This window comes from Cervus elaphus, chromosome 24, assembly GCF_910594005.1.
Source record: "Cervus elaphus chromosome 24, mCerEla1.1, whole genome shotgun sequence".
NCBI lineage: Eukaryota > Metazoa > Chordata > Mammalia > Artiodactyla > Cervidae > Cervus > Cervus elaphus.
In genome coordinates this window covers 20,701,159-20,845,337 of record NC_057838.1, presented here as the reverse complement: position 1 = coordinate 20,845,337, position 144,179 = coordinate 20,701,159, and the positions used below count along the sequence as shown (strand labels likewise).

Here is a 144,179-nt window from a genome sequence, read left to right as displayed (position 1 = left end):
TTGAAGCGGGAGCGACTCCGCAGTGCTCGCCTCACTGAGGCATGTACCTCGTTAATGGCACAAAATTAAGGAGGTGTCAGAGTTGGTCCCGGGTCTCGGTCGACTATGGCTTACAAACAGTATCTTCAGTCTAATCTAACAGCCAGCTTACAGTGGTTAAACCTGTTCATTAAAAAAAAAAAAAAAGACAAAGGAGATCTAATTGCGCTCCAGTGCTGGGACAGAAGACAAAAAGAATAGTGAGGTGGGCACTGAGGCATACCTTGAACCAAGTGTCAGAATGTTCTGGTGCTTGGGGGCTCCCCACAGCTGTAGGGAAAGGAGGAGTCTGGAAGGAAGTGAGGAAACCCAGGCATAGACAGGGACCAGGGAAGGGATGGTAAAGGAGAAAACCCAGGAGTAGAGAGACAGGGCGAGAGAGGTCAGCCCGAGCATCATCGCCCCCGAGGCCACCAGCATCGTTCAGACAGACTGCCCTCCGTGGGCTCCGACCAAAGTCAAAGTCGAGGAAGAGGTCACAGGAGAAACCGGGCAGGTGGAGCTGCCCAGAGACGGCTGTTTCCAAGGCTCTCCACCTGGAAGAGCCCAGCCCAACTCCACACGTCATCTGGCTAAACAGGTCTCTTCCATTATCCATGGCTGTGTCACAAACCACCCCAAACCATCTATTCTCCATGGTTCTTTGGGTATCTCTGGCTGCATTCATGAGGGTGCTCGGCTGGGTTGGGACTTCCAAGATGGTCTCTCTCTTTTTAAAATACATTTTTTTTTATTTGGTTGTGCTGGGTCTTAATCACAGCACTCAGGATTGTTGATCTTCATTGAGGCATGCCAGGTCTTTAGCTGCAGCATGGAGGATCTTTAGTTTCAGCATGTGGGATTGAGTTCTCTAACCAGGGATCGAACTCAGGCCCCCTGCATTGGGAGCACAGAGTCTTAGCCACTGGACCACCAGGGAAGGCCCTGCAAGATGGTCTCTGAGCACGAGGGCTGTCGGTACATGCGGCCTCTCATCATCGGGTGATCTACTGGAGCCTCTTCACAGCCTGGTGGCCGACAGCCAAGAGAGGCTCCCAAGAGAGCCAGCCCTCAGAATGCTAGCGTTTATCTAGCCTCTGTCTGCCTTCTGTTGTCCCACTGGCCAGAGTAACTCACATGACCAAGTCCTATGTTATCATGGGAGGGGACACCCAAGAGTCTGCGTTCCAAGACCCATGGTTCACCGGAGAATACCAGTCTCCCACAAGGGCACAAGCCATCTCAGAATCCAAGCCCTTGATGAGACTTCACCTCCATTCCCCTGAGGCTGCTGGAATGCAGACAGAACAGCACACCAGGGTTGCAGGAACTGCCAGGTTTGAGGCTCGCTCTCACACACATGTGGGCGTCCCTGGTGGCTCAGTGGAGAAGCACCCACCTGCAATGCAGGAGACCATCTACGATTCAGGAGATGCTGGTTCAATCCCTGGGTCAGGAAGATTCCCCTGGAGAAGGGAATGGCAACCCACTCCAGTATTCTTGCCTAAGAAATCCCATGGACAGAGGAGCCTGACGGGCTACAGTCCATGGGGTCGCAGAGTTAGACATGACTTAGCGACTAAACTACCACACACGCACATACATCCCTCCAGTGTTCCTTGGTTCTGTCAGTGGTACCATGATCCATTCGTCTGTGCATATCAGATCCTTCCTTAACATCACCTCCTCCTCCTCCTCTCATCCTAACAGTCCGTTACCAGGTCCCCTTCAGGAAAGGACATCAGTTTGGGGAAGACACTGTTCAACCCGACAATACAGTGAGCTCTAGGCATGAGGCGGCAGCTAACGAAGAAATGAGCAAACGAACAGAGAAATGTGAAAGTGGATGGTCAGCCAGGGGAAGGCAGCCACCACCGTGTGCCAAAACCACCAGATTGGCCTTTACAAGTCCCCAGTGGACATCGCTCTGTGAAGGGGAAAGGCTTTGCTGTTAATACCTTGAGCCCCTGGCCTCTCTTTGGGGATGAACGTTCAAAATACAGTGTTTTTCAAAACTTTCCAGAAAGCACAAAGACGCCTCTCAAAATGAAAAGGCAACGGTGCTCCCAGTAGGGAGCCTCCAGGCTCCGTGGAGGGGGATCTTAGGAGCCACAGCGTCTCTGACAGGTGGCCCCCCCCTCCTGGTCTGTCACACACCCCCAAACTCAGTTCTCCCAGATTATCATTTTTCTTAATTAGGCCTGAATTGGGGTTCATCCAACACAATGACAGGTGCCCAGAGAGGGCCCATCTTATTTCCCTGCTCAGCCCTCATTACAAGTCTCAGCTGAGGAACTGCTGAGCCCTGACATTGCACATTTATTTAGAATTGCAGACACCTGTGCACTAGAAAACCAGGCCAGCAGAAAGTCTAGCCTCTTCGGCACCACCCCCGGCCCCAGCAGCCTCTTTTCTCAGGGGTGGCCTGTCCTCCTACGCCCCCCTTGGAAGCCAACCAGAAGCCAGAAGGCTCAATAACTCATGCACTTAAAGAAGGCAGCACCCCCCATACACCTGAGCACCTGGGCAGAAAGCCTCAGCAGTGCGGACCCTTCCCACGCCACGGTGCTTCCCACCAAGGGTTAAAAAAAAAAATCATTATTGCAGGGTGGGAGGCTTGGTAAATAGCATTAGCCTAAGGAGGAAGCAGATTTCCTGAGCCCAGCTGAGAAATACAATTAAGTTGTTAATATTTTGTCAAGGCTTGTCCTCCTCCTGACTGTTTATCAGTGTTAAGAGACAATTTATACTTTGCAGTTCTCTGGGATGGTGAGTATATCTCACAGCAAGCAGGTGAGATTAAACTGTCTGTCATGGGGTGCCAGCCTTCCCAAGTTGCTGCAGACAAATCGCCGGGGAGATGCCAGCCCCTGACCCCTGGCAGATCTGCTGACTTGGAGCCACAATAGCCATAAGTAGGACCCACCATCTCCTCCTTGAAGTTAATGATTACTGGGACACTGGAATCCGGACCAACAGGAAGATTCAGGACACAACGAGAGGGGAGGTGGTCCACTCTTCAGAACACAATATGAGATCTCTTAGCCCTATTCCCAAGGGTCTCTGATTCCCCAATCAGTTGAAGGTGGGGTCCACTGGAGGCCCCCATTGTTGCAGGCAACTCTGTTACTAAGCGGAAGGCACCCTGATTAGGCCATTTCCTCACACAAGCTGAAGGAACACAATCAAGTACGTGCATGTATCTCTGAGATGACATATTTAGCCTGTCTTGAAATGCAATCAGCCTTGGAAGTCTCTCTCTGTTATAAAGGGTTTCAGCACATTAAATAACTGAATATCTGTTGACTCTCTTCATCGTCCTATGTTTTATTCACTTGAAAATGAGTGCTCATGTCCCCAGAAAGACTTGCACAGGGATGCTCATTCCATCTTTTATTCAAAACAGCCCTAAACTAGAAACAACCCAAGTGTCCGTCAACAAGAGATGGGATAAACAGGCGGTGGTGTATTCATACAATGGAATACTGCTCTTCAATGAAACACGACAAGCTGCTGACATATGCGACAATGTGGATGATCCTCACAGACATCATGTGGAGAGAAAGAAGCCAGATCCAAAAAAGCACAGACTGTCTGATACCATTTCTATGAAGTACAAGATCAGTCAAAATTGATTTTGGTCACATGTCACAAGAGTGGTGATCTCTGGAGGGGGGTATTGACTGGAATTTCTCTGAGGTGACAGAAATGTTCTAGTGGTCACACACCTTGTAAAAAGTCATCAAGCTGGACACTTAAGATTTGTTCATTTTACTGCACGGAAATTAAACCTCAAATTTTAAAAACTTCTGAAATTCATTCATGGTGTCATTTAACTTGAATTAATATCTTCCAACCTACCAAACTGTCCCAACCTCCCAGCAGTTTGCTGAAAATTAACTTCTCAACCCTAGGGGACTGTTGGCTCCTCAGCCAGACCATGAACTCCCAGCTCTTTATGGGGCCCTCAGATGGTTGCTGGATGGACTGACGTATAAGCGGATGGAGGAATGGATGGATGGATAGATGGGTGGATGAATAGGTAGGTGGTGGGAGATGACCAGTCAGCATGAGGCTATGTGATCAGATGATGGACTTAAGTTAATGGGTCCACACGTTAGTGAAATAATAACTTATCCCATTCCTCTGAGCTACTAGAAACCAAGTTTGCAAACTGTGATGGAAGAGAAGCACTAACTTGGATAATCCAAACTTGGTCCAAAAATGACTTGTCTTGTGTCTCAAAAATTGTTATTGCTACGTAATTGTTTAGTTCAAAATTGTCTTACTTGCTAAAAGGTTACAATAGGCATGAAGTAAGCCAAACTAAGGAGATGGCAGGCTGGGGGTGGGAATCTTACATAGGCAGTTAATATCTGAGAATCCAGTTCCAGTGCAAATGCAGTCCATCTTTGGGTCTCCATTACTGGGAGTATCTTGTTCAGCAGGATCCATGTTTCTGCTTTGAACCAAAATTTGGAGTCTTTATCCTTTTAACTGTGAGCGTGTGCACAGGATTCTTTCCTTTTTTTTTTTTTTTTTCCCAGAATTGTACCTTATGTACGAGTAGGATTCTTTCCTTTGAGGGACAAGAAAAAATCTTGGCTTTCAAATGCATTCTCAATTGCTTCACACAGAGAAAGAGGCCAGATTCCAAGGGAAGGGATGAAGAAGAGAAGAGGAAGGCTGTCCTGTTTGAAAGAGGGGCTCTTTTAACCCTTTAGGGTGAAGTTGATTCAAACACCTGAACAGGAGCAAAGGTTTCACATGTGAAAATGTTACCAGATTGGTGTTAATTGCTTAAAGTGCTTAAGTCGTAGAGCACTTTTTAATAAATTTGCCACCGTTTCTCTCTGATTATGGGTCTTGAGGGGCTTTCCTAATGGCTGAGCAGTAAATAATCTGCCAGCAATACAGGAGACCCGGGTTCAATCCCTGGGTTGGAAAGATCCCCTGGAGGAAAGCATGGCAATCCAGTCCAGTATTCTTGGCTAGAGTACCCCGGGGGCAGAAGGAGCCTGGAAGGCTGCAATCCATAGGGCTGCAAAGAGTCGGACACGACTAAGGTGACCGAACAGCCACAGCACTGGGTCTGGGACATGCGGATGTAACTGGCTAGGCTTTCAAAAATGAAAATGATTTTGTTCTTTAGGCCAATGGAGCACACAGCTGTGGACTAGACACTTGCCAGAAACCTGGCCCTGGGGAGTCCCTGCCTGTATTTACAAAGCCACTGATGGAGGGCACCATCCCCTGATGGCCAGGGGTTCTCGACCTGCAGGTACTGAAGTCAGTCAGGTGAGTAAGGTCAGCCATCCCTTTAGACAAGCACATGCGCACAGACACACACACATACACTCACTCACACTCATAAACCATCCAGCCCTGCCAGCCTCCCATCCAGAGAACATCCCCTCTAGCAGGTCTTTTTGGTCCAGAGCTCCCACAGGGAGGCTAAGTGAAGGCCTCCAATAGCTCCAACTCACAAACTCAGTTTTCCCCAAAGCCTTCCTCCCCTGGTCCTGAAGAAGCCACATACCTGGTTGTCCCAACCACACCCTGGGCTGTCAGTGGGAGAGGGGCCACAAGAGGGCCTCCCCCAGTTCTTTTCCCAAGTTTCACAAGTTTCTGATAAGCACAGCTACAGGGGCTTCCCTGGTAGCTCAGATGGTGAAGAATCCACCGGCCATGCAGGAGGACCATGGTCCGATCCCTGGGTTGGAAAGATCCCCTGGAGGAGGGCATGGCAGCCCACTCCAGTATTCTTGCCTGGAGAATCCCCATGGACAGAGGAGCCTGGCGGGCTACAGTCTATAAGGTCACAGAGTTGGACACATGTGTCATGTTCCCTTACGGATGCAAGGACATGATCCACAACCGTGGCTGACACAACCACAATTGTGCCTCACAAGCTTGTGCTTATGAAGAAACCGAACCAAACTGAAATGTGGGGACAGACAATCTGGTCTGAGAAGAGGGGCTCACCTCCGAAACGAACTGAGGGATCGGGGGACCACGGAGCAGGGGCAACAGGAAAGAAAAAAGAAAACACACAGGCCCCCATGGCATTGTTGATCTTGACTCTGAGCCTTAAACCCAGCTTCCTGCCTGTCCCAGGCCCAGCCCTGGCTTCAGAAATGGGACTGTGGCAAGAGCTGCTCCAGATCCTGGGCCCAGAAGCTGGAATCTCAGCTCTGGCACTCAGCACTTGGGTAACATGAAATGGTGCAGTTCCAGGCCTGGCTTTACCCATCTTAAATAGAAGAGGGGGAAGTGGGAGCAGTGACAGATTTTATTTTCTTGATCTCCAAAATCACTGCAGATAGTGACCTCAGCCATGAAATTAAAAGATGCTAGCTCCTTGAAAGGAAAGCCATGACAAACTTAGGAAGTATATTAAAAGGCAGAGACATCACTTTGCCGACAAAGGTCCATATAGTCAAAGCTGTGGTTTTTCCAGTAGTCATGTACAGAGGTGAGAACTGGATCATAAAGAAGGCTGAGAATCATAGAATTGATGCTTTCAAATTGTGGTGTTGGAGAAGACTCTTGAGAGTCCCTTGGACTGCAACGAAATCAAACCGGTCAATCCTAAAGAAAATCAACCTGAATATTCATTGGAAGGACTAATACTGAAGCTGAAGCTCCAACACTTCGGCCACCTGAAGTAAAAAGCCAACTCACTGAGAAAGACCCTGAGGCTGGGAAAGACTGAAGGCAAAAGGCGAAGGGGACAGCAGAGAATGAGATGGTTTGATAGCATCACCAACTCAATGGACATGAGTTTGAGCAAACTCTGGGAGGCAGTGAAGGACAGGGAAGCCTGGGGTGCTGCAGTCCACGGGGTTGGTAAGAGAAGGACATGACTTAGCAACTGAACAATGGCAACAAAGTGGAGGTTATTACAGTCCTCAGCACAGGCTCGTTTGGAGAACTAAATGGGTCATGTGTCTAAGGCCCAGGCATCACGTGAGCCCAGCACGTGATGACTACTCAGAAGTCCAATACGCCCTAGTGCCTGCAGTTGCATGATACTGGACAATGTACATAACTTGTAAATGTCTTGATTTCTGAGCTGCAAACTAAGGAAGTAAGATGCACTTTGTATTCAATAAAATGTAAATGCTAAAAAAGACAAGGACTTCCCTGTTGGTACACTGGATAAGAACCCAACCTGCCAATGCAGGGCACATGGGCTCTATACCTGGTCACATGCCATGGAGCAACTAAGCCCATGCACCACAGCTACTGAAGCTCATGCGCCCTAGAGCCGGGGAGCCACAACAAGAGAAACCACAGTGAGAAGCCCGTGCACCACAGCTAGAGAGTACCCCACTCGCCGCAACTGGAGAAAGCCTCCACAAAGCAACGAAGACCCAGCGCAGCCAAAAATAAATAAATAAAAAAGAAGCCCATGAGAGATAAACACGCAGATAAATAAGGAGTTCAAAGGATCCGGAGCGCTGCTCTCAGCTCAGAATCACCGCTGTCTCCCAGCGACAACGCAACAGCCCCATGCTTGGCTCTTTTGTTATTGCCTTCTGAGGGCAGCGTGGGGACCTTCCTCAGTCTCAGGGCTGGGTCAGGATGTCCCTGGATCTTTCTTTCTTTTTTTTTTTTTTTTCATCTTTTGGCCCTGCCGCCCCACAAGTGGAATCTTAGTTCCCTTTGCATTGGAAGCACGGAGTCTTAACCACTGGACTGCCATGGAAGTCTCTGCCCCTGGCTTTTGGATGATCAAGATCCATTTTCCTCCAGGATTAGAAACAGGAAGAAGGGAGAAAAGCCCTGCCTACTCTGTGCTGTTACCCCATCCTCACTCGGCAGCTCCTACCGGCTGCCATTCAGAGCCCCAGCCTGACCGTCCTGCCCAGGGAGGGCCCGAGGCCAGGCCTGCTCTCAGACCCGGGCGGCTCCCTCAGCCACACTCTCTGCTCACCCCACCTCCACCGCCACAAGCCCATCCACGGAGCCCGGGCAAGTGGACACCTCTGTAGTCAGGACACCTGGTGGTTTCCAGACCCTGTGTTGGCACGTTCTGATGAACTCAGTTCTATTTTCAGTCAAGATGGCGCTGAAAGAGCCAAGAAATTTCCCCTCTTGCTCTTTTCCGGGCACAAGGCTGCTACCTAGAAAAAATTCTCTTGTTCTCAACCTGAAAAACAGAGGGTTGGAACCTGAAAGTTTGCTGGATGAACTCTGAAGAAGACTGAGATCTGCACACAGTGGGTTTGTGATAGGAAGCTGAGTCCAGCATGGGAAGGTGAAGTCTAGAGAGTGAAGGATCACAGGAAAGGAATTGGGAGACTTCCCTGGTGACCCAGTAGTTAAGAATCCGAGTTTCTACTGCAGAGGGCACAGGTTCAATCCTTGGTAGGGGAACTAAGACCCTGCATGCTGCGTGATGCAGTAAAAAATAAAGGGGGGAAAGGAATTGGAGAGGGGGTGTTCAGGGAGAGTAAGAATTCTGGGGGCCCAGGATTGGTTAGGGAAGGAAGACAACAGATAAACCTTAAGATGGGAAATGCCCAGATCAAACTCCTGAATCTCTCCCTCATACTCTTCATCTGAAAAATGGGGCGCCCACCTGCCACCCCATCCCAATGTGACAGAAAGCATTTCATAAAGCTGCACCCACAGAGGTGTCTGCTATGATACTTGCTCCACCTTTTGCCAGAACTTCCCCTCCACCGGCTCTGTTCCCTATGAATGGCAGATAATTACATAACCTAAGAAAGGTTTTGTTTCCCGGAAAAACCCATCTGAGCACCCTCCGGGTCCAATGGTTCATGGCATGCCTTCAGGTTTTCCTCCTGAAAGAAAAGTTTTTGCCAAACATTTGTGAAAGGCAGATTAAAAAAAGGGAAAATGCTGAAGGCAGAGATTAAGAGGAAACAAAGGAGAGAAGATGGATGAAGAAAGCAGCTTCTGCATTCTGGTTTTTTCCATTAAAGATGCTGGAAACATCCCCCCAAATGGCTGGAATGCTCATACCTTTGGATGCCCAGACTTGCTCTCCACACACTCCAGGGGGTAACACCTGTGCAGAGGGTGCTGGAAGGTGGGATTAGCCCCTGTTGACTGCAAGGCATCGAGAGTTTCTGGAGGACTCTCAAGCTTTCTGCTTCCCATCTTCATGACCCCACTTTACTGACATACCCCCACCACACCACCGCTGCTTAAACCTTACCTGCACCTTTGTCCTCAGAGCCTATCACTGGGGACACAGCTCTGAGCTCAGAAAAATTCTCATGCACCCTTTTTTTTTTTTTTTTTTTGGCAAAGAGTGGTTTAAGGATTCAATTTCACATACATTGATAGACTGAAGCTGTGACAGGTGTGGCTATCTGGTCAACCTATCAACCTTCAGGTCCCCTGCTATACAAGCAGAAGCGCTGCTAAAAGTGGTGATAGTGAGCAGCCAAGTAATCTAAAAAGACAGCACCATTTGCAGCAACATGGATGGACCTGGAGATGCTCATACTAAGTGAGGTGAGCCAGAGAGAGAAGGACAAATATCACACGATATCACTTATATGTGGAATCTAAAGAAATGGTACAAATGAACTTATCCACAAAACAGTAATAGATTGTAGAAGTCAATTTTATGGCTACCAGGGCGGAAGGGGAGAAGGATAAATTGGGAGATCAGGGCTGACATACACACACTTCTTTATATAAGAAAATATAACTAATAAAGACCTACTGTATAGCACAGGGAACTCTACTCAATACTCGATAATGACTTATATGGGAAACAAATCTAAAAAGGAGTGGATACGTGTATATACATAACTGATTCACTGTGCTATAGAGCAGAAACTAATATAACATTGTAAATCAACTATACTCTAATAAAAAAAAATTTTAAATAAATAGAAAACTTCCCTGGCGGTTCAGTGATTAACACTCTGTGCTCCGAATGCAAGGGTCACAGGTTTGATTCCTGGTCAGAGAACTAAGATCCCATATGCTGCACAGCACTTTCTAAACAAATAAATAATTTTTTAAAAGACAGAAAATAGAAAGCGAGGGGTGACAGAAAGCACAGCAGTTTGGAGGCATCTGGGGCAAAACTGAAAGCAATTCCTCAAAATGGCTCCCAACTGAAGCCACAAGAGATGGTGCTGGACCTCACAATAAGACCAGCTCCATCATATCCATGCAACAAATGATCTATTGCATATACACTGAATTCCTCACTGAGGTCTCAAAACCTTTCAAAAATTAAATATTTCCCCATTTCTTTGCATCTACTAATAATTACTTCATTTTCAAAGGGGAAAAAAAGGACAGCACAACGAACCACTTCTCTTTTTAAGGGACAAAAGGTCCGAAACCTCAATCTTCCAGTAACAGCCTGTGAACACCCAAGATAAACCCAGTACTGAAAGCCAGGTAGGATGGACTCTCTCAAATCCTACGTGCTCTTATTTAACATAGAACTGTAACTCCCTCGGCTCTATTCCTTTCCAGACTAGATGACAGGAGCCAAACTAGACAGAGTCCTCACAAAGGCAAGGATACAGACATAAGAAATACAGGGAAGGGGATGTGCGCTGCATGGACCATGGTATTCTGTCCTAATGACTACCTGAGGTCACCACAAACAGGGTGAATTTAAATAATCTGGGGTAGAGAGAAGTGGAAAACATAGACAAAATAAAGATCATGAATTGACTATTGCTGAGGCTGGCTATTGGGTACATATGGTCTATTATATGATTCTTTCACTTTTGTATTAATACATGCTTGAATTTTCCTGTAATAAAAAAAGATATTTTATGGGGAGCTCCTTGGTAGCCCAGTGGTTAGGACTCCAGGCTTTCACTGCCATGGCCCCAGTTCAATCCCTGGTCCAGGGGCTGACATCCCATAAACCATGTGGTATAGCAAAAAAAAAAAAAAAAAGGATATTTTAAGACTGAACTGCTCTTAAGGTACTCTGCTTTAAAAAGGTTGAAATCACAACATACATTTTAAAACCATTCTTCTCAAAAACTAATCCAACAATGTAAGGAGGTACTTTAAAAGAGATACTCTAGAAAATACACATTTATCTGAAAATACCTCATTTCTTGACAGTAATTTCTTCATTTAAGGGGAGGGAAGCATATGTATGTCAAACTCTCTTGCTTCTCAGTTCAGTTCAGTTGCTCAGTCGTGTCTGACTCTTTGCGACCCCATGAACTGCAACACACCAGGCTTCCCTATCCATCACCAATTCCTGCAGCTTACTCAAACTCATGTCCATTGAGTCTGGGATGCCATCCAACCACCTCATCCTCATCCCTTCTCCTCCTGCTTCAACCTTTCCCAGCATCAGAGTCTTTTCCAATGAGTCAGTTCTTTGCATCAGGTGGCCAAAGTATTGGAGTTTCAGCTTTAGCATCAGTCCTTCCAATGAACACCCAGGACTGATCTCCTTCAGGATGGACTGGTTGGATCTCCTTGCAGTCCAAGGGACTTTCAATAGTCTTCTCCAACACCACAGTTCAAAAGCATCAATTCTTCAGTCCTCAGCTTTCTTTATAGTCCAACTCTCACATCCATACGTGACTACTAGAAAAACCATAGCTTTGACTAAACAGACCTTTGTTGCCAAAGTAATGTCTCTGCTTTTTAATATGCTGTCTAGGTTGGTCATAGCTTTTCTTCTAAGGAGCAAATGTCTTTTAATTTCATAGCTGCTGTCACCATCTGCACTGATTTTGGTGCTCAAGAAAATAAAGTCGCTCACTGTTTCCATTGTTTCCCCATCTATTTGCCATGAAGTGATGGGACCGGATGCCATGATCTTAGTTTTCTGAATGTTGAGCTTTAAGCCAACTTTTTCACTCTTCTCTTTCACTTTCATCAAGAGGCTCTTTAGTTCTTCTTCACTTTCTGCCATAAGGGTAGTGTCATCTGCATATCTGAGGTTATTGATATTTCTCCCGGCAATCTTGATTCGAGCCGGTGCTTCATCCAGCCTGGCATTTTGCATGATGTACTCTGCATTGTAAGTTAAATAAGCAGGGTGACAATATACAGCCTTGACGTACTCCTTTTCCTATTTGGAACCAGTCTGTTGTTCCATGTCCAGTTCTAACTGTTGCTTCCCGACCTGCATACAGGTTTCTCAGGAGGCAGGTCAGGAGGTCCGGGATTCTCATCCCTTTAAGAATTTTCCACAGTTTGTTGTGACCCACACAGACAAAGGTTTTGGCGTAGTCAATAAAACAGAAGTAAATGCTTTTCTGGAACTCTCTTGCTTTTTGGATGATCCAATGGACGTTGGCAATTTGATCTCTGGTTCTTCTGCCTTTTCTAAATCCAGCTTGAACATCTGGAAGTTCATAGTTCATGTACTATTGAAGCTTAGGTTTCTGCTAGGGCCCAAATCAATTCTTTCTGCACTGATAACTTCTCTCTCCACATAGACCATCAAGCAGCCCTGAAATGTTCAGCATAGGTAGCCATGCCCATAGGAGGTGAAGATGGTGGGCCTTCTCCCACATCCTGCCCAAAGAAAGGTGTCCTCACAGGCTGCCCACAGGTGCCTGGAGGAACTCTATGTGCTGCTGGCTGCTGGGGAAGCCTGGGGAGGGCTGAACTGAATTCAGGCTCTAAGATTTGGGCCCAGGCAAACATGTATCACCCCTGTCCTCTTTCTGTAGACAGAAGGGTTTCACCTCACCCCCTGGGCATCAGCCATTAGAGAAGATCAGTGCTGCAAAGCAAGGCACTCTCTCAGACCAAAATTAAATTGAATTTTCAGGAAACACAAGCACTCGAGTTTGAGGAGGATCCAATCGCTCATTCCAAAGCAAGTTAATTTATTCTTTGTTTGTTCACATCAATGATGTCTCCATGGCTTAAGCTCAAGAGCCCAGGGTAGGGGACAGAAGCCAGCCCTAGCATTCCAGCCGCCTTTCTTTGGAGGTTCCAAATTATTTCCTGTTTGTGAATACTTAGAGCTTCCAGCCTTCTCTGTATGTTCCTGTCAAGGACCATTTGATGTGATTATTCTTGAGGAAACAATGTATCCAGATAGTTAATGACTTATGAACAGACAGTCACTCAAGGCAGTTGTGGCCATCCACTATTTTTAAGAAGCCCCCCCTCTCACAAAATGGTACCACCACCCATCTTCTGACTCAAAGCAAACCTGGGCACCAGCCCAGAAAGTTCACTCTCCGCCACATCCAACACAACGAAGTCCATTCTCATTCCTAAATATCTCTCAGATCCACCCAGCTCTCCATTCCCACTTCCAATGCCTTCATCCGCTCTAATTTCCTTGAGCTTATTGATATCTGTAAGAAAGTTCAAAATGAGGCCAAGGAATGGAGGATACACTTCTGAACCCCAAGAAGAAAGCTGTGCCATCCCTGGAGGGGAAACGGTATTGTAGAATATCAAATTCTTCCTGCGTCTCAACATCTGTCTCAACCCAACAGCAAATATGGAGCCAATCAGGCCAACATCTGTGAGCAGCATTTGCTTGAGGGGTTGTCCCTGAAAACCACTCTCAGCAGGGAGCAGAAAATCAAAAGCCCTATCCCAAGGAGAATGAGAAAGGAGTTCAGGGACCCACTGAAGAATTTCACAAGGGGTTACTAAAATAAAAAGTTGATGGTTGTGGCACTTCCCTGGTAGTCCCATGGTTAAGACTCCGAGCTTCCAATGCAGGGGGCTTGGATTTGATCCCTGGTCAAGGAATCAAGACCTCACATGCCACACGCCACAGCCAAAAATACAAATAAAAAAGTTTATGATTGTCTCTTTCAGCCAGTCAGGCTGGTTTCATGTGAAACTCATTCGAATTCTTGAGGGACTCTAAGAGGCAGCCTGTTGACATGACCAAGAGCAGGTTTTTCCTTGAGATGTTTAATGTTGGACTTAAAGGCCTTTAGCTAGAATATGCCGTCTCCATTTCGCCCCAGGTCCCACCACACCTGACGGTATGACAGCTGCCCTAGTTCACATATTTCTGTCACCTTCTGAACCCTCAAGGCATTTCATTGCTTCACCCTCTATGAGCACAAATGATAACAGAAAGGCTCGGAAGAGCCCATTGTACAGTATGTGACACTTTTCTCCCCTACCTAGCATCTCTGGAGAAGAAGGGAGCTCGGAGCTGCCCCCAGGACCTTTTGCCAAAACCAGGGAGGGAGATAAGCCCAGTATCCATCAGGTGTTCACAGACCGCTCAACTAGAAGGGGAAGCCAAGAGTCCTGGAAGCAGACAGGTGAGAGGCAGGCTGGGTCTCGAGCTCCCACGGCCAGGCAGAGGGAAGGCAGGGGCCAGAGCCATCGCTCAGCTGAGGGCCACGCTCTGGGGCCAACTGGTGCTCAGCGTCCCTGGGTACCAGTGCACGGACAGGCGAGGTGGAGGCAGCCCTCGGAGGCCATCATGCGGATGGCTGCAGTCTCCTCCATGGACCCTGTTCCGGCCTGTGCCTTCTCTCCAAGAGTAGAGCAGTCCTGGGTGAAAGGGCAAGATGGAGGGTTTGGACTGCAGCTGAGCATCCTCCCAAGTTCACTCCAGAGGAGACACTACTACCTGTGGGCCTCTCGGGGCAGAAGGCCAAAGTCAAGTACTCCCCATCCTCAGTGGGGCTCCTCATGGCCAACAAGACCCTGGCATTTCCATCTCCTGCCCTTCCAGAGAACGGAGCTCAGTCTGACTTCTTATGTTGGAAGCTCTTTTTAGAAATCCAAATTACCCAGAAGCGCAGATGGAGCACACCTATTCTGGGGTGGCCCTGGAGGAGGTAATGACCCCTCCCCAGGCAGATGTCAGGCTCCAGGAAGCCCAGAGGAGCCCCCCTGGACTTGAGCCCCAGCCCTGCTCACTGGAAGCTGAGCCTGTTACAGAACAATTCAGGGTTTGCTCTTTGAGTTGCAAATCCCGGACCACAGGTCCATGGCAATGCTGCTCACTGCACCTGTCAGGGACTGTGCACTTTCTCGTTCCCTGGTTGACTGTTCACTCCTCAGTCTTTTGTTTGTTTACTGAGTTGCTCGTTCCTTGCTATTGAGACACGCTGGGATCTGGGATCCTCTGCTGCAGTGCGGCAGTGCTTGCACTTGGACACACCTCTCCTTAAGCAATAAAACACACAAAAAAAAAACTGTATGGGACTAAATATAACTATGTGCACAGTTAGGGAAAATTCTAGACAAAAGATACAAAGAGAACAAAAAACCCCAACTGCCATTTTTGAGGAGCCTGGAGTAAAGGAGTGTTCTGAGTATTCCCCCTGCACCCAATACCACCAGAGGGGTGGGCAGACCACCTAAGCCACCCCTCCAGCCCGACCCCTGGACACAACCCTATCCTCACTCCATATAAAGAACAAGCTCATCCACCACCTCCAGGATCAAGAAAGCAAGGGAACCTGTATGTCTCGCTCCACACTGCTATAGCAGGGACCCCAATAGAGCCTTGCCTGAATTTCTTGTCTGGCCTCTAGTCAATTTCTATTGATTTAGGAGGCCAAGAACCCTGGTCAGTAACACTATCACACACTAAGAATAAAGCTCAAAGTCCTCATCACAGCCGGCAAAGCTCCAACCTCATTTCTTAACACTCTCCCCTCAGCCTGGCCTCCTGACCCCTCTCCACACATGTCAAACATCCTTGGTGCTCCTTGCCTTTTGCACTTCCTGCATGACGCATCATTCCAGGGATCCCTCCCCTTCCAGCAGGCTGACCCAGAGCTTGCTTACGTGGTAACTCAGCAAGTTTCTGAGGAAACGAAGGAAGCACAGAAGCCCCTCAAGGCCCAGGCCGGGGCCTGGAGCTGGGTCACACATACCACAGCAGGTCACAGGGCAAGCCCAGGGTCAAGGCTGGGGAAATACACTCCACCTCTTGCTGGGAGAAGCTTCAAGATCACAAAGCATTGAGGTGTGAATACAGGGAGGGAGAGGAACCACAGCTGTTTTTCAATCCACCACATTACCATCACTTTCCTATATGGATCAGGCCTGGGAGAAATCTCCGAGGGGTGAGGGATGGACTTTTCTTATGCCTTCTTATGCCTTTTGGATTTTAAATCTATTCAAACAATAAATAAATAACTTCAACTAAGTCTTTTTTAAGCTCTGTTTTAAATGTCCAGTAAGGAAGGAGATGGAAACATTTAACTAAAGAAAATATGGGGCTTCATGATCCCTGCACAAGTTAAGATAAATAACCACACGCTTGCTGAGTCTGCATTTCCAGCAGTCCAGCTTGCTAACTTCTTTGTATTTTGATTCTTTCTATAAGTCTGCCTGTCCTACTACATAATGATCAAGCATTCAGTCCACGAAGAAGATACAACAATTATAAATGTATATTCCCCCAACTTAGGAGCACCTCAATAGGTAAGGCAAATACTAAGAACCATAATGGGAGAAATCCCGACAGTAACACAATAATAGTGGGGGACTTTAACACCCCACGTTCATCAATGGACAGATCATCCTGACAGAAAATTAATAAGGAAACAGAGGTTTTAAATGATACTTTAGACCAGCTGGACTTAATTAATATTTATGGGGCAGTCCATCCAAAAGGAACAGAGTATACATTCTTCTCAAGTATACATGGAACATTCTCCAGGACTGACCACATGCTGGGCCACAGGCAAGCCTTGGTAAATTCAAGAAAATTGATATCATATCAAGCATCTTTTCCGATCACAATGCTATGAGGTTAGAAATTAATTCTGCCTGTCCTTAAGGAACGAAGTGATTGAAGTGTCATTTTAGAGGGCTGGTGTCACGTGATGTTATGCAATGCGCTCTGAGGTCACCCCTTCATGGGTTTGAATCCTAGTTGTAACATTTCCTGTCTGGAATTTCAGGCAACTCACTCATCTTGTTTAAGTTCCAATTTCCTCTGTAAAAATGCAGACAGTATCATCTATTCTGCAGGATTTGGGTAAGAATTAGAGGAAATAAATACAGAATACCTAGAGAAATGTCTGGCATATTACAGATGAAACAAATGGCACTATTTAGAAAGTTGAAACTTGATTTTTCTTTTCACAAACTATTTTCTATGTTACTTTAAAAATAAACTTTTGGGGAATTTCCCTGGTGGTCCAATGGTTAGGACTCAGCACTTTCATTGCTGTGGGCCCAGGTTCAATTCCTAGTTGAGGAACTAAGATCTCACATTCTGACAGAATGTGGTCTGGTCCACTGGAGAAGGGAATGGCAAACCACTTCAGTAGTCTTGCCTTGAGAACCCCATGAACAGTATGAAAAGGCAAAAAGACAGGACACTGAAAGATGAAACTCCCCAGGTCAGTAGGTGCCCAATATGCTACTGGAGATCCGTGGAGAAATAACTCCAGAAAGAATGAAGGGATGGAGCCAAAGCAAAAACAACACCCAGTTGTGGATGGGACTGGTGATAGAAGCAAGGTTTGAAACTGTAAAGAGCAATATTGCATAGGAACCTGGAATGTGAGGTCCATGAATCAAGGCAAAATGGAAGTGGTCAAACAGGAGATGACAAGAGTGAACACTGACATTCTAGGAATCAGTGAACCAAGATGGACTGGAATGGGTGAATTTAACTCAGATGACCATTATACCTACTACTGTGGGCAGGAATCCCTTAGAAGAAAGGGAGTAGCCATCATAGTCAACAAAAGAGTCCAAAATGCAGTACTTGGATGCAATCTCAAAAATGACAGAATGATCTCTGTTCATTTGCAAGGCAAACCATTCAATATCACAGTAACCCAAGTCTATGCCCCGACCAGTAACGCTGAAGAAGTTGAAGTTGAACAGTTCTATGAAGACCTACAAGACCTTCTGGAACTAACACCCAAAAAAGATGTCCTTTTCATTATATGGGACTGGAATGCAAAAGTAGGAAGTCAAGAAACACCTGGAGTAACAGGCAAATTTGGCCTTGGAGTATGGAATGAAGTAGGGCAAAGGCTAATAGAGTTTTGACAAGAGAACGCACTGGTCATAGCAAACACCCTCTTCCAACAACACAAGAGAAGACTCTACACATGGACATCACCAGATGGTCAACACCGAAATCAGATTGATTATATTCTTTGCAGCCAAAGATGGAGAAGCTCTATACAGTCAGCAAAAACAAGACCACGAGGTGACTGTGGCTCAGATCATGAACTCCTTATTGCCAAATTCAGACTTAAATTGAAGAAAGTGGAGAAAACCACTAGACCATTCAGGTATGACCTAAATCAAATCCCTTATGACTATACAGTAGAAGTGAGAAATAGATTTAAGGGACTAGATCTGATAGACAGGGTGCCTGATGAACTATGGACGGAGGTTCGTGACATTGTACAGGAGACAGGTCTCAAGACCATCCCCAAGAAAAAGAAATGCAAAAAAGCAAAATGGCTGTCTGAGGAGGCCTTACAAATAGCTGTGAAAAGAAGGGAAGTGAAAAGCAAAGATATACCTATTTGAATGCAAAGTGCCAAAGAATAGCAAGGAGAGATAAGAAAGCCTTCCTCAGTGATGAATGCAAAGAAATAGAGGAAAGCAACAGAATGGGAAAGACTAGAGATCTCTTCAAGAAAATGAGAGATACCAAGGGAAAATCTCATGCAAAGATGGGCTCAATAAAGGACAGAAATGGTAGGGACCTAACAGAAGCAGAAGATATTAAGAAGAGGTGGCAAGAATACACAGAAGAACTGTACAAAAGATTTTCACAACCCAGATAATCACGATGGTGTGATCACCCACCTAGAGCCAGACATCCTGGAATGTGAAGTCAAATGGGCCTTAGGAAGCATCACTACGAATAAAGCTAGTGGAGGTGATGGAATTTCAGTTGAGTTATTTCAAATCCTAAAAGACGATGCTATGAAAGTGCTGCACTCAATATGTCAGTGAATTTGGAAAACTCAGCAGTGGCCACAGGACTGGAATCATTCCAATCCCAAAGAAAGGCAGTGCCAAAGAATGTTCAAACTACCACAGAATTGCACTTATCTCACACGCTAGTAAAGTAATGCTCAAAATTCTCCAACTCAGGCTTCAGCAATATGTGAACCGAGAACTTCCAGATGTTCAAGCTGGTTTTAGAAAAGGCAGCGGAATCAGAGATCAAATTGCCAATATCCGCTGGATCATTGAAAAAGCAAGAGAGTTCCAGAAAAAATCTATTTCTGCTTTATTGACTATGCCAAAGCCTTTGACTGTGTGGATCACAATAAACTGTGGAAAATTCTGAAAGAGATGGGAATACCACACCACCTGACCTGCCTCTTTTTTTTTTAATTTATTTTTTATTAATTTATTTTTTTCCCAGTTATTTTTATTAGTTGGAGGCTGGTTACTTTACAATATTGTAGTGGTTTTTCCCATACATTGACATGAATCAGCTATGGATTTACATGTGTTCCTCATCCTGAACCCCCCCTCCCCCTGACCTGCCTCTTGAGAAACCTGTATGCAGGTCAGGAAGCAACAGTTAGAACTGGAAATGGAACAACAGACTGGTTCCAAATAGGAAAAGGAGTATGTCAAGGCTGTATATTGTCACTCTGTTTATTTAACTTACATGCAGAGTACATCACGAGAAACGCTGGGCTGGAGGAAGCACAGACTGGAATCAAGATTGCCGGGAGAAACATCAATAATTTCAGATATGCAGATGACACCACCCTTATGGCAGAAAGTGAAGAAAAATTAAAGAGTCTCTTGATGAAAGTGAAAGAGGAGAGTGAAAAAGTTGGCTTAAAGCTCAACATTCAGAAAACTAAGATCATGACATCTGGTCCCATCAGTTCATGGCAAATAGATGGGGAAACAGTGTAAACAGTGTCTGACTTTATTTTTCTGGGCTCCAAAATCACTGCAGATGGTGATTGCAGCCATGAAATTAGAAGACGCTTGCTCCTTGGAAGGAAAGTTATGACCAACCTAGATAGCATATTGAAAAACAGAGACATTACTTTGTCAACAAAGGTCCGTCTAGTCAAGGCTATGGTTTTTCCAGTGGTCATGTATGGATGTGAGAGTTGGACTATAAAGAAAGCTGAGCGCAGAAGAATTGATGCTTTTGAACTGTGGTGTTGGAGAAGACTCTTGAGAGTCCCCTGGACTGCAAGGAGATCCAACCAGTCAATTCTAAAGGAAATCAGTCCTGAATATTCATTGAAAGGACTGATGCTAAAGCTGAAACTCCAATACTTTGGCCACCTGATGTGAAGAGCTGACTCATTTGAAAAGACCCTGATGCTGGGAAGGATTGAGGGCAAGAGGAGAGGGTGACGACAGAGGATGGGATGGTTGGATGGCATCACTGACTCAATGGACATGGGTTTGGGTGAACTCCGGGAGTTGGTGATGGACAGGGAGGCCTGGCGTGCTGCGGTTCATGGGGTCGCAAAGAGTTCGACACAACTGAGCGACTGAACTGAACTAAACTGAAAGATATCACAAACCACACAGTTCAGCCAAAAAAAAGTTAAAAAAAAAAACCTTTTCAATACAGTGAATAAACAACACGTCCTTACTATATAGCACAGAGAACTATATTCAATATCCTGTAATAAACCATAATGGAAAATAATATTTTTAAAATGAATATATATACAGATAAATATGCTGTGTGCTAAGTTGCTTCAGCCATGTCTGACTCTGTGCAACCCTATGGACTACAGCCTGCCAGGTTCCTCTGTCTATGGGATTCTCCAGGCAAGAAATCGAGTGGGTTGCCATTTCCTCTTCCAGGGGATCGTCCCAACCCAGGGATCAAACCCACGTATCTGAAGTCTAACATGCATTGGCAGGCAGGTTCTTTACCACTAGTGCCACCTGGGAAGGTTATATAAATATATAACTGAATCACTTTGCTGTATAGCAGAAGTTGACACAACATTATAAATCAATTATATTTAAGTTAAATTAATAAATAAACACTTTTAGATCAGATAAGGCTTCCTACAGGAAGCCCTGGTAGTCAACCCTTTAAAAAGACATGGCAGTCCTCTTAGTGGCTATGATTTTCAAAACCCAGGTTTACTTATGGTAAACAATGCCAGTGTTAATCACTGTCACTCAGAAAGCAAATCTATCCTCCAATCCATAAATATACCATCAGAAGACATGGGGCATTAAGCCCAGAGCTAGATGAGTCAGGCCTCCAGGAAGCCAGAGGTTGGAACTAGCCCAGAGAAAAGAAACCTCTTTCCGAATAAAGCATAGGGTTTGGAAAAATTAGACTCTAATTCAGAATTTAGATGGCTAATAAGAGAATGGTCTGATGCCATCTGCTCCAGGAGATGCTCTTGTAAACCCCAGAGTAACGAGGCTCAGGTTCCACAAGATGCCTTCTGGGATTTGGAAGGATAACTGAGACGGATCAAGTGGATTATCAAGGCTTTAACTAGGCTGATTGCATCCTTGCCAGTTTAATCACAAAGGCACTTCTCTGGAAGGGAAGGGCTCCACCCTTGCTAGGAGTTTAGAAACAGAAGTGGTGGGCTCAAGCCTTCCAGGAAGCTAAAATGAGGTGCAGCTGCATGGGGTGCCTGCTGGGAGGCTGAAAACCGAAGACAATTGCCTTGAAAGGCAAGTTCCAGCTCACACTTGCTCACACACACAGATTTATGACCCAAACACTGTCTGAGAAGCAAAATTTCATGTCTTCGATTAAGGAGGAGCATTTCTGAACTAGGGATTTACAACAACCAAGAAACAGCAGAAAGATACAGACCTTTGCATCCATCCAAACAGTGCAGCAGTCTGAGAAATGATTATCACTGTGTTCCTTGAGGGCATTCATCAGAATTACAATGAGGAACTGGAAACTTCCACTGTGGAAAAGCCGGAGCTGGAGAAGTACTATTCCAGACTTCCAGGCTGTTCTCTCCTCCCAGTTAACCTGCCTCCCTGACTCACCCCTACAGACCCTCTTTCCTGCATCCCACTCCCCTCAACATCAAAGGCTAAAACTCCCAGAATGATCAGAATCAGGGACCAACTCACTTTTTCCGGAATATTTTAGACCTTCCAGACTGTGAGTCTCTGTTGCAACAACCCAGCTCTGCCACTGCAGTACATCAAAAGTAGCCGAGGACAATACGGCATAATTGTGTTCCAAAAACACTTTTATTTATGGACCTGAAATTTGCATTTCATATCATTTTCATGTGTCATGAAATATTCTTATTTTAATTTTTCACCAACCATTTAAAAATGTCAAAACCATTCTCAATTTACTTGCCACAGAGAAACAGGTTGGCAGGCAGCATTTAGCTCTGAGGCGGCAGTAGTCATGAACAAGTGGAGTCATACACACTGGGAAGTAAATGATTGCACAAGTTGAAAGTAACACCTCCCCAGTGGGGACCTGCATACAAAAGAGTCAACAGAATCTATCCTTCCAATAACTAGGTATTGAACATCTTCTAAGTGCCAAGAGCCATGCTGGACCCTGGAGATACAGGGGTGTTCCAAACAAGTCCTGATCCCTGAATTCCTGCAGCTGGAATTTCTCTAACTGTATTTCGTGAAGACTTATCTGAGCAGGATGAGAGAATATCTTAAAATGACCAGAAGGCTCCCCCAGATGCCAAATCCTTGAAGTCAAAGTCAACTTGTTACCGAGTCGAAGCTCGCTCTGCTCGCCACATGACAGGCCAGTGAATCTGAGAGACAAGATGTTGAAGCAAGGAATATGACTTTATTCGGAAAGCTGGCTGATGGAGAAGATGGCAGACTAATGTCTCAAAGTAACCATCTTGTCGGGGTCTGGATGCCAGTTTCTTTTATAGCATCAGAGAGAGAGCAGCAATGAGGAACTGAAGTCAAAAGGCAGAATAGAGAGGGAGAGACAATGAGAAAGTAAATAGAAAAAGATGTTTTCAGTCCTGCAAAACATTTTCAGGAAGAATCAGTCTTTAGAAGTGGTGTTTTAATCTCTTCTATTTACAGGTGGACAGGGTCAGATTCTCTCTCTACAAGCTGAACAAAGGCACTTCAGTTTACAGTCAGGTTGAGGAGCAGGGTCCTCTGAGGCAGGCTATTACGTATGATTATAATAACAAAAGCAAAGAAAAGGGAGAAGAAAATGGCAGCCCATTCCTGTAGTCTTGCCTGGAAAAGTCTATGGACAGAGGAACCTGGCGGGCTGCAGTCCAAGGGGTTACATGAGTGAGGACGCATGCATGAAGAGGGTGGAAGGAGATGGGTTGGTAGCAATAAACTGGTACCACTAAAAAAAGAGGAAAACAAGTCAAAGGAACAGTTTCCAACATGGAGTCAAAATTGAGCAGCACACAGCCCTGCCGTTCCAGTTAGATCTTCTGGCCCCAGAACTCCCTGAGGAAGCTGCGACTGCTTTGTCCCTGGGTGAGGTGGATGCTTTTTTGTTGGGGGATTAGAGTGCAGGACAGAGGTGAGGGGACCAAGCCAGAGAAATCACTAAATGATGTTACAACTCCAACCACAGACCTGCAATGGGATTAACATCTGTTCCCAGGCAAATCTACCAACAATAATTCAGAACTTTACGTTTTCTGGGCAATGAGACCCTTTTATGGCAAGCTTTTGAAAACCCGTGAGGGGCACAGAAACACAATCTGCACTTGCTTATTTTGTATCTAAGCAACTGTCAGATTCCATATCTACTAATAAGAAAGGGTATAATTATACCCTGATACTTTAATTAGTAGCAGATGCCTGAGTTTGTGAATCAAATGGAAGATTTTGAAAGACCTGGAAGCTCAATTATATGCAAACTTCAAGAGCCTGACGTTTAAGACTCAAAATCTTCCTCTTGGTCAGCCAGGACACAAGATGTCCAGACACTGGCCTTTACTAGATTTGGCCACAGTGAGGAAGCCTAGGGGCCTATTTGCATGCAATTTTCATGTCATTGAATATCACTGTGTAATAGAACAGACTTTCCCTAGCCGTTTTTCCAGCTACGGTTGGTAACATCTTTATTTTTTAATTCACCACTTCTTTCTATCCACAAAACCTATTCAAGAAATAAACCTTAAAAAAGGAGAGGTTCTCACCTTTTTTAGAATTCGAGAAGCCTACCATAAACTGCGACTGGATTATAATTGGGACAGTATCACTCGGACGATATTTTTGAGTTTATCTATTACAGAAGATGTATTTCCTCAGGCAAAAAAAAAAAAGTCTTTAAGTTTACTAGCTTGGTTTATTTCCACACACTCCCCTCAGAATTCAAGACAAGTTCCTACAAATAAAAAAAATAAAATAAAATCTTCTTCCTCGGGGAAAAAAAAAAAAAATTTCTTCCTCGGGTCTGAAAGCACTACATCTTATATCCAGGCCTTTGGAAAGGACAGAAATGATCAAACATGTCCTTGGAATTGCTAATACTGCTGCCTGCTCACTTCTGCCTGGTAAATACAAAGCCCCTGAGGGCTGAAAAAATCATCACAATTCAAAAAAAGAGGAAGAGAGAAAGAGAAAGGGAAACTAATATAATGAAGGGGAAAAAAAGAAGGGGAGGAGGGAGACAGGAAGCCATTCTTCCCTACCTGTATCCACCGCTCACCATCACGGCACAGGGGCCATAAGTTGATCCATTAACTGGTAGAGACCGTGAGTCAGGTTCTTTGTCTGGCCTCAGTCTCCAGCACAGAGTGGGCCCTCATTTAAAGTTTGCCAAAAGAAACCAAATGGAACCCTCTGGGTCTCAGTTTTCCCATCTGAACATGACAGGACAGGGACAGGATGATGTCTAACATCCATTCTATAATTCTACAATCCTATTACCAATAGGTTTGCAGACTTTTGCAGGGGTCAGTTTTCCAGCTAAGCCTACATTTTGCTTAGAGATAGAGGATAATTAGAAAAAGTCCAGACCCTGAACTTAAACCCTGAAATCTCTTAGAATAATGTGTTTCCACCCACCTGATAGAACTTCAAGATATTTTCAGATGGCACTCCCACCAAACAGTCAGGAAAACATGACTCTCTTGAATGGATTCCCAACAAAGTGCTCCAACCTTTGGGATCTACAGACCAAATAAATGAGAATTCCTCTGGAACCAATCACTACAGGATGAAAAAAAAAAAAAAAAGATAGGGTCTATACAGTGTTCTCACAATCTGGGGAATTTCAGGAAACTTTCTTTTGCCCTTGTTTTCTTAGAAACCAAAGATCGACTCCAGTCCCTTGAACACGGGCGTCACAGGTCTCCACCCTAGACTTTAGTTCCAGAGAATCTATGGAGGATGAAGAACCTTAGAAGCCAAAATAACCCTGCATCTTCTTTTCTCCGGTCTGGATTCAGCCAAACAGCTAGACACTGGAAAGAAGTAGATCTGCGCTCTGTTGCATTCAGAGGGTATTAGAACATCTGGGCAGCGGGCGGGCCTGTCCTGCGAGCCCAGTGCATGGTGGGAAAGGATGCTCCCATTCCCCACTGCCGGGCTCTGACTAGCCCATGCTGCAGCCTGGCTACCAACGCCTCCCTGACCTCAGCGAGCAGAACGAAGCGGATTGGGAACTTTTCTCCCCACTATTAATTCCCTTCGGCTTCACAGTACCCAGCTGCTGACATCCCTCCCCTGTGGGAAGATTGTGTGTTTAACATAGCTCGAGGCAAAAAAGAAGCAATTACTCTTGCCCAAATCTCTCATTCCACAAAACAGCCTTTCCCAGACTGGCTGGTGAAGTTTCAGTTTCTTTAATATCATCCCAACAATCTCCTTTCACGACCCAACTGTGCTCAGCCACCCCCACCCACGCCTTTATCATTTCGTCTTGACCCTTGGCGGTGACGGCTCGGTACCCGTTTACGGCCAAAGTCTGTCCATCCACTGCCACCTAGCGTCCGCAGGCTGTTGGATCTGCCCGACTCTCAGGCAGTCTTGAATGCATTTCCTTGAGCAGTGTTGCTCATTCCCTTGATAAGAAATACTAGGAGTGAGTTTGGCTTTGTCCACCAGCCGCAGGGGAATTTCTGTCAGTGGGGACACACAGCATGGGACTTGGTGTCACCACTGTCTGAGGCTTCGTTCTGGAAGAAGCCCCCTGGCCATCTCTGGAGCAGGACTTCTCAGATTTTCACATGCACTCCAATCACAGGAGGGTCTTGTGAGAAAATGCAGATTCTGACCTAGCAGGTCTGAAATGGGGCCTGAGACTCTGCACTGCTAACAAGCTTCTAGGTGATGCAGATGTGGTTGGTCCAGAGACCAGGCTGAATATCAAGGAGCTAGAGGCGCCGGAGGGACTCATCGATATTAAACATTAGCAGCTAAGTTGGTCCTCAGCTCTGTTCTTGAATTGCCCAGGCCTGCTGCACACACAACCCCACCCTCGGAAACCCCTGCTCCAGGGCCGTATGGGGGCTGGTTCTATACTTGACCTTGAAGTTTAGATCTGACTTTACTGCTTACAGTGTGGCCTTGGGGAAAGACGCTGACCCTCTCTCGTCCTCAGCTTTCTCCTCTATCAAATGAAGACAGTGCTACTCCTCAGAGAGAACACGCAGAAACCAATCATTCACCCCAAGGTGGGTGATGAGTGGCTCCATATTATGCAAGTTCATTGTCAGGAAGGCTCAAGTTCCCTCTCCTGCTGTCCCTGGACTGTTATTTGTTCTCTAAGAGATGATGAGTATTCGAATAGGTGAGGGCTTCCAGAGACCAAACAACAGACCCTGATATTAAAAAAAGCTGGGAGGTGGGAGAAGGGGTGTGAGAGGCAGGCGAGGTAATAACCGCTGCCGCCTTTTGATTTCTGCTAAAGCCTCCGGAAGCTGCTCTGTCAGTTGTGAACGGCCCTCCAGGGAAGGCGACAATGCTGGCCCAGCTCAGGGGCTGTCAGCAGGCCACGCACGTGCACCGCCTCCCCACCTTGCTCCTTGGTGCTGGTGGCTTTTATCTCTGCACAGCCGGCCTTGTTCCCACCCTGGAGGCATGCAGGGCACAGAAAGGCAGGCACCCAGCCCCCGGCCCCGGGGGCTTCATGCCACGGTGTGGAGGGGGGACAGCAAGTGGGAAGAGGGTGTAGCAGGACAGAGGTGGGCGGCAGACAATCCTGCTCAGTCCCCAGGCTGAGGCCCCAAGGGACTGAGAGTGTGAAGAGTTAGGGACTCTGCTTATTCAAGATGGTCGTTGAGAGACTCCCCTGGTAGGGTCCAGTGGTTGAGATTTCTCCTTCCTATGCCAGGGGTGCGGGTTTAATCCTTGGTAAGGGAGCTAAGATACAACATGCCCGGTAACCCAAATAAAAAACATAAGACAGAAGCAATACTGTAACAAATTCAATAAAGACTTTAAAATGGTCCAAATCAGGGACGCCCCTGGCGGTCCAGTGGTTAACACTTCGTGCTCCCAGTGGAGGGGGCATGGGTTCAATCCCTGTTCGGCGAAGATCCTGAATGCCAAGTGGCCAAAAGAAAAAAATTTTAAAAAAAGATAAAAATGGTTCACATCCAAAAAAGCCTTTAAAAAAAGGATGGTTGTTTTGACCAGACTAACCTGCATCACAATTCCCACATAAAGCAATATAAACCACAAACTTTGTTAAACCAAGAGTATCCCTAATTCCAGCTTCCTCATCTGGAGGCTTGAAAGTGTTTCCTGCCTACTACATCCCTTTGTTATTGGAAGCCATAATCGGCCATGAGAAAGAGCTAAGAGTCAAAGCCTTAGAAGCAGACAGGTAACACATTTGCATTGCTTTGAATCTTCCCAAGGACTTTTCCATTCAATTTTTTTATATTTGAATGGTAATCCTAGATAAAATAATTTTTTTTTAAAAAAGGCTGCCATGCTGTTTACAATAGCTAGGACATGGAAGCAACCTAGATGTCTATCGGCAGATGAATGGATAAGAAAGTCATGGTAAATATACACAAAGGAATATTACTGGTGGCAACCTTGTAACACCGCCCTCTTGCGTGAGACTCTCGGGGACTTCGGAGGACTGGAGTCCACAGAGTTTGGGTGCGTGGCCAGCTCTGACTGGGCTCCTAGGAGGCGGGAGCCGGGCCAGGCGGGCTGGGTGCTAATAGAGTGGCTGTCCTGCTCTCATTTCTGAATTAAATGGCAACACTCAAACCCTCCAGCCAAATGCAGCTTCTGAAGCTATGCTTCCCACAGGCCGTGGCCAGGACCGACACTCCTGATGCTGGTCACATCGCCCACCCTGGGTCATGAGGTTCCGCGGGCCAGTGTCTCCATGGCACTGTGTTCTATGGAAGGCACCTCAGACCTCCCCGCTCTGCCCTTTCCCTCCTTCCTGCTGCTCTCATTAGCTCACGGGGGCTTTGCTTAAGGGGTCCTCACCTTGGTCTGTCTCCCTGACATGCCCACTTTCCATGCAGATGTCGGGGTGAAGACCTCTCTGCTTCTGTGTCAGCGTTCGGGGGTGGTGGATCAGGAGGGGCACGTGCCTGCTGGGTTGATGACTCTCGGAGCTCTGCCCACTCCCTCTCTCTGGGGCCATACACCGAGGCCCAATCCTGCTAGAACGGACCTGCCAGGATGGCCAGCAGGTCCAGCAAGGGCTCCCCGAGCTGTCAGCAGCCAAGCAGAGACTGGGAAGAATGGAAATGACTCCCTAGTTCACAACTCATTTTGGAATTAGACAATCTCCCTGAGATTCCGCTCCCAACAAGAAAACAAAGTGGACTCTCTTAGCCCTCAGACAGGCCAGCCCCATATTAAAGCTGATGCCCATACAAAAGTAAAAAAACAATGCTCAGGACTTAGTAGACGCTGAATTAATTTGGGTGGAATGAATGAATGAATGTATTAGCGAGGCTGGTTCAGGATCAAGCCTAAACCCTCAAATCACATTGAGGAATCACAGAGTGCTCCCTGTGGGCAAAGTCTGATGCCTCATGCCACGAGGAAGTCAATGAGCCAGAATGCATTGTCCCTGCTTCAAAACTCACACAGCTTTCCCTGGAAGACAAGTCACAGATGTCAGGAAAGTTAATAACAGAGGATTTCACCCTTTGTGACCTGGGGACATTTTTCAGTCTCTAAGACAAAATCCCTGTGTTATGGAATTAGCGATCCCTACTCATTGGCCAGCTTACAGATATGACAGGACTGGTGCATCGGTCCAGCTGCCGAAACAGCACAAGGAAGACACACAAAAGTTCAGTGTATTGAGTGAAATGACTACTGTCCAGCACAGGGAACTGTACTCAATATCTTGTACTAACCTATAATGGAAAAGAGTCTGAGAAAGAATAGATACATATATGTAACTGAATCACTTTGCTGTACGTGTGAAATTAACACAATATTCTAAATCAGCCAAAGAAAATAAATGAGAATTTTAAATCATTATAAAAGATACATGGATGTGAGAGTTGGACCATAAAGAAGGCTAAGCACCAAAGAATTGATGCTTTTGAATTGTGGTGCTGGAGAAGACTCTTGAGAGTCCCTTGAACTGCAAGGAGATCCAACCAGTCCATCCTAAAGGAAATAAACCCTGTATATTCATTGGAAGGACTGATGTTGAAGCTGAAACTCCAATACTTTGGCCACCTGATGCAAAGAACTGACTCATTGGAAGAGACCCTGATGCTGGGAAATACTGACAGCAGGAGGAAAAGGGGACGACAGGATGAGATGTTAGATGGCATCACTGACTCAATGGACATGAGTTTTTAACAAACTCTGGGAGATAGTAAAGGACAGGGAAGCCTGGCATGCTTCAGTCCATGAGATCGCAAAAAAGTCAGACACGACTGAGCAACAACAACAAAAGATATACCATGAGCAGGTATGTTTCAAGTTACCCTGTGGCCTCTTTGTTGTTATTTAGTTGGATCATCGAAAAAGCAAGGGAATTTCAGAAAAACATCTACTTCTGTGGCCTCTGGAGAAGGTTATTACAAGAGAGTTGGAGGCAACAGGTCACTTGGTATCACTTCAAGCAGGACAGGTCAGAAAGGAAACACATTTGAGCCAGAGTCTCAGAGACCTGGGCTCCCTTGAAAGTGGATGGATTTCCCAGAAAGGGAAGGAACCCTCTCTCCCACTAAGGACATCACCAAACTCCAGAACACCATGCTCTGGAAGTTTCCCTCAGAGGTCCCCTCTCTCTCTCAGGAGCACCGTGAGAATTTCAACACTTGGAGCACCCACGCCAAGCTTAGTTTCAGGGGAGCAGCCTTCATTCCCAAACAGATTCCCTCTTGTCCTCGTGTCTAAGAAGAGCTGAGCCTTGGGGTGATGTCGGGACTGACTGACAGGTCCTGGCTGGGGGAGCAGTCCTGTCCTGTCACCCACTGTGTCACTTCCCTCCTTCATTCATAATCACCCTCACCTTCATCACCAGGCTCCAGGAGCTGCTGCCTGGCACTGCGCTGCCGTTCTGGAAGCCTCCAAATGTGAGCAGGTGTGGTGCTCAAGAGGAGGGGGAGGCAATTATCCCCTGAAATGTACAGCTACCAAAATAGCAAACTGGTGAGTCACCGAGAACTGCCAGCCATGGGGATCATGACAGTGATGTCATCATAAAGAGAGGAAAACAGGAGGAAATACTCCCGAATCCATCTTCTTAAAAGAGGTGGAATATGAAATGGGGGTGAAAGGACAAAGAATTGCTCAAACAATAAGCATGACGTCTCCCCCATTTCCTCCCTGCCCTTCTGCACCCCCTCCCAACAAAGGGATCTTTGCTGCCCTGAGGGACAGTCTTGAAATGATTCATTCAGCACGTTCTGAACGCCTACTACGTGTGCAGATGAATCAAGTGAGTGTCTAAAAGTCTTTGCAAGGCACTCAAGTCTGACTTCAAAATGCTTACTCACAATCTCATCTCTTGACTGTTTTCATCTGCAACCCACCTGAGGAAGAGCTGTCACCTAAAAATCAATCCCATTCAACTCAGTTTCCCAAGAGAACAGCCTCATCTGCCTCTCAGAAGAATCTGTTACATCTTGTATGTAACAACTGCACAGAGCTATGAGGGGAAGCCAGGGCTCCTTTCAAATCTAACAACACAAAGCTGTGTGCCCGCAGCTCTCTGCACCCTGGGGCAGGGGGTGGGGGAGTACTGCCTTCACCCAGCTGCCCCCTCCTCAGGGGTAAAGACAGCAAAAGACAGAAGCTGTGACCACACTGCAGAGCCTTGTCACCAAGGAGGGTCCTTGCTCGGGAAGTTGTAGACCTCGAGATCATCAGCCTCTCTTGGAAGCATCCTTAACAACCTTTGATTCCCTTATTAATTAATCAATAAATCTTTGATACATATTTCTTCTATACTGGTATGACTGGCATTTTTAGCATTTTGAAGAGTATATATTTGACAAATTCAATAGCATTAGACAGCATTTACATTTCAGTCTGCATTTGAACCCATTCACGAGACGGTCGGAGAATATTGCTTTTGTTTTTTTCTTATTTTGGCCGCACCACGTGGTATTTGGGGTCTTAGTTCCTTGACTATAGATCAAACCTGCATTTGAAGTGTGGAGTCTTAACCACTGGCCCACCAGGGAAGTCCAGGGATTCTGGAATATTTCTTGGTGGAGGAGGAGTTGGTGGGGATGCAGCTGAAATGCATGACTGGGGGGTGGGGGGAACAGTAATTAACCATAGCAGCTATTCATGATAGTTTGAGATTCACTCATTAGGTGCTACCAAGCTCATTTTATTTACCATCATCCTTTAATTCCTTTTCTGGTGGCTCAGACAGTAAAGCGCCTGCCTACAGTGCGGGAGACCTGGGTTCGATCCCTGGGTCAGGAAGATCCCCTGGAGAAGGAAATGGCAACCCACTCCAGTACTTTTGCCTGGAAAATCCTGTGGGTGGAGGAGCCTGGTAGGCTACAGTCCATGGGGTCACAAAGAGTCAGACACGACTGAGCAACTTCACTTTTGAATTCCTTCCTCCCCCCCCCAAACATCTGGTTCCATCCTCTTTCGCAAAAAGATTTATTGTAAGGTCCTGCTTCCTTCTCACAGAGGAAAAAGGAAAAAAAGAAAAGTATTATTTCCTGCTCAGAGATTTCTAGAAGACAAAATTAGACCTGAGATCAGTCAGAAATTCAAACAAAGAGAAGAACTATATTGCACGGTTGAGGCCTGGAGGGCGCCCTGCTTCCCATCTGGGGATGGAGGGGACTCAACGGCCAGGAAGGCCCACCGAGGCCCCATGCCTGGCTCTGAATCGATGCTCTGAGCTGTGCGTTAGGTCCAGGCCTGGCACTCTGACATACTGCCAATTTTCCTCAACTTGCTGTGATTCATAGTTCCTGATGTGTTTCCATGGTCTTTTCTCACCACCTTCCCCTCAGCAGTGATGTCAGTGATATAAATGACTAGCTGAGAATGCTTATTTGAAATAAGCTAAGGATGGTCTCCACGGGTTGTCAAAGAACGGTAATTAGCAGCTAAGTATCGTGTCCTTCCTCTGTCATTCTTAACTTGGTAACAAATAAGTTAGGCTGCTTCGGGATTTTCTCTTTTCATTTTCAATTGCAAGTAGCTGAAGCCTAAAATGTCACAAATACAAAAATAACATCTCTTTACATTCTGCCACTTAAAGGCATTTCACAGGGAGAACTATATGTTCTGTTTCTCTACATATGTTTAGCTTACATCATCTTTTCCCACCCATGCTCTGCTGAAAAAAATCACTGATTTCCTTCCTGTCCCTCCAGTTTTGCTTGCTTTTCCATCATCTGCAGGATTTGTCTTCTCTCGACTTCTATCTTCAGCTTCTATACCCGCCCCTCAGTCTGCCAGCATCAAGCTGTCAGACAGGAGTGTCCACCACCCTGTAAATGGGCTCCAGGTTCCTTAGACAGGAGGTCTTCTTGCTCTCAGACCTGCCCTGTCAACCTCTGGGCTGCTGCCTGGCCTACAGTTGTTGGAGCTAGGACTCAGGTGACTGGACCTGGGCACAGCTCCAACCCCATCATTTATCAATAAGAGGACAGAAGCAAATCAATGGCTTTGATCCTGTCACCTTGTCTATGCAATATGAGTGACACATCTCAGGGGTGCAGTGGGGACCAACGACAAGACTTGTGAGAAAAGCACATCAAAGGGTCTGGAAAGCTAAACAGATGCTGACTCTGGTTTTCTTTTACCAAATGCCTAGCCATCATTTCTCTCACTCAGAGGGTTCCTGCAAGGTTTTCCTAAGACAGTCCAACAGGACACCTGCTTCTAGAATAAGGAAGACGGCTCCAACTGATGCCTAGAGGACTTGACCCTGGCCTTGCAGTAGCTGCGTGGCCTTGAGCAAGTGTTGAGCCTCCCAGGACCTCAGTTTCCTCATCGGAAAGTATGAATAACAAACACCTCCCAATATTTCTCACAAGTTATCATGAGGATCAAATGAACATTTTCTGAAATCATAAAATGAAAAGCTTTATTATCTCTTAACTTGGAAAGGGGAAACAGTGCTTGACTTCTGCTCAGAATTTTTTCTCATGACCTCTTGCCTCTCCTTATGGAAAATCTGACTCAGAAGATTTCTCCTATGAAATCTCATTCGTTCATTCACTCATTCAATCAATCCATCAACAAAAATTCCCTGAACACCTGCAGTGTGCCAAGACCCTCTGCCAGGCACCAGGCATCAAAAATCCAATCAAAAAGTGGGCAGAAGATCTTAATAGACATTTCTCCAAAGAAGACATACAGATGACCAATAAGCAATGAAAAATGCTCCATATCACTAATTATTAGAGAAATACAAATCAAAACTACAATGAGGCACCAGCTCACACCAATGGGAATGGCCATCATCAAAAAATCTACAAACAATAAATGCTGGAGAAGGTGTGGAGAAAAGAGAACCCTCCGATCCTGTTGGTGGAAATGTAAATTGGTAATAGTCACTATGGAGAAGAGCATGGAGATTCCTTAAAAGAGTAAAAATAGAAGTGCCATATGACTTAGCAATCCCACTCCTGGACATATACCCAGAGAAAACCACAATTCAAAAACATGCATGTACCTCAATGTTCACTGCAACACTATATACAATAGCCAGGACATGGAAGCAACCTAAATGTCCATCGACAGATGAATGGACGAAGAAGATGTGGTATATATAGACAATGGAATATTACTCAGCTATAAAAAAGAACAAAATAATGCCAATTGCAGTAGCATGGATTGATCTAGAGATTGTCACACTGAGTGAAGTAAGTCAAAGAAAAACAAATATCATATGGTATCACTTAATGTGGCATCTATAAAATTGGTACAAATGAACCTATTTACAAAACAGCAATAGAGTCAGATATAGAAAATAAATTTATGATTACCAAGGGGGAAGGGAGGAGAGGATAAATTGGGGGACTGGGATTGACATATACACAGTACTATATATAAAATAGATAACTAACAAGAACCATCTGTATAGCACAGGGAACTCTACTCAGTATTCTGTAATGACCTATACAGGAACAGAATGTAAAAACAAATGAAGATACATATATATTGACATATAAAACTAAATATATAGACATATATAACTGAATCACTTTGCTGTAGAGCAGAAATTAACCCACTGGGCTGCCCTGGTTGCTCAGACAGAAAAGAATCTGCCTGCGATACAGGAGACACAGATTCAATCCCTGAGTCTGGAAGATTCCCTGGAGATGGGAATGGCTACCCACTCCAGTATTCTTGCCTGGAGAATTCTATGGACAGAGAGCCTGGTGGGCTACAGTTCATGGGGTCGCAAAGAGCTGGACATGACTGAGAGACTAATACTTCCCACTTTTTCCAAATCAACTAAGCTCCGATAAAAAATAAAAGAAAAAATGTGGAATGACAGGAGTCCCTGTTATCAAGATCATGGGGAAATAGACAAGTACCAGCTGAGATGAGGCTTTGTTGGAGCAGGACAGAAAGGGGCCAACTCTGTAAGCTCTCTCTGGTCCACAGAGGGCCTAATGTGAAAAGTGAGGGACTTGAACAAGACAAACCCTAGGCTTATAAATGAGCCTACTATGTGCTATTACTCCAAATCCTATTACAAAAGAAAAACACTGTAAGACTCAGGATGCCTGTATGCTCCAGTCCAACTGAGAGGCCACACACACTGACATATTCTCTCTCTCTCTCTCTGTCTCTCTCTCTCTCTCTCATACACACACACACACACACCCCTGGCTATGGGAGGGGATTTGGTGCATAATTCACAACCAGGCACCTTCCATTTAGTGCCTGCCCCCACCCCCCACTCTTGGTCATGGCTGAAGCCACTGCAGGGCTTTTCTGGATATAAGCTGGAAGAAATCCAGGTTGGGCCAGCCTGGCGCAAAGCAGCTGAAGTTAGCATGGAGACTGTCACAGCTTCAGGAGGTGGCTCAGGAGCTGTTTATAGACTTTTCAATATTCAGAGCTGTTGCTTCACAATTTTCATTCATTTCTCTGAGGTTTTGGCTGTCAGATTAATTTCCAAGGTCCCCAAGGAATGCTGGACTTTTATTAACCCAGTTAGACTATTTTGGGGGGGGGGAGGGGGCGGGTTTCTCTGTATTTGGAAAACACTTGACATTTTCATTGATCTGCTCAATTTACCTGCGCTTCTTCAGCCAGAAAAGTCAAAAAGAGCTTCCAGGGACCTACCTGGTGACACAGTGGCTAAGACTCCGAGCTCTCGATGCAGGGGGCCTGGGTTCGGGGAACTAGATCCTACATGCCACAATTAAGAGTTCACATGCTGCAAATAAAGATTCCACATGCTGCAACTAAGACTCGGTGCAGCCAAATAAAATAATTGAAAAAAAACAAAACCCCACCTACCGGATTTTAAGAATCCTAAGCACACCCTTCCCCAAACACCTTTCAGAGCAAACAAACTCACCATGGGGATGTGCAATTAGGAGAAACAGTGCACACATCAAGCAGAAGCATGGTGACTACATACACAAATAAATAGTAATATGCATGACTTCATAAGAATTTCTGTAATCAAATCACAAAAAAAGACTATCTGTGTGTTCTGAGTTCCAGTGTTAGTTATGCTACCAACTATCTATACTCCCTTGGGCTCAGCTTTCTACCTCTTTGAGTTTATTTGTATCAAATAACAGAGTTGGGCTAAATCAGTGACTTGCAAAATTTCGAGCAGCAGAATTCCTTCTTCAGACCAACGATATTGGAGAGGGGCTCAGGGCACAGAAGAGATGCTCCGATATATAAGGGAGATGCTCCAGTGGGTGGTGCAGGTCCGAGTCCCACCTGGTGGGCTTCTTTCCTCCATTCTGGAGCTTTTGGGATTCGCAGAAACACAGGCTGAAACCCCCTGAACTGACAGTATTCAATCCTCACTGAATCCCAAGCTATGTTGTTGTCATTGCCAAGTCCTTGCTTCCATCAGCTCAGCCACCATCACAGGCTGTCTCACTGTTTTAAACAGGTCAGACATACAGTAGTGAGACCTTCCTGACAAAAATTCATAACGATCACTTCACTGTAGATGACCCCGCACGACTCAGTGAGGGTCCATCAGCCCACGGCGCTGGAGCAGAAGGGACCCACTTCACAGGAAGCTGCTGTCCGAGTGGGGAGACTTGGGCAAGTGCCTTGAGATCTGCAGTGACAATCCAGACCTCCCTACAAACACAGAGCACCTCTCAAATACAGGGGTTCACCCCACTGCCACCAGGCACTAGCGGAGAACACAGAGACTCAGGTGAGTTCCAGAGGAAGTCACCTCCAGTGGGACCCATTCAGTTCTGAGTATCAAGTACTGATGGGAGGACCCAGTGCCTGGGGGTGGGCAGGGTGAACACCATCCTGAGGTCCAGAGCCTCAGAGCCAACACTCCTGGAGGGGGCGGGGCCACTGTACCTTCCATCCCAAGGGCACGGTGCACCAATGAGAGCCTCCAAAACTCTGGGGGTCCATTGATCCCTACAGAGTCTCTGAAGATTATGGAGCCCTTGGCCAGGAGGCCAATGGCAGCAAGTGTCTGCAGGCTCCACTGCTGTTCTCACCAGGCAGACAAGTTTCCACGGGATATGACGAGGAGGGACTCCTTCCCTCCTTCAATAGAGGCTGAATGCCCACCACGCACCCTGACATGTGCCAGGAATTAAGCCACAAACAAGACAAATATTCTTTGCAAAGCCACCAAATCCAACAGACACTTAGCAGTCCTCATGTCACAGAGCTTCTCAGCATTTGATGCTATTGACCAGCCCTTTCATAGATCACTGGTTTTCCATAGATTTTTACAGACAAAACTCATTTTCCCTACCTCCCAGGACTCCCTTCTAGGCCTTTTCAGCCTTTTCCTTCGTTGCTTAGCCCAAGACACTACCCTAACATTCTACAGACTCTCTGCCTCTAGCTCTAGACCAAGGGTCTTACCCTCAGGTCCCCAAGCCCCTTGCAGGGGGGTCAGTGAACCTGAATGTGAGAAAAACTGCATCTTCCTTTTCACTCTCCTCTTACTGAAAGTTAGCAATTCTTTCAATTCTGAATGCAAATTAGCAGGACCTGTCACCTCATCCCCAAGAAAAATCCCAGGGATCTTCATCCCACACAACAGTTGTTGCGGTTGTCTGAAAATCTGTATCCATCACCACTCTGCAATTAGAGCAATTATTAGAACTGCCACTGGGTATCGTTATTTAATGAGTTAATAAAGAAGCATCTATACTTCTAAATCACAAACTTATTTTTAGCTATTTTGATATCTGTGTTTCAACATAATTGGTTTCCATTGTTACTTTCTACATGTTATGTCACACATTTAAAATCATAGGCATACCCAGACTGCCAAAGGAATCCAAGGCACACAGAAAATGAAGAGCTGCCACCCTTGGGGGACTAACGTATGACCCTGGCTTTAGTTAACACCCATCTCACACAGGTCTTTGCTCAGACCCCTCCTCTGAATGCCAAACCTGAAAAAACACCTGCTCAAGAGAAACTCTGAACGTCTCCAAGTTACCCTAAACTCACCATGTTCAATGCCAAGTTCCAGTGGCCCCCAGGACTTCCCTGGTGGCACAGTGGATAAGAATAGGCCTGCCAATTCAGGGGACACGGGTTTGATCCCTGATCCAGGAAGATTCCACATCCTGCAGAGCAGCTAAGCCCGTGTGCCATTGTGCTCTAAGGCTCAGGAACCGCAACTATTACTTACTGAACAAGTGCCTGAGAGACTGTGCTCCTCAACAAGAGAAGTCACCAAAATGAGAAGCCCTCAAACCTCAACGAAGACCCAGCAAAGCCAAAAATAAATCAACTGATTTTTTTTTTCAAGGCAGGCCCCCACTCAGCAGAGAACCCTCAGTGTTAACTCCCCAAGCTTGTGCTGTAACAGAGTCGAACCGCTCTCTCCCTGCCCTCCAGCCTTCCTTGCTAGTCATCCGTACCCCAACTTCTCCCTGCCACCAGACGTCTGGTCACAGAGGGTCCTCCCCTGCACTCTCAGCCTCTGCCTAGCTGACACTGAGTTTTCACATCTCAGCCCTCAGCAAAGCCTTCCTTGCCCTCCCTACCTATCAAATCCCCCACAGCATCATATAACCCTCCTTTCAGAACTACCTCTACAGCAATTTTACTTTTGCTTTGTAATTACTTGGGTTTTTTTTTTTTTTCTGTACCATGCAGGATGTTGTCTCTTAGTTCCCCGTCCAGGGACCGAACAGGCACCCCCTGCAGTGGAAATGCACGAAGTCCTAACCACTGGACTGCCAGGGAAAAACCAGTAGTTATTTCTTAATGTTGGTGACCCCAACTGATCATAAGCTCCCTGAGAAAGGAACTGGGTCTGTGTTTATCACTGCCCATATCCCCAGCACAATGCCTAGCACAGAACTGGCATTCAATAAACATTTGGTAAGTAGATGAGTTAACTCAAGTCCATGGAGTCTACAAGCTACGAGAAAACAGATACGACACAAACATTCAAAATAATAATGATTTAATTCTAGTTGTTGTTAAGGGGGACTGAGTAAAGAATGATGTGCATTGTGAACGTTTATAACTGAAGCGTCTCATCTAGTCAGTCCAGATGAGTCAGTAAAGATTTTCCCCAAAAAGCAACATTTGAGCTGAGACTTGAAAAATGAAGACCAACTGTCCAGCTGAATGAAGAAACAGCATTTTAGGCAAAAGGATCGGCATGTGGGCAGTCTCTGGAGCAGGAAGAGCTGGGCAGATTCAGGGATGGAAAATAGGCCTTTGGGGCTGGAATGCCAAGAAGGAGAGGACAGAACCAAATTACAAAGAACGGCACGGCCCAGGGTAAGGGCCTGGGGCTGTGGTCGGTTGCAAAAGTGGCTACAGAACTTCCATGGTGGTCTAGTAGCTAAGACTCCATGCTCCCACCACAGGAGGCCCAGGTTCGATCTCTGGTGGGAGAACTATTAACAGATCCCACATGCCAAAACTAAAGAGTTCACATGCTGCAACGAAAGATCGCTCATGCTCTAAGTAAGACCTGGGACGACCAACCAACCAAACCAACAAAATGTAAGTGGTCTCAGTGATTCCCCGACACGGATCTAGCCCCGCCACTATGTGGTTCTGTGGTTCCTCCCACCAAGAAGTAGAACCCACTCCCCCACCCCTTGACTCTGACCTGCACTTTTCTCTGCCTGAGTCTAAAGAATGCAGAGGAAGCCATACGCCAACCTGAGCCCGGGCTTCTAGGTGCCTTGAGCCCCTTTGCTCTCTTTCCCTCTCTGTGTCTCTCTCCCCCTCTCCCGCCACCCCCCGCCCTTTCTCTTTTGGAACCCTTCCCAGCTCCTGCAGTATGAGATCTTGTGTAGAGCAAAGTCCAGCCATCCAAGCTGACTCCCGCCTAGGCCAGCCCCTTCCCAGCTGACCCAGCAGCTGACCCCAGAATTATGAGTGAGCCCAGACAAGTCCAGAAGAACCACTCAAGTGAGTCCAAACCAAGTTACCGATCATAAGCCATAAATGCCTGTTAGTTACAGCCACTACGTTTGGCACCGTTTGTTAGGCAGCAAAATCTAAGTGATATCCCGGCTTTCTCCTGAGAACCAAGGACACCTCTGAAGAGACCTAATAGCTGAGTGCCAGGGTGAGACGTGCCTTTGTAAGAACTCCTCTGTCTGCTGTGTGAACAATGGGTGGAGAAGGGGCAGGACCAGCTCAGAGACCAGTTAGTGGGTGCTGCTGCCACCCGGGGGGGTGGGGATGACCCCCTGACCTAGGAGGTGGTGGTGATGTGATGGGAAGAGGATGGGCACAAGAGTGCTTCAGGAAGTGATATCCAAGGATTTGGTGGCTGATTCAATAACGGGGGTAATGAGAGGCGATGACGCCTCCATCTCTACTTAAGCAGCCAGGAAGGCAACTGTATTAGTCAGGCTTCTCCAGAGAAACAGAATTAATAGAATGTGTATATATATAGAGAGAGAGAGAAAGAAATTTACTATAAGGAACTGGAGCATGAAATTATGAGGACTGCAGTATAGATCTGCAGTGTGGTCAGGCAGACCTGAGACCCAGGAGAGCTGACAATGCGATGAAGTCCAAAGCCATCTGCTGGAGAATTTTATTTACTCAGGGACACACCCATCCTTTTTATTCCGTGGACCTTCAATGGGTTGGATGGGGTCCACCCACGTTACAGACGGCGATCGGCTTTACCAAGGAAAATGTTCATCTCATCCAAAAACACTCTTGGAGAAACATCCAGAGAAATGACTGGCCAAATATCTGGGTGCCCTGTGGTCAGGTCAAAAATTAACCATCGCACTGGTACTGCCAGTTACTGAGACGGGAAGGCTGAGAGGGGCAGGCTTGTGGGCTAAGGTGCCAGACTCAGGAAGCACGAGGTTCATTGGACAGAGGCCTCTCTGGATGTGACCAAGGCCACCCAGGGACGCCTGAGCAGTGAGACTGGTTCCTCCCACCCCTGCCGTCATTCTACCATCGGATCGTGGTGTGATGCCACTGAAGACAGGCGGATGGTTCAGCCCCCACCTCCTGAGATTCAGACAGTCCAGTGAGGGGAGGAAAATGGAAATCAAGGAGAATGGATTCCAGCAGGACTCATGGAGGAGACCCTGGGGCCCCCCTTCCAAAGCAGGCCCCGCTGCAGCTCCTGCAGTGGGCAGCCCAGCGCTGTTACTGCCCCGCCTCGTGGCCGCGGGCCTGGGTATGCCAGGGTCTGGGGCCTCTGCCTGCGGCTCCACACGCCTTCCCTCACTCCACCCGCCTTCCCTCACTCCACCCTTCCAGGAAAAGAAATCAGAAAAGGACCATGATTAGGAGCATGCGCTTTGCCTTAAGGCTGCCTGGGAGCAAATCTTCACCCACCGGTCAAGGGTGCTTCTCCCAGGACAAGTCACTTAACCATTTCCCAGTGTCCTCATCCATGAGGTGGGGATAAAACAGGGCAGACTAGCCTCTGTTGAAAACTAACTGAAATAACGCCTCGCACAGTATCTGGCACCAGTGAGGATGCAGTGAGTGGGATGATTAATTCTTGCTATCATCATTATCATCACCATGAGCTTTAGATTCAACAAGCCTGGTCCACTGCTTATTAACTACTTTTTTAGAATATTCATATCCATTTCAAGCTGTTTTATTTATTTAATATTTTTGAATTTTTTTTTTTTTTTTTTTTGGCTGCACTGTGTGGCATGTGGGATCTTAAGTTTGCTGACCAGGGACCAAATCCACACTCCCTGCATTGGAAGCACAGAGCTTTAACCACTGGACTGCTCGGGAAGTCTCTAAACTACTTATTAACTTCTTAGATAGTTAAGTCCCTTAATTACATATTCACCTACTTAGGTGAATCCTGGATATGTCATTTGAACTCCCAGTGCCCCAGGCCCTGAACTGTGAGATGGGACAATGGTTCTTCACTCTCAGAGATTCTCTGAGGACTAAGACAGACCACTGAAAACACTGAGAACCTTCCCTGGAGCTTGATAAGTGACCAGCATGCTTTAAGCAGGAGTAGCGTGAGGGATGGAAGCTCTCAAACTGTGCTACGCTGCTTGGCTGCCCTGTGACTTTTCTGTTCAGAAACCCTTGTCCATTTGTCAAGCATCACTCATCTGTGAAGCCTGCGCAAGCCCCTGTTACCCCTAGAAGTTTCCCAGATACAGGTCTCGGCCCAAGCACCCTCTGCTGGGCACATCTGTTGTCAAGGATTCGCTTCTATCATTGCCTGGGTCTCTTCACATCCAGAGCACCTGCTTACATCTCTGATATCCACACGCAGGTCCTAGAATGGAGCAGAAGTTCCATAACTGCTGGTAAATTTCCCAGGTGTTCCACAGGTTAAGAATATGCCTGCCAATACAGGGGACATGGGTTCCATCCTCAGTCCGGGAAGATCCCACGTGCTTCAGGGCAGCGAAGCCTGTGCCCCACAACAAGAGAAACCACTGCAATGAGAAGCCCGTGCACCGCCAGAAAGAGTAGCTCCTGCTCGCCACAACTAGAGAAAGCCTGTGTGCAGTGACAAAGACCCCATGCAGCCATACAGAAAATTCTAAATGTTTTTAAAAGATCTAAAAAAAAAAAAATGCTGGTGACACTGAACCAACTTGGCCAGAGAACATTCTGGGTTGATAGGAGGTCTACAGCTGCAGATCTGCAGCCCCTCGGACCTGAGGGTCTCTGAGAAAGGCAGGGAGTCACTGAGGCTTCAAGGAAGCAGACAGCCTGGGTGGGTGCTGCTTTCTCCCTGCCGCCCACTCTCTTTCCCCCAGTAACCCCTGGCATCACCACCCCAACCCCCAGAGAACGAGAAGGAGGCCATGGAGAAGTGACAGTACCAGCAGGTGAGGACACGCCTCGGGGCCTCTCTCCTGCTAAGTGGCCTGAGTTTGCAGGTTTCCTGCGGCTCCAGCCCCATCCTTAATGAGGTGGCAAGAAAAAGATGTCTCAGCTCGGGTTGGGGCTCCTGCCAGCATCAAAAAATGCTAAACAGCCTCTCTCTGCCCCACCGGCAGGAGCTAACACGCCAGCCACCTGGGACTCGTGTGAACCTGGGCGCATCCCCCCACCATCTGCACTGGCCCTAACTGGTGAGAGCGCTCGAGCTGGCCCTGTCCCCGGTGCTAACGGCCCCCAGCATGGCCCCGCCGGCCCCGCTATGGGCTCCCTGACCCAGAGCTGTCTGCAAAGCCCACCGTTAATGCAAAGCTCCTCGCATCCACACAGACTCCAGGAGGTGGGCCGAGAAGTTGCAGGCTTCACACCAGAAGCTGCCCACCCATCCTGTTAACTGTTTCATCCAAGCTGCTGCATATGGGAGGGAGCCAGGGGCCGGGTGGAAGAGGGCAGAGAAAGATTCGCTATTTTCCTAAAAAACCTCACACAAAACACAGACTGCTCGTTCACTCGGGTGTTCTTTGGATATTTACTGAGCGCCCACTATGCATCAGGTTCCGAGTTAGGTGCTAGACTCCCGGTGGTCACCCTGGTGGGATCTGCTGCTCCTGGGGCCAGATTTGAATTAAGGAATCACAGAAATGAATGCTTGATCCTGCTGTGCAAAGCTGCTACAGACTTCAGAGTGACAGCCCATGTCCTATGGAGAAGGGGCTCAGACTGAGTTGGGGGCTGGGGGCTAACCATCTCCAGAGACGCTTAAAAGGCATTTAATGATGGTTCAGCAGGTAAAGAATCTGCCTACAATGCAGGAGGCATGGGAGGCGCAGGTTCAATCCCAGCGTTGGGAAGATCCCCTGGAGGAGGAAATGGCAACCCACTCCGGTATTATTGCCTGAAAACTTCCATGCATAGAGGAGCACCGCAGGCTGGAGTCCAAAGGATCACAAAGAGTGGGACACACCTGAGTGACTAATCACACATACACGCGTACATTCTTAGGATGATTTCATTCTTAATAAAGAGAGGAACTTTTTCACAGACTATCTTATAAACCTTTAGGAACAGTTAGTTGAGAGACTTCCCTGGCTATCCACTGGTTGGAATTCGGTGCTCTCACTGAGGGAATCCCAAGTTTGATCCATGGTCAGGAAACTAAGAACACACATGCTGTGCTCCACAGTCAAAAATAGAAGAATAAACAAGGTCAGTGATAAAATACTCCATAAGAAATAGTTGTCCCCAAGTTTCATCCTTTCCTTCTACAGTAATCAAATACCTTAATATTAGCCGGTGACTTGGCAACCTAGAACAAAATGACATTCTCCCAGGTGAGTGTGTAACGAAGCCGCACACCGTGGGATATAAAGCAGAAATGGTCTGAACAACTTCCTGGACATACACTTACAGGAAAGGAGAATGTCCTGTATATCCCCCTCCCTCCTTTCTGCTACTAGAACATCCCTTCCCTCCTTCCTGCTACTAGAGCAGTGGTTATGGCTCCCGGTGCCGGAGCAGCCACCTGGGACACAAGTGGAAAAGGAACTTAGAAGATGACAGAACAGCAACAATTCACCCTAGCTGAAACAAAAATTGGTACCCGCAGGCGGGGAGCCTCAGGCAGCAGAGCGTAAATGAGATGTTGTCCAAGCGGAGCTGGTGGGACAGCCCACGGCAAAGGTGCAGACCTGAGGGACTTCCCCAGTGGGTTAGTAGTTAAGAATCTGCCTTGCGGGTTCGATTCCTGGTCTGGGAAGAGTCCATGTGCCACAGGATAACCAAACCCTCACGTCACAACTATGGAGGCTACGCACCACAACTAGAGAGGGCGTGCACCAGCGAGGTCCGCATGATCCAATGAAGGTCCACGTGCTACAACTAATGCCTGACACAGCCAAATAAACAAATGGATTTTTTTTAATAAATAATTTTTTTAAAAAGGTACAGATGTGGTATCTTATCACATCTATGGTGCACATTTTTTTTTTGCCCATTTTAACATCTCTGAAATTGATTTTCATCTTACAGTGAGGGCACATTACAATTGCTATGTGTCATATTTTACATTTTAACACTGTTGAGTTAAAGAGGTACCCAGCAATGATGAATATCTCGCATAAAACATGGCCTCACAAGCTGGGCATCTGGTCCCTTGCTATTCCACGCAAAGCTCTTCATTAAACCATCACTGGTGGTTTCTTGGAAGACAGACAACCTGCCAGTGAAGCACTGGGGAAAATTCCAATTTTTTTTTTGAGTATTTATTACCTTTGTATAAAATTTATATTTTATCTTTAGTCTGTAATACTTTAGAATATTGTGATGGTTTTTGCCAGTAGCAACATGAATCAGCCACAGGTATACATATGTCCCCTCCCTCTTGTACCCCTTCCCACCTCCCTCACCCTCCCACTCCTCTAGGTTATCACAGAGCACTGGTTTGGGGCTCCTTGCGTCACTCTGCAAACTCCCACTGTCTATCTATTTTACAGATGGTAATGTGTACGTTTCAATGCTATTCTCTCAAATCATCCCACCCTCTCCTTCCTTCACTGTGTCCAAAAGTCTGTTCTTTATGTCTGTGTTTCCTTTGCTGCCCTGCATATAAACCCATCAGAACTATCTTTGCAGATTCCATATATATGTATTAATATACAAACTACAGGGCGGTGGGGGGGGGGGATGCTGTCTTCTTCTTTCCTTCCACCCAACATTACAAGAGTGATTAACTCAGTAGAGAGCCAGCCAGTCACAAACACAGATGGAAGGGGATATAATTCTGCTAGGAGAGGGACTTTTTGTCTGTGGCCAGCAATCTAAGTTGACTGGAAGTCAGTACTTTTATGATCTTGAAGAATAAAAGACAAGAAAGAAAGTTTCCCTAGGCAGAAGTGGGAATTTCAAAGGAAAATGAATTTTTCCAGAGAGCAGAAAAAGGTGGTCCAAATGGACTCACCAATGAAATGTGTCCTACATGAAAGAGAACATTCACCATGCTAAGTCACTCAGTCATGTCTGACTCTCTGTGACCCTATGGACTGTAGCCCACCAGGCTCCTCTGTCCATGGGGATTCTCCAGGCAAGAATACTGGGGTACGTGGCCATTCCCTTCTCCAGGGGATCTTCCCGACCCAGGGATGGAACTCAAGTCTCTTACATGGCCTGCACTGGCAAACAGGTTCTTTACCCCTGAGCCACCTGGGAAGCCTGAAGTCCAGTGTAATCTCTGCCACTGACCAATGTCTATCATATTCCCCATTTTCCCTTTCCATGGGGTTCACGTTGTGATTAACTTGTGTCCACTGAGTTACTACATATTGGCCATGCTGTGATTAGATCACTTCCCTCTTAGTTTAAAGACCACCAGATCTAGGAAGACTATCTCTTTTTTTGCTGGGGTGGGGGGAGATGCTCTGAAGAAACAGCCTGTTTTCTGTTGGTCCTCAAATATCTCCACCAAGTGAGTCTGTATGATTCATGCTGTGACATTCAGAGCCAAAGCTCTTCAATAAAGAGCTGAATATTTTATTTGTAAAAAGTTTAAAGTTCTTCATTATTTTCACTCCTAGTGTATATTGTTACCTCTCTGACACAACTAACCTCAATAATAATTTTATTTAAAAAAAGACAGAAATTTGACAAAATAAATTATGATTCTAAACTTGATCTTAAATTGTGGATTGAAAAAACAATCTCTTATAAAATGAAGATCAGACTATCTGACAATTTCTGAAAAACAAATCAGGAGAAGACTATCTTTTCTTTTTTAATATTTATTTATTTGGTTGCTCCGGGTCTTCAGTTGCTGCATGCAAGTCAGTTCCCTGACCAGGGGTTGAACCCGGGACCCCTGCATTGGGAGTACAGAGTCTTAGCCATTGGACCACGAGGGAAGTCCCCAGGGAAGACTGTCTTGATCTGATGGGCAGGACCATGCCTCACCCAGAGATCCTGGCCTTTCACACAGAAGCAGAACCAAATGGGACTCTGCCCCCAGTTAAGGGGTGGGGAGGCTCTATATAGGGAAAAGGTACACAGATACTTGACTAGCCGAAGGAGTTGGCTATACCAAAGGCTATTAATGATGGATGCTTCCCTAATGTATTATAATAGATATATATCTATTTCAATTTTTAAACCAGCCTCATGTTTAATGGGAAAAAACAAAAAGCACTCCAAGAAAGCCAGGGACAAAACAAGAATGTCCACCACAGTACATGCGTGCTAGGTCGATTACTGGTTTCTGACTCTTTGTGACCCCTGGGCTATAACCCTCCAGGCTCCTCTGTCTATGGGATTCTCCAGTCTAGAATACTGGAGTGGGTTGCCATGCCCTCTTCCAAGGGATCGTCCCGATCCAGGGATCAAACCTGGGAAGCCCTTACAATGGTTCTGAAAATACTAACCAATGCAATCAATTAAACAGAAATGTAAAGTACAAAGAATTTAAAAGTGGAAGCAAAGTTATTTGTCTTTGTAATTGGTATGATTACTAACTAATAAAAGCCCAAAACAATACAAATTTTTTGTAGGTTAGATGACTACAAAATTAATATAAAGAATTTAACAGCCAGTTAGATTATTAAGGAAGAAAATCTCATTTTGTAATAACCAAAAAAAATAAAATATACAGAAATAACCTAAATGTGCAAAGTTGATGTGAAAAAAATTTAAGTTGCCCCTGAGGGATGCACACCAGAAAACGACTTGCACTAATGAGAAGATGTACCATGTTCTCAGACAGGAAGTCCCTCATATGCAAAAATACAGAAACAAAATCCAAGCAGAGTTTTTAAGAAAAGTCTACTTTTAAAAGTAGACTTTTGAAAAGTAGATATTTGAAAAGACTTCCCTGGTGGTCCAGTGGTTAAGAGTCTGCCTTGCAATGCAGGGGCCATGGGTTCGATGCCTGGTTCAGGAGGATCCCACATGACTTGGAGTAACTAAGCTGGTGAGCCACGACTACTGAGCCCATGTGCTAGGGCCCATGCTCTGCAACAAGAGAAGCCACTGCAATGAGAAACCCCTGCCCCACAACAAAGCGTAGCCCTCGCTCGGCACAACCAGAGAAAGCACATGTGCAGCAACGAAGACCCAGCGTAGCCAAAAATAATCTAAAAATTTTTTTAAAGCATGTGAAAAGAGAAATAGATCCACAGACACAGAAAACGAACTTATGGTCACCAAAGGGGAAAGAGGGGAGAGGGATAAATTAGGATTTGGGGATTAATATACACTCACTGCTACATATAAAACAGATAACCAACAAGGACTTACTGTATAGCACAGGGAACTATATTCAATATTTTGCAGTAACCTATAAGAAACACACATACACACACATACACATATATGTATATATGTTTAACTGAATCACTGCACTGTACACCTAAAATTAACACAACACTGTAAATCAACTGCACTTCAATAAAAAATGAAAGTAATGTGAGAGGACTGCCAGATATTAAGATACATTATAATACTATGGGGCTTCCCAGGTGGTGCTAGTGGTAAAGAATCTGCCTACCAATGCAGGAGTTGCAAGAAACCTGGTTTCAATCCCTGGGTCAAAAACATCCCTTGGAGCAGAAAATGGCAATCCATTCCAATATTCTAACCTGGAAAATTCCAAATGAACAAACGAGCATGGTGGGCTATAGTCCATGGAGCCACAAGAAGCTGGACATGACTGAGCAAACACACACACACACACACACACATACACACACACACAATACTACAATGATTAAGTTAATGTGGTGCTGGCACATGAAAGGATAGACAGATAGATTAAAGGAACAGAATTTAAAGCCCCCTCCCCAAAAGATTCACAAATAAACATTTAACATACAATAAAGATATTTTGAAACAGTAAGAAAAAAATTTTTTCAACAAAATAATGTTACATGTTAGTTGCCCAATCATGTCCAACTCTTTGTGACCCCATGGACTGTATGTAGCACACCAGGCTCCTCTGTCCATGAGATTCTACAGGCAAGAATACTGGAGTGGGTTGCCATTTTTTACTCCAGAGATCTTCATGACCCAGGAAGGAAAAACTAAACTACCAGATAGCAGGGCTGCCACATTGCAAATATTTTTTCCTAATTTGCTGGTGGTTTTTTTTTTACTTTGCATATGGTGTTTTTTTGCAATACAGACTTTTTTTTTATTTCTATTTTTGCTTTATGTAGTTAAATACATCCATCTCTTTTATTATGACTTCTGGGAAAGTCTTGTCCACTTTGAGATTAAAACCATTTTCATATTTTCTACTAATACTTTATGACCTTATTTTTTTAATACTTAAATTGCTGTTCCATCTAGATCTTATCTTGATGGAAGATGTGAGAGTGAGGCCAAGTTTATTTCTCCTGGTGTGATTTCTCAGAGAACCAAGGTGTGTTCAGAGAAGAAAAGTGAGTCTAGGGAATTCCCTGGCGGTCTAGTGGTTAGAATTCCATGTTTCCACTGCAGAACTGCAGCAGACACGGGTTCAATCTGTGGTGGGGTAACTAAGATCCTTCATGCCTCAAGGCATGGCCACAAAAAAAAGCAAAAGAAAAAAAAAGTGATTCTTCCTTTGCTTCCAGGACAAGAGCTAGCTCCCAACCGCAGGGAATCAAATAGCTTGCACTGGTCAAAGTCACTTCTTCACCTCCAGTCCTGAGAACCCTCACAGTAAAACGTGCAGTCACCAGCGGCCCTGCTCTGCCTGCAAGATGAAGGTCAAAGGCAGGCTGAAGGCACTTGGGACCTGGCCCAGCTTTTCAGAGCAATCCCCCTCTGGCTCACTCCCTGCCCCAGAGTGCCCTCACTGATTATCTGGATGAAATAAACGCCTTGTGCGTACTAGAATTCACTCTTCACCACATTCCTCGTCTGGCTGACTCATTTTTCAAATCTAAAGCCAGTCATTACAGGGAACTCCCTGGTGCTTCTGCAGTGAGGACTCCGCGCTGTCACTACAGGAGGCACAGGTTTGATCCCTGGTCAGGGAACTGAGATCCCGCAAGGCTCACGACTTGGCCAATCAATCAGTCACAATCAATCAGTCAGAAATAAAAAGAAATAAATAAAATAAAGTCAGTCATTACCTATGCCTGGGATGCCTTGCCTTACACAAGACACACACACACACACACGCTCCACCCACATCCCTCCCCCTGGGCCACACGCAGGTGCCCCAGACCCCTCCACACGTATCACTGCCAGAGCAGAAACCGCAGTCCACACTGGGCTGTCCTCTGCTGTGAATCCTCCCTGGTGAACGCCAGACAAATGTGCCCAATGCTTCCGCCCTCCCCCGACCTTGTGCACAGAGATGCCGAATGAATGATTCCAGAATGAGTGAAGGTCTTCCAACCCTGCTCCCCTTTATAAGCATTCTTCTAATGTCAAGAATGCTAAAATCATCAGGAAGAATGTGATGTTCACAGCAGTAATATACGTAATGTCCAGAATAATACATACTATAAATGCTTCGTTTCTAACAGAGTGACACTTAGTCTGCCATTCTGCTACACGACAGCCTGTTGGTTTTTGCAAAAATGGCCCGAGTGTGCTCCTCCCCGTATCCATACCTCTTTTCAGTGTGACTGTGCAGCATCTTCCTTCCAGAGGCGGAGAGTATTTCTTTGTCCTTGAGGCTGACCTTGGGAATTGCTTTGGCCAGTTAAGTGTGGCAGAATTGACACTGTTCCCATTCCAAGCCTGGGCCTCAGGAGTCCTTGGGTGGTTTCTTTTTGCTCCTTTTTTATGGAATGCTCATCCAGCCATGTGGAAAGTTCCATCTAGCCTTCTGGAAGATGAAATACATATGGTCAAGTCACCTCTATCACCCAAGGGGACCTGCAACACCCAGAAGCAGATGGTCTAACTGACCGGCAGCAAACCACAAGCACATGACTGACCCTAGTCAGGATCAGCAGAACTGCTCAAACCCCAGCACAAATTGCAGAACCACAGAATCATGAGCTTAATGTGTTGGGATGTATTTTTTTTAAGTCACTAAGCTTTGGAATGGCTTACTGCACATTTAAAGCTAATTTACAGGGGACTTCTCTGGTCCCCTGTATTGCAAGGCAGATTCTTAACCACGATCCCGGTGCAGCTAATCTCATGCACCGCAACTAGAGAGAGTGAGAGCCACAGTCTGAGCCTGAACTCTAGGGCCCGAGCACTGCAACGAGAAGCCCTCTCACCAAAAGAGAAGCAGACTGCAACGAAGACCTAGTGTAGCCAAGAAAAAAGCCCATTGATAACTGGTTATTGAATTGTTGGGCTCTCCTGGTGGCTCAGACAGTAAACAGTCCGCCTGCAATGCGGGACACCTGGGTTTGATCCCTGGGTTGGAAAGATCCCCCAGAGGAGGGCATGGCAGCAGGGCAACCCACTGCAGTATTCTTGCCTGGAGAATCCCCATAAACAGAGGAACCTGGCAGGCTACAGTCCATGGGATCACAAAGAGTCAGACACGACTGAGCGACTAAGCACAGCATTGAATTGCTGGCATCCTTCTATATCAGTTACTAAATATTCTACCAAATCCCCCACCAGCAGCAAAGAGACCCCTGGCTACTCTACAAACCAGCAACAAGGGCAAATGCCAGGCCCAGAGGGGTCTTAAGTACATACTCTCTTTCTACAGCCTGGTCTCTCCTGACTAAATGATATTAATGAAGTATCAGTTGTTAAATATTTTTCAAATAACATCTGATCAAAGGGGAATGACTAAATGAGCTCTAGCATATCAGAATATTACACTGTCACTAAAAATAATCATATGAACTGTCACTCTATAAAGCCCTGTCAATAAGATAATATTAAATGGAAAAGAACAGATCACTGCCAACTGGTCTGCACCCATTGTAATACCATCAAATGCCAATGTGCACAACAACAAAACAGAGAATCGATATTATAGTACCAAGAGCTGGGTGTTTTTGTTCTCTGTAATTATTTTATTTTAGTGCATAATAAGAGAAAAGCAACTCTAAGTAGAATACATTTGGCAACTTGTCTTCTTGGAATTGCATTATCTCAGAGCAAAGCCCTGATGTTGGGTAGAATGCATTAAGAAGAAATATTTCATTTCTTATTGGTGACATATGCTAAATGTCTATTTAGATTTCTAACTTATTTTTTAAAGGGGACTTCCCTAGCAGTCCAGTGGTTAAGACTTTCTGCTTCCAAAGCACGGGGTGCAGGTTCAATCCTTGATGGGGGCATAAGATCCCACATGCCGCAGGGCATAGCTATGATAAATTAATTAATTAAATAGCCTATTCTCAAGCTCTCTTTAAAAAATTAAAAAAAAATAAAGTGATTTTTTAAAAGGTTAAGAAGCTACAAAATAAGAACAAATCAATGTGTTCTAGAATGAATCATGCTTGTTTAAGTAAATACTAATTCATATGTGGGTTAACTTTGCTCCATCAGCTTCTCTCCCCCAACCCAACATGGACAAGAGCCTTGTTTCTGCCAAACTAGATGCCCAAATTCTTGTGATACAAAATCTAGAGGGTGTGTACACCAGACATTGCCAAATTCTTATACAATATCTATTCTATCTGTCTTTATTAACATGACCCTGATTTTTTTTTCCTCAGGGTTGTAAGGTGACAACTTACTTCCCCAGAATCCCTTGCTACTAGTGACAGCCATGTGACCATTTCTGGCTAATGAGATGCAAGTGGCAATTTAATGCATGGGGCTTCTGGGAAAGTAATTGTTTTCCTGATATAAAAAAACAATTCAAATAAAGAAAATGTAGTACATATCTACAATGGAATATTACTCAGCCATCAAAAAGAACAAAATAATGCCATCTGCATCAACATGGATGCACCTAGAGATGATCATCCTAAGTGAAGAAGTCAGACAGAGAAAGACAAATATCATATAATACCACTTTTAGGTGGAATCTAAAATACGAGTGCTATTTTAGTGCTACGAGCTAAGTCACTTCAGTTGAGTCTGACTCTTTGCAACACTATGGTCTGTAGCCCACCAGACTCCTCTGTCCATGGGATTCTCCAGGCAAGAACACTAGAGTGGGTTGCTGTGTCCTCCTCCAGAGGGATCCTTCCAGCCCAGGGATCAAACCCACATCTCTTACTCCTCCTGCATTGGGAATGGGTTCTTCACCACTAGCACCATCTGGGAACAAAACAGATTCACTGAGGTAGAAAAAAAACTTATGGTTACCAAAGAAGAAAGGAGGTTGGACAGCAATAAATTAGGAGGAATTTGGAATTAGTAGGTAATTAGCCTGTAATAAACCATAATGGAAGAGTGTGTGTGTGTGTGTGTGTGTGTGTGTGTGTGTGTGTATACACACACACTTATTCTTACATGTATATATATATACTCATATGTTTATGTATTTATATTTATATATAAGCATGTTTAGTTGCTCAGTCGTGTCCAACTCTGTGACCCTATGGACTATAGCCCCCCAGGCTCCTCTGTCCATGTGATTCTCCAGGCGAGAATATTGGAGTGAGTTGCCATTTCCTACTCCAGGACATCTTCCCAAGCCAGGGATCAAACCCAGGTCTCCTGCATCTCCTATGCTGGCAGCCGGATTCTTTATCACTGAGTCACCTGGGAAGCTCTCTCTACATGTGTGTGTGTGCGTGTGTGTGCATGTGTGTGTCTGAATCACTTTGCTGTATACCAGAAACTAATGCAACACTGTAATCAACTATACTTCAATGAAAAAAAAATTAATAAAGAAATCATTCATCAGGCATATGTCTTCTGCCGTCAGCCATTTCCCCTCTTCTGGCCTGGAATGCAAATATGATGCCTAGAGGTGCAGCGTCCATCTGTGAGAATGAAGAAAGCTACACGGCCTCAATGGCAGAGCAGCAAAGCAGGAGGAGCTGCTGGAACACCTTGCCATGGACTTTTCTGGAGGGAGAAAAAGAAACCTTGTGCTTGTTTTAGCCACCGGGGTGAGGTTTCTGCAACATGTAACCAGACACAATCATGACTGATATAAACGTGGGAGGAGCGCTGAGAAACAGGAGGGTGGGATGAGGGGGTTTGGACAGAAAGGCCAGGCCAGTGCATTTCAGAAAGAAGTAGATGGGAGGAAGGAAGGAGCAGGAGAAGACCCAGCCCCGAACTGTGATGAGGGAGCCAGGGAGGTGATGGCACAGAGATCACGTGAGAGGAAAAGGCCTTTGGAAGTGCTATTAGAGCTTAGGAATCACAGCCCCTGAAAGGTCGCCAGCAGGGTCCCGTCACAGTGGAATTCCTTCTCAATTACCCCTGGCTGCTACATTTTATCTTTGTGGATAGTCGGGGGAAGAGTGTCTCTGCAGTGACCCAGCCAGGTGGAGCCCCAATATTTACTCTGGTGAATAAGCATCAGCTCAGAGACATTCTGAAAGGGCAGAGACAAGGCAGCAGGAGATGTGAGGTCAAGTCTTCATCCTTTCACGACTCACTATGGAATCTCCAGCCAGTACGCTGCCATGCGTGGCTTCAGGCTCCCCTCGGTGAAAGAGAGGAGCAGACCAAACGTGCGGGGAGAAGCCTTTCAGCTCAGCGCCTTTGGGGGCCCAGGAGTTACTGCAAGAGAGCATACCTGAACTCCTAGAAGGATATCCCTGCTTTGGGTAGCGTTCGTTTTTGGCTTTGATGGCTGTACAGGGTGTGAAGGAAAGAACCATGTGCAGAATGAAGGTCATCCTAAGTCATCAACACCTGTCCACCAGCCACTCTGAGTTGAGCACTCTGATGAAGATGGCCAAAAGAGAAGTCGGAGCTCTGTAGCTGGGCCCAAAGCCTTTCCCACCTGGCCAGCTTAGACTCGGGGCCTTTCTTCCCGTTTCCCACACACATCCTCACATCTGGTTCCCAAGCCACCCACAGCGTCCTCAGCCTCTTGTGATACTCCACACTGCCCTCTCTCTCATCCAGTTCCACCCTCTCTCTGTAGGAGATGGCTGTCCTTTTTGACCTGGAAAACTCCTACCCACCCTTCAGGGCCCAGATCAAGTATTTTTAGAAAAATAAAAGCAGCCCTGGGAACTTGCAGCTAGCCATTGGCCCAGCTGCTACCAGCTAGGCTGTGATGCCCCCTCAATAAACAATTTCACAGAATATCAACACCAGTCGAGAACTCTGACAATGACACCATATGGATATCATACCTGAATAGAGAGAAACAGACACTGTGCAACCAGGAAATGGACCACATCTCCCCTCCTGGGGCTGAAGAGAGCTGCCATGGTTTCTCTTTCAAGAACGTCTCTATTCCCCCACTCCATTCCTCCCAACTCCTAGATGAAAGGAATTAAGATGCCCAGTCATCAAAAGGCCCTTTCTAACAACACTATCCCAAAATAGACCCCACTTCCTTGTACTCAAATCACCAAACACAAGCCCAAAGCCACTGCGAAGCCCCTCCGAGCCGTTCTTACCCAGCCCTGCACAGTTCCCCGGGGTGCGTGTTCTCTCTTCACGTAGCAGCTTACGAACCCAAGTTCAACTCCATGTGCATTCCCGGTGCCCTTTGCAAGTGGTTGATGACAATCTCTTCCTCTTTGATCTGCTCCAATCCAGCAGAGCTCATCTCCCCTCCCATGGACATCTACTATCTGGAACATTCTGCTGTAACACTTCTCCTTGGTTCCACTGTCTTGCAACCTCTCTCCCAAAAGCCTGCTCAAACCCTCGTGATGCGGTCCACGTCTCCCTCTGCACTGAACAGGTCCCTTGGGTGTCTTTGGAACAAATGCCCCAAGACCAACCACCACTGGGAGTTCCCTGGCAGCCTAGTGGTCAGGACTTAGCACTTTCAAAGCAGTGGCCCAGGTTCAATCCCTGGTCGGGGAACCAACGCCTCACAAGTGCCACAGCATGGCCAAAAAAGTTTTCTTAATAAATATTCTTTTAAAAGACCCCACATTACAAAGCAGCATGGCTAGGCCTCTGAGAATCTCAACCCTAAACACCAAAATGTTCCTGACTCCTTCCCTCTCCCCGGCGCACACATCACGTGGAACCACAGGACGGGAATATTAGAAACTCTTTCTTCATCAGCACTTGCCCTGCTGCTTCTCATTTTTGCCGTGTGCGCTGTTCTGAAATTTGCAACGTTGCCATCACTGCCGATGGCCCGTCGAGGCCACCTCTGTGACTGGAATCTCCCCTGACAGCGAGACGCCACGTTATTGCAAGAAGAGGACTGCAACGGCAGGCAAATAACAGGAGCACAAGTTAATGAGTTGAGAGCACCGAGCTCCTTTAGCAGAGGAAAGAAAGGAAGAGTCCTGAGGTTTAAATCACATCCATAAAATGTCTGCAAAGAGGCGTCAGAGGGGCTGCTGGCAGCCTAGGGTTGAGGTTGAACATGCGCAAGTAGCAGTTCTTGGAAGCAGGCTTTTGGAGAGCAGCATTTGCTGAAGTGCACCTTTCTATTTCTTTTCCAGTTTAAACACACGGGCGTGAAGGCCAGCTTCACTTCTCCCGGCCCTGGCTCGACAGGACACTGCCAGGAAAGGCGGCCACAGTCCATCTTGCAAGGTTCTCTGCACAAAACTGCAACTGCTTTCACAAGGAAAATGTGATTTTGCTCAGCCTTATGGAATGTGGAGCAAATATTTTTTCCAAAGACAGCTTAGGCGGGGTTTTTTTTTTCCCCCTCTCTGAAATGGTTCCCTAGATGACAAGGGTAGTACAAACACCACTCACTCACCAAAATTTAAAAATGAAAACTTCTTAAGTCAGACAGAGAGACAAATATCCTATGACACTGCATATAAGTGGGATCTTAAAAGTGTGATACAAACGAGCTTATATACAAAACAGAAAGAGACTCACAGACATAGAGAATGGACTGTGGTTACCAAAGGTGAAAGGGAGTAGGAGAGAGATAAATTAGGAGGTTAGGATCAACAGATACACACTAATATATATAAAATAGATAATCAACAAAGACCTACAGTATAGCACAGAGAACTCTACTCAAGATCTCATAATAACCTATAAAGGGAAAGAGTATGAAAAAGAATATGTATATATACATATAACTGAATCACCTTGCTGCATGCCTGAAATTAACACAACCTTGTAAATCGGCTACACCTCAATAAAATTTTTTTTAAAAAAACAAAATGTCTTCTCTGCTCCCATTTCCCCACTCCCTCGTACAATATCAGACCCCACACCCCAGTACCTCGCTCTCATCAGAAAGGAAATGGGGTCACAGACACACACAGGCGAGAAGGGGCCCAGCAGGACTCTCTGGAAGAGAAGAGACTTTTTCTTGTCATCTCTTTTGCCATAGTTGAGGGGAGGTTGAAATAGAACAAAATGGCCCCTTTCTTTTTTTTTCCAACAAAAATTAATTCCGCAGCCACAGGAAGGGTTGTAAACCAGACGCCGGTTCTCAATAGTTTAAGAAACATGTGACCTGTAGAATCACCTCAATTTTGTCACCTGGAAAGTGGGATTCTCTTATCTGACCTTAACATCAAAGGGATGTTATAAGAAACATTCATACAATATCTTTTAAAGTCCCGGTGATTTCTCAGAGGAAAAAAAAAAACTGAGTATGAAGTGAGACTGTGAAATACAGTGTAGGCATGTCCAAAAGTGAATGAAACAAGTCTTAGCCCTCAAACCACAACTCGCCTTGCTGCTCAGAATGCCAGCCCGGCCAGGACTGATGGTGGCGGGGAGAACACCTGGGCTCCTGAGCGGAAACTGCCCAGGTTCTCTGCACCTGACCTGCACTGGAAACGGGGACACACCTGGCTCCTGAACTTGGCCCTGTTTTATGTCACAGCGTGGAGGGCCTCCAGGGAGTCAGAGGGAAGGGTCGGTCCTCCTACCCCACCACCCAGTCCTCCTGGAGCCCGAGCACCATCGCTGCCAACCCATCGCCCCACCACCACCAGCTACTCATCACCATTCCCCGCCTAGACCTCCATCACTCAACCCATACTCATCACCACCCACCAGACCATCACCCTCCCACCCCCACGAGCACGTGCTAGCATTACCAACCAGGGTTCTTGGTCTTCCTCGATCAATAGAAACTGATCGGAGGCCAGACAAGAAATTCAGGCAAGGTTCTACACGGGCCCTTGCTGCAGAAGAGGTGGGGCAAGAACAAACAGCAGTCCCTTGCTCTCTCACTCCCTTGGGGGGGCAGTGGGGTGGCGGGAGAGGCGAGCTCATTCCTTACATGGAGTGAGGGTAGGGGTGTGCCCAGGGGTCAGACCAGAGGGGTGCTTAGATGGTTTGCCCACCCCTTAGGTGGTGTGTGCAGGGGGCATGCACAGTACCTGCTTTTGCTCCGGGCTCTTCAAAAGTGGCAGTTGGGTTTTTTAGTCTCTTTGTATCTTTTATCCAGAATTTTCCCTAACTGCATGTGCAACACAGTTATTTTTAGCCCCATATAGTTTCTTTGTATTTTGATGCTGGAGGAGAGGTGTGACCAGGTACAAATGTGCATGTGCGCTCAGTCATGTCCAACTCTTTGCAACCCCATGCACTGTAGCCCTCCAGGCTGCTCTGGCCATGGGGTATCCCAGGCAAGAATACTGCAGTGAGTTGCCATTTCCTCCTCCAGGTGAACTTCCTGATCCAGGGACCAAACCCGCGTCTTGCTGCAATTGTTCAGTTCAGTTTCGTCGCCCAGTCGTGTCCGACTCTTTGCGACCCCATGAACCGCAGCATGCCAGGCCTCCCTGTCCATCACCAACTCCCGGAGTCCATGTCCATTGAGTCGGTGATGCCACCCAACCATCTCATCCTCTGTCGTCCCCTTCTCGTCCTGCCCCCAATCTTTCCCAGCATCAGGGTCTTTTCAAATGAGTCAGCTCTTCGCATAAGTTGGCCAAAGTATTGGAGTTTCAGCTTCAGCGTCAGTCCTTCCAATGAACACCCAAGACTGATCTCCTTTAGGATGGACTGGTTGGATCTCCTTGCAGTCCAAGGGACTCTCAAGAGTCTTCTCCAACACCACAGTTCAAAAGCATCAATTCTTCGGCGCTCAGCTTTCTTTATAGTCCAACTCTCACATCCATACATATGGAAAAACCATAGTCTTAGGCAGATTCTTTACCACTGGGCCACCTGGGAAGCCCGACCAGGTACAAGCACTGCAGCAGAGTCCTAGGCCAGTCTCCCTGTTTCGAAAACTAACCCTATACACAGAGGGCAGAGAAAGACCAAGGAAAGAGGCAGCCACTCCAGCTGGGGAGGGGGCAGGTGTGACAAGCCAGGAACTTACACGCGAGGTTGGTCTGGGGCACCGCACATCGAGGGCATCCCCTCGCCCACCTGCCAGAATCTTCCAAGTTACAGAGGCCTTACCTGGGTTCAGTCACATACACCGTCCAGATGATCCCAATACCTTACTCTCTCTCAAGGCTGCATCCTTGAAACTGGCTCCACTGTGGGGCCATGGGCGGAAGGTACATCCCAAGGACAGGGGAGGACGGGAGCGGGTGGCAGTTCTCAGGTCACCCTGCAAGGGAGGAGGCAGGGTCCACGGAGCTGAGACGACTGGTCTAGACTGTCCAAGAGATCCAGGCAAACCTTTATATTTGTCATCAGAGAACACTTAGCAAGTGGTGTTCTATTATTAACAGTAATAATCATAATAGCCCATACTTCTGAGTGCTCACTGCGTACCAGAGACCATTCTAAGAGCTTTTCCATAATCACTTCATGCAGGAAGTGTTACTGCACCTATTTTCCCCCTGGGGGAGCTGAATCACAGAGGCCAAGTGATTTGCTTCAAGTCCCACAGCTAATAAGTGTGAGACCCACCCAGAGCCCGTGACCACCGTGTTACACTGTTGCCTCACAAAATAAATGCAGGGCACAGTAGTGAAGGGCGCTGGTTAAGTTCCCCGGGTTACAGGGTACCCGGGCCAGAAAGCCCAGCTGAAGCTGCAGCCGTTCATACTCTGAGCTATGTGCTCACCCCGAGAACACCACATACACGAGGACAAAGCTATGGTCCTCAGTGATAACAGCCAGGCATGGAGCACCGTGCCTGTACACCCTTGGTTTTCTTCATTCTCACAAGAATCTCCTGAGGTAGGTATAGTATCTTTCTCATTGTACACAAGAGGAAACTGAGGCTCGGAGCAAATCTACAACCTGTCTGACTGGCATGAAAGAACCATGAAAGAACCATCTGAAAGAACCATGTTCAGAGTGGTCGCCTGGGCCCAGTGTGCAGAGTTCTATAAGAAACTAGAAGCAAAAAAAAAAAAAAAAGAAACTAGAAGCCACAGCCCTTGGGTCTCTGCTGTGGTCTCAGCACCCAGGATGGCGCCTGAAAGGTCAGCTGGGTAGATGAAGACACCCCATGCATGCCTGAAGGAAGGAATGACTGAAAGAAATGGTGGTGCTCGTAACTAAAATAACAGCCAAATATACCCAGAGAAAACCATAATTCGAAATGACACATGCACCCCAGTGTCTGCAATGAACACCCAGGACACGGAAGCAACCCAAATGTCCACAGACAGAGGAATGGATAAAGAAGGTGTGGTATGTATAGACAATAGAATATTACTCAGCTATAAAAAATAATAATGCCATTTGCAATGACATGGATGAATCTAGAGATTGTCACACTGAGTGAAGTCAGAGAAAGCCAAATATCATATGGTATCACATATGCAGAATCCCCAAAAAAATGGTACAAATGAACTTGTTTACAAAACAGAAACAGTTACAGGTGTAGAAAACAGTCTTATGGTGACCAGGGAGGAAGTGAAGGTGAGGGATGAATTGAGAGATTGGGGTTGACATATACGCACTGCTATAAATAAAACAGGTAACTAATAAGGACCTACTGTATAGCATTCCACTTAATACTCTGTAATGACATTTATGGAAAAAGAATCTTAAGAGTGGTTATGTGTAAATGTATAACTAATTCAATTCGCTGTAGACCTGAAACTAACACAAAGTTGTAAATCAACTATACTCCAAAAATTCTTTTTTAAAAATCATGCTGAAAAAAAAAAAAAATCATGCTGAGATTGAACCAAAAAGGATGGAGTACACATATTCCTAGAGATTATTCAATATCGTGATATTAAATAAAGCTAATATTTTATAGGGCTTCCCTAGTGGCTCAGATAGTAAAGAATCCGCCTGCAATGTGGGGAGACCTGGGTTCGATCCCTGGGTTGGGAAGATTCCCTGGAGAAGGGAAAGGCCACCCACTCCTGTATTCTTGCCTGGAGAACTGCATGGACAGAGGAGCCTGGTGGGCTACAGTCCATGCAGGGTTGCAAGGAGTTGGACACGACTGAAGTGACTTAGCACAGAACAGCAATATTTTATCATTTAAAAATGTAATAACAGCCAACAATCCTTAAAGGCCAGAAGAGCAGGGAGAGTAAACACACGTTAATTTTAGAGTCACTGTGGCAGGCGGTTGGAACCCAGAACCAGCCTCTGCAGTAGGCACCCCACCCACCACTTCATTTTCCTCCGGTCCCACCCTGCTTCCATGTGGGGGCAAGTGAGGGTTCGCAAAGCTGTTCCTCTGACCCAGGCTCATTTGTAAAAGTGGCTGCTGCCCTTTGCAGTGAGACACTCTCAGACCTCCACTCTGAGCCCTTAAATACACACAGTGACCTATGTGCTGACGTGTGTGGTCAAAGGACGTAGCGTAAGATTGTTCCCATTAAAATCAGCCCTGGGGTAACCACCATGTCAGCAAGTTGCAGGCCTGGCTGAGTCCTCGGATTTGTTATAGAATCACAGTCTCTCTGTGCCCATAAAGTTCCGGTTTTATAAAGGCCCTCCCAGAGTCTGGGGGAAAATGGACACACGTTTACGTGGTGGCTGAGTTGCTCTGATGTGCACCTGAAACTAACACAACATGGTTCATCAGCTATACTCCAATATAAAATAAAAAGTTTAAAAGAATAAATAATAAAGTCCCTCCCTCCCACTCCATCTCCCGCCTCTGCCCTTCCCCCCCTCCCACACAAGTGCAGCCACTTCCGACAGCCGCTGACTTCATGAAAACCCTTCAGCTTTGTTTCTATTCTAATGGAGGGTCTGTTCTACCAGAACAAGACAAGTATACTCTCTGCTTCACAAATTTGGTTGTGTGTTTTGTTTTGTTTTGTTTTGTTTGCAGGGTTGGGAATAGGGGGAGACAGCGAACTAGCTGTGGGCACTAAACAAGTTCTCATCCAGTGTCTAGGAGACTCGGTTTTTCTTATCACATCTTCCTAGACTCACAACTCGTAGATGCCTCAGCCCATGGCGGGATATCAGCTTCAGAGCCTCATCACGGGGCCTCAATTACATTGTTAACAGCAACGAAAAAAAACTGGAACCAATTTTAGAACAAGAGATGAGGAATAAGAAAAATCCCTGCTGTGATCTTTCAAAGCATTAGTTGGGAAATAGTTCCCTCCTGTGGTCTAAGTGGAAATTGCCGCTCTTACCCAGAAAGTTTTCCAGTGTCTAGAGGTTAATACATCTTTTTGTGCTGCTGTGAACCAAATGGGCAGTCAGGTAAAGCCTATGGACCTCTTCCTAAATTCATAAAGTAAAATATATAGAATTACAAAGGGAACCAATGATATTTAGATTTATTTTCCAATTATTATAAACAAGTAGGGTCTATGCTAATATGTGCTTTTTTGACAGTAAATAACAAGACCTCATGGCAGGTCTATTTATCATAAATGCAAAATAGTGATGAGTATGAATGACATTTTGAAAAATCAGTGGCAACTGTAGTATGATATACAAATACCTAGAATTTCGAGACGAGATATATCACAGGTACCAGTAACACCACACCAGTCAGGATTTGACCTTTTGTTGTCATTTATAATTGAAGGAAACTCTGTATTTCAGTTGTGCGCATGCTCGGTCACTCAGTCGTGTCCAACTCTTTGCTATATTATGGATTGTAGTCACCAGGCTCCACTTTCCACAGGGTTCTCCAAGCAAGAATACTGGAGTGGGCTGCCATTCCCTTCTCCAGGGGAACTTGCCAATCCTGGGATCAAACCCTGCATGGGCAGGTGGGTTCCTTACTATAGAGCCACCTAGGAAGCCATATTTCAGTGAGAGCTTAGTAAACACAAAGCTCCAAATTTTTCTCATTCTAGTAGAGGATTAGGCTTCCTGAATTCCATCCCCTTGAGGACCCTTCGGGGTTATGGGGCCCAACTAGTTTATCTACCTTAATCTATTCATGGAGCGGTTTACCCTCAGGAGGCATGGAGTTTACCAGTTTTGTAGTATTTCAGGGGGGAAATGCTAGTGTTAGCTCCAGGGTGTGAGAACTGAGGAATCTGAATGAAATGGCCAGTCCAAAACTGAAATAACACTACTCTGAAAAGCAGGACACCAGCTTCCTATTGCATCCTGGCTAAACAGGCCAGAAATGGAAGCGAATTACAGCCAAATAGAAATAAGCCTGAAGTCACAGAAGTACCAACACTTTCACCAAATTCTCCCCAAGTGATGGAGTTTGTGTTCGAAACCATTACAACAGCCAGCAGCCCTGAGCACCTACCGGAGCAGGCGCTGGGGACGCTGCTCCTTTCCTGCCATCAGGGAGGCAGAGGCTTACAGAATCACACAGGACCCAGCCCAGGTCAGGCTGCTTCTGCCAACCAGTCTCCAACCTCCGCTCAGCGCCGCCTGTGGTTTGTAAATTGGGGACTTTCGGGGTGAAATCAACAGCCACTGTGGGAGGGCCCCTGACCTCAGGAGACCCCAGTGAACCCCCAACTTGGAATGCAAAGTTGAAGGGGAAGCCTGTCCTCTGGGAATGGCAGCTGCGAGCAGGACGCAGGGGTTAGCCAAGGACCACCTCGCCCCTAGTCGTGGAGACCAACCCAAGAACGTGACAACAGAGGACCCCTAGTCCGGAGTGTCCGACCCACTCTCCACAAGCCTCTCATCTACCAAGCAGTTCCGCTGCACGTCCAGATGCGTCCCTTCTCCCTGCTAGGCTCCCCAAACCTCATGGGGCTGCACCTTTCCTACCCAAACCCTCTTGGGACCTCTGTTGCCAGCGGGGCTCTCTCGCTGCCACCCTTTCACACCCCTGGACTCCCCACACATGGCCTCTGTCTAAACACTTCACTGTTGGGACTTCTCTGGCGCTTTAGCGGTTAAGAATCCGGGCTTTCCGTGAGCCACAATTACTGACCCCAAGCTCTAAAGCCTGCAAGCCACACCTAGTGATCCAGGGTGCCTAGAGCCAGTGATCTGCAACAAGAGAGGCCACCATAGTGAGAAGCCTGAAGAGCACAACAAACAGCCGTCCCCTCTCGCTGCAACTAGAAAAAGTCTGCATGCAGCAATGAAGACCCAGTGCAGCCAAAATCAAAACGAAAAGAGAACAAAAGAATTGTGAGGAATAATATAATTCAGAAGGAAATAAAGAATATCCAAAAAAAAAAGAATCCAGGCTTTCATTGCAGAGGTCATGGGTTCGATCCCTGGTGGGAGAACTAAGATCCCGCAAGCCACAGTGATCAAAAAATGAATAAATAAACACTTCACTGCCCAATTGGCCCTGCCACTGCCTCCCTGCTACACACACACAGACACACACAGGTGAAGAAGGGTCTCCCTTGGCCATCTAGACAAGCCGGAAGGGGTGGAGGAGACAAAATGGCTGAGAGCAAGACTTGAGCTCATCTCCTCTCAGAAAACCCCCCAGTCATAACTAACTGCTGAACAACCACAGACAAAAAGACTGGAACCTACCATAAAAGATCCCCTAACTCCAAAGGCAAAGCTACAGTGAGACAGTAGAAGGGGTGCTTTCACAACACAATCAAATCCCACACCCACTGGATGGGTGACCTGCAAACTGGAAAAGAATTCTGTCGCCGAGGTTCTCCCACAAGAGTGAGAGTCCTGAGCCCCGTGTCATGCTCCAGGGACCTGGGGGTCTGGCCTCGGGAGGAGGAACCCCGAGAACATCTAACTCTGAAGGCCAGTGCGGCTTGAGTGCCACACAGGGCGAGGGGAAGCAGGTTGAGAGACTTCACTGGTTTTTTGTGGGGGTTTTTTTGGTTTTGCTTTTTATGGGGTTGGTTTGTATGTTTTTTGCCACACTGCCTGGCTTGTGAGATTTTAGTTCCCTGACGACCAGGGCAACCAAGGGATTGAACCCACAACCCCTACAGTGGAAGCAAGAAGCCCTAACCACAGGACCGCCAGGGAAGTCCCCAGAGACTCCACACTTGGAGGGCATACGAGGCGTCTTGTGCGCTGGGACTCAGGGCAAAAGCAGCGACTCCACAGGAGCCTGGGCCGCGCCTACCTCAGGTCTTGGAGGGTCTCCTGGGAAGGCGCGAGCAGACACGGGTGGTGGAGGCACAGGGAAGCTTCCTCAGCGTGAGCTCTCCGCAGGCCGCCGTGTTGGCGCTGCGACCTGGCGGGCACCCACCCACAGCCCCTACTTAGGCTCCGGTGCCGGACCCCTCAGGCCCAACATTCACAGGACGGGAACGCAGCTCCATCCGTCAGCAGACAGCCTGCCTAACGTCGTCCTGACCCTGCAGCCCTCTCTATGCAAACATATCTGAGGTCCCGGCCCCGCCCACCAGGAAGTCTGCGGGAGCCCTGGGCCACGCCCATCCACCCGGGGTAGTCCCGGGGAGAGACGAGCTACCATCCCGCGTGTCCTGCAGACCAGAGGCCACAAACGCAGGAAGTGAAGCAAGACACCGCCACGAAATATGTTCCTGACAAAGGCACGGGATGAAACCCCAGAGGAAGAACTAAGTGAGGTGGAGACAGGCAATCTACCCGACAGAGTTCAGAGCAATGATGGTAAAGATCTGAGCCGAGATCTCGGATGATCACAGTGGTTAGAACCAGCAGTGGTGTCTTATTGCCTCGGCTCTGCAGGCTCCTCCTGGATTCTTGACCCATCCCAAGCCCTCCTCGGCCTTCTCACCAACCGCAAGCTCTCTCAACAGCTGAAAACCTGCTTAATGTCCCAGGTCTCCACCCCCCCCACCCCCCCACCCCCCCCCGCAGCATGCAGTGGACTGGTCAGGACACTCTTTCTGAAGCAGGGTGACCCTTACCTGCCGCACCTTACTTTCCATCCTAAGCAGGTCTCTCCCCAGGGTGCCCAGGCCACACCATGAGGGTGGACCAAGGGTCACCCTTACACTTGGGATGCAGGCTCCATCCCATTTCCCGAGGGTCTGAAAACACATCCCCGTGTGTTGGCCTCAGTGGCAGAGCCTGGTTCCCCTCACTCACTAGTACCAGCTTTTACAGCATCGGTGCTTGGAGAAGGGGTGAGGGTGAGGGTGGGTCACACAAGGCTTGGGATGCGAGGTGCCGCTCACGTCTGTCAGCACCTGTTCCGAGTGTCCAGGTTTGTCTGTGAAGTCCAGAACTCTCTGGGGAAGGCCCTTCTGACCTCTCCTGACCGGTGGGTGCTGACCCTTTCCAGCAGCCCGCTGTGTGTTGACAAGGGTGCAGCTCCTGGAAGCTGATAGGGAGTCCGCCTCACCCACTGAGCCTCCTTTGTTCAGAGAGCACAGCCCTGGGGGCCCTGGGATTTCATTCAAGCCTATGGTTTCTCAGCCACCAACCAGCTGCCTCACAGGAATGAGCCACAAGGAGATGCAGACTCTTCTCCTGGGACCAAGTTGGAGCTTCATCCTTCAACATCCACAGCTTCTAGTGGGCTCATTTCCACCATAGCATGACAGGCTTCCCCCCAGCTGGGGCAACCCCTTGGCCTGGGCCTTACATGGCATGACTGGGCCGGGGCCACTTTAGGGTTCAAGCAGAGAAACATGAATCTCCTCAGCACTGTCTCAAGGGGTGCTTTACCCTCTCTCCATCCTGCCAACCGCATATCTGACCAGCAGGTCACTCACTTTCAGATCACTCTTTTCAGATCACTCTTTCGAACACTAATAGAGGCTTCCAGGGACTTGCCTGGTGACTCAGAGGTAAAGAACCTGCCTGCCAATGCAGGAAATGCGGGTTCGATCCCTGGGTCAGGAAGATCCCCTGGAGGAGGAAATGGCAAACCCACTATTCTTTTTTTTTCCCACTCCAGTATTCTTGCCTGGAGAACCCCATGAACAGAGGAACTTGGCGGGCTACAGTCCAGGGGGTCTCAAAAGAGTCAGACACGATTGAACAAGAAGCTTCCAGGAGCCCTGCTATTTCTGCTCACCAGTTCTCCAGTGGGGCCTCAGCTGCTCCAACCAGACGAATGCAGTGTTCTCAGAAGGGCCTTTCCTAGAGTTCTAGACTTCACAAACCTGGACACTCAGACCGTGGGTACGAGTGGCATCAACATCCTTTGCTCTGCAGAGATGGCCCAAATGCAGCAGGCAGCTATGAGTTGAAGCTGAGCAGCACAGGTAGAGAAGAGATACCTATTTATTGATTGAAGTCATTCATTTCCGACTCTGAGGCCCATCCCGCAGGGTGATGAGAAGTTCAGTCTTAAGTCATTCCTGACTTCCCACACTAACACCCAAGGTAGTGGCAGGTCCTGGGTTACCATTCCATGCCGTCCAGCCTCACGGTCCCTTCAGATACAGAAGCTTCGCCTCATCTAGAGCATGATACCCTTTGGGCCTGCTGTGACCCTTCTAAAAATGCTGTCCGAAAACCTCTCCCCTCAGGGATATTGTTGCTTCCTTTAACTCCCAGCCCCAGAGACTCCCAGCTTCTGTGCCCCACCCAGCAAACAACCCCTGTGTCAGAAACATGTAAAGTGCTTAAGCTACCTTGTAGGCATAGAAAGGAGGAAGGAAGTGGGAGAATTCCCACAAATTCACACTGAAACCTATCATTGTTCCCAGTTCACTCTTTCCTGGAATATAAATTCCTTGAGGGCACAGCTGTATTCCCAGCACCTAGACTAGTCAATAGCCTTTTGGTATTTACTTTTTAATTATTGGGGAGAAAAAAATGAATAGGTGAATGGATAGATGGATGTAAGAAATGAGAGCAAATGCCTTATAAAACAAAGATGCCAGACCTCCCTGATGGTCCTGTGGCTGAGACTCTGAGCTCCTCCGATGCAGGGGACCCGGGTTCCATCCCTGGTTAGGGAACTAGATCCCGCAACAAAGACTGAAGATCCTGAATGCCACAACTGAGACCCAGTGCAGTCAAATAAAGAAATTTAAAAATAAAAATACTCCAAGGGACAGGAAGAACTCTAGAAAGCCTTTAACTTTTCAGGTTTTTTCAGATTCTTATTGAAGTATATAGTTGCTTTACAATGTTATGCTGGTTTCTACTGTGACCCAGTAAACCCACTCCTGGGCGTTTACCTAAAGAAAATCATAAGATACAGGAAACCCAATGTTCACAGCAACACTATTTACAACAGCCAGGACATGGCAGCAACCTAAACATCCATCAACAGAGGAACGGATAAAAATGTGGCACATATACAATGGAATATGACCCTGTCCTTTTTCGTGAGTTGCTTTGGGTTTGTTTGGGTATTTTTTGGCCTTTAACTTTTCATCTCAGTGAGATCCCGGCTCCATCACCAGCCAGCCCCAGGAATCAGTCCTTCTGTGCTGTTTCCTCCTGTCCTGCAAAATGAAACCAGGGGCCACCTCAATACTGACCGCTCAACTAGAAGCAGCTGATGGATTTGAAATGCTTAGAGGAGGACCTGGAACGTGGCGAGCACTCAGTGGACGTGGGCTCTTTTTAGCAGTAGTGACAGCACAAAGGAAGAGGCTGTCGTTAGTTGTTCAGATCACAGGCGGCTGCTGAAAGAGCCCAGCTCAGCCACTCGGCAGCCATGTCACCACAGACAAGTTGCCCAACTTCTCCAAGTTGACTTCTCTATGTAGAGGGAGTATGAATAAAAATACCAATTTCATGGGGGTCTTCTGCAACAAATGAATTCTTATTTAAAGACTCAGTACAGTCCTTAGAACCAGTAAGCACATAGCTAATGCTGACCAAGTTGATATATGAAATAAGAGGCGGCAACCATGACATCGATGGAACACAGCAGCGGTGGACTAGAGACAGAAAGGTGAATTACTAAAGAGTACTTCAGATAGAAACGACAAGATTTGAAATCACGGGACAGAATTCCCCCAACTGGAGACACAGGTGAAGACACAGCATCACAGGTTACTGGGAGCAGAAGCCACTGGAGCCAAAATCTGGGAGGAAAACAAACTTGAGCACAAAACAGCTTTATTCGTCACCGTCAAAACCCAGAAGCAACCAAGCTAACAACCCAAAGGTCATAATATAAGAATAATACTACATTAACACTAAGTCCAAACACTGTTTACAAACATATATTTAAAAAAAAAATCTGGCTGGGGATGGGAGGGAAGAAAATAATAGTAGTAGTGTTCCAAATTACTAGAAAAAAGAAAACATAATCCAATGAAAGATAGGAAAAGGAAACAGAAAAGACAAAATACTTACTCCAAACACACAAAATGTCAGATCACATAACTGTATTAATAACTTTAACCAAGCTGTAAATTAGTTTAAACTTTCCTCTTGGATTACAAAAACAAAAAACATAATACATCCAGAAAGAAAAAAACAGTGGTATTAATAGTAAAAATATATTAAGAAATGAAAATGGAAAACAGTCATTACACATGAAATCACATGGCTTAAAAATGTGTAGAGACTAAAACAGTTATAAATACAGGAAAACTTAAAAAGAAACACAAAGGTAACAGACTTGACCTATTTACCTGCTTCACTTGGTGTCATTGGTTAAAAAGGACATAAGTAACTTTGAAGCGATAAGGAAAGCTTTCAGGAGACACAGAGCTGACACAAGCCAGGGTCCCTCGTGGGCAGAGTGCTAAGGCAGACGACTTGGATGTGACCCAGATGGATAGTTAACTACAAAGGCAAGATCAGTCAGTGGATGAGGACCCTCATTAGCAGGGGCCAGGAGCTCTCTGGGGCACTGGCTCCAGGAAAGTTCACGTCTGAGCATAGGCAGTGCTCAGGCCAAGCCCACCCACCCTGCAGTTGACAGCCCCAGCGCAGAGCTGCTGTCCTTCAGCTGCAGGTGAACCCCAGCTCCATTGTCCTCCCACCCCACACATCTCGGTTCCCAAGCCCCTCAGTGAGAACTCCATAGTCTCCAACCTAGATGCCAGGTAAAGTGAAAACCAACCAACAAAGATTTTAAACATATTAGGGATTCAGACTCTCAACTCATTCCTGGAGGTAGTTTGTTCAACTCCAACATACTTGAGAGACATACAGAATCAACACATCCTCTGATAAACTGCGTATTCTGAGCTACACAGTAAAACATCTGCATGTGATCTCGAAAGAGGGAAGAAGCAGGAAGAAAGTAAGAAAATGCAAATGTTTTAAAAGATGAACACATTTCACCATCCCCTTTTCCCTGACCAATTGACCGTGGTAATCTTGCCAAACAATTCCAAAAATTAACCCCCAAAATGACACCCGAGGAAGAGATTGTGCTATGCTGTGCTTAGTCGCTCAGTAGTGTCTGACTCTTTGCGGCCCCATGGACTGCAGCACGTCAGGTTCCTGTCTACGGGGATTCTCCAGGCAAGAATGCTGGAGTGGGCTGCCATGCCCTCCTCCGGGGGATCTTCCCAACCCCGGGATCGAACCCAGGTCTCCCGCATTTGCAGGAGGATTCTTTACCAGCTGAGCTACCAGGGAAGCCCGAAGAAGAGATTACTCATCTGAAAGATCTGGGTTCAATCAGAAGGGACGTTTGAAAACCACGATCATCTACAAGGTTGATAGCTGTAAGAAAACACTTAAACACTGTCGTCTTATTTTTCTAAGTCTCATGCAGTTAGTTCAAGTGGGTTATTTATTAATTTCCCAACCCACTGTTCAATGCAGAAATTAGGAGAAATATGAAAGCTGAAGGATAAATATTTTAAATAAGAATTCATACTACAAGGAAGTAAAAATCTTTCAACTTTTATTTCTAGGATACATTTCATCTGGACCCTTTTCTTTACAATTTTCCCCCTAAGAGAAATGAATACAATAAAAAATATAATCCAACTACCAGCAATGTTTGTAACCAGAAAAGAATCTAAAATCTCTGGCGTGATAATATAGGATTTTTTTTAAAAATATAAACTTCATACCAGAAATAAAGCCTGAATATTCTCTTTTTCTTTAAAAATATAATTTTTCCTTCTTTGCCATTCCATGTAAATCTTATAATCAACCATTAGTTCTAAAGTCTATTTTTAAACTTGTAATTAAAATGCAGTTTTTCTCCTACTTTGTATCCTGTTCTGTACTGTGAAGCAACTAATAATTGCAGAAGTGTCCAAAAAAAAAAGGGAGATGGCACCAGGTTGTAGCCAGGTTCTTCTAAAACATACTGATCATTTAAAAAAAAAAAAAAAAAGCTCCCCATTAACAAACTGAAACCTACGTAACGAAATGCATGTTGCCATGTTTATGAAACTAGAAATTGTGTACAATGCACTTTTGCAACTGTAAAGCTCTAATGGAAAACATTTTTTAAATCTGACTAGAAAGGTTGCTGACTGGCATAGAAAATCAGTAACTCTTTTTCTCTAACTACTTAGATTTAGGGAGAGGGAGACTATAAATTGCAAAGAAGTTGGGTACACAGATCTCACAAAGACTGACTGGCTTGCAATGGCATATGACTATTATTCTTAAATGAGAATAAAGACGGAGGGGCACAGGAGTACACCATTATTTGACACCAGACTCAGAAATCAAGCCATCTGTCTCAAACTAAGAGTAAGAAATAAGTTAGTTTTTTCCCCCACTTCAGACCAGCTTTTCAGATCATTACTTAGTCCATTTTAAAATAGCATTCTAAAGCCCAATATAAAGAAATAAAGCAGGAATAGTGTGCTTTAGGAAATCAAACAGCCTAACTATAAACATAGGTACAACATACCTGAACCAGAGTGACACTCTCCTTCCTCTAAATAAAAAGCATTATCCATAACTTTGTAGGGTATTTTCTGGAACACAGAAAGCAAAGGATAAAAAAAGTTTGGCAACAAAAATAATTCCAGTGAGGGCTTCCTTCTTGTTTGTTAGGATGCAAAACAGACGAAAGAAAACCTTTCCATGTGTCACCTTAGTGGAACTAGACAGCCCCACGAAGACATCCAGCAACGACGGCTTGTGAAAACTTGGTCATCTGTGGACACAGGTGACCTAAAGAAAGCATCCTGTACCCTCTAAAGGATGAGGGAACAGACAAGAGGGAATGGCCTTGGGTTTGCTAACAGAGCTGAGGGAGCCGGGGAGGCCGGGGAGGCTGCCTCGAGGCTCTACGGAGGCTCCTTTCCTAAAGTTTCTGAACCGTCTTCCCGGGGCTCTGAGAACAAGCCTAGCTAGCCTAGCACAGGAAATGAGCTAAACAGCCTTCTAACTTCTCTTCTGGCCCTCTGACGCACTTTTCTAATAGTGCCTTCTGTCCCCAAGAGAATATTCAGGCCAATTTTGTTTTTTTTCTGCATTGGTGAGAATTATAAACTAGCAATTTGGGATACCCCTAATCTCACTGAGTATCTTCTGTTGGTGATGGTACCTTGAATAACGAGGAGGAGGAACTTAAGTGCCATTTACACAAGAGTCAAACAAGTCCATGTCATATTCTGATGATTCCATATTAATAGAAGTCAGCTATGATATGTAAAAAACTATTTTTGTCAAGGTTTCAACTACTGAACTTTAAAGCAATTTCAGTATTGCATGTAAAAGTCATTTATACTGAAGTAACATGCCTTCGTGTTTTCTACATACAACAACAAAGTAGGATTTTTTAAAATATACATATATTTTAAACCAATTAGCTCCCTTTACAGTCACACCTTCAGCCCCGCATTTAAAAATATAAACTCAAACTGTCAAATGGAAACAACAATGGAGCAACTGACAGTATCACTGAAATGAAACAACGATTCAGGAAAAGTTTAGCATTAAAACTTTGAAAGTGAGCATAAACACAGTCATTGGAATTCTGCTCGGATGATGTCTGGTATGTTCAGATATGAGCCTCACATAGAACAGACCCCACTGGGATATCAGACAACTCATTCCCTTCTCACTTTCTCATTCCACGATGCACGTCTATGCATCCCACCAGGCAAGTCTCACTGAGGTTTATACAGTGCTTAGTTATCCGAACAGCACAGACTAGTATTAAATACACAGCCTATTCCAGAATTGGCATATGCTCCCAATAATTGTTTTGTGCACTCCCTGAATTATAAAATAGTCCAATCTTTCAGGAGCATAAAAATGAAAGGGCTTATCATATCTATTCATACACATTGCGCATTCAATGTTACTAGGTTAAGACAGTAAGGTGAAAAAAAAGGAACAGAAGGGTACAGTAAATTTTCTTTGAACAATTCCATTACATTAGACAGTACTATTAATGACATGTATTTATTTTAACCAGATTATGAAAAAAAGAAAAAAATTATTACCAGAATTTGTATTGATTTCTTGGAGAAGTTAGTAATAAAACATTAAATATACATATTCACTTGAATATTTGAAGAATCTTTGGTAGCAATTGTGTTTCTTCCACATTATAAGATTTTTCAAAATAAATGTCAAAATTAATTTACTAATCAGCATATGAAAGATAAATTATGGTTATTATCCTTTTGGTTTTCCTATAAGATATATTGAACCTGACTATTAACTTGCATTAATCATGCACTTAACACAGGATCTGCTTAACTTATGTACACATAAAATGAGGCTAGTACCAAGAAGAAATTAGACAGCAATGAGAATCAATGACAAAACATAACAATGACAACTGTTCTTAAGGAATTTATTTTTAAATTAAAAGATTTACAATGTTTTGATTATGCAAAATAGCGTAAGGAAAATCAAACCAAATCAATAAACCAAAAGAGAAAGATAACTTAGTTTTCTTGTATATCCGTACTTAAACCATCGTTGTAAGCATCTGATGTTCCAATCATGAGACTTAAGTGTAATAATTTCAAACGTATCACTGGTGGGTTTCTCATTTTCAACTTTTATGAGCTGTAATGCAATTTACTTCAAATTCTATTATACTTAGTGTTTACACTGCAACAGCAGCAAATCGCCCAAGTACAATCAAGTGTGGAACTGGGGCACAGCTTCTAGCTGCAAACAGAAATTGTACACTGCATTCAGTACAGTAGAGGACGTTATAGTAACCAGAGCGTAGAGTTTAGTACACTTATTGCAGGGTTGGTATTTCTTTCCCTTTGAACTGAACCAGCTGAGCTTCTGAGCTGACAGATTACTGCTGTGGATAGTAAGACTGCTGCGGGGGCTGAGGGAAGGGGTATGAAGGCTGCTGGGGTCCTGGGTACGGAGCCTGCCCAGGGCTCTGGTGATACACGGGTGGATACGGCATATTATACTGGCCATACGCATAAGGATTGTAGCCCATGGGCATGGGCATTTGGCAATACCTGATGGGAAGAAGAACAAAAAAGAAAAGCTAGATTGGTAAATCCAATACTAGAAAATGAACCATACAGTAATTATTCTAAAATGAAGTTTTTTTCAAGAAAACCACATGTTCCTCTATTTCTCAGTCTATTACAGAACAGTGGAGAGAGAAAAAACAGCTATTAGAAGGTACCTGCTAGAGAAGAGTTCTATCCTGTTATTAATTGAAATGAAACAAAAAAGTATTTAATACTACCCAGAAAATAAAGATTCTTGAAGGAAATAAGATTAAATATTCAACCATAACCAAGAATAAACACAGAGACTCAAAAAAAAAAACCAGAGACTCTTCATTTTACTGTGGCGATCTATGTACATTTCTGTTTTACAAGATTCAATGTTTAGTGCTTGCTTCGGCAGCACATATACTACAAGATTCAATGTTTACTGTAATGCTCATAGATTTATACTGTTTTCACAGTTTTAACATTTGGAAGATAAAATGTACTTACTAAGTTTGGAAGACATCTTAAAAGGTAGTTAAATGTCTGGATTTTTAAGATTAAAAAAATAACAAAGACAGTTGATCTTTAAGTATATGCCATAATTAGATAGATTCCTGGTTCAAGAGTTGATCGGAATGTCAAAACGTCAGTACAGACATGTGAAGAAGGCCTTATCAGTCTTGCTAAGTTCAGAAAAGGCACCTACCTGTTTATCACCTAAATAAAGATGACCAAGGAAACACATTCTGAATTCCATACAGAAGGTATGTTTACTATAAACGCAACATGTAAAAGCCAAAAACAAATTAAATAAACATGGGAAATGGCTATTCAACTGCTCCAAGTGACTATAACTTACTCTATTTCTATGTGAGCTGACAATGCAGCCTGTATGAAACCCCCATTCAGAGAATGGGTGACCGTGCTTTTAAAAGACTAACCAGAGTTAGAAACATCAGCCAGTTCACTGGGACATACAGAGTCTCAGCCTTACCCGGGATACCCTGGATAGGTGGGGTACGGGGGTCCCTGGGCCTGTGGCAGGGGAGCTGAACCGGGAGTCTGCGATGGAGCTGGTACAGTGGGCCCAGTGCCTGCTGGAGCCGGAGCTGGAGCTGGAGCCGCAGCTGGAGCTGAAGCAGGGGTTCGATTTGCTGGCAGCACAGGAGGTGGAGGCCGGGCTGGGGGCTGGGGCTTAGCAGGCTGTAAGAAAAAGTCGGCACTGACTACAACACATGTCAGGGTTCTGTCAAATTGCTATCAATTAAAATGAATGACAGCATATGAGAAACTCCAGAATCCAACCGAATGTATTTCTAATTCCCATTCTTAAATGTGGGCTCACCACTCCAGGAATGTACCGTAGTTGAAAAATAATTCTCCAATTTGTGGATATTCCATAGCACTGCTCTCTTCCTGATGCCCAATATTTAATCATTTACTGCTCCCATCTGTGGTCAGACATTTGAGGTAGGAGGAAGGAACAGGTCAGATAGTGTTTTTATCTCTTACCTCCTCCTGGCCCCATGATTTTTCATATTAAAATTTCAAACACCAGAAAACTTAAAAGAGTACTATCATAAATAATCACATATTTACCAATTAAATTAATCGATTATTAACATCTGGCCACTTTTGCTTTATCTGTAATTATATTCTTATATTTATCTCTACATATTTGCAGAACCATTTGAAAGTTAAGCTGCAAACTTAAGGACACTGACCTTAAAGATTTCAGTATATAAGTCCTAATATTCTCCTACATAATCACAATACCATTTCACCCTGAGAAAATTAATAGTTACTCCAAAATTAAGAATTATTCCCTAGTATCACTGAGTACCCATCCTACATTCAAGTGTCCTTATTTTTCATAAAAACACCTGTAAGAGTTTTTATGAACCAAGATCCAGTCGAGGCTCATGTACTGCATTTGATTTTTATGAGTCTTTCCTCTCTTTTAATCTAGAACATGCCCTCTCTATCTAGCTTTTCTCTTTCTATAACATTTGCCTTTAGAAAACCAAGCCAAGTGACTCAAAGAATATTCCTGTTCTAGGTTGTCCAAGCGTATCCTAACAGCACGATTTATGGTTTTATCACTGTCTTTGCTATAAACTGGAAGTTGGTTCCAAAGACTTCATTAGACTCAAGGTAAACATTTTTTAGCAAAAATCCACAAGTGATCCATGAATAAAGAATGCGTATTCTTTATACTGCAAAACATCAGACAGTTGGTCGCCTGACCACCAGACCTCTACAATGTAAAGTCTGTGTTACCCTTTACAGCTAGCGAAGGGTCACAAACCCATGAAACTTCAATCTTAAGTGGCTGCTCACTGACCGGCATGGTTCTCGGCGCTGGAGTTGGCGGCGCTGGTGCGGGCCCCCCGGCTGGAGAGGACTGGTATGTGGGTGTTGGGATTGAAGGAGCACTAGGCTCTCTGGCAATGCTTTGCTGCAAGTCCCTTATTAAAGACAGAAGCATTAGAAATCAACACAATTTTGAAAACCAACACCTGCAAAATACCAGGTATTTTTTTTTTCTTCATGTATGAAACACAGAAAATAGTCAAAACAGTGATAGTATTTTAAAATATACTATACATTTCTGTTCTCAGCAAGAATTGAAATCAGCTTTCTTCCTACTACTGAATAAAATAAAGTTATTTTTTATTCTATTTCTGCAAACAAGGGGAAAAGGTAAACTTTTCCAGAGACCATAATTATAGCCAGAGTAAGGAACATGTTAAACTGAGCAAGTGGTCCTAAGAAACTGCCCTCTCTCTAGTAAGAGGTCAGCCCCTAGACGAGAAACTAACATAAAAATCTAAAAATGACCAGAAAATTACAACTGTTCATAGTCACCTACCTAATATCTTAATCACTGTATATCAGAAAACAATGGAAATTTGATGAAAATTTTCTGAAGATATCCAAAAGATGGCACTGAGATATTTTATGTTAAAAGATACCTCACATAAGGTAATCTCATTAAAGACAGATGTTGAAAGCACCACTGAAATACAGATCAAAATTTTTAAAAAACAATTTAAAGACTCCTCTGACAGTAAATTGGAATCTACCCCAAAATCCCGCTAAACAAAACCCTAAAGTAAAACACACTCTTACGAAGTATTTGGTACTGATCAACTTCTCACTGTGCTGATTCACAAGCACAGAACAATAAACACGACATGCCCTCAAGTGTCTGCGGCAGGCCCTGCTGTCCTGATGGAACGATTCCAGCAAGTTTCCCCAGACCACACTTTCACTCTCAAAAACAATCACGGTTCAAAGATAAATTAGACATTCCATATATAAAGAAAACAAACACACATTCATCAAGAAATCAGAAATACTTCTTAAATGTTTATACATCCGTAATAAATGCTTACAATATAAACCACAAGTTTTTAGCCCATATTAAAATTTTAAAAGGTCAGATTCTGAAACATTTAGTATATGCGTGTGTGTATATGTATCCCATATACAGTAAATATAATACATTTAATATTTTAAGTATTTTACTCATCAATAATTATCTTTATTTATTTGAGTATATTTAATCATAAATACAATATCTAACATGAATATAGATATAAAACATCTTTCTTTCCTTTGAAAAACCAGACACAGTTGCAGTAAATAACATATTTATATGACAAATGAGAATTTCCTAGCCACTACATAAAACAAAGCTATTAAATCACAGATCCATTTTTATCTGTTTCATGAACTAGGCTTCTCTACAAGACTGAATTTGAACAAAGGGTTCAACATCCTTGGGGCGCCAAGGATGGGAACACAATTTGAATTATAGACTATATAATAGTGACTATAAAAAACATTCAGAATCTCCATAATTATTTAAATTTGATATAATTTTACAAAATGGAAATATATTCACTTGATTCAAAAACTGACAGACCACGATCTACAAATTCTCATTCCACCATTCACTCCCACAAACACACAGACACTATACTCTTCTTTTTTTTTTTATACTCTTCTTTCTTATGAACCTGTCCAGAGCTTCCGGATCAGAAATAAACCAATCCAAATGTTCATTTTTATTTTCTCCCTTTTTACACAAAAAGCATACTTTACACTCGTCTGTAACCTTATTTTTTTTTTACCATAAATTATTCATCTTAGAGATTTTTGTATATTGGTAAATAGAAAACATCCTTGAAAAAAAAAAAAAAGCTGGACTAAATAACGTACGGATCTGCAGTTCAGATCTTTCTGGTCCCACAAAGGACTGCCCCACTGTGCACTCTTGCAGCAGATGAGACATGCTCCCCAGAGTGTGCTGATAAAGCACGTTATCAAACTTCCAAACTTGACAATCTGAAAAACCCCATTTTAGAGTAATTTTAACTCATATTTATATTGAATGAGGGAAGGTATTTTTTCATATGCTTAACAGTCACTTTTATTTCATCTACAGAATTTCTGTTCACATCCTTTGCCAATTTTTCTATTGGGTTTTTTTTCCTCTTCATTAGTATCTCAGAGTTCTTTATAAATTTGGTCAATTTGCCTTTTGTCCCAGGAATAAGTTTCAAACAGTTTCCACCAGCTTATTACATTTTGACTCTGCTGATCATGTTATGATAAACTTACTCTTTTTTCTTTAATGGCTTCTGGATTTTAAGTTAGAATTACAAAGACCTTTCCTATTTCGGCTTTACTAAAAATTTCTCTCATTTTTTTCATTTCATTTCATTTTATATATTTCAAGTATGATCTGTTTGGAACTTACTCTGCTGTAAAAATAACTTTTGTTTTCTAAATGACTAGGCACTTGTCTCTTAACTTCTCTGATTTAGGATATTTTTTTTCTTTAAACACTAAATTCACATAAGGATTTAAATCTATTCCTATCTTCTGTCTTTGGTCTAATCATGTGCTGGTACCACTGTGTTTTAATTAGAGACAATATTACATATATTAAAATCTGGTAAATTAGTTTCCATTACTGTTATTTTTATGCAGTTTTTCTGGCTATTCTTGCTTAACTTTTTTCACCTTGAGCTTTAGAACAACTTGTCTACTTTTAGATGAAAATCTGTTGTTTTTTTTTTTAATCAAAATTATGTTGAATGCATAAATTTATTTAGAACTGACATCTTCATGAAGCTGTCTCATCCTATCTAAGGACATGACATGTCTTATAACTTGCTCAAATCCTCTCGTGTCCTTGAATAGTGTTTCAAAGCTTTCTTCATACAGGTCTCATATATGACAAATTTATTCTTATGTATTTTACTTTCTCGTGTCTATTTAACTGAGGTCTTTTCTTCCATTGTATCTTCTCTGTCTTTATTTGTATGAAAGCTATTGATTGCTACAAATTATTTTTATAATCACCAATTCTTTTAGTATTTGCAGAATTTGGCTGCTGATTCTTTTAGGTTTCCAAGATGTACAATCATAAAGTCTGTAAGTAGTGACAGTTTACAATTTTTGTATCTCTAATTGCCTTTTATCTAATGGTGCTGGCTGCCAATATAATACTGAATAACAGCACTGACAGCTGGCACTTGTCTTTAGGGGGAATGTTTATAGAGTTTCTCCATTAACTTTCTCATGCTTTTTCCTCATCTGTGAAGATCCTCTTTTTCTCCTTAGATGTAAAAATGCTAAACCAATCACTGTATTCATGGAATAACCACCCACTTCTCCTTGGTCATGGTCATGTTCCTTTATTAATATACTGGAGAACATGAACAGCAAGCATTTTATTTAGAACTTTCACATCCATATTCATAAATCAAACTGGTCCGAAGACTGCTGTTTTAATCTTTTCAAATTTACTTACTAGTAAAACTAATTTGGTTTTGTTTTTAACGTCTAAAACCATTTTTAAAAGATTTTAATTATTTGCTTTTTAAAGGTTTAGTAGAAAAACTAGTAACAAGTGGCCCTGCTCTATCTTGGGGCTGGAAGGAAGTAGTTCTTAACTTCTCCCCCATTCTTCTACAGGAAACTGTTTAAGCATGGACAGATGAGAATAATGGTCAGGTCATCTGAGGGGCTCAAGAAAGGCTCCTGAGTATAACAGTCTCTGGGTTCTTCATATTCATCACTAACGACCACCTGACTTTGAATATACCTGAAGGACAGGCTGGCTGGATATAAGATCTTTGTCTTATAATTGCTTTCCCTGAGTTTCAACAGCAATCATTCCATTCTCTTCCAGCATGCAGTGCTGCCAGCCTAAGTTTTTTTCACCTTTTCATAAACCGAGCTGATCTGTCTTCCTGACTGCCTTTAATAGGATTCTGCCATTTTCTTTTTTAGAGAATATTTATTTGTGCATGTGAGATCTTAGATCCCCAACCAGGGATCAAACCCACTCCCCCTGTGTTGGGAGCACAGGGTATTGACCGCTGGGCCACCAGGGAAGTTTTGTCATTATCTTCGAAGGCTAATAATGAACATGCCGCAATACAAATAAGCGTTAACAGTCCTTGCTCGTTTTTCCTGACCAAATGATGTATATATACCCTTTCAACAGGACTTATTCTAAGAATATTCTTGAGTAATATCATTAAGTTTCTTCTGTTCAATGTTTGGGATTTTCTTCTTTGAAGGGAATTCAGTTTTACATGTGTTAGATCTTCTTTGCCCACCTTCTCTACTTAATCCTGTTCCTTGCTTTGGTTTCACTTTCTTTGATTTCCTCTTTGCCACTCTTTGCTCCTGTGTTTTCTTCACTGTCTTTTCTTGCTTTGGCTCCTCATTTCACCTTAATCTGTGATGGCTTTGTCTCTTCCACTTGTGTCCTAAATCCTGACACTTCACCTTTTACGACCTCTTGTTTTCCTACCATCTTCCCTGAGTACCGGCTTTGTTTGTGGTAATCCTTAGTGATTGTTCCCTAACCGTTTAACTCACAGTAAAATTTTCACCTGTTCTGTGACAATGTTATTCTGGTGAATGTTCTTCATCTATTAGTTTTGTTAAATTCTGTTCTCTTTCTCATCTTAATGGGTATCAGTGCTGAGTCAGCTCTCCATTACTCCCCACAGAGTAAGTCCTCTGTAGCTTGCCCAGTAGGCCGCTATAGAAAGTGACTGTGCTGACATCTTCCGAGCTATAAATCCTCACTCCTCATGCTCTGTGCCTGCAGTTTCATTTAAGGAACCCATCTGCCACTTCAAGGTAACCTGCTCGTGTGTCTCGGCGTTTCCTGAGCGCTGCCTCCACGCGCTGTGCTGCCATCCCTTCTGTGACATCACTATTCTCCCTCCATCTGGAGCCTGTGCTCCTTCACATCCTGCTGCTCTTGAATCACACAGCCGGCTGCTTGTTGCTTTGTAAACCACCACAGAGGAAATGAAGGAATCTGCCAACTCACACTGCCAACCCACCACAAGAGTAGCCACATGTGATTTTTCTAAAAGAGGAAGCAAGCATATGATTTTTTTTAAAGAAAAATATTTCAAAAGTACAATATGATACAGAAAATAAACTTACTTTAAGAGTTCATCCCTTTCTGTCTTCCGTGCAAACACTATATCACTGCATTTGTTCTGGAACCTGACAAGTATTTCAGTCAGCTCATTGTAAAACTACAAGCAAAAAACAAACATCAGTGATAAACCAGAACAATTTTTAATCTAAGAAGAACACCATTTAAAGCTCGTTTGTCAATAACAGTTAAAGAACTAAAACCCTCTGCATGAGAGACAGTCATAAATATGACCTAAAATTCTCTAAAAAAATAAATAAAATCATCGTTAGAAAGTGCTGTCACCAAAAATTCAGTGCCAAGTTTCATGATCATGAACAAGTTCCCAATTCCTAGAGAAAAATCAACTACTTAATAAAAACAACCTATTTTAAGTGGAAGCATTAGATTTGCATGTTCACTTCAGAAATGCAAGCATCATTTCAGAAACTTTTCAAAGAATTTCCAAAAGCACTCTGGAGAGTTTTCTCAGCTTACCTATTTCAACAAAGCATTTAAACCAAATTAAAATGGCATTTTACTATCCTCTCTTTGGAAGGTTTTGGCAGTATTTCTATGCTCTCTTTAGAGGGTTTTACATTATACCTACTGTATTAACATCAAGATAACTTTATTCAGTCATCATGGTGGAGTTAAAGTACCAAAAGGAATTATGTATTTGAAAAACAAGAAGTCACTTGTTCCCCAAAATTGGTCAAACCAAATATAAGCATTTCCCCAAAAATACTTAAAGGAAAGGCTAGGAAATACTGAAACATATTCAGTAAGCACTCTAAGACACAAGCACACCACAAATCTATCATCATCTAGACCCCCAGCAGAGACTACGAAAGCCAAACCAACCCCGTTCCCCATCACCTATCAGCTCTGCCTACTGCTCCTATCCCTCAGAATTCACTCACATTGGCCGACTTTCTATCATGTAACAAAGTATTGCTGATTTTTGCTAATTCCTGCTACCTGAAATGAATGTCTACGCATACTCATTCTACAAAGTTCCCATGAAATCCACCACCTTCATTAAGCTTTCTCCCACTTACAACAAAGCTCTCGGGACCAAAGTCATGAAAGCTAAGGAATTCAAGATGAAGAATGATTTGGTCCATTTGGAAATACCAATTAACTTCTCAAACTATATCCTCATGTCCACACTGGTCAGTTAGCTCTTGTTTTTTGTGTGCTTCATACCTTTGTGCCCTCCTTCAAATTAGCCACAAGTTCAACAAAGTTGTCATACGCAGCAGCTAAATTCTTCAAGACTTCTTCTCTTAAATTGGCTTCATTGTTAGATTGTTTCATTTTTGAAAATTCCTGGTGTGAGACCTTATGAAAAGAAAAATTTATGCAATCACATGTATTTATGAAATTAATATTGTTCATGACATTTTTATTGATACTTTCCCAACTATGAAAATCATCTATGATTACATTGAGTTATTACTAGACATTTACCTAATATATTCCCTTTGGAGTAGCACAGTACTCTATAGCTTTCCATTAGTAAAATTATCCCAAATTTAGTGGGCATGAAAACATAACCAATAGTTTACAGGTTTCTATTAATATGGAATACTTGCCAAAAACACAATCCTAAATGGATAGATTTAGTCCAGATTATCCCTCCTGTATACAGATTATCCCTTCTGTAATTTTTTAAATAATCTTACTGAAGTATATAAACTTTACCTGAATATTTTTAAGAAGTCCTTCCTGTTTCTTTAGCGATTCCTGGACTTTAGTTGTGAGACCCCCATAGATTCGATCCAGTTCAGTAACAGAAATAGCTTCTTCATTTATCACACCATCTTGAGCCAGAGCAGTCAGAAACTTGCTCGTCATGTCAAAATTCACTGATTTCAGGTCATTCTCCAGCCCCTCTCTTTCCTTCTTTACTTCATCAAGATTTGTCAATAAGGATTTTAAGACATTCACCACCTAAACAATTTTTAAAAAATTTTAGCTGAATTGCCCAAAAAGCAAAAGACAATTACCAGAAGGGAATTATACAAAGGTTCACCAGGGTCAGGGAGAGATGATTTCTCAGAGAGCCAAGTATAATTCAGACATCAGGTTTACTTAGATACAGACACTGCTGTACCTTGAGTGGATTCAGCCTGCAATGCCAGCAGCAATAATGAAAACAGATTTACTGAACATTTATCATGTGCCAGGCACGGTCCTAAACACTTCACAGATTTAATTTAATGTACTCCTTAGAATATCCCATAGAGTATATATTTATTACCTCTATTCCACAGATGGAGAAACTGAGTCTCAGAAAAATTAAGTAGCCTGCCTGAGGTTGCACAGCTACTAAAGGAGCAGAGGTGAAACCTGAAACCTAAGTCTGCCTGGCTCCAAACCACTCTCTAACCACGTGTACACCTTACTGCGTCCTCACGATGATGGAGAGGAAGGTGCGTTTTGTCAAGAGATGCCCTATTTTGCCAACATAGGGAGACTGAGAGAGGGAGACGTGGAGACAAAAACAGAGAGAGATACACGGAGACAGCGCTCGAGAGAGACAGACGGAAAGCTCTAAGTCACACGCTGGTTTTAAATCTTGGGAGATAAAGAAGGGGTAGGTCCTCTCTCTCTTCACAGCATGAGCTCCGCCTCTCACTCAGTCCAGGCAGTCTCTGCCTAACAGCCACATGATTCATAAGTGCCTAACACCCCTATGCAGTAATAGTGTTTCAGGGTTCAAGTGCCCGCTAAGACTACTTGTGGGCTGCTCCCTTTCACTCACAGCTCTTCACACTTCACCTGCGCAACCCCAAGCCCCCATTCTGCTTGACCAAGAATGCTCAGAGCAAGAAAGTGGGCAAAGAAGGGACAGTCCAAGAACCCCATCTCCACTCCTGACTCGCTTCTTACCAGCAGCAGTTTCCGTTCCAAAGATCTCCTCACCTACTGCCCGCGCCTAAGAAGCTCTGTCCTGCTCTGCATCCCATGGCCTTAGTTATCAGCTCCTTGACAAGAGGGTCCAGAGCAAGCTTCCCATGTGAAAACCAAAACCTGAGGGAAAGCCTCAAGTTTCTTCTACATTTCAGCCTCTGGTAACCACCGTATCTCCTAGGCATCCTAGCTTAAATGCAGAGTCTCTTAACATGTTCTAACATGACTCCCAGAGGTCCAAGAAGCATCAAACCACAGACACTCTAAAAGGAGGAAGAGGACAAAGAATCACGGCTGGATGGACACAGCAAAGTCTATTAAAGGGGTCCAGTAGAGTCTGACGCTAGACAAAGCAAGTCAATCTTGCTTGCAAATGACTTCCAGGACATACTGTTAAATGAAAAAAGGTGCAAAAGCATATACATTGTATGTCGCATTTTGAATGAGAAGGGAAATCAGAATATAAAGCTATACACACACATAATGTATTACGTATATCTGTGTGCCTATGTATTTCTCACAAGAACAAAAGCACTAAGCACAGAGCAGACACTGACGAACACTGTAACGCACACGGAGCAGACGGGAACAAGGTGGACACAGGGCTGAGAGTTCTCTCAGAACCCTCTGAACCATCAACATTCTTCCACCCCTCCAAAACACAAAATTAAATCAAAACTTCAACACAGAAACGAAGGAATCTAGCTGTCCAGCAAAGTCAAACATGATAACATAAAATAAATATTTCAACTCTGATTATACTCCCTTAGTGAATATCATGGGCTTAGTTACTGTGTAACCAAGGGCGGTTTACCTGGAAAACTCATCTGCAAAACAAGAATAATAGTCTTGTCCTGTATGTCAGGACCGTTGTAAAGACTGAAGTAAGTCCATGTAAGTGCTCAATGTAATTTCTAACACAGGCTAAGTGCTCCATAAGTAGGAGCCATTATTATTAACTGTTGGTTATATCTCACGGTTTAACTCTCTACTTTGCAGGCACTGTGGACTAGAGGCTTAAGCATGTAAACACTCAGACAAGAACAGAGGAAAAATGAGGGACAGACAAAGAATTAAAGTGTCCTTTATTCTGCTGAGTTATAAGGATTTCAATAATCATGTAACACAGTTTGTGTTGGGGGATACAGCAGCATATAAATTCAAAAAGGTTTTGATAGCTTTACCTGTTGGTAAATTTACATTGATAATGGAACCTCAACTTTGACTTTAACCCTATGTGAAGGTTGCTTGGCTATTAGGAAAGTAAGAAATGTCATTTTCTTCTATACGCATGTTATGCCTAACAGAAGTTCGAAAATTTTATAGAAGCCAAGTAAAATAAAGCTAGGGGAGAAATAGGAATATGCAGAATTAATTTTTTTAAAAATAGTCTAGTAAACAAAGCTGAAAGTCAGGAATATCTTGAAACAGGCTGTCTTATATAGTATAGAAACTAACATCTTCTCAGTACCTAAAAACAGCTGCCCAAACAGAACAAAGATAAATAACTAGACAGTCAGCCTCTTCAGAATGAAAGAAAAAACAGCCCTACCCATTATGCTTGGACCTCTTAATAAAACGTGTTCTTTGTATCACGTTAATAATCAGCAATCCAAATGGCTGGGTGTTTCTCATAAAAACTCTGGCTAATGTGTCATCAACTATGGGGACAACTCTCTGAAGGAGCTTTAATAAACAAATGATGCTTGCCTTTTCTGATAAAGACACATGATGAATGAATATATAGGGCACTGAAAATTCTTGGTTACCTCCATGCAGAAAATCTAGTTTCAATAAAATAACTTCATATTGACTGTTAAACTTTTCTTCCCCTATGTAATACTGTTCTGGATTAACAGAGCAGCTATTACAAATTAAAAAAAAAAGAAGTTTGCTTTTCTATAGAAAGCAGAATCAAAGAACGAAAGCCATGTAAGTTCTGAGCCATGTATGTGACACTAAAAAGAAACAAGGGGGGACATTAAAGAGTTCTCCTAAAATCAAGAGGCCAGAACATGCTGCTGTTCTGTGGGTGTGCAGTCTCCTCTTTGCAAGTTAACCTTTCAACCACCTTCCTTTTCTCCCTGACGTCCTCAGAGCATCTGACTGGACAGCCGTCGCTCTCTCTGGCCCCCAACCAGAGATGCAGGTCCTGTGCAAATCCCAACGCCGCTCTCCCTTCACTGCAGGGGCCGGTTTCCACTCAACCTCTGGTAGCTGCTCTGCACACACACACTCAATATTCTCGGATCCTACTCCTGTTCACCATTCTGCCTGTCCACTGTTCTCATAATGTGCCAATGTCCTAAGACGCCTCCTAGGCGACGGGCTCCAAATGCTGGAACGTTCAGTATTCTGTCACCTAAAGCCCTCAAACTTCTCAGTTCCTACCAGGTATTCCAGTTATCTTTGTGTACGTCTCCTCTTCACCTGCTTGTGAGTGGAGAGGAAGGGCTGGCCATCGTGTGTACCGAGCACAGTGCCTTACACAGTAGATACCTATCCATTAAGTCCTGACTGAATGCATACATGAAATGCTTCTCGGCAAAGACAAATAAGAAACGACAATGATAACTTCTGAGAACTATCGTCACAGGAAATACACCTTTTCAAGAAGTATCTCTTGCCCTTTGGCTTACTTTCCCGTGTACTTCAAGGCCCCCATCTCACCTCACAGTGATCAGTCACACCCATCCCCTTAGGGTCTCAGCCAATCACGCTCCCATGAGCCTGTAACCAGTAGAAACATCATGCCAATGTGATCCACTTATTAACATGCACACCTTGACAACCCTCCCTTCAGAGGTAGTCCCAGGGGAATATGATATAAGGTGGCATATAGAAAGGTGTGAGAAACAAAGAATCTGTGGTCAGAGGAGTATCCCGCCAATCCACTCCTTTCACCTTAAGGAAGTGCCTTCACTTCCAAGCTGCTCCCTCTTATCAAATTTGAATTAAAGACTGAATATATACAGTACCGAGTTCATAGAGAAAGCAATTCAATAAATGGATAGTAATATAACGTTTACACAGTGTATATATATCATGTTGCTCTAAACACAACCACCCTCAATATATATCATCATTTAAAAAAAAAAAAAAAAGTAAGAAAAAAACTGGGCAATTCATTGTATGTAATAGTTTTCAGAAGCGGCTGACCACACACATCCAAACGCACATCCTCACCTCACTGCCCTGCATTGTCTTCGCCGGGTTAGCAGAAGGGATGGCGGCGTTCAGCTCCGGCTCCGGCTTACACAGAAGCGCGATGGTGTCTCGGTGAGCCTGGTAACGCTCTTTCACCTGTCCATCTGCTTGCACAGCTTTATCCAGGACGGTTCTGAAGTTGTTCCCCTCTGTGGAAGAAGAAAGGAACGTTACCAGGCCGCAACAATGATTTTAACGGTAAAGTACACAAGCTGGCTGTACTCTCCGTTTTGCTCTCCAATTTCACTTGTCTCCCTGCCAGCCCCAAAGCACGAGATGCCAGAAACTGAGCCCCTGTCGGCCATGGCATCACCAGTGGCAGAAAAATGACAGAATCGACTGTAAAGCAAAGCAGTTATAACCTTAAACACCTCTGTGGTTACAGTCCACTAAATAAAAGCCAACTGACATTAACCTTCTTCTACAACTCATGAAGACAGACAGATAACATCCACTCCAAAAACTGTTACAACTTACTTCAAAAATGTTCCTGTCTCAAAGGATCACTCTTTAAATTTGACTTATAAGAAATGCAGATATATTTTTAGAAAAATCACAATAGTATTAAATACTTTTTACAGAGAAATAAAGCAAGTCTAGATATTGTTTATCTGAACAAGCACAAAATCTTTATAATCAAAGTCTTAAAAATAATAATTTGGCTTCAGGTAAATTTTAAAACTCATCTTTTACTACCTGGTAGTATCACTACTAAATGAAATGAAATCACAATTCCATATACTTATACAATATCTCATTTATCTTTTTTTACAATATGCAGAAAACTTGGAACAGGAAGTAAGAGTTACAGGATCATTTTAATTTTCACTTTCTTAAGAACCTGAACTTACCATAATGAACATCCTTATTTTTTATCTTACAGGAAACTGAAGAAAAACACCTGGATTTTCATATGTAGCCTAATTCAATCAAGCAAAAATTGTGGATACAAAATGAGAACTTACTCAAGTGAAAGTCATTTAGGGACATTTTTACCTGTTCTTAAAGGCTTATAAAGTTCATTGGATGGCGTCCTTTGCCAACGCTCCTTGAATTTTGCCCTTAAATCATTGTCAGTCGCTTCTTCTTCATCCAACAACCTTAATGACTTTTAAAAAGGAGGCAAAGCAACAGTGAAATATCATTTCTGGTATAAAAAACTTTAAAACATTTTTAAAATGATCATACTCAATATAGGTGAGAATTAGTGAGCTGGGACTACTCCTACAGTACTGGTTAGAATATAAATTAGTACAATAATTTCCGCTGCAGAAATCCAAGTCATGATATACTTAACAAAACATCTTGTAAAATTTAAGGCTAAATTAGCCATTACCTTACTCAGTAAAATTAAGATGACTAAGAGATTATGTACATCCATATACCAAAACTACTTTTAAACGAAGATTTTTTTTAAGATTAAATAAACAGAAAGCCTTTAGAACTTTGAAGCCATTTAAAAAAAAAAAGAAAAAACTGATTAACTCATACAAATAAAAGATTTAGACGTCAACCCAATACAACAAACTGAAAATTAACATTAAAAAAAAAGCCTTTCGAACGCAGAGCTGAGAAGACAAGATAGTAGAGGCAGAAACGTAAGAAAGTGCTAATCCACCAATGGACTCAAGTGCTAGAGTCAATGGTACCTGTTAATGCCTGACAGTTTAGAGCAGAGATCTACAAACTTTGTGTCAAATGTCAGAGTAAATATTTTAGGCTTGTGAACTACAGTCTCACATATTCTTTTTTTTTTTTAATAACAATTTTCTAAAAGCGGTAAAAATCATCTTTAATTAGTGAACCATATAAAACAGGCCACAAGGTGGAGCTGGCCTACTGTCCACAGTTCACCAACTACACATTCTCTAGTGGCTCAGAATGTGCATTTAACGGGAGACGAGAAACACAGGCGGGGCTAATATGAGTAGGAGATCAGATCAAAGGCACTATGTTCCCTGAAACGGGGGCTTCCAAATGGATGACACTCAGTGGATGAGTATTTAAAGGGAAACTGACCAACTGAAGGGAATTTGCCCATCTGAACCCTGGCTCTATATGGAAAAGAAAAGAAGTATCACCTTAAGATTCCTACCAAAAGCCTGAAGTTAGGACTGAAAATGACTACCTGTATGACACAAACTCCTAAAATGAACTTTAGAATAAAAGATTAACCACACATATACATACACACAAAAACCCTCCAAAAAAGTTTTAAAATACAGGAAACACACAAACAAAAACACCGAAATAAGAGGAAACAAACCGGTATGAGAAAAAAAATCAGGAAAAAACAACAAATCACAGAACCAAACCACAAAGACCCTGAGGTAAGATAAAGAACATAAACTAAACATATTTAATATGTTTTAGAGTAAAAGTATGACAGGAGAAAGAAAATGAGAAGAACTGAAAAAGAGCCAGATAAAATTTGTGGAAATGAAAGAAATTATAAAATTAGGAAGCTAATGGATAGTTAAAACACTGCTGGGATATAACTGAAGAGAACTAGTGAACTGGAAGACAGACCAGAAGAAATCAGGCACAAGGAAGCACAGAGCAACAGAAAACACAAGCGGCTAGAAGACCCAGAAAATAAACCGAGAAGACACAACATCAGAGGTGGAGAAAGACATAATAATGAAAATTGGGAAAAAGCAATATTCAAAGAAGTGAAAACTAAGAACTTTCCAGGATGGATCAAAGACACAATTTCTCAAATTCACTGAATACAATGGAATATCAAGCAACTTAAATGAAAGGAAAACCCATACCCAGACACATCATAATAAATTATAAAAAACAAAAGTAAGTATACAACTTTCATGCTGTTAAAAAGGGGAAAAAATAAAAAATGGAGGGAACTCAATAAAACCATAAAAAGTGAGGGTGAGGAGGAACCAAAGAAAGAAAACAGAGAGAAGTCAAAACAGTAAGACAAGTCTTGTAGAAAAATATGGTTCCAAATATATGAATAATGACAGCTAATATATATGGATTTAGCCCTCCACAAAGAGATATTGTCAAGCTAAAAGTAAAGGAAAAATCTTATTACCATATGCTATTTACAAAAGACACAATCACAAAAACACACAAGTTGACAGTCAAACACACAAGAAAATTAGAGACCAGTATCCCTTATGAAGATAACTGCAAAATGCTCAACAAAATACTACCAAACCAAATCTAGCAGCACATTAAAAGAATTCTATACCATGACAAAGTGGGCTAACCTAGGAATGCAAGGGTGGTTCACACTGAAGAATCAGTTAATGTAATGCTCCGTATTAGTAGAATGAAGGGAGAAAGTCCATGTGATTATCTTGAGATACAGAAAAAATATTTGACAAAATCTAACACCCTTTTATGATAAAAGCGCTCAACAAATTAAGAACGGAAAGGAACTTCCTCAATCTGAGAACAGCCATCTATGAAAAACTTAACAGCTTAACGGGAAAAACTGGAAGGTTTCCCCTAAGATAACGATCAAGAAAAGTTGTGGCCTCTCACTGCTTCAAACCGGGATTGAACTGGGTGGTGCAATTAGAGTAAGAAATAAAGGGCATCCAAAAGTGCAAAGGAAGAACTACCTCTAGGTGCAAATGATATGACTTTTTATATGAAAAATCCTAAGCAATCCATAACATAACTACTAGAGATAATAAACAAATTTAGTAGAGTTGCAAAAAACAATATCAACACACAAAATCAGCTGTGTTTCTATACTCTAGCAATTAAGAATCCAAATAGGAAATTAAGATAATTCCATTATAGTAGCATCAAAAAGAAAATAAGAATCAGTTTCATCAAGGAAGTAAAATACTTGTACAGTGAAAAGTGTAAAACACTGCTGAAAGAAATGCAAAGACAGCCTCCGTCCATAGACTGGAAGTTGTAATACTGTTAAAGATCAGCAAAATATTCCTCAAATTGATCTAAACATTCAATACAATCCTCTTTAAAGTCTTACTAATTTTAGGATTTTCTACATATAAGGTCAAATCAAATCATAGTAAGATATCACTTCACAGCCACAAGGATGGCTTTTTTTTTTTTTAAAGACAATTATAAGGGTTAGCAAGGATGTGGAGAAATTTGGAACCTTCATACACTGTTGGTAAAACATAAAAGGGCACAGCTACCTTTGCAAACCAGTTTCACAGTTCCTCAAAAAGTTAACACAATATTACTGTACAACCCAGCAATTTCACTCCTGTGTATATAACCCAAGAGAACTGAAAACAGGAGTTCAAACATAGCCTGTTCACAAGTAACAGCATTATTCTGAATAAGGAAAAAGTGGAAACATCCCAAGTGTCTATCCCTGATGAATGGGTAAATAAAATACTTAATGATACATCCACACAATGGAATATTTAGCCACAGAAAGAAATGAAGTACTGACACATGCTGTGGCATGAATGAACCTTGAAAAGTTGCTCAGTGAGAAAGGCAAACTTCAAAGGCATGACTCCACTTATCTGCAATGTCCAGAATGAATAAATCTACACAAACAGAAGTCAGATTTGTAGTTGCCAAGAACAAGGGGAACGGGAGAAAGAGGAGTGACCGTTAACCAGTACAGGCTTTCTTTTGGAGGTGATGAAAATGTCCCAGAATTAGATTGTGTTGGTGCTCACGCAATATTGTGAATGTGCTAAAAACCACTGGTGTCCACTTAAAAGAGGTCAAAATGGTGAAATTTTATGTTCTGTGAATTTTACCTCAAAAAAAAGAAAAAAAGACACACGTAAGATAAATGTAGGTGATTTATGAAAAGAACCAATTAAACATCCTTATTCTGGAAATGAAAAGTATGGGGGGGAATGCAATAGAAAGGCTGAAGAACACAAAAGGCAGAGCTAAATAGCCAATTAATGAGCTGGAAGGCTAGCCTCAGACAGTCTCCCACATAGAGAAAAAGCAGCAGAAATGTTAAGAGATGCGAAGAACTGACTCGGAAGCACCACCATCAGTCTAACAGGAATTCATCAGGAGAGAATGGAGAAAAAAGAATAACTGAAGAAACAGAGCCCATGAATCTAAGATGGAAAGGGTCCAACAGATACCAAACAAGATAAATTTATCATTTAAAAAATAAATTAGTGGACACTTCAAATTATCTGAAAACCAAGACTAGAATTAAATTTGCTACCAGAGACATAAACACTCAAAAATAGTATCAGCTTCACAACTTAATATCTTACTTAAAATGAGACTACAAATACATCCAAGAGAATAATGAATCTAACTCATAAGGCTGTTAGGAAGATAAAATAAATAAAAATACCTCATAAGAGAGGCAGACAACAGACATACCATACACACTAATAAAGCCAGTTTTTCCTTAATTATGAGATGAACTTTTTTCACATTAATATTTGTTTTATTTTAGTTAAGCCCTTAAGTAACCCTGGAAGGTATATATTCTCATTCCCAAGGTTCACACTGTCCTACTATGTAAGTACTCTGTCTTTGCCCCAAAGTATTTGGAAACAGTGTAAATACAACTTCCTCTGATATAGTTAACTGAAAGACTGAAACACCATGGATTAAGCATTGATAACAGAAGTCACCTAAAAGACTCCCAAACTGTCAAAAACCAAAATAACCAGTCTGAATACATTTAAAGAAACAAATGTATCAATTAGTAGAAAGAGGTGAAAGCACCTTAAAAGCAGCATAACACTGGCAAATAGTTGACTTTAGCTAACAAACTTTAGTGCTACATTCCTATTGATAAAATGCCCTTTCCACCTAAAGATGAGTATGGTGGGCTTAGAAAACATATGACGGCCAACTTCCTCAGTCTGATTCCTTGTTCACCAGAGACTGAATCTTTCACAAGAAAAAAAAGTCCTTAATAATGAAAAAGTCTGAACAGTTTGTGACAGTAATTTCTCACAGTATACCAGTTTCACACAATGGTCATGTGAGTTTCATTAATGCGCACTTACATACCCTTAAGACATATGAACCCATTTTCACTCAGAATTCCTCTTGACGCTGAAGGGCAGACTATGGGCCACAACAAATTCACCTGAATGATGAGCGCTACCTTGTGAAACCACAGGAAGAAACCTCCTGTCCCAATCCCTGCTGGACACCAAGGGGCCAAAGAGTATTTTATTTACCTGAAAAGCAAATCTCTTAAAACGTACCTCATCGAGGATTTCTCTATTTCTTTGCAGAAGTTCAGGTAGCTCTTTGATCAACTGATCAACAGTCTGGATGCCTCCCTGTTCAATCACAGATGTGGACTTGGTCAATATAGACTGAGGTACGGTATCTCCAGATATATCTTCAATTGCTGCTGGAAGATTAAGGGAAGCTAACACCCTGAAAAAATGAGATACTATGTCATCTAAAGGTCTAATCCATCTTTCAAACACTAGCAGCAGACTTATCACTCCAAAGTGGATAAGCGCTGCAAATGGAAACATAAAGCAAACCCAAAGGAAAAACAGAAAATCAGGAATTGATAAAATTAAACAAAAACTCATTAGAGGATTAAATTAAGTTCACAGTTCAGAACCGAGAGCCAAAAAGTAAATAAGTTACCTTAAAAAATACTAGATACCTTTGGCTCACCGGTTAAACTTTACTTCTTTCACTCTAAGTAATTAAAAGTCAAAAATTCTATTTTAAAAATGCGATCTTTTATCACACTCCTGATTGTTATACTGTCAGTGACAAAAGAGAAATAATACACAAAATAGTTATCATTTCACATCAGTCAGTCGCTCACGTGTCCGACTCTGTGACCCCATGCATTGCAGCATGCCAGGCTTCCCTGTCCATCACCAGCTCCCGGAGTTTACTCAAACTCATGTCCATCGAGTCGGTGATGCCACCCAACCATCTCATCCTCTGTCGTCCCCTTCTCCTCCTGCCTTCAATCTTTCCCAGCAACAGGTTCTTTTCTAGTGAGTCAGTTCTTCACATCAGGTGGCCAGAGTTTTGGAGTTTCAACTTCAGCATCAGTCCTTCCAATAAATACTCAGGACTGACTGGTTGGATCTCCTTGCAGTCCAAGGGACTCTTCTCAATAGTCTTCTCCAACACCACAGTTCAAAAGCATCAATTCTTCAACACTCAGCTTTCTTTACAGTCCAACTCTCACATCCATACATGACTACTGGAAAAACCATGGCTTTGACTAGACAGATCTTTGTTGGCAAAGTAATGTTTCTGCTTTTTAATAAGCTGTCTAGGTTGATCACAGCTTTCCTTCCAAGGAGCAAGTGTCTTTTAATTTCATGGCTGCAGTCACCATCCACAGTGATTTTGGAGCCCAGAAAAATAAAGTCAGCCACTGTTTCCACTGTTTCTCCATCTATTTCCCATGAAGTGATGTCATGATCTTAGTTTTCTAAATGTTGAGTTTTAAGCTAGTTTTTTCACTCTCGTCTTTCACTTGCGTCCAAAGGATCTTTAGATCTTCTTTGCTTTCTGCATATCTGAGGTTATTGATATTTCTCCCGGCAATCTTGATTCCAGCTTGTGCTTCATCCAGCCCAGCTTTTCTCCCGATATACTCTGCATGTAAGTTAAATAAGCACAGTGACAATATATAGCCTTGATGTATTCCTTTCCCTATTTGGAACCAGTATTGTTCCATGTCCAGTTCTAACTGTTGCTTCCTGACCTGCATACAGATTTCTCAGGAGGCAGGTCAGATGGTCTGACATTCCCATCTCTTTAAGAATTTTCCATAGTTTGTTGTGATCCACACAGTCAAAGGCTTTGGCATAGTCAATAAAGCAGAAATAGATGTTCCTCTAGAACTCTCTTGCTTTGTCAGTGATCCAGTGGATGTTGGCAATTTGATCTCTGGTTCCTCTGCCTTTTCTAAATCCAGCTTGAACATCTGCAAGTTCACAGTTCACGTACTGTTGAAGCCTGGCTTGGAGAATTCTGAACATTACTTTGCTAGCATGTGAGATGAATGCAATTGTGCGGTAGTTTGAACATTCTTTGGCATTGCCTTTGAGATTGGAATGAAAACTGACCTTTTCCAGTCCTGTCGCCACTGCCGAGTTTTCCAAATTTGCTGGCATATTGAGTGCAGCACTTTTCACAGATCAACTTTTAGGATTTGAAATAGCTCAACTGGAATTCCATCACCTCCACTAGCTTTGTTCGTAGTGTTGCTTCCTAAGGCCCACTTGACTTCGCATTCCAGGATGTCTGGCTCTAGGTTAGTGATCACACCACTGTGATTATCTGGGTTGTGAAGAACTTTTTTGTACAGTTCTTCTGTGTATTCTTGCCACCTCTTCTTAATATCTTCTGCTTCTGTTAGGTCCCTACCACTTCTGTCCTTATTGTGCCCATCTTTACATGAAATGTTCCCTTGCTATCTCTCATTTTCTTGAACAGATCTCTAGTCTTTCCCATTCTATTGTTTTCCTCTATTTCTTTGCACTGATCACTGAGGAAGACTTTCTTATCTCTCCTTGCTATTCTCTGAAACTCTGCATTCAAAGGGGTATATCTTTCCTTTTCTCCTTTGCCTTTCACTTCTCTTCTTTTCTCAGCTATTTGTAAGGCCTCCTCAGACAACCATTTTGCCTTTTTGCATTTTATTTTGTGGGATGGTCTTGATCACTGCCTCCTGTACAATGTCACGAACCTCCGTCCATAGTTCTTCAGGCACTCTCTCTATCAGATCTAGTCCCTTAAATCTATTTCTCACTTCCACTGTATAGTCATAAGGGATTTGTTTTAGGTCATACCTGAATGGTCTGGTGGTTTTCCCTACTTTCTTCACTTTAAGTCTAAATTTGACAATAAGGAATTCATGATCTGAGCCACAGTCAGCTCCCAATCTTGTTTTTACTGACTATATAGAGCTTCTCCATGTTTGGCTGCAAAGGATATAATGAATTTGATTTTGGTATTGACCATCTGGTGATGTCCATGTGTAGTCTTCTCTTTTGTTGTTGGAAGAGGGTGTTTGCTATGACCAATGCGTTCTCTTGGCAAAACTCTGTTAACCTTTGACCTGCTTCATTTTGTACTGCAAAGCCAAATTTTCCTGTTACTCCAGGTATCTCTTGATTTCCTACTTTTATATTCCAGTCCCCTATAATGAAAAGAGGCTCATCTTCTCCTGCAAGAACTCCAAAATTACAACTTGCTGCTGAACAACCGTCGAAAGGAGAATGTTAAGAGCCCACCAAAAAAGATACCCCACGTCTAAGGGCAAAGGAGAAGCCCCAGCAGGACGGTAGGAGGGGCAAAATCGCGTCTAGAATGAAACCCCATACCCACCAGACACACTCGGAGGGCTCAAACCAACCCTGTGCGCACCAGGACCCAGAGACTTACACCCGAACTTAAACAGGCCTGGGGAAACAGACTCTTGGAGGGTATAACAAAACCCTGTACACACCAGGACCCAGGAGAAAGGACCAGTGGCCCCATGAGAGACTGACCCAGACTTGCCCGTGAGTGTCCAGGAGCCGTCGCCAGCGGAGGCGTGGGTCAGCGGTGGCCGCTACAGGGTTGGGGGCGCTGAGCGTCGCAGTGCATGCAGGGGACCTTTTGAGGAGGTCACCATTATCTTCATTACCTCTACCATAGTTTGGCCTCAGGTCAAACAACAGGGAGGGACAGCCCCATCCATCAACAGAAAATTGGATTAAAGATTTACTGGGCATGGCCCCATCCATCAGAACAAGACCGAGTTTCTCCCTCAGTCTCTCCCAACAGGAAGCTTTCATAAGCCTCTTGTCCTTCTCCATCAGAGAGCAGACAGAATGAAAACCACAATCACAGAAGACTAACCAAACTGATCACATGGACCACAGAGTTGTTTAACTCAATGAAACTATGAGCCATGTCATGTAGGGCCACCCAAGACATGATGGAGAGTTCTGACTAAATGTGGTCCACTGGAGAAGGGAATAGCAAACCACTTCAGTATTCTTGCCCTGAGAACCCCACGAACAATATGAAAAGGCAAAAAGACAGGACACTGAAATATGAACTTCCCAGTTCAGGTGCCCAGTATGCTACTGGAGATTGGTAGAGAAATAACTCCAGAAACAATGAAGAGACGGAGCCAAAGCAAAAACAACACCCAGCTGTGGATGTAACCAGTGACGGAAGTAAAGCCCGATGCTGTAAAGAGCAATACTGCATAGGAACCTTGAATGTTACGTCCATGAACCAAGGCAAATTGCAAGTGGTCAAACAGGAGATGGCAAGAGTGAACATCAACATTTTAGGAACCAGTGAACTAAGATGGACTGGAATGGGTGAATTTAACTCAGATGACCTTTTATCTACTACTGTGGACAAGAATCCGTTAGAAAAAATGGAGTAGCCCTCATAGTAAACAAAAGAGTCCGAAATGCAGTACTTGGATGCAATCTCAAAAACGAGAGAATGATCTCGGTTCATTTCCAAGGCAAACCATTCAATATCACAGTAATCCAAGTCTATGCCCCGACCACTAATGCTAAAGAAGCTGAAGCTGAACAGTTCTATGAAGACCTACAAGACCTTCTAGAACACCGAATTTCACATCATCTAGGCATAATGTCAAGAGGACATAGTTGATGTACATATTAATACAAAATTTCCATTTGTTTTGTTTTGTGGCACAATAACTATTATTCTATTATTTCATTTACATAATGGGAGGAATATTAGGGTAAACTTATTCTGCCTTCCTGCTGGAAAAAGAATAATGAGGTCAAAACTTACTCATTCATCAAAATTAAAAACATGAAAAAGCAAACAAGACTAGGGGGAAAGAAAAACTCAGTAACATATCTGACAAAGGATTTACCTCTAGAATACCTAAAGAACTCTTTAAAGATTATTAAGAAGAAAAATGAGCAATAGATTTCAACACTTCACAAAAGACATGGCTAATAAGCACATGAAGAGTTGCTCAACATCATTAGTCACCAGGGGGAATGCAAACTAAACCACAATGAGACACTGCTACACACACACTAAAGCAGCTAAAATTAGAGAGACTGCCAATGCTAAGTTCTGACGAAGTGCCGGGAAAGTGCACTTCTCAACCAGAACGACGGCTCTGGAAAACTATCTGGCCATTTCATGAGAAGTAAACATACACTAACCACACAATTCAACAATTCTGTAATCCTAGGTTATTTGCTCATGAGAAATAAAACCTGTCCACACAAAGATGTGGACACCAATGCTCATAACAACCAAAATGTCCATCAATAGGTAAAAGTAACAGACTATGTGACCATAAAAAGGAATACTACTAAGTAATAAAAAGGATCGAACTGATACATAAACCATGATTATACCAAGTGAAAGAAGCCCAAGATATTTTTAATATATACTGTTACATGCTGTACATACTATACTATACATTATACATTACTATAACAATACCATACACTGTATATAACATACTATATATATGCAATGTACTATTTACTGTATACAAAACACTATAAAATCTTCATATTGCATACACTATATTGATTACATTTATATTAAAATTATATAAAAGGTAAAACTAACCTATGGTGATAGGGAGCAGTTCAGACGTGGCTAGAGGGTCAAGAAGACACTGAACGGAAAGGCATGAGGGAATTTTTCTCAGGTAATAGAAATGTTCTCTATCTTGGTCATGGAGGGTAGTTACATGGCCACACACATTTATCAAAAACGACTATACACTTAAAATGGATTTATTTTGTAGTGTAAAATTACACTTAATATATTTTTTTAAAACGATAAATTATTTTGTCTTCAGTCCACCAAAAAGAAGAACTTGTTCAGAATACTGAATGTACCTCTGAACTTTAAAGTTCATTTCTACTTCTCATTTCCCTCAAATAAAGACCCCCAAAATACAAATCAGTGGCCACAAATTTTCACTTTGTTTCTGTAATTAAATTTCTTCTAATTATACCTGCTTTGTTGTTGGGGCTCAATAAATATAGTGTCCCCAAGAAAAGTATGTGTGTCTATATTTGCTACTTCAAATATCCTTAACATTCAGTTCTAAGCTCAGAAAAGTACAATGTTCATAAATAATCCATCAGGAAACATCAGAAATTCAGATAAATTTATGAAAGTTAAGCCCTACTTACCCATTTGCCAAAGTGGTGGCTTCTCTCATCTGAGCAATTGATCTGTTGACTAAATCAGCTTTCCTCTGATTATAGGCAGCCAAAGACTGCTGCACTGACACAGGAACCATCTTCTCAAACAGATCTAAAATGAGGAATCAATTTCAATAAAATTTTAAGAGAAAAACTCAAACTGTAAAGTGACTATTCATATCTCCTTCCCAATATTCACATTAAAAGTCTTCAAACATTTAAAGAACAAAACTAAATCTATTGAAAAGACAATGATAAAGAGAATTTTTAGATCACTGTATTCACGGGCAATGATAATGAAGGCTTTTCCTCTGAACTTAATTTTCTTAAAGATGTGTTTATCATTAAGTTTAAGGGATCTTTGGTGAAGAAGATATACACAAGAGAAAATACTCATTCATTGATAAAACTGACCACAGTACCATGGTTTGCAGCTCTACCACTTCCTGGCTCTGCAACCTTGAGCAAACGACTTAACCACTCTGCATCAGTATACTCAGCGGTCAAATGAGGGTAATAACCATACCTGTCTCATGTAGCTGCTGTGAGAAGTAAATGAACTAATATTTTAAAGTGCTTAAAAGAATTTCTGGCACATGGTAAACACTTTGAGCTTGTTAAACAGAAATAAGTATGTAGTCCCATGGTATCCTCAGGGGACTGGTTCCAGGACCCTCAGTGGGTACCAAACTCCAAGGATGCTCAAGTCTCTTACATAAAATGGCATAGTGTTTGCATATAACTTACACATATTCTCTCATATACTTTAAAACATTTCTAACTTATTTATAATACTTAACACAATGTAACTGCTATGTGAACCGTTGCCAGAGTATTGCAAATTCAAGTTTTGCTCTTTTGGGCACTTTCTGGAAATTTTTTTCTGTCAATATTTTCAGTCAGCAGTTGCTTTGAATTCAGGGCTGCGGAACCACAGATACAGACGGCCAACTATAAAATAACCATCCAATAACTTAGAAATATTAGGTCCCCAGGGTCTCACCTACCATGTATTGCACAGACCTACAATAGTCAAGGATATTATGACATTTTTATCTGATACAACCATGACTCCAGAAGCTTGTATGTTTAAGGTCATACTTATATGTATTTATTTTTAATACCAGAATCTTAAATAACAAATGTTAACAAAAAGACAAGTGCTCATTTAAGTCTTTATAATTACTCAGTTTCAAGTTTTCTGACTCTGTTGTATACTTTATGCTTTACTACCATTTACTGTCCATCTTAAAATTTCACTGTTAACATGAATAAAATTCATTTTGAACATGAATAAAATTATATACAAAGCACACAACTGCAACTACGTGATTTTAGCTACAAAAAATAGATTAAACTGGAGAAAAAATAAATAACACTAAAGTGCCTCTGAATAGCTGCCATACCGGTGAATTTCTGGCTGATGGGTACATTGACTGGAGTAGATTTCACAAGTGTGGCTTTGCCAATAGGGTCTAGATCTTTAAGGTCTGGCACTCGATCATGATAGATGAAGTCATTGTCCTTCTTTGCTGCAGTAAGGGCACGGTTGATTCTGTCAGAAAATTCCTTCACGTTGACATATTCATCATAGCGAGATGCCACTGTTTTTATCAATTCTGCTGCATGCTAGCAAGAAAATGTTAAAAAAGAAAAAAAAAAAGTTTTCTTTTTTTCCAACAAATACCAAAGCTTTGGATTTTTAAAAAAATCTTTCAAGACTAGCATTACTAGCATTGTGATCAACAGAACAACCTAGAAATTCTCTTATCAAAAAATACCAAAATATCAAAAATGTAGAATACATAGCAGACACCCCTCTAAGACATGAGTGAATTACCAAAAGAGTAAAAGAAATCAAAACTATAAACTGAGGAAAGCTGTCTCTGGCTGTTGGGTATTTCTGTATCCAAAGGACTAGCAATTAAAATGCATTAAAAGCCCTCAGGGAGACTTTAGACAGGGGTCTTGAAACTACCTAAGACAATAAACTAGAAAGAAGAAACATCCCCCTTCACCACCCCAACCCCACTTGAAGACAGAAACCTCAAAGGGCTACATGTGGAATGAAAATGGTGGGTCAGAAAAAAACTCTGCAACACAGAAAAACAACAAGGAAGCATGTCATGTCAGCAACAATCAGAATTTCTCCTTTAAAAGTTGCCCTTGTGATACAAAAGATGAACATAAAAAATTTAGGCTCAAATTACTTAGGTACAGTAATGCCAAATAAAATAGATAAGTCAAAAAATATTGAGGATAAATTCAGTAAAAACATTTGACAATTTGCCAGAAAGATATAAACTTCACAAATGTTGTATTTGAAAACCTTTATCTACATAAACAATTATAATAAAAAACTGATAAATCTATCCATTTTATTATCATTAGAGTGGATGATTTTAACACTCTTTGTCTCAGCAATAAATGGACCAAGTAAACCAAAAATGTTTAAGATTACAGAAGTTCTGAACAACACAATTAATGAGTTTGATTTACCAGACTTGGAGAACCCTGGACTCCACAATTAGAGAATACAAAATAGTCTCAGGCTTATAAAGAACATCTGTAGTGATCACATGAAGACATAAAGCAAAAACACCAAAAGATAAAAACATCAAAATTACAAGATTATAAGAATGGCTTAATGTTAGAAAACCTATTTATATAATTCTCCAAATAATAAATTTAAGTTTAAAAAAATCAAATTATCTCATAGATGCTGCCAAAATCATTTGATAAAATATTCACTCTTGACATTTCTTAAATCTTAGTAAAATAAAAATAAATATCCAGTTCCTTAATATGTTAAAATCTTAACCCTCAATGCTGATATCATGCTTAGCAGAAAAATAAAATATTCCTACAGCTGAAATAAAACAAAGATCACCAGGATCATCATGAACATTGACCATGTAAAAATAACCAGACAAAAGAATGAAATTAGAGGTACAAAATTTAGCAAAGGAACAATTTATTATTTACAGATGATGTATTTATTTGCATACCAGAAAAATCTAAAAGAACCAACTATTTAGGAGGTAGCTTAGATACAAAATCAACATAGAAAATACAGATAAACCACCACCAATCTGAAAAGATACCCCCCCCCCCCAAAAAATCCAGTTACTAGCAACAGGAAAGAAAAAAAGAAATTTTGAAATATTTGTGCAAGATTAATATGAAATAGAAATCAGGATAACCAAAACAAACAAAAGCTACATCTTTAGTGTAAACTAGGAGATGGGAAAACACACAAATTTAAACCACTTTTTAAATTTGTACATCAAATTTGACTTGTAAATGTGATCAAACACTCTCCTAAATAGCAAAATTGGTATTAGGTGCAAAAGAAATGCTGAACAGAGCAGGAGAAACAAGGGAAGGCTAAGGGCCCACCCTGAGGGGAACATGCTTAGTTAAGCAAATCTGAAAACAATGAAATGCAATGAGGTGACAGCTGCCAGCTGATGATAAAGGAAAAGCCAAATGGCCTCCTGGAGCCACGCAAGGGTCAAAGGAAAAACCGGAATACTGAGGGGCCTCGTCCCAACAAGGCAGATAATGACAAGAGCAGGGATACTGGGTAAGCAGAAAAGTGGGGAGGAGGAAAAGGGATGAGCACTCAGAAAACGCCCACAAAATACAAACTGTTATAGCAGATAAACCACCTGGAAAAGCAAAAGCTGGGTGGAAGTCTGGGAAATATAGGCACAAAAGTGGAAATCTTCCTACACCAGGCTTTGAGAACCAGAGGGGAGGGGCCATACACAAGAAGACCTGGAAAGATACCCGGTGTTCCCCCACCCAGGAATCTCTTCGACTAAAATCAAGCTCATTCAAATACAAGTAACCGAAAAGGCATTCCATCTGCCTCAACACAAAGAAACCACAAGAAGAGGGTGAAAACGAGCAGTTTAACTTTTCAACAGATAACAAAAATTCACCAAAGGAAATGTTGCCACAGGGAATCACTGGTGGTCCAGTGGTTAGGACTCTGCACTTTCACTGCTGTGGCCCCAGGTTCAATCCCTGGTCAGGGAACTAAGATCACGAAAGCCATGCGGCACAGCCAAAAGAAAAAAGAAAAAGAAATGTTGCCACAAACGAAAGAACACAGTCTACTAAAAAAGGTAAAATAAGCTAAAAGATGTAAGGATGCAATCACAGTACCAAAAGGACACAAAATATGAATAGAGATGATATTCAGATAGCAAGATAACAGCAGGTAAAACTCAGGTAACAGTCGGTGAAATTCTGGTAGCAACAGAATGTGAAACGAGACCCGAAGAACTCAGTGAAGAAAAATGTTAATCATTTAAGAAACGACCGAAATATTTATGCAAGGAACATGAAAGGGATAATAGGTATCACAGAAACCACTGTAAGAAACATACAAAACAAGAAAAAGTAAGGACAATTCAACATGGCAGCTGGGGAGCAGAGGCCATTACAAACTGAAAATTCAAGAGACAAATCAACCAAATGCAATGTGAGGACGGTACATGAATCCTTATTTGAACAAACTATAAAAAAAAAGGCACATTTTAGAAAAAATTATAGCAAACTAAACTAGGTCTGGGTAATATTAGGTTACTAACTTATGAACTGGTATTAACTGTACTAGATAAGATGACACCATGGTTTTAATTTCTTTAAGTCTTATCTATTAGAGGCATATACTGAAGTAAATTAAGGATGAAATGATACGTGAGATAGCTGTAAATACATCAAAAAAATAAGAGGAAGGGGGAACAGATGAGACACAGAAAATATTGATAATCATTGAAACTGGGTAATAGATATTTGATGATTCTTATTTATATACATATATATATATACACACACATATATGTTTGAAGCTTTCCATAATACTTAAATAAAATTAATACAGATGCAAAAGCAGGATCAAGAAAATTCAGGAAATGAGAGATGATCAATACCAATTAGGTATTAAAACATTCTAAAGTGTCAATATTCAAATGGTATAGCTGGAACATGAACAGATAAAACAGGCCAATGTAGCAGAATAAAAAGCTCCAAAATAGACCCAAATACATATGAAGGATTTAGTAAGTGATAAAGTCAAAATCTCAATGCAATGGGGTAAAGAAAGTCATTGCAGTAAATGATCTGAAGACAACTGGGTAGCCATTTGAAAAAATTAAAATTGGATCCATCCTTCACATCAGCTATCAGGATAAACTCCAAGTGGATCAAAGATTGATCCACTGAATATAATATACAATGAATTACAGATGTACTTATACTCTGATATCAGCAATCGCATTTCTAGGAATTTAAGATATACCTGCTGCTATGGACTGAACTGTGTCCCCAGCCCCAAGCCCTCAAAATTTTGTATGTTGATGCTCTAACTTCCCAAGAGATGGTACTTGGACATGGAGCCTTTGGGAGATCACAGAGAAGTCACGAGGGTGGGGATTAGTGCCCTTGTAAGAAGAGACCCCAGAAAGCATGCCGTCGTCTCCCTACCATAAAAGTACACAGCGAGAAGTCAGGCTAGCAGCATGTAAGCCAACCATCCTGACACCCTCAGAATTCCAGCCTCCTGAACTATGAGAAAATAAATTTCTGTTGTTTAAACCACCCAATCTATGGTATTTTGTTATGGAAGCCTGAGCAAAGACAACTACTGAAATACAAAATGCCACATTCACATAATTAATCACTGCGGTGTGGTTTGCAATAACAAATCTCGGAAACACGCAAGTATCCAGCAATAACGTGTGGTTTATATAATGAAGTACAATGCAGCTCTAAAGAGAAATGAGAAAGGTCTCTTTGCTGCTGTATAAAATGGAGAGGGCTTCAATCTTTGCTGCTGTATAAAATGGAGAGGGCTTCAATATGCTATATGAGAAAAATAAGATGCACAACACTGCACATAGCATGTATGTGCTCAGTCATGTCTGACTCAGCCTGCCAGGCTCCTCTGTCCATGGGATTTCCCAGGCAAGAATGCTGGAGTGGGTTGGCATTTCCTACTCCAAGGGATCTTCCCGACCCAGAGATCAAACCCGCGATTCTTGTGTCTCCTGCACTGGCAGGTGGGTTCTTTACCAGTGTGCCACCCAAGGCATACGAGCTCTCATAAAGAACAGGAAAGTTAAGAATGTGCATCAAGTGTGCGTGCACGTGTGTACATGTCTGCTTATATTTTCAAACAGAATTAAAAAAAAAAAAAAACAACAAACACTGAAAGGATTAAACAAGAAATAAATGAAAATTACTTATGAGGCAGTGGGGGAAAAGGATATGGGGAATAAAACAGAAGAGAAAAGGTAGAGATCGGCTAAGTGTACACCTGTTTTCCCCAAATCTTATATTGAAAATTTTCAAGTTCATAGAAAAATTAAAAGAACAGAACAATTGAGAAAAAATACCTCCTCTGGTAAGTTTAACAACTGTTACCAATTTTGTCATATTTGCTCTCTTTTCCACATATACACAGACCTTTTCTTTTTACATAACTATTTGAAACTGAAGTTCAGACATCACAACCCTTCATCCCTAAATATCTCAGCACGTATCTAATGAGGACACTCTCCTTAATACCTACAAACTAGTATCTAACAAAGAAAAAGGCAATACTTTCATAAAATCAGTTTTATCACCCTATTAGACTCCTCATTAATGAATTAAATAATTATCTGGTATGTATCCATTTTATCTGAGTCATAATTTTATATCTATATAGAGGCATCCCTTAGTATCTGTGGGGGATCGGTTCCAGGACTCCTCACAGGCACTAAAATCTGAAAGCTCCAGTCCTATAGCTGGCCCTCCGTACCTACAGATTCTGTGTCTGCAGATTAAACACAGTACACGACCGGCAGTTGGCTGAATCCACAAATTCAGAAGCTGCCAGTATGGAGAGCCAAGTACTTATTCATTGAAATACACCTGCATATAAGTTGACTTGGACAGTTCAAATCTGTGTTCTTCAAGGGTCAACTGTATCTTTAAGTCTTTTTTAAAATTGAGCCTTGGTAGCTTTAGAGACTTGCTGGGACGATCAAGTAGACCCACCTCCTGGAGCCTAATAACTACATTGTCCAAGAAATGCACTTCATGAGCTGTGTGAGCCCAGGTACAATTTTCTTGGCCCCAGAAGTGAATCACCCACAGCAATTTTCCCTTTGCTATCTTACCAATTACTGTGATATTCCTGAGTCCTGTGATTTTGTTTTTTACTTCTGGCTTGCTCATGACTAATAAGCTTTCCTCCATTACTGTTAACAATGATTGCAAAACTGACTGAATGGTGCAACCATCAGGAACATGGGGCATTCTGAGCAAAAGACTGCATAGAATATGACTTACCATTCATCTTTTTTGTCTGTTTTGTTCTGTTTGCCTATGTCTGAGCTCAAATCAAGTAAAAAAATATATCTCATGCCTAATGGAAAGAGGAACAGCCCCTGGAGACATGAATCAGCACGTATTTATGTTGTTAACTTCCGACCTATGACTAAAGCTGTGTAATTGAAGCTATACACTCTTCAGGTGTATAGCTGAAAAAAGTGTCTAAAAGTGAAAGAAGTCCTTATCTCCTGTGTGAATCTGAAATAGCTTCCTTTTTCCAAAGAGGTTTTAAAAATTAGATTAACATTTCAAAAGGAGATCTTACATAACTGGTTTATAGAGAATACTCCTTTGAATATAAAAGTTCCAGAATTCCCCCAAAATAAAGAAGCTACACTTCTGTAAAACAAAGACCAATTTACCATCTAGTCAATACCCACTGAAGTGGCTGACCAACAGTGGACCCTGAGAGGAATTCAGGATGAAAAACAAGATGAGACACTCCTCACACTCTGGAAAAACAGGCCCCTCAGACAGATGTCTATCTCAGGAAGAATTTTAATGAATCCAGATTCCTGTATCTTCCCATACACAGAAAAGCATTAAAATCATTAACCTGGGATATCTGTTCTTTGTGACTAGCAGTCATCTTTTACTGAAAGGTATGCCTGACTGGCAGTACTGTCTCATCAAAATCAAATATAAGCTGGTTTCTCCCCTACCTCTTCAGAAAGGGTTCCTCGGAGCTACTGAAAGGCCACCCCCCAGGCCACAGTCCTCAGTAAAGTCCCTGAATCAAACTTACACTCCAACTCTTATGCTATGTGCTTTTCTTTCAGTCAATGCTCCTGAGACTTTAAATACGCTACCCTGAAAAAAACTTTACCCCAGAAACCCCTTTCTCAGAAGCATATGTTTTCATCTGCTTTCATATGATGCTAAGTTACTACAATCAAAGTGAATCCCTGGACAAATAAATGTTTGATAATCTGAGTGTGCCTTTCTCTGATTTTGTCAGTGTGGAGTATAACACAAGCATGTATTTTATTTTTCAATAAAACTTGGGTTTCTCTTCTCATGAAAAGACTAATTACACTGAACTTCCTAAGTAACAGTTGCATTGTATCTTCTAATACTAGTCCATACTTAAATTTCCTTAACAGTCCTCTTCCTACCATCTGCTGACCAACTCTCAAAATACAAACAATTCATATAACAGCGCTCACCCCTGCTGCAAAGCTGCCCCAGATGTCATAGCAAGTTACTCGTATGCCTAGGGCAAATACAACAGCATAGAAGGTAGTCTGCTGATTACAAGATCTATTTACATAGATTACCATTGTACTTCTCAAACTATGGAATTTATGACCCAATATCAACCAAGGCTATGCCACAAGTTAAGCACTCCACATCCTTTCTGGAGCATGAAAATTAATTTAGAGTATTTTATACTAAAATAAACATGAGTAAATAAAAGAGAACTGAATGCAAAGTTAACGTGAAATTTTTAGATACAATAGGAAACTTCAAAAAGCACACAGTAGGTATGCTGTCCTGTGCTCAGTCGCTCTGTCACATCAGACTCTGTGACGCAATGTACTGCAGCCCACCAGCCTCCTCTGTCCACGGGATTTCCCAGGCAAGAGCACTGGAGTGGGTTGCCATTTCCTTCATAGTCTAAAAAATAAAAACAATCACCCATCTTCACGGACAGGTGAAATGAATGGGAAAGCTTTTTATGAGCAAACTTTGGAATCTCACTAAAAAAAAAGAAGAAAAAGGAAATCCAAGTATTCAAGAAGTGACTTAAATATTTATTTCTCAGGAACTCACCTGTAGCCGTGCAATCTCTTCTCCAAATTTCTTCTGCTGTTTTGCCAGGATAGACTGGTGGTACTCAGCATAGGCCTGCATGATACAGTGCTTTGCAGCCAAGACAGGGAACACCTCCTGGAAATAAAAATACTGACCAGGGAGAGTCCAACCACACAAACCACCAGACAACATGGGATGCAGGAAGAAAAAGGAAAAGGAGACAGAAATTAGAATCACCCCATTAATAGTTTAGAGATAGGTTAGTCATTAGGTGTAAACAGAGAAGACCACATGATTTTGCGTGGACTGGATTCAATGAATTCAGGGGTTTTTTCTTCCAATCAGAATTAACAATTGGGTTTTTTAACTGTTAAATGTAGCCAATTTAAGTTTTTACAATTGTCTTTAAGCCATGAAGTCAACATTTTGTTTACCAAGAAAAAAGGAAAGCATGCATTAGAAAGAGAAGTAGAACGGACATTCACAGAGGAACATCAAGCACGGGCTTTAGCAGCTTTCTTGTGAGCCCTTACCCAGCTCTCAGTTAACTAGGACACCATTACTCACATATACTAATGAAACTGCTCTATAGCTGACTGTTTCATCATGTTTAAAAAACAAAAGACAGTGAAGTAAGTTCCCACTTAAATTCACAATCTAAGAGACTTTTAATAACAATGATTTTAAGCCATATAAAAATTACTCAGCATCACATAAAGACTAACATTTCAATACCATACACTCAAAAACACACAGCAGACAGACAAATGCACTGAGCTAATAACTAATATGATAAAGTGTTACTTTGCCCTAATTTGTTTTGAAAAAAAATTCCAGCCAAAACTGATTTTAGAAGATCCAAAAACATGAACCAAAAAAGCAGTAGAGGGTCTTCCAAAATATCAAATCCTATCCTATAAGCTCAATGTTTTTAGGAAGTACATGCCATATAATATCCAAGGAATATACTAGACAATCACTGTCTAGACAAAAAAAATAATAATGAGAGAAATGAAAACTGAATCACTACCTTGTGTGCTTTCCTGTCTCCCAGGGAATAATTTCCTAGCTTCCTGGGTCACTACTTGCAGATATTCCAGTTTTATAACTAGAATATGAAAATACCTGATGAGCTTTATTAGTCAAAAGGCAAAAGTAAAAGACATCTAAAATCTCAAAGTGCACTCATGCCAGTTCTCAAGGTTAAGTCTGGAGCAACTGAGTACTTAAACAGGAGACTTTTCAAGGAATACCAGGAGCGGTGCAGAGGTAGTTTCCAAGTCTTTGTAGGTGACACTGTCTTCTCGCCAGGACAGGACTGAACTAACGGCCCCACAGGATTTAACAGTACACTGTGCAGCTGATCACGAGGTCTTTCAGATGAAAAAAAGGTGAGAGGAGATCCCAAGTCTCTTAACAGCAACACTATTTATTACTACCCAAGAGTCCTAGGCAAATTCTTCTACTGATCTCTTGGTGAACTTTTAATCTCCAGCAAACTTCGAATTCCTTGGTGCTCATATTCTGCTCATTCTCAACACTCATGTGTTGATGTATTTTCATGCTTTTTTATTTTGCCACAAAATTATCTGCAATTTCATAATTTATAAAGATTCCTAAACTTATAAATCATTTTCCCTTAAAAAAAGCACGTAACAAATACCATTTGCTAGCATACAGACAAAATGAATTCCTTGAACATTTCTGAAAGAGAGCAGTTGACTCGTACGACATTTCAATCTGTAAGCTTCTGTTTTTAAGCATACTGAATTTACTTCTCAGTCTAATCATCTGCTTTATCACTTACAAATGCTCGTCACTGACTAGTCTCTTCAAACGCTGCTTCAGAAAGGTTAACATTAAAACAGGTAATACTTCCTGTGACCAGTGGTTTTAGACGGCTGTTTTCCTCAGCTGTACAACAGCAGCCCCAGTTTCTATCCCTGTTGGCAAAACTCAATTCTAATCAAAGAACGGGGTGAATTTGTTAAGTTTCCTTTTCCTTTTATCTTTATGTCTGTTTTTGTGCTTTAAGATTCATCTTTAAGAAAACAGGACAATAATTAAAAGGGTGAATAATCAACATGCTCAAGTATCATGCTGTACCAAATGACCAATGATTCAAAACAATGCCCTGGTCTGATAAAATTACTGGAGACAGATATTCACAATTTTCCAGAAAGAGTTTTAGCTTGGAAAAATAAATTTAGTAAAGAACAGAAGCAAAGGCATTTGCTAAATAAGAAAGAGAAAGTGTCATGCATCTTAAATTAAAAACTATTTCTACAAACATACTCTTCAAATGCCTCCCCTTAAATTTCAAATTTCTTTAGAAATCATAATTTTCAACTTGCTTAAGACACAAAAATGTCCAAATAGTTCCACATGCAAAACAACCAAGTATTTACAAAAAACAATAACTGACCTTGGGGAGAGTATCTTTGTATTGACACTGTTTAAAAGCATCACCAAAATAATCTGCAGCCTGATTAGCCAATTTAGCTATGATGGCATCTTTCATTTTATCTGGAATAAAATATTAAATTTTATTTAATATTAAATCATTTTAATGAAAATAAATATAAAATAATCTGATATGTCATGGTAACTCAGTGAAGACATGAAGATCACAAGTTTATACATCTGTCTTACAAAATCTTTGTTGACGAAACTGATTCTCCTGCGTACAACTTAACTGTTCCATGGGCAGATCCAGAGAGTTAGAATAAACTAGCAGTTGTCAGAAGCCAGAGTGGAGAGTGACTGATAGTAGCTGTGGCATCTCTTTTGGGGGTGACAATGTTCTAAAATAAGATAGTTAGGGATGGTTGCCAAACCCTGAATATACTAAAAACCAATGAACTGTAGATGCTAAAAGGGTAAATGTTATTGTATATGAATTCTATCTCAGTATAAGCTGTTATTTTCAAAGAAAAACTTTTCCAGTTCGTTCAGCTTCCACCTGCTGGACTGCTCTCATGTTCAGTTCCTCTATACTCGTACATTCAGTCCTTGTTCTTATCTCTCATTCTAACTTACATGCCTTAGAACAAGTGTCCTTATTCCCTCATTCACAGGGCCAGGGACTCTGCTGGGATGGCACCTCCTTGTTAGTTATAAGTCTAGTTTAAACAAGACCTCCTCAAGGAAATTCTTCTTGACTGAAGAATGTAAAAACATCATGACTCCCCCTATATCCTTATCCCACAGCCAGACCACCAGTCATCATCACATCTTATTTTGCATATAGCAATTATCTCTCTCTAAAATTACCTTGGCTACTTAATTTCTTGTTTATCATCTCCCCCACAATAAACTGCAAGCTTCCTAAAAACAGAAATCTCCTCTGTCTGCTGACTCCATCTAGAGCCTATCACAGGGACCGACATACAGCTGTACCCAGTAATTACAATATTTCATGAATGAATGAACTTTTGATGTTACCAACCTACATAACTACTACTCCAGGGTTCAGTGTTTTAAGATGATAACACACATCTTATGACTTTTCAAGTCATAAAAGACTTCAAAAACAGCCTACATTCTGAACTGTGTGTTTGTAGCACCTGAAGGTCAGAAAAGGAAAGTTGAAATTTTTCCATGAACCACAGGTCAAAGATGCAAAGATGAAAGTTCTACACTGAACATATTATAATCACCTTATTTTAAAAGCCTGTCACTTCTTTTCCCATGCAACAAAATGGAGAACAAAGTGGAATTACCTCTTGTGGCTTTTAAAAAAAACACTTCTTGGGCCTGGGCCAGCATGATAAGGCTGAGGGTCCCAACAGTGTCTGGAGATATGTCCACAGTGGGCTCTCTATTCAAGGCGGATAAAACGGTCTCTTTAATGTGTAAAAAGGCACCACTAGCAAACTAGAGGGAGGAAAAGGAGAATTTCATTAAAATCTGTAAGAACTCAGCAAGACAATTTTTTACCATTACACACAAAACCACTTTAAATGTTAACTCAGTTCAAGTTACCGTACTTAAGTTTTTATATTATGAAAAACAGACCCAAGACGTCTCACCTACCAACGGTAAGAATATTTTTCTAAAAACACTACAGAATAAGATTTAACATGCATTCGACATTCAACAGCAACAAAGTAAACTGATGTGACAAATTGATTCAACTTTTGCAAATACTTTCTCAAAATCCAACATGTGAACAGAGGCAGGGATATTATTAAAATGTTTTCAGTCCTAAAGTGTTCTTGCTTCGGCCCCAAATTCATCTCTCAAATAATTAAAGAGTACTGATACCTAGTCCTCTGGGGAACAGCAGGATGATCCATGGCCAAGGATTTTTTATTTGGCTTTCAGAGCTCCCTGGTAAAACGTTTCCCATAAGATTCTTCTTCTCAATTATATTTTGCTTAGCTTCCCAGGTGGCACAGTGGTAAAGAATCCACCTGCCAATGCAGGAGGCACAAGACACCTGGGTCCCACCCCTGGGTCAGAAGATCCCCTGGAGAAGGAAATGGCTACGCACTCCAGTGTTCTTGCCTGGGAATCCCACAGAGAGAGGAGCCTGGTGGGCTGCAGGCCACGGGGTCACAGAGTCAGACACAACCAAGCACTGCACTGAGGCTAACACTAAAATAACTTGGCTTTTATGAAACAACCAACCCCGGGAAAAAGACAGATCTGGGATCAAAAGGAGCTCTGGGTTATGTAGTTAAGCTACAGAGAGCTAACTCAGGGTTAAACTGTACTGGAGTGAACATCACATTTGCTGCAGCCAGAACGCACCATAAAACTAGATGAATGTCTCCAAGGAGTGATCAGCTGACACGCTCAGTAGACTAACAGAATCACACACTACAAACGCAAGGGATCTGGTCTCCCATTCACAAAAAAAGGACTGGACAGCTACAGAGATTAAAGCACTTACCCAAGGGCACAGAGTGTCTTGGCAGCACGTGGCTTGGAAAGAGACTGAGAATCTCTTCCCCTCACACTAGGAACCTTGCTGTGATTAAGAGTGGAATGTGTCCTCAATAACTCAGGATGCCCTCTAAGATCTCACATGCCAACAACTGGAGTTTACAATGCATAGGAAACTAAATAAAATTTTAATTCATTTTCACATTTTAAAAAACTTGCCACTTATAGCCTCACAAAGCAAAGGTCTACGCATCAGGACTGCCACCTGTGCCCATCCAAAACTGGGAGCGTGCGGTGTGCTTCGAGTCATTTTCCTCTCCCTTTCTCAGAGCAGCGTTCCTCAACTCCCCTCATCTTAAACAATGGGAAAGACCGAGCTCCACCTCTGAAACAAGCAAATTTCAGAACCATGAGAGACAGTGCGAGGACCATTTGGGATTCCCTAAAACTTAGAAGACCTGAAACCCCAGGGGACCACTGTATTAACACTTCTGCCCTCTAGTCCCCTTGTCTGGAAAACGAGAATACATTATGCAGCATGCATCACCAAGTTTTCAAGAGAACATGAACGTACCCTGTAAATGATAAAGCAATATAAAACATGAAAACATAATTATAGATTACCACTTAACAACTATCACTTATTTTTCCTTAAGTTGAAGCAAAAAAAGCTGAGTCAACAATACACTATCACCAAATAATATGCCATATTAGTAACCAACTGAATGTAAGACCTACATTTAGTTAAGAACATTACCTATCTGACCACATTTAACTATGACCTCTTCACAAGTCTCAGAGCTAAAATTTTCTTGCCAAAGGTCTTAATTTTTGTGACACTGGTGAAATTTTAACTGTATCTCGCTAAGAAAAATTATGAAAAAATAATGTACAAATATTTTAAATGAGGTCATGCATTTAAAAGGGACTCGCCAAAGATTTTATCTCAATCATTTTTTTCTCCCAACGTTTATTGAGCCTTTATCATGTGCCAGGCACTGTGCTAGGTGCTGGGTGTACAATGGTGAGGAAAAACAAGAGCTGGGTTTACAAGTATGTTCTTTTATCTCAGGACTTCAAAAAGACATATCAATTCATTAAAAAGTACATTCCTTTTCAAGGAAGCATCTGTGTGTAAAGAAACATTTATAAACCCTACACGCAAATCATTTTCAATTCAATCCAACTCAGTGTGGACAGTTAGGTAGTGACTACCGTTCTGCGTACCTGATAATGTTTAGCAGCGATTTTCAATCCTTCATCATTATCCAGGTTCTGTTCTGCTGCAATCTGGCTAGCTAAGGCTGCACAATTGAACAACACACAGCTCTTTTCATATCCTAAGCTTGCAAGAGCTGTAAAAGATTGAGAAGGAAAAATTCATCAGATTATTTTTCTAAAGAAAATGAATGTTTCAAAGAGAAATACTATGACCTCTATCCCACTGGCTCTCACAAAAACAAGTTTCCAGACCTGTTTTCTCACCCATGATCTGCTCCCATATTTCTAGCTGCGCTGCCAGGCATCTATTTCCACAACAATATTCTCATCACCTGACACTTAAGGATCAGTAAATTCATCTTTCCTTCCCTTTACATCCACACTATTAGATTCAAAATGAAAAATCATTCTCAAGTCACTTCAAATTCAATTCAAATAAATTCTTCCCACTTTTCCATCAGCTCTCTCAAAATGATACCTTCCCATGACATTCAAACCAGTTTCTCACTTGCTACAAACCTATGACAATTTGAAGTACCTCCCACCTGGCCTTCTGTGTCTCACGTCCTTATGTTAATAATGTATCTCTCAGAGGACTAGAAGACTATCTGGTTAAAATACAACTCTGACTAAAAATCTACACCTCTCACATCAATTGTGATAGCTACTATCAAACAAAATAGAGGACTTCCCTAGCGGTACAGTGGAGAAGAATCCGCCTGCCAATGCAGAGAATACACAGGTTCAATCCCTGGTCCGGAAAGATTCCACATGCCATGCGGGGAGCAACGAAGCCCATGAGTCACCACCACTGAGCCTGAGGGCTGCGGCGCCTGAAGCCCACGCACCTGGAGCCTGTGCCCCACAAGAGAAGCCCCCGCGACGAGAAGCCCACTCACTGCAATGCAGAGTAGCCCCCACTCGCCCCAACTACTGAAAGCCCTCTGGCTGCAACAAAGACCCAGCACAACCAAAATTAAGTAAAGAGAAACAAAACTGAATGTAACAGTTGTCGGCAGGCATGTGGAGAGACTAGGGCCATTGTGTACTGTTGGTGGAGATGTAAAGTGTTGCAGCCATGTGGAAAACACTATGAAGATCCCTCCAAAAATTAGAAATAAAATTACTGCATAATCCAACAATTCCACTTCTGAGTATAAACCCAGAAGAAATGAAAGCAGGAGGGTTTAGTCTCAGGGATATCTGTACATCCATGTTCATATCAGAATGATTCACAGTAGCCAAAAGGTAGAAGCAACTCACCCATTCACTGATTCATTAACGGAAACAAAACATGGTATAAACTTACAATGGAGTGTTATTCAGCTTAAAAAGTAGAGAAATCCGATCACATACCATATGATGGATGAACCTTGAGGACATTACACTAAGCAAAACATGCTAGTCATAAAAAGACAAACACTATGATCCCACCCATGTGAGGTGTCTAAAGCAGTCAAACTTCCAGAAACAGAGGTAGAATGGTGGTCACCAAGTACTGGGAAAAGGGTGAAAAGGGAAATTGTTATTTAAAGGGCATAAAGTTTCAGATTTGCAAGATCAGTAAGGTTCAGGAGATGTTTCACAATGTGAATACACCTCACACCTCTAAACTATACACTCAACATTGATTAAGACAGGGGATTCCCTGGTAGTCCAGTGGTTATGACTCAGTGCTTTCACTGCGGGGGCCCAGAGTCAGCCCCTAGCTAGGGAACTAAGATCCCACAAGCCACGCAATGTGGGGAAAAAAATTTTTTTTATTAATTGGTTAACATAGTATATTTTATGTTACGCGTTTTTTTAAACATGCATACACACACACACACACACAGAAGAACAAATTCAATCATAATGACATTCAAGATCTCACATAATGTGCCAGATATTGAAAACCAAACAAAATAATCATTAGGCTTCTGACAAAACCACTGAACAAACCATCTAGGAAAATCAGAACATTGCAGCTGTGTGTCTGTGCCATACAGAAGTGTCATAAAGTAAAACACTCATTGTTACGTAGCGCTTTAGTAGTCTCCCCTATAATTATAGCCAGCTTTTAGCTTGCCTCCAACCTAATTCTAGCCTCTGCAGCATAAAGCAGACATACACACCAGCTACTCTAACCTCAGTTCAGTTCAGTTGCTCAGTCATGGCCACTCTTTGGGACCCCACGGACTGCAGCACGCCAGACTTTCCTGTCCATCACCAACTCCTGGAGCTTACTCAAACTCATGTCCATCGAGTCAATGATGCCATCCAACCATCTCATCCTCTGTCGTCCCCTTCTCCTCTCACCTTCAATCTTTCCCAGCATCAGGGTCTTTTCCAATGAGTCAGTTCTTCGCATCAGGTGGCCAAAGTATTGGAGCTTCAGCTTCAGCACCAGTCCTTCCAATGAATATTCAGGACTGATTTCCTTTAGGATGGACTGGTTGGATCTACTTGCAGTACAAGGGGCTCTCAAAAGTCTTCTCCAACACCACAGTTCAAAAGCATCAATTCTTCAGCACTCAGCTTTCTTTATGGTCCAACTTTCACATCCAGACATGACTATTGGAAAAACCATACCTTTGACTAGACGGACCTTTGTCAGCAAGGTAATGTCTCTGCTTTTTAATACGCTATCTAGGTTGGTCATAGCGCTTCTTCCAAGGAGCAAGTGTCTTGACCTGCATACAGATTTCTCAGGAGGCAGGTAAGGTGGTCTGGTATTCCCATCTCTTTAAGAATCTGCCACAGTTTGTTGTGATTCACACATTCAAAGGCTTTGGCATAGTCAATAAAACAGAAATAGATGTTTTTCTGGAACTCTCTCACTTTTTTGATGATTCAACAGATGTTGGCAATTTGATCTCTGGTTCCTCTGCCTTTTCTAAATCCAGCTTGAACATCTGCAAGTTCACAGTTCACGTATTGTTGAAGCCTGGCTTGGAGAATTCTGAACATTACTTTGCTTAGTGTGTGAGATGAGTGCAATTGTGCGGTAGTTTGAACATTCTTTGACACTGCCTTTCTTTGAAACCGGAATGAAAACTGACCTTTTCCAGTCCTGTCGCCACTGCTGAGTTTTCCAAATTTGCTGGCATATTGAGTGCAGCACTTTCACAGCATCAACTTTTAGGATTTGAAATAGCTCAACTGGAATTCCATCACCTCCACTAGCTTTGTTCATAGTGATGCTTCCTAAGGCCCACTTGACTTCACATTCCAGGATGTCTGGCTCTACGTGAATGATCACACCATTACGTGGTTATCTGGGTCATGAAGATCTTTTTTGTATAGTTCTGTGTATTCTTGCCATCTCTTCTTAATATCTTCTGCTTCTGTTAGGTCCCTACCACTTCTGTCCTTATTGTACCCATATTTACATGAAATTTTCCCTTGGTATCTCTAATTTTCTTGAAGAGATCTCTAGTCTTTCCCATTCTATTGCTTTCCTCTATTTCTTTGCACTGTTCACTTAAAAAGGCTTTCTTATCTCTCCTTGCTATTCTCTGGAACCCTGCATTCAGATAAGTATATCTTTCCTTTTCTCCTTTGCCTTTAGCTATTCTTCTTTTCTCAGCTATTTGTAAGGCCTACTCAGACAACCATTTTGCCTTTCTGCATTTCTTTTTTGTGGGGATGGTCTCGATCACTGTCTCCTGTACAGTGTCACGAACCTCCATCCATAGTTCTTCAGGCACTCTGTCTATCAGATCTAATCCCTTGAATCTATTTCTCACTTCCACTGTATAATTGTAAGGGATTTGCTTTAGGTCATATCTGAATGGTTTAGTGGTTTTCCGTACCTTCTTCAATTTAAGTCTGAATTTGGCAATAAGGAGTTCATGATCTGAGTCACAGTCAGCTCCCAGTCTTGTTTTTGCTTACCATATAGAGCTTCTCCATCTTTGGCTTCAAAGAATATAATCAATCTGATTTCGGTGTTGACCATCTGGTGATGTCCATGTGTAGAGTCTTCTTCTGTGTTGTTGGAAGAGGGTGCTTGCTATGACCCATGCGTTCTCTCAGCAAAACTCTGTTAGCCTTTCCCTGCTCCATTTTGTACTCCAAGGTCAAACTTGCCTGTTACTCCAGGTATCTCTTGACTTTCTACTTTTGCATTCCAGTCCCCTATGATGAAAAGGACATCTTTTGGGGGAGTTAGTTCTAGAAAATCTTGTAGGTCTTCACAGAACCACTCAACTTCAGCTTCCTTGCCACTAGTGGTTGGGGCATAGACTTGGATTACTGTGATATTGAATGGCTTGCCTTGAAAACAAACAGAGATCATTCTGTCATTTTTGAGACTGCACCCAAGTACTGCATTTTGGACTCTTATTGACTATGAGGGCTACTTCATTTCTTCTAAGGGATTCTTGCCCACAGTAGTAGATATAACGGTCATTTGAATTAAATTCTCCCATTCCAGTCCATTTTAGTTCGCTGATTCCTAGAATGTCGACATTCACTCTTGCTATCTCCTGTCTGACCACTTCCCATTTGCTTTGATTCATGGACCTAACATTCCAGGTTCCTATGCAATATTGTTCTTTACAGCATTGGACTTTACTTCCATCACCACTCTCATCCACAACTGGGCGTTTTTTTTTTTTTTCACTTTAGCTCCGTCTCTTCATTCTTTCTGGAGTTACTTCTCCACTCTTCTCCAGTAGCATACTGGGCACCTGCCGACCTGAGGAGTTCATCTTTCAGTGTCATTTTTTTTTTGCCTTCTCATACTGTTCATGGGGTTCTCAAGGCAAGATTACTAAAGAATACTCTAACCTACTTTCTTAAATAAATGTATTAACAATCTACAATAAACAGGAGTAGAACATGCAAAAAAATAAAGATCAAGGTGAACTGAAAATCTGAACCAAGAATAAACAAAAACAATTCCATTAATAGAAAGCAACATTTCCAAGATCCTCATGAGCATCCTTAAAAGAGACGCAAAGATAGTACATCCATAAAACAAGTACAGGATGTTATTATAAAAGAACAATCCATGAGTAAGAAAAAGTCCCTGGAAATGAAAATTTGATTACTAAAAGTTTTTCAAAAGAAAGGTTAGAAAATATCTAGGCAGCCCATAAAGAAGGAAAGAAAGGGAAAATGTGAAAGCTTTGAGTGAGTAGCTCAGAAAAGCAGGCTCAGTTAATTCAGTATTCCAAAGAGAAGAGAAGAAAAGATGAAGAGATTATCAAAGAAGAAACATAATTCTAATTAATTCAACAAATATTAATATATAACCAAGCCAGTATAGCTGAAAAAAGGGGAAACAAGGGACAAAATGGCAGGCAATGTTGTCAGGGAGGTGAGAGAGTCAACTTTTGCTGTAATGATTTAGCATTTACTCTGAGTGAGGCGGGAAGTAAATAAACACTTTTGAAGAGAGATGCACTCAGCCCGCCCAGGGGACAGCAGGCTGTAGGAAGCAGCACCAGTGGAAGCCAGAAATGAGGACAGTCAGCTGCGGCAAGGGGTGATGGTGGCTCTGACCACAGGGCAACAGCAGAAGTGCTGAGACTGTATTCTGAATAACTGTCATAGAAAATCTGATAGGATCTGCTGATGAATTCACTGACTGCAGAATGAAGTGAAACAATATCAAGAATGATGCCAAGATTCTTGACCTAAGCACTAGGTGCCAGGGTTTCAAACCAAATTCATGTGAGAACAAACCACAGACATTTTCACCCAAGAAGAGATGCAGAAATTTGACCTTTTCTAGGACAGTTAGTCTAAGAATATATTCCAGGGACTTCCCTGGTGGTCCACTGGTTAGGAATCCACCGGCCAATGCCAAGGACACAGGTTTGATCCCTGGTCTGGGAAGATCCCACTTGCCACGGGGCAACTAAGCCCATGGGCCACAACTACTTACAGCCTGCACCCCTTAGAACCTGTGCTCCACAATGAGAGAAGCCACGGCAAGAAGCCTGCGCACGGCAACTAGAGAGTAGCCCCACTCACCACGCTATAAAAAGCCCGCACACAGCAAGACTCAGCAGTCAAAACTAAAAATAAAATTTAAAAAAAAAAAAGATGTATTCCAGTGAAGGAGGAACACACAATATTCAGAAAACAATGATTCTAACCTAAAGGATAATAGTCATGGAGCAGCTTTAGACAGCAAACAGCTCAGACTCAAGAAACAGAAGAGGCCAAAGGGAACAGAAGAGTCACTCGGGAGGGGAGTGGAGAGAGATAAATAATAAGACTGAGAGTTTGGAAAATCTTGAGAATATGATAAAAGCACAGAATGTATGTGTTGGTGGAGCAATTAAACTTGTAAACGCACACACAGAGCCGTACAAGAAAGTGACAATGTAAATATGAAAACAGCTCATCCAATATATGATAGTCAGTAGACTTCAAGAAAAATGAAATACACTCCAAGCAACAGATAAAAGTAAACTTTTTACATACAAAATATATATCCCAGCCTATTATATTTCCCATAAACATTACCACCCCCAGGTTGTAGTCTGCCATTTTATTTTGACATATTTCTCATCAAGGAAGTAGCAATCACCTTGGGTTTTATACAAAAGGTGGGGCCCCAAATTATATAGCAGCTCTCACCTGTAACATGTCTTTTATTGGATATTCAGTGGACACAGGTCTACATGTCAAGAAATAGATATTTGTATTATCATTCTTAATACTTTAAATTACACAGTATTCTAAGGAACGGGCAGCCTATGCTTCACTTACCCTAAATATTACTGATGGACATTTAATCCCCCTAACTGCTACTAGAAATGCCTTGATGACTTCTACCTCCTGTTTTATATATGCGCCCAATTCTTTTCCGCCCCAGTTCCTCTAGGATCTCGGTTCATCAACGTGACCTATCTCACTTAAGTGTCTCCTGGTTCTACCGACACCTGCTCCTCACTCTCAGCCCCAGAACCTGCCTGTCACAGCAGCACTGCGGTCCTTTTCTTGATCTCGCCTCTCTCTCAGCGTAACGATCCCTCTGTCCCCAAATCGTCACTGCATATTTTCTGAACTGAGCTGCTCAGCACCCACACGTGCTATTTGCATTTCCAACTTCCGGTCCACTCCTCAACCCAACACCACCTGACTTCAGCCTGCCCTAGGGAAACGTCTTTCTCCTCCTGTGTTGCGCTCTGCTTAGTCGCTCAGTCATGTCCGACGCTTTGTGATCCCATGGACCGGAGCCCGCCAAGCTCCTCTGTCCATGGGGATTCTCTAAGCAAGAATACTGGACTGGGTTGCCATGCCCTCCTCCAGGGGATCTTCCCAACCCAGGGATCGAACCCAGGTCTCCAGCATTGAAGGTGGATTCTTTATCAACTGAGCTTTCGGGAATCTAGCGAATTTTACAACCTTCTTTGACCTCTGCCACAACGACTCTGTCAACGATGTTTCAACATCAAAGTCACATGCAGGCAAAGAGATGAATTCCAGTGGCCCACCCTGCAATGTCCTCCTTTCACATCTGGCATACTGTATCCTTGTCTGTAAATACAATCAGTATTTCTAACGTTTTCCCCAGGTAACTGCAACGTGCAGCCAGGTTTGGGAACCACTGGACTGCACAACCTCTGAAACCCTTCTGCACAACCTCTGAAACGCTTCTGGCATTCAATCCCATCTCTATTTTCCCCCGGTTCTTTGAAGATCTGAAAGCCTTTTCTCAACCTCATTCCCAGGAAACTCTTCCTCTTATCTCCCCTGAGAGTTATACTCCCGAGTTTGGCTTTCATACTTTTCCCAACCTACAGTCTACCAGAGGAGATAAATTTATTATCTTTTAAGGAAACTGTTCCTAAATCTATGTATCCACCTCTTTTAAGCTTTAAATACATTACATCTAAATGCCAAAGAGAAATTTCTACCTAGATATAACACAGAAAAGTCAAACTTGACCTATCTGTTGAAAGGAATAATTATCCACAGGTCAAACCAAGTTACAAATCTTAAAGTCAATCATCAACTCCTACTCCTCCTTCTGATAGAGAGCCAGCAGATTCATCAGTTTCGTCTCTGAATCCTCTCTCAAAACCATCCTTTCCCCAACCCACAGACAGGATACTTGCTCTAATCTCTTCATCTCTCACCAGTTTAACAGGTCTGTTTCTCTCTAGTCTCTGGATTTAGGCTTTTTGAGTCATATCCAGTTTCATTTAATCTTAGAAAGTCACTTATCTTTCTAAAACAGTTTTAGTAAGAATGCCTTTTCTCACCGTGCTAGGAGGGAATTTAGTTAGATAATATGTGTAAAGCCCTTTCACAGCACCCAGGTGGAATAAACTATGAGGGAAGAACACAAATTGATAGCACACTTGCAACTTTTCACAAGCTACTCTCGAATGTCTTCACCCTCCAAAATCCCCAAATCACCCACAGTTTCAACTCTTATCAATAATCATATTAATATGTATTAGTATAGTAACTTATACTATATGACACTGTTATATAATATTATATAGTATATAATCCTATAATGCATAAACATTATATATATTATAGTTATATGTAATATTAATATTATTCATTGCAGCTAATATTTATTGAGCCTTGTTCTAAGGACTTTACATGTATTCCACTCATTTAATCCACACAAGAAACCAATGAAATAAACAGAACTTGATAGTACTAATCCTACTCCAGAGATGAGAAAATTAACACACACAAAGGTTAACGTGATGAGCTGGTAAATTAAAAAAGCCTTCACTCTTCTGACTTTTGGTTATGATATTCTACCTGTAACATTACTTTCTACCTGGAAAAACGAAATTCATCCTTCAAGGATTCATTCAAACATCACGTGCATTCAAGAGCAGAATTAACTACTTCCTTGTCTAAGTGCCCATATGTTTCTTCAGAGATTAATATACTTCCCACTATACTTTAAAATGATCAGTTATCTTACAACCAGACTGAACACAACTATCTTGTTCAGTTTTAAAACTAGGACAGTGCCTGGCAAGACGTAGGCTCTCTACAAGTATTTGGAAATTGCATTAAAAGTTGAAGTGAAAAAGAAAACGAAACATAAAAATCTTCGTCATTTACAAAGAGTCATTAGGAGAGCAATTTTGGAGACTAAACAATACAAAACAGTTAGAACAAATTTCCTGTCTTTTTTATTTAAAAATTACATACCCAATTTTACAGATCCTCCAAAGAGTGAACCTTTATCAAAAGCATCCTTCCAGGTAAATGTCAAGCAGATCTTGATAGAAAGACGGGGGAAAAAAGAAAATTATGTTACCTTCCTGAATCTCATTAACTATTAAGTCTCTTTCAAAGAAAAATCCACAGTGAAGGAAAGGACAAAAGCGTCAATCTGTCTAAAACACTATCTTCTCTAACCAACCAACTCCTTTTCCTTTTTGTGAACCATAAAATTTTCTTTTCTGAAAGTAAAATACTGGCACTAGGATTTTTCCAATGTCATTCTTCCTCGGTAATTACACACATATTATCTTCTTCAGAAAACAGGGTCTTGCTCATCTTTACAAATACACAATGACCTGAATAGAATAGGCACTTAAGTAGGAGAATGTCCAGGACAAGATAAAATTTTATTTCTTGATTTGGGTGATGGCTAGACATGTATATTCACTTTGTGATGAATCAAGCTATACACTGTTTGTTAACTGTTCTGTGTGTGTGTTATACACGAATAAAAAGTCTACTTTATTAAAAACTGCATCTCACTCTAAAATATTCCACAGTGTGAAGGTTAAAAAGAACTTAGCCTCTTTTAAATTATGTATTGCAATCCAATACAAAACTTTTCAACTATGGCTGAGAGAAATTTTCAATACTCCTCAAAGTAGAGACAATAACACAAGAACTTCCATACACACACTCCCTCCTCCATTCATCTACCCACACTTTCCAACCCAAACACCAACACACACATACTTTTTCTCCCGGAGTATTTTAAAGCAAGTCTCACCACATTACTTGACTTGTAAAAACTTAATGCTTAAAGTATTTTGTACAAACTATTTTAAAATTTAGAAATGTCACACAAATTAAAAACTTTTAACAAGTCTGCAAGAAATCATCACCACTTTCAGTATCTATCTTTTAAGAGAAAGAATGACATTCTTACAGTGTAACACCTAATTATAACAGTATTTGCAAATTTATATGCAAATGCAACTTGGGCAAATAATTTTTAAAGCACATAAACTGAAACTAAACACATCCTGAATTATATAGTTACCTACTTTATTTTGTAAAAACCAAAGGAAAGGACATCACAGATTATCTTGGTCAATACTTCCTACAGGTAAAAAATGCAGGAAGAAAAATGCAATCCAATGCACTACATGATCACAGAAGTGACTGAGGAATGGCATGAACAGAATTTCCAACAGACACTTCAAAGCAGCACAGGTTCATAGCAGATGGGTTTCAAAGTTTCTCATTTTAAAAGTATTACAAAAACCTAGAGATAGTGAAGAGACACCATTTATTTTAATAAAATACCATGGGTAAGAGGAAATGGGTGATTTACCATTATCACTTGTAACTTTAAAACAACTTAAAATTAATGACTTACCTGGTTTTCAGAAAATGGAAATTTGGGTTCAATGGAACAGATCTGATCATAGTATCTGAAAAAGAGAGCAAATTTGTTTATTTTTGCTTTTGTTTCCCTTGACTGAGGAGACATAAAAAGATATTACTAAGACTCATATCAAACAGTGTATTTTGTTTTCTTCTACAAGTTTTATGGTTTCAGGTCTTAATCTGAAAGCCTTTAATCCATTTTGAATTTATTTTTGTTCATGGTGTGAGAAGTAGGTCAGTTTTCCCAACACCATTTACTTTAGAAGCTGTCTTTTCCCTATTATATAGGAGATTAGGCGTACAAATGTCTAATAGGAAATAGATGAGCCACAGATATGGAATGCACAGTGTGGGCAATGTGGTCAATAGTTATGTAGCATCTTTGCATGGTGATGAATGGCATCTCCACGTGCTGGGATGACTTTGACATGTACAGAAACACTGCGTCACTGTGCTGTGTGACAGAAACTAACAGTGTTGTGGGCCAACTCTACTTCAAAAACAAACACAGAAAAGGAGATCCAATTTTCGGTTACCAGAGGTGGGGACCTGGGGGGAGGAAGAACTGGATGAAGGCAGTCAAAAGGTGCAAACTTCTAGTCATAAGGTAACTAAGTACTGATACCAGGCTGTCAAACACAATATGATACATATAATTAACACTGCTTTATATTATATATGAAAGTTGTTAAGACAGTAAATCTTAAAGTGTTCTCACCACAAGGAAAAAGATTTCTTTTCTACATCTTTAACTTTGTGTCTATAAAATATGGATATTCACTAAACTTACAGTACTCACCAGTTCATGACTTAAATCAAATCCTTATGCTGTACTACACCTTAAACTTATACAGAGCTAAGTGTCAATTACATCTCCATAAATCAGGGGAAAAAAGGAACGATAAAAAATAATTGATCCATATAAAAACCAGTCAAAACCTAAAATTACCAAAGCTAAATATTACACACATTTATATAAATACAACTGGCTTAAGAGTATACTTAAAATTATGCATGCTTACTTTGAGTGGCCCACAAATTAGATTTCAATCAACTGTTTTAAAATTAATCAAGTCTTTTAAATGTGTAAACCTGTAGCTAAAATGCATGCAATGAAAAACCTGTTAACAAAGAACTCTTAGCACCAAAGAAAAATATTTGTCTACTATTATTGGCTAAAAGCAAACTAACCTCTGCCTGGGTAACCAATGCATTTCTTAAAATACTATTTCTTATTAAGGTAATTGTTTACATCCACTGGACAAATTAACACCTCTTGTAAACTACTGATTAAAAACAGGTTTCCCAGCTTTCAAATGTGATTTCAGTATGTCCATTTCCACCAATGCTACACAGTTGTCAACATTCCCCCTCTCCCCTGAAAGCAGACTACTCCACAAGTTCCCCAACCGGTCACCCTGTCTCTTCTTTCTCATTCTCTTCAATCTGTTCTCCATACAGCAGCCAGAATGACCATGAAATGTGACGCAGCCCTCCCCTATCACGCTGACCTTTGAGCGAGCAAGGTGGGGGTTAGGGGGTGTCCAAGGACAAGCCTTCTAACTGGCCTCTAATCTTTCTTCCTCCCTTTATCACCTCCCTGCCCATCCCCTCCCATGAGTCATCAGGGCTAATTGCAATTGTTATTTCTGAAGCCTAGTTTCAGAAGGAGCAACAGGACAAATCAGAGATCAAGTTTATGGCTGCCATGGCTACAAGTTTGGTTACAAACAGGAAGAACAGAACAATTAAATAAATACACTGAAGATAATGGGAGTCAGGTTTCTAACTATCTTGGAAAAAGAGTTACAAATATGGGATGGTGGACAGCTAGAAGAAATTGGCTTTGGACTGGAACTGGAGGTATCAGTGTGAACTCATTTTTAACACAGTGTAATATAGATACAAAAAGTGGTATAAATGTGCATGCGTATTTCCTAAATGTATATGCTGAGAAGTTCTAGCAACAATAATACTAAGTAGCAAAAAGCACACCTAGAGTCCAGATAAATAATGCTCTGCATTAAATGGAGCCAGTGTTGGGACTTCCCTGGTGGGCCAGTGGTTAGGACTCTGCACGAAACTGCAGGGGCACAGTTTCCATCCCTGGTCCAGGAACTAACATCCCATAAGCTGTGTGGTATAGCCAATAAATAAATGAATTAATTAATAATAAATAAACAGAGTCAGTGTTCCTTAGAGAAATGACGGACCCCACGGCTGACAATGTGAAAATTCAAGTCAAGCCTAAACATCCAGCTATCCCAGAAAGTTAAGGAAGTACTTAAAACATGAAGAGGAAATGTCAAAAGTATACAGGAACTAGCTGAAAGCAGCTCCCACTAGCCAAGTCCAGAATAATTCAAATAAATAGCAAATCATAATCCACTGAGGAAAGTAAGATCATTCTAAAGTAAACAAAACAAAACGAGCTAACAGGGAAAACTCTACCCTAAGACATGATGCCAACTAATGAATCTAGAAGAAACAATGAAGTGAGCAAAATCACGATGTGGCCCCTTTCATAATATAGTATCTGATTCAGGTAAAATCATTAACAGAAGCTAAAACATAAGTTTGATGGAAACAGGATATTACAGAATCTCAAAGTATCTCCCCACAAAATACTTACTACTTAGTATAACTTATTAATTGTAAGGTCAAAAACTTTGGCAGACACCATCTTAACAAAGTGATAAACATCAAACATTACCAGCAATGGGACAAATCAACCTCATGTTTTTCTTAATGTGCATTAAAAAGAACACAGCATCACTTGGGTTGGTACTACAGCCCCAAGATGCATAAAATCCAAGAAAATAGAGGCAAGCCCTTTTACTAAGGGACATTCTACAAAGAAAGCAGCTTGTACCTACTCTTCAAAACTGCCATCTTGAAAAACAAGGAAAATTTGATGAACTGTTCCAGATTGAAGGAGACTAAAAAGGCAATTAAATGCAATGCAAGATCTGGGATTAGACACTGGACCTGTAAACATTAATGGGAAAGTCAGCAAAATTTGAATGAGTACAACAGATTAACTGGTATTATTTAATCAATGTCAATTTCCTGACTTTGAAAGCTGTACTGTGGTTATATAGGTGCATATTCTTGGATTCCCACTATACTTATAATTCCATTCAAAAATTGTGGTATCATTCATTACCCAATTCTCCAGCCTCAACTAAGAATATTCACTACACACTGTAGGCATTAAGATTCTGTGCTCTATCCTGGCTCAGGGCATTCACCCATTTTTTTCTCCTTCACCCAGAAACTTTCCCATCAAAATTTCCCATATTTCTTGTCCTCATTCATTTACTCTTTTTTTTTTATTTTCCTTACCTTTTTTTTTTTTAATGTATGTACTGACTTTTTTCCCCCAATTATTTTTATTAGTTGGAGGCTACTTACTTTACAATATTGTAGTGGTTTTTGCCATACATTGACATGAATCAGCCATGGATTTACATGTGTTCCCCATCCTGAACCCCCCTCCCACCTCCCTCCCCATCCCATCGCTCTGGGTCATCCCAGTGCACCAGTCCCAAGCACTTGTCTCATGCATCCAACCTAGACTGGTGATCTGTTTCACACTTGATAATATACATGTTTCAATGCTGTTCTCTCAGATCATCCCACCCTCGCGTTCTCCCAGAGTCCAAAAGTCTGTTCTGTACATCTGTGTCTCTTTTTCTCTTTTGCATATAGGGTTATTGTTACCATCTTTCTAAATTCCATATACGTGCGTTAGTATACTGTATTGGTGTTTTTCTTTCTGGCTTACTTCATTCTGTATAATGGATTCCAGTTTCATCCACCTCATTAGAACTGATTCAAATGAATTCTTTTTAATGTGAGTAATATTCCATTGTGTGTATGTACCACAGCTTTCTTAGCCATTCTTCTGCTGATGGGCATCTAGGTTGCTCCCGTGTCCTGGCTATTATAAACAGTGCTGCAACGAACACTGGGGTGCACATGTCTCTTTCAGATCTGGTTTCCTCAGTGTGTATGCCCAGGAGTGGGATTGCTGGGCCATATTCATTTACTCTTTCAACAAAGACATACTAATGGTTTGCATGCATGCTAAGTCGCTTGAGTTGTGTCCAACTCTTCCTCGAGTGGATTGCCATGCCCTCCTCCAGGGGATCTTCCCAACCCAGGGACCAAACCTGAGTCTCTTATGACACCTGTATTGGCAAGCAGGTTCTTTACCACTAGCACTACCTGGGAAGCCCATACTAACAGTCTGCTATGCAACAAACACAGTTCTACAACACAGGAATTCAGCAGTATATAAATATTTAAAAATCTGCACCCTTGTCAAGCTTACTTTTAGAGGTGGAGGCAAAACAAAATTAAGTAAAAATGCAGAATAGGAGATAGTGCTAAATGCAATGGGGAAAATACAGGTGAGAGGGATAAGGTCATGTGTATAGGGTGATATGAAAAGGCATAGTTGTTTTTTTTTTTTAATAACATGGTCATTGGACTACATGAAAGTAAAACAACAACAACAAAAATTTAATGTCATATATAATAGAGAGAGCATGAAGGAAGTGACGGGATGTGGGGAAAAGCATCACCAGTCAAGGGGAGAACAAGTGCCAGGAATCCGAGACAAATGTATGCCTGAAAATACCTCTGCACAATAAGGAGGATACGGCTGGAGGGCAAGCATAGGAGAAAACAGCAGGAGATGAAATCAAGGAAGCAATGACGCCTCAAGTGCAGTCTGTAACACTTGCGGCTTCTACTACTGGGCAAAAGGAGGAACCACCAAAGGGTCTGGACAAGATTAACACGAGCAAATCTATTTTCAGAGTCACCCCGGATGCTCTGTAGAAAACTGACTCACAGGTGTGCAAAGGGCAGAAGTCCAGAGAAGTCGGAAAGCTGCTACACGGATCCAGTCAGGAGGTGCTGCACGCTGGCGGCACAAGTTACAGCAGAGGCAGTGTTATGCCTTTTCTAAATGCCTCTCCATTACAACCTCTTAGGCCCCTGATTTTCCCTTCACAACTTACCACAGTCAGTCATGTATTAGCTGGTTCTAAACTCCCTGAGAGCAGGAACTGGATCTTATATGCTAAGCTTCACTGCTAGCTCCAAACAAACGAATCAGCAAAATGCAAAGTTTTTAAAAAGCAGCTTTTTTATCTCTGAAAAGTAAAACCTGAGATTCTGTTTTGAGAACAAATAGGAACTACTAAAGAAAGTGTCCATAAAGAGAGACAAGCAAGTAGAGAGACTCTGAGGCCACACAGCCCCTGAGGGCGAGCCAGCATAGCAAAGGGGTCACAGGGCTACAGAGCTGGGATTCCCACACTTGGCCTTTGGGCTTCCCAGGTGGCTCAGTAGTGAAGAATCTACCTGCCAGTGCAGGAGACATGGGTTCAATCCCTGGGTCGGGAAGATCCCCTGGAGGAGGAAATGGCAACCCTCTCTGGTATTCTTGCCTGGAGAATTCCACAGAGGAATGTGGCGGGCTACAGTCCACAGGGTTGTAAAGAGTTGGACATGACTGAGCACATCCTAGGCCTTGCCAGAAAAAGGCAAAAACCAAGGATAACATGCAAGTACCTCTTATAGCCTAACAAAAGAGAAAACATCTGCCCTGCCCTGCACCCTTCTTACCTGTTTGGGCCACCTCAGATGATGTGAACTCTAGGGACAGTTATCTAACTACCATCAGCTGAAGTTCTCTGAAGGAAGACTATTCAGTCAGGCGGTGAGAAGCCCAAGAGGCAGAGGTGGGCGGTGGTCAATGCAGTCAGTTTCGCTCTCTGCCCCAGTGACGCTCAAATTCCGGCACGCCTTCCTCCCTTGCCAGAGAGTCCAGCCATCTCAACCTGGACAGCTGGCAAGAGATAAGGCGACTTGCTGAGTCACCAGTTCCTGGTTCAAGATTGTATCGTTCACTGCCAAGTCACTGGCAAGCAGAACACCCAATGTGTAGAGACACCTAAGCAAGTCCTGGGCAGCAGTGAGGCCTGGCTACCGGCCAGGGAGGCAGACACAGAAGATAAAAGGGAAGACGGGGCAGAGGGAAGCACCCTAGCCAGCTCTCCAAGGCTCCCAGCGCCAACCCGCTAGAGAGTGCCCCAGACCATACAGAAACAGGCAGCTAGGCAGGCCTTGGTTTGCTGACCTCTGCTCTAAACCGGAAGGAAGTAGGAGATGAAAATACTCGCTCTGAAAATGGATCAAGGAAAAAAGAAAGGGTATACAGAACGTACCAAATTTTTTTATATCTATCCTATTTACTCCAAAGCTTTTGGGGTTAACTCTCAAAATTTGATTTGTGTGGGTAACAGTACATTTATATCCTACATTTAAATGTCTAAAAGCTACGTGATGCAATTCTCAAAGTAAAGTAAGTGTCTTAGGATAGGTTGGCTTCCTTTGTGATTGAGACGGTAAAGAAATCTGCCTGCAATACAGGAGACCCAGGTTTGATCCTCGGGTCGGGAAGATCCCCGGGAGAAGGAAATGGCAATCCATTCCAGTTTTCTTGTTTAGAGAATTCCACGGACAGAGGAGCCTGGCGAGATACAGTCCATGGTGTCGCAAAGAGTGACATGACTCTGACACAAACCAGGAATTGGTGACTCAGAAAGTTGCCTTATCTCCTGCCAGCTGTCCAGGTTGAGATGGCTGGACTCTCTGGCAAGGGAGGAAGGGCTTCCCTAGTGGCTCAGCCGATAAAGAATCCACCTGTAATGCGGAGACCTGGGTTCGATCCCTGCGTTGGGGAGATCCCCTGGAGATCTACCCACTTCAGTATTCTGGCCTGGAGAATTCCATGGACTGTATAGTCCATGGGGTCACAAAGAGTCGGACATGACTGAGCAACTTTCACTTTAGGATAGGTTAGGTAACATGAAATATAAGTATGAAAAAATGAAACCTAAGTACAGTACTCACTGGAAATCATTAATATCTGATTTTATAGTATGGAGTAAACTACACAAAGAAACTCTTTTCAAAAGAAAGGAGACATTGCTAACCACAGGTTCAGTTCAGTTGCTCAGTCCGACTCTTTGGGACCCCAAGGACTGCAGCACGCCAGGCTTCTCTGTCCATCACCAAGGCCCGGAGCTTACTCACACTCATGTCCATTGACTCGGTGATGCCATCCAACCATCTCATCCTCTGTTATCCCCTTCTCCTCCGCCTTCAATCCCTCCCAACATCAGGGTCTATTCAAATGAGTCAGTTCTTCACATCAGGTGGCCAAACTATTGGAGTTTCAGCTCAAAATCAGTCCTTCAAATGAATATTCAGGACTGATTTCCTTTAGGATGGACTGCTTGGATCTCCTTGCAGTCCAAGGGACTCTCAAGAGTCTTGTCCAACACCACAGCTCAAAAGCATCAATTCTTCGACGCTCAGCTTTCTTTATAGTCCAACTCTCACATCCATCCATGACTAGTGGAAAAACCATAGCTTTGACTAGACGGACCTTTGTTGGCAAAGTAATGTCTCTGCTTTCTAATATGCTATCTAGGTTGGTCATAACTTTTCTTCCAAGGTGCAAGTGTCTTTTAATTTCATGGCTGCAGTCACCATCTGCAGTGATTTGGAGCCCAAAAAAATAAAATCTCTGTTTCCACTGTCTCCCCATCTATTTCCCATGAAGTGATGGGACTGGAAGCCATGACCTTAGTTTTCTAAATGTTGAGTTTCAAGCCAACTTTTTCACTCTCCCCATTCATTTTCATCAAGAGGCTCTAAAGTTTTTCTTCACTTTCTGCCATAAGGGTGGTGTCATGTGCATATCTGAGGTTACTGATTTCTCCCAGCAATCTTGATTCCAGCTTGTGCTTCATTCAGTTGAGCATTTCTCATGATGTACTCTGCATATAAGTTAAACAAGCAGGGTGACAATATACAGCCTTGATGTATTCCTTTCCCACTTTGGAACCAGACTGTTGTTCCATGTCCAGTTCTAACTGTTGCTTCTTGACCTGCATACAGGTTTCTCAGGAGGCAGGTCAGGTGGCCTGGTATTCCCATCTCTTGAAGAATTTTCCACAGTTTGTTGTGCTCCACACAAAAGTTTTGGTGTAGTCAATAACACAGAAGTACATGTTTTTTTGGAATTCCTTTGCTTCTTCTATGATCCAATGGATGTTGGCAATTTGATCTCTGGTTCCTCTGCCTTTTCTAAATTCAACTTGAATGTCTGGAAGTTCTCAGTTCACGTATTGCTGGAGCCTCACTTGGAGAATTTTGAGTGTTACTTTGCTAGCGTGTGAGATGAGTGCAAATGTGTGTTAGTTTGAGCATTATTTGGCACTGCCTTTCTTTGGGATTGAAATGAAAACTGACCTTTTCCAGTCCTGTGGCCACTGCTGAGTTTTCCAAATTTGCTGGCATATTGAGTGCAGCACTTTGACAGCATCATCTTTTAGGATATGAAATCATCCAGCCTATAAAAACTAACCACACCACATTTTGCAGCACTTGCTCTCGTCCATGGCCCACACTCTGTCTGTGGAGTGTGTTTCTCTCTGAATCCCAGTGAGTCCATCTCTTACCGATCACTCTGTCTCTCACTGTATTCTCTCAGCTTCATCAGGCACTGACACCAGGCAGTCTGGCTGGGTTCAAGGCCGAGCACACGGGTTCCAGTTCCAGCCTGAGACAAACGGTTCCAGACACACAGCACATGTTGGAAAAACGGGAGCTACGGATTCTTATTTTGCAAACATGCAGAAGTGTTTTTATACTCTCCAGGACTTTAAAAACTCAATGGCTTAGAGCAAATATCTAAGAACTCAACTTTTTAAATCTCATGGGGGAAAAAAAATAGCAAACGAATATATTTCTTTTAATATACCAAAGATAAAACAAATTTCCATTCAGTTCAGTTCAGTCGCTCAGTCGTGTCCGACTCTTTGCGACCCCATTGACTGCAGCACACCAGGCCTCCCTGTCCATCACCAACTTCCGGAGTTTACTCAAACTCATGTCCATTGAGTCAGTGATGCCATCCAACCATCTCATCTGTTATTCCCCTTCTCCTCCTGCCTTCAATTTGCTAGCATCAGGGTCTTTTCCAATGAGTCAGCTCTTCACATCAGGTGGCCAAAGTATTGGAGTTTCAGCTTCAACATCAGTCCTTCCAATGAACACCCAGGACTGATCTCCTTTAGGATGGACTGGTTGGATCTCCTTGCAGGCCAAGGGTCTCTCAAGAGTCTTCTCCAAAAATTCTAATTAAAAAAAAATTTTTAGGGGGATGGTATGGAGACCAAGAACAACCAATCCACATTAGGAGAGTGATACTGCAACACAAACTCACATAAGCCATCCAGTTCCAGTCAGTACTAGGGCTGGTCAACTCCAAGCCCACCAACCAGAGACACAGTAGACCAGAGAGCTGGGCCAGATATTGATTAGAGTCAGTAGATGCCTCCTGCACCTGATTTCCACACTTTCTTCTTTGCCCAATCTATCTCATGAAGAATCACTCACAGAAGCAGTGCTGCAGTAAAGTATGGCAGCAAATTCCCTCTAGGATTACAAAGAATGAAGACCTGACAAGTCCTGACAAGTCATTTTATTTATCAAACAAAGATTTTAACTCTTCCTGTTAAATTTGTTTATTCATTTATGTAGAATAAATAAAATTAACTCAGCCAAACTAAGGTCTGGCAACTACAGGTACGCCTTGAGATCAAAGGTCAAGTATTAATTATTTATCTTTATATCCACCATACTCTTTTGATTAACAAATTGTAGCAATGTCATTAGGGCTAATATTATCTCAATATCTTCACCACCAATCAGAATGTAAGCAACAGCTGAGAAGTAAATGGAACAGCACTATTTTCTTTCTTGATTTATAAAACACTAGTGCTTGGGAAAATTTCCAGAAATTATGAAACTAGTTCCATCAACTTTATTTTACAAAGAAAAAGACAGTACCATAATGCAGCAAACTAAATATTAACCAACAAAAAAGTGACACACAAATTTAGAAATTTTACAAAATCTATATTAAAGACTCATGTTAAAGAAAACTGAAATTACAAATTATTTTTAAAATCTCAACAAGAATACTACATACCAAATACCAAAACCAGTTGGATGCAACTGAAAGCAAATTCAGAGAAAACATAGTCCTAAAATAAATGTATTAGAAAAACAAAAAAAAGATGAGAAGCTAATCATTCTGTACAAAAAGAGGAAAAAGAAACAAGTGAATGGCAGCAGAAAACCAAAAAATTAAGCAGACTTGGTTCTAAAAAAAAAAAAGATGGCTCTGAACTTTCAAGAGATCTGGTTGGGGGGTGGGGGGTAATCATATGCAACATCAGAAATAAGAAAAAAATTGTAACAACAGATTTTGAGAATAAAACACTTTCCGAGATTTCATTACTCGTTAAAACTCTGAGCTTCCACTGCAGTGGGTGAGGGTTGATCCCAGTTTGGGGAACTAAGATCCCACGTGACAGGAGGCAAAACCAAAGGAAAAAAAAAAATTGCAAGGAGTTTTGTGTGACAAAACATACCATAAACATAAGAGACAAAAAACAGATTTAAAGATGATATTTGTACTATAAATAACAGAAAAAAGGATAAATTGCCAGAAAATGTACGGAACTCTTAAAAATCAGTAAGGAAAACACAATGTAGAAAATAGGCAAAAAAAAAGGCCATGCAATTTACAGAAAAAGAAAGTGGCCAGCCAGCAAACAAAAAATGCTGGACCTCAGAGATATCAAGGCAATGCAACCTAAAACTGGGTACCATCTTGCACCCATCCATTCGGCAAAAAGCAACTTATTGAAATTACTAATCAGTGAGTATTTCTGAGGATGTGGAGGGAAAAAAAATTACTTGCCAAAGAGAATGCAAATTGATATAAAAACAGAAGAAAGCTGAAAATGCAAATACCCTATTTGTTAAACAAAGAGATCTGAATAAACAACCTTCTTCTCTGCTCCCTCTCTCAAACTTCCACTGGAAAGACAATAAAAATTAAAAAGATATAACTGCCCTAGGACAAAAAGAATGGGAAAGAGCACAACAGCATACAAGAAGTTCCAATGAAAGTTTCTAAAAGGTGAAAGAAAAGTGAATAAATGAAGCAGAAAAAGGTGAAAATCTAACTGACTAGAGAGAAAGCAGGCAAACTGCACAAAGAAGCCAGACAGGAAACTTGAGGGGACTTCCCTGGTGGTCCAGTGGTTAAGACTTTGCCTCCACTGCAGGGGATGTGGGTTCCATCCCTGGTCATTTGAAGATCTTTGGAAGAAATTTTGGGGCTCCCAGATCCTCCACTATGAGGACAGGCTCACCCTCAGGAAAATGTTCAGGACAGCAAGTACAGGTGGGCAATGAGCACAGCTGAGTGGGGACAAAGGGAACTGAGAGCCTACTGAAAGTGAAGTCAAAGAGTTAGTTTCTCAGAAATGTCTAACTCTTAGGTTCTCTGTCCATGGGATCCTCCAGGCAAGAATACTGGAGTGGGTTGCCATTCCCTTCTCCAGGGGATCTTCCTGACCCACAGACTGAACCCAGGTCTCCCATGTTGCAGGCAGATTCTTTACCAGCTAAGCCACCAGAGAGCCTACTGATGGTGCTAATCACCCACATCATTACCTCTCCTTCCTAAGAAAATCACGTATTTTAGCTGGGTATATGCATGCCCTTAATAAAAATTCCTTTACCTCTCCTACCCTTCTGAGATGTGGACATACATAATGGCTAATAACATGAGCAGGGTGTTGTGGGGCCGTTTTCAGGTAACATCCTAAAGGCTAAGCCTTCTACCTCTCCTCTCCCTCCCTCCATCCTGTCTAAAAGTTGAGTTTAACTGCTATCTGGACCCTGAGAATGAGGACTCTAGCTTTTACAGAGCAGATAGCTGAAAGGAGCCTGAGCCTGATGAATTTCACAGCGCCATCCCTTTGCTGTGCTGTACTTAGTCAGTTCAGTTGTGTCCGACTCTTTGTGACCACATGGACTGTAGTCTGCCAGGCTCTTCTGTTCTTGGGGATTCTCCACGCAAGAATACTAGAGTAGGTTGCCACGCCCTCCTCCGCGGGATCTTCCCAACCCAAGGATCAAAACCAAGTCTCCTGCATTGCAGGCGGATTCTGTACTGTCTGAGCCACCTGGGAAGCCCAAGAATACTGGAGTGGGTAGCCGATCCCTTCTCCAGGGGATCTTCCCAACCCAGGAATCAAACCGGGGTCTCCTGCATTGCTGAACTACCTGGGAAGCCCATACCATCCCTAAGCTATCTAAACTACCCCTCTACCAACTTTTTACACAAGACTAAAATCATAACTTAACTCACTGATAATCTGAGATCTCCCACATACAGCTGAATTCAACCCTCATACAGCAACACAGATGATATTAAAGCTAAAATAGGCTGATATAGAAAACTCCATACATGAATACTGCTCACCCTCCATTTTTTCTATCAAATTTCAGAAAGCTGACAACCACGCTTTTTCATGGAAGGAGACTGTAAGCTTTCTCTACAAAGAAATTAATCACCACAAAAGACTGGTATAAGCTGGTTATCTGGAGCTTCCCTGCCCAAAAAACCATCCCATCTGATCACCTAGTGTAAGATTCAATACTTACTGAGGCTCTCCTAACCAATTTGTACTTAAAGTCACTTTACAAAGGATAACATTCACTTTTAATATTACAACACATAAACGTGTATTTTAGGAAATTTTAAGAGTTCGTCTGAAAACAAAAAAGCAAGTCCATCACTGGACCTATGTATGTAGAGCTGTGTGGCAGTACTTATCAAGCTAGTTTCTATTCTTTAGGAATTAACTTAAACCTTCTTTTTCAAAAAGTTCATTAAGTTAAAATATGTAAATTAATGTTCAGTTTATACAATTACAAAAATATAATTATTAAAAGTAAAATATTCTGCATAATTGAATGAACCCCCATAACAAGAGGCATACCAAAGATACTTTTGTACACACCTCCATTATAAAATGTAATACACTGTACTACTATCAGCTTACCCTAACTCCAAAGGCAATAATATGCTAACGTGAGGATAATGCAGAGATGCCTAAAGAAACAGTTTCAAAGAAACTATCTCTCAAAGAGCCCTAAAACCTAAGAACAGTTCTCACATTTAAGCCTGGGAAACTACTAAAACAATGAACAAATGAAAAAAGTTTTAAACCTCACATTACCGATATTCATTATCCTTCCAAGTCTCAAGCCTCCAATGCTCCTTAAGTGTTGAGACCAAACCTAATGTATTCTTGTTTTCATTATACCATAACCCATGCTTTTTTAATACTACTAGTGAAAAATCCTCACTGAACGCTACTCAGGTCTACGTAAGAATTGCTTTGGAAATAATTTTAAGTATGTTAATTCTAAAGAATATCTAAGTATTCATAGGTTAACTTTTTAAAAAGCTTATACTAAGTATCAACCTAATGATCTTCGAAACCCAAGTCTTATCTTTAAAATTTACACCAAGGGGTCATAATCTAAGCGATCTATTCAGTACCCTCCTTCTGGAAAACTGATTCCATACTAATAACTACTTTAATCCACGCTGCACGGGAAAGTTAAACCAGCCAGAGTGACTCAGAGGAGGGCAATTAGGCCATTTCTCACCACTGCACATGGGCACAGGCCAATCCAATCAGAGGCTTCCATGGACTTTTGCCAGGGCGCAGGAGAAAAGCACTCTTGTGTAAGATCCTGACTGTTAAGACCACTGTAATTACAGGAGAGCCAGTGGCCATCTCTCCCGATTACAGGAACAAAGCTCTCCTAAGATGGAAACCTCCTGAAGGAAGAATCATCTCCAGAAATGCCTAAAGTTAAAGAAGCAATATTCATTGCCTTTTCAGTTACTGAGTTTAACTGAGTTTAACCTGAGCGGCTCCTACTTGTGTCCTAATATAGCTGTGTTTTTCCTGTGAAACGAGACTACGTTAGACACAGGAAATGTGATTTAAAAGGTGGGCGAAAGAATTTTTTTTAACTATAAAGTGCTATAAAAATGTCCTGCCATCCTAACTGGAAAGTACTACAGAAGAAACTCTCATTAAATACACCCTGAGTTCAATAAACATTTACTAAGACAACAAATTTACTCCATTATGTACATACCTGTTTGCAAACAAACTGATTAAAAGCAACCTATCTGGAACGTTCTGTCACTCAAGTTTAATTTTAAATAATGGCAGCTCCTAAACCAATGGAATTCTCCACCTGTCGTTAGGTTGCGATGAACTTAGGAAAACGGCTCCTTTCAAAGTGGACCGTATGGAGTAAGAAACATGAGTTCCAGGGCCCCAATTCTGCCACTTCCCTCAAGCAATTTCTACTATGAAATCCCAACCTGGCCAACAAAGTTTTGCGGTGATGCAAAAATGGAAGAAGGGAAGAGTCTCACAGACCGCCCCCCCTCAAAAAAAAAAAAAAAGTGAAGAAAACTAGTTCTGGGTAAATGAGGTAAGAGATCGAATACGTGGTGGACCGTTCCTCCCAGGTGGCCGGTCGACCGGGCCCGGAGGACGGCGGCGGGCAGCCAGGGGAAGCGGGTAGGGTCAGCGGGGCCTGCCGCAGGAAGGAATGCAGGCCACACCTACGCGCCGGGCCAAGCCGGGGTGGGGCGGCCGGCCCGGCCGTGGGTGGGAAGGAGTCAGGAAGGGAGAAGGAAGCAAGGCAAGCGGCAGGCCGCCGCCAGCCTCCCCCTACCCGGCCCCAGGCCCACCTCAGCAGCGTCTCGAGCGCGCCCTCGTGCTTGTCCAGCGGGCGGCCGAGCGCGGCGCGCCGCAGCTTGCTGAGCTCCTCCGCCGCGCGGCAGTACTGGGCCTGCTCCTCCCCGCCGCTCGGGTACGTCTGCTGGATGAACTTCACCAGCGGCTTGGCCAGGTCCACCTCCGAGGTCTTTTTCAGCTGTACTGAGATGAACGCCGCCATGGCGAGCGCCTCGGCCGCCCTTCGGGCCAAAGACACCACGGGACGGCGACGAGGGCCGAGGCGCGCGGGGTACCGGGCCGGCGGACGGGCGGACTGAGGGGCTGACGGACGTGCGCTCCGCTTGCGCTTCGGGTCCGGCCACTTCCGGGAGCTCCGGCGCAGGCGCACTCGGCGCGCCGCCCGCGGTCACGTGAGGGAGTCGGGGAGCCGGCGCTGCTCACCTGGGCCCCATTCATCCTGGGCTAAACCTTGAGGTGCTAGCCAGCTCCACTGTGTGGAATTTTCTCTTTTCCTTCTACTGCTTCGGCAGTTGGGCCGAGCACTTGCGTGAAAATAACTTCCTGCACTTGAACAATGTCCCAGAGAAGTACTCCTGTCACTGGCACTGGCGCGAGGTAGCGGCCACCTGCCCGACTTGGCTGCTTCAGGGTTATTGTGACCTGTGGTGATTGATTCGGCGGGGTGCTGTGCACAGATGCTGTGTTCACAGTGAGTCGAACACGCCAGGCCCTTGCTCTTGTGCAGCTTACTGTCAGGTATGGACACAGATGCTAAGGTGGACCAAAAAAGTATCTTGGGGGTCTTCCCAGGTGGCGCTAGTGGCAAAGAATCACCTGCCAATGCGAAACAAGTATCTTGGGACAAAAAGCAGGGTGCTTGGGATGTAGGGAATGAGGGTCCCTCCAGCGAAGCTAGTTTAAATAATTACAGTTATTAAATAGAGACAGCTTTTCTGAGGAAGTGAACTTCAAAAGACCTGCAGTTTGAGGGACTTCCCTGGTGGGCCGGTGTTAAGACTGCATGCTTCCACTGCAGAGGGCTCAGGTTGGATGGAAGATGCCAAGCCAAGTGGCAAAAAAAGTTAATGATAGTTACATAAAGTACATTAAAAAAAAATAAAAGGCCCGTAGTTTGATAAGATGCTTGACCTTAAGAGAAAGGAAGAGAAGCAGAGAAAGCAGTGGCTGGGGAGAGTCTCCCAGACCAAGGGGCAAAGGCCCTAGAAGGCAAGCACTTTCACTTCCCATGTTCAGGCAGTGGAAGCAGCCTGGCAAAAATTTTAAAAAGCAAGTAGAGATTGGATGAAATTAAATTGGAAGAGTAAGGCTTCAAATCTTTCAGAACATTGTAAGCCAAGTTGAAGAGTTGGTAATGTAGCATAAATAGAAAAGAAGCTATAAATAGCATTTAAGCAATGGTGATATGATACTCTTATTAATGTTTAAAAGACCACCCTGTGCATCAACCTTGGTGTCATATGAAGTCTACAATATCATCATCTGTGATCTAGTCCAGTCAAAAATGTTTAACTTGACTCTTGTCAGTTGTTTGCATATAACACAATTTATGAGAAATACAGGGCATAAAAGAGCAAATTAAATGATACCATACAAAGTAACCAAGCAAATCCAGACGGTGGAACATTGTGCAGAAAAACTGGTCCCACCTCTTTAAAAATTTAGAGTTGAGGGGAAAAAGCCCCTGCTCTAGAAAAAGAAATTTGAGGGACATAGAGTCCAGATTGAATCCCGATTTGAACAGACTACCTATGAAATGCCTTTTCAGGACAACTGAAGAAATTTGAATATAGATGGGCTGAATGTGAAATGGAACCATAGCGCCATGGAAAGGTGGAGTTCGTTAACTGAAAGGCAAGTCAGAAAACAATATGTATGTTACAGTATCTCATTTTGATTACAAAATGCACATATGTATATTTATGGAGTGTGAGAATAGACCTAGAAGAATTTTACCTAAGTTAGTGTTGCCAAAACTTGGCCCATCTCTTCACAGAGAGGGAGACAGAGTTTTGGGTGAAGTAGAAAGAGTAGCTTTTATTGCTTTGCCAGGCGAAGGGAGCCACAGTGGGTTTCTGCCATCAAGACTGCGTGACCCACTGTGAGGGGGTAGTGAGGAGTTTTATAGTGGTCAAGGAGCAGGGTGTGCTCAGCTCATGGACAGTTCTTGGACTAATTGACATCAAGGTGAAATTTCAAGCATCATCAGTTCAGTCTAGAGCCCCTGTTCTTATGGTCAATAGTTTTCATCTGGAGGGAGTTGGCTTCCTGTTACAAAATTTAGGAATATGTGTCAGGCCTTTATCTATATCTTTCAGGAAACTGTGAGTTGAGTGATTCTGCCATGTGGCTGAATTATAGTCTAAATTGTTACCAGTTCCCCAGCCCAGTAGCTATTCTTTGTTTCTACATCTTCACATTTCCCAATCATTAACTCTTGAGTCAGCCTTTTACTTCAAAAGAAAACGATGCAGGGGCTTGTACACGATTTCCTTAGCAGCTGTACTCTTTGGAAGTGAAAATGTATATATATTTTTGTTTATTTTTTATTTCCTTTATTTTTGCCTTTTTGTGTAATATTTTTAAATTCATTGATTTATACGACTGTGCTGTGTCTTAGTTTTGGGATCTTTAGTTGTGGCATGCGTAGTTTTAGTTGTGACATGTGGGATCTAGTTCCCCGACCAGGGATCAAACTCGGGCGCCATGCGCTGGAAGCACAGAGTTCCAGTCACTGTTCAGTTCAGTTGCTCAGTCGTGTCTGACTCTTTGCGACCCCATGAGCCGCTGCACGCCAGGCCTCCCTGTCCATCACAAACTTCCAGAGTTTACCCAAACTCATGTCCATTGAGTCAGTGATGCCATCCGACTATCTCATCCTCTGTCGTCCCCTTCTCCTCCTGCCCTCAATCTTTCCCAGCATCAGGATCTTTTCAAATGAGGCAGCTCTCCGCATCAGGTGGCCAAAGTATTTGAGTTTCAGCATCAACATCAGTCCTTCCAATGAACACCCAGGACTGATCTCCTTTAGGATGGAATGGTTGGATCTCCTTGCAGTCCAAGGGACTCTCAAGAGTCTTCTCCAACACCACAGTTCAAAAGCATCAATTCTTCGGTGCTCAGCTTTCTTTATAGTCCAACTCTCACATCCATACATGACTACTGGAAAAACCATAGCCTTGACTAGACGGACCTTTGTTGACAAAGTAATGTCTCTGCTTTTTAATATGATGTCTAGGTTGGCCATAACTTTCCTTCCAAGGAAATTTTCCTTCCAGTCACTGTACCACCAGGGAAGTCCCTTTTTGTGTAAGTTTTACAGCATATATACTGCTTTTGTTATAGAAATTTGTTTGGCCACAATTTCTTTAATTTTTTAAAGTTTATTTCAGTTAAAATGTTCCAGGTTAAAATAAAATAGCCATGTAGAGAATGCATTAGAGGAAGGCACGGTAGAAGCAGGGAGCCAAATCATAAGACCATTTCAGAAATTCAGGCAAGAGATCATGAAAACTGGCATTAGCAGCACTGAGCCAGGCTCCCAGATTTGCCTGATATATTAACAAATGTGAAATGGAAGCATAGCACCATGGAAAGGTGGAGTTCGTTAACTGAAAGGCAAGTCCTTAGTTAGGACTCTGCTCTTACTGCCTAGGTCCCGGGTTCATTCCCTGGTTGGAGAAGGAAGATCCCAGAAGCCGCATGA

At 42.7% G+C, this 144,179-nt stretch overlaps 1 protein-coding gene and 2 non-coding genes across 4 annotated transcripts; 2 read left to right on the top strand and 1 right to left on the bottom strand.

Moving 5' to 3' along the window:
• The first annotated feature begins 17,088 nt into the window (after positions 1 to 17,088).
• On the top strand, positions 17,089 to 17,161 carry TRNAE-UUC. Its single transcript has one exon. It is a non-coding gene; the product is annotated as a tRNA-Glu (tRNA).
• Positions 17,162 to 73,589: 56,428 nt separating this feature from the next.
• LOC122682546 (programmed cell death 6 interacting protein) lies at positions 73,590 to 140,818 on the bottom strand. 2 transcript variants are annotated; one of them, XM_043885380.1, is made up of 18 exons: positions 140,467 to 140,818; positions 125,719 to 125,773; positions 124,305 to 124,374; positions 115,182 to 115,309; positions 112,787 to 112,940; positions 111,490 to 111,590; positions 109,083 to 109,214; positions 101,327 to 101,549; positions 99,909 to 100,032; positions 93,975 to 94,152; positions 88,810 to 88,921; positions 87,793 to 87,962; positions 83,395 to 83,643; positions 82,897 to 83,031; positions 81,714 to 81,808; positions 76,570 to 76,693; positions 75,220 to 75,428; positions 73,590 to 74,240 (listed from the first exon to the last, which is right to left on the bottom strand). In XM_043885380.1, the coding sequence occupies exons 1-18, from the start codon at positions 140,673 to 140,675 to the stop codon at positions 74,066 to 74,068; spliced, it is 2,643 nt and encodes an 880-aa protein (XP_043741315.1). In that variant the 5' UTR covers positions 140,676 to 140,818; the 3' UTR covers positions 73,590 to 74,065. The 2 variants fall into 2 exon arrangements, with proteins under 2 accessions (XP_043741315.1, XP_043741316.1); XM_043885381.1 differs by having other exon boundaries at positions 109,083 to 109,199.
• On the top strand, positions 103,892 to 103,964 carry TRNAE-UUC. Its single transcript has one exon. It is a non-coding gene; the product is annotated as a tRNA-Glu (tRNA).
• Positions 140,819 to 144,179: the final 3,361 nt, after the last annotated feature.

Excerpts from the sequence above, each read along its gene's own strand:
- LOC122682546 (XM_043885380.1), bottom strand. The coding sequence starts at position 140,675 with ATGGCGGCGTTCATCTCAGTACAGCTGAAAAAGACCTCGGAGGTGGAC. Across the intron at positions 125,774-140,466 it reads GCGCTCGAGACGCTGCTGAG|ATACTATGATCAGATCTGTT; the intron begins GTGGGCCTGGGG and ends TCTCTTTTTCAG. Across the intron at positions 101,550-109,082 it reads AAGAGATTGCACGGCTACAG|CATGCAGCAGAATTGATAAA; the intron begins GTGAGTTCCTGA and ends TTTTCTTGCTAG.